The sequence below is a fragment of the Python bivittatus genome, unplaced genomic scaffold (genome assembly GCF_059951505.1).
Source record: "Python bivittatus isolate LINGU-HERP-01145 unplaced genomic scaffold, Pbiv_v1 ctg000400_np1212, whole genome shotgun sequence".
Classification (NCBI taxonomy): domain Eukaryota; kingdom Metazoa; phylum Chordata; class Lepidosauria; order Squamata; family Pythonidae; genus Python; species Python bivittatus.
In genome coordinates, this window is record NW_028277073.1 from 10759534 (window position 1) to 10902500 (window position 142967).

The 142967-nt window shown below is 38.4% G+C and overlaps 1 protein-coding gene across 1 annotated transcript; it reads left to right on the plus strand.

Moving 5' to 3' along the window:
- The first annotated feature begins 3363 nt into the window (after window positions 1-3363).
- PTEN (phosphatase and tensin homolog) lies at window positions 3364-61730 on the plus strand. Its single transcript, XM_088144421.1, has 9 exons — window positions 3364-4168; window positions 17740-17824; window positions 23217-23261; window positions 24688-24731; window positions 28204-28442; window positions 48361-48502; window positions 51032-51198; window positions 55354-55581; window positions 58521-61730. The coding sequence occupies exons 1-9, from the start codon at window positions 4090-4092 to the stop codon at window positions 58704-58706; spliced, it is 1215 nt and encodes a 404-aa protein (XP_088000547.1). The 5' UTR covers window positions 3364-4089; the 3' UTR covers window positions 58707-61730.
- The last annotated feature ends 81237 nt before the right edge of the window (window positions 61731-142967 follow it).

The following is a 142967-nucleotide window of genomic DNA, read 5'->3' on the forward strand; positions in this document are numbered from 1 at the left end:
TTGTCACATTGGAGAGAACGGAAAAAGATGTGGTAGGTCTTTCATTGACCAGACTGACACCATATTACATAATCATAGTCTTCTTAATCATTCCCTCTTCTCACAATTCCAGTGAAAATTGTCCCCCAAAATATCAGTTAATACTGGGGTGGGGAACCTATGGTTGTATCAGTACATCTCTTCACATTTGCTGTTACTGTTTGGAATATGTATACTAGATGACGCTGCTAATTATCTATTAAAAATAAAACCTGCTTTGGGCCTCTAGCAAAACAGACCCATTCTTATTTTTTTCAGAAATCTTTAGAAAAACTGCCCACGCTAAGTTCTGTTGGAGCGCCACACGCTGACAGGTTTCATACATTTTTAATCATGGTTTGTTGAATAAGCCATACTTGGCTAAGCCTATAAACCATGCTAAGCCATGTTGGCCCAACATACAAGGCAAAACAAATGAAAAACAAAACAAATCACAGTTTGCCTTAGTGCGTGGTTTAGCAGGATTGCTAGTCCCAACTGAAAGTGATTTAAGATGAACAAGTTAGCTGTTAAAAAGTAGCAGCGATAATTGTAGCAGCACATTATAACAAGAGTTCCCACTTTTACAGGAACATGGCAGTCTGAGGGAGATCTGGGGGCTCTCGCAAAATGGCTGGCACAATGGAGATGGTCAATAACCAAAAAAATACGGAAGGCAAACTAGACCCCAGATGTGTATAGCTCCCTGGAAAGCTGGGTTAGGGTAATCTCAGTTTATCTTTGTTTCTGGCCAAGAGGCCACACTCCAAAAGCAAGCGCTGGGCTGCAGCCATTCATTGTTTTCTAAGAATGCTCTCTGAGCCCAGTAAAGATAAGGGCTGTGCTTTGTTTTAGAGCATGCTAGGTTCCAACTAAGTTAAAATAAATAAAATCAGGTTGCGAAGGGTATATGGTGGGTACCAGGAGCTGTTGCCAAGCATACAACCACCCTGGGATGCCATGTTGGGGATCCAAATTGTAATCAATGTCTGTGTGGCTCCCAGACACGTGCTGTCAGATTGAGGCTTGCTTGATTTTGCTTTAGGGGGTTGATTTTGCTTTAAGTAGACTTAGGCCCTGGGGTTTCTAAATACAGTTTATGGCTTAAAATATGCAAATCTAGACATTGCAATTTATTAAACCTTAGTTGAGTGAAACTACAGCTTAGCGCTGTGTGAACTCAACTAATTACAATTAGGAAGGGGAATGAAAAATAGTACATTTTCTCTGGTGTTTTAATGGTCCTTGCTCCAAAACTTTTTTTTTTTCCCTGGAAGATAAATGGAGAAGAGTGATGGAGGAGATGAAACTAAGTGAAACCCAAGCAACTATGCATCATTTAAAAAGACTTTTTTCTTCGCACTTGATGCGAAGAACTAGATCGCCATCAGGGGAATATGTCACGAGAACTGTAAAAAGCTAGTGAATCCTTTCTGTCGCTCTTCACAAAAGGCAGCCAATACCCTATCAACTGGGGGGGGGGGGGAAATGCAGTTGATGCCTGTTTGCTGGAAAAGAAGAAAAGCAGGCCGACCTGCTTTTTTCCCCGTCACCTTAACGATCCGGCCGCCCTGTCCCTGCATACTGGCAACGTACGCAAGGCCTTTTGGAGCCCTGTTGGCAAGGGCTTTTGGAGAACGATGCCAAGGGTGTCACATTAGCCAGCCACGCGTTAGACTAAGACGTGCGGATCCGGCTTGCGGAAGATCGCTTTGGAGGCCAGCGAGCGGCGAGCAGGAATGAAGCGGCCGGGGAAGCGAGGCTTCCCCTCCCGAAGCAAGAGGGGGCGCAGTCGCGCCGGCCGCCGCCGCCTTTCGCCGCCCTCGCTCCGGGGGCTGAGCGACGGAGCGAGCTCGGAGCGCGGGCGCTCCAGCGCGGCGGGGTCTTCCGTTCCCGCCGAGATTCGGCTCTGAGCTGGGATCGCACTTGCCCAATGGCAGCGCAGGACGGGGGAGGGACGCCGCCGCCGCCTCTCGAGCGCCCGGTGACATCAGCGCAGCTAAGCCCACAAAGCGACGGGAGGCAGCGGCCCCTTTCGGACGCGCAGGTGCGGGCGGCTGCGAGGACGAGCCCGTTCCACGGCAGGCCCGCGGGCTCGCCGCGGTGCAGCGCCGCTGCGGAGACCGAGAGCCCCGCTTCGCATTGACGCGCCCCGCGCTCGCCCGCAGCTGCCCACGAGGTGGAAGGGGGCCTTGCAGCCGCCCGGGTCTGGTCTCCCGTCTAGAGTGGCCTCTCGCGCGCCCGCAGGAGTGACGCTCGCGGTCACGATCTGCGGGTGTCACTCGTGTGCTCGGCACTGTTGCAAGGCTGGCTGCACCTGCTGGTTTCTGCAGAACGTCGCTGCTGCAGAAGACAGCAAAGCCGACCGGACCTTTTGCTCGAGTTGTTCGGCAACCATATTTGCAAAAGGTCCAGACTGCAAGGCCTACTGCTTCGTTAGCGACATCCATCACAGGGACGCGCTGCCGGACGCAAATTCAATCTCGGCGTGCAAAGCCTTGTCACCCTAAGCTACTCTCTCCACGCAAGGAGCAGGGCGCGCGAGGGGCGGAGGGGGGGAGAGAAAGAGGGTCGGCGCCGCTTGGAAGACGGGAGAACGGGAAGCAGCCCCCTCTCGCCCAGCGCTCGTCACGTGACCCCCACAGGGAATTAGTCCGTCATGGCGATGAGGCAATTGCTTTCCGTATCCCTCCGCCACGCCGTGCGCACGCTCCTCCCCTCTCTTCCCTACCCCCAGCTCCTCTTTGATCTCCAGTTCCGGTCAGGCCTTTCCACAGAGAACGAGCCGGGCGCTTTCCGCGCGGGGTTTGGAGGAGAAGGAGGGTCGTAGGGACGGAAGAGAGAGGGAGCTGTCGGGGAAGCGGCGAATCGGCCGGCGCGGTGGCCGAAGAGGCGGTGATGTGGCGGTGGAGGACTACTTTTTTCGTCAGCGGCGGCGGAAGGAGCTAGAGAGGGGCTGAGTGGTCGGTCCCCCCCGCCCGGGCTGTCCGTCTGTCTGTCTGTCTGTCTGTCTCTCTCCCCTCCTTTCGGTGCTGGGCTCCCTCTCCTCCCTCCCTCCCTCCCTCTCCCGCCCGCTTCCCTTCTCGCTTCGGAAGCTGCAGCCATGATGGTACTTTGAGGCTCCTCAGGCGGTTGGCGCGGGGCTCGGAGCCGCAGCCCCAACGGGGAGCGAGTGCCTGAGCGGTGAGGCGCGGGGGAAGCGGGGGAAGCGGGGTCTGGCAGGCAGCCGGCCGACCGGCGAGGCGGCCCCCAGCGGATCGCGGGAACCGAACCACCGGGGGACGGAGCAACATGACCCGGGGCTGCCGCCAGCCCCGCGCCCTCCTCAGGACCTGAGTTCGGCGGCGGCGGCGGCCTTGGTCCTGCGCGGCCGCCGCGCCGCCACCACCGCCGCCTGAGGCCCAGCCGCCTTCCCCGCGCTTTCTCCGAGGGGAGCCCGTCTGCCCGACGCGTCGAGCCATCGAGTCCAAGCCCCGAGCCGGCCGCCCCCCGTTGAATCCGAGGGGGCCCGCCCGCCCGCACCCCCACTTCGCGCGGGGTGCGGAGCGGGCCGGGGGAGGGTGCCTGTCCGCCGCGGAACTGCTGTCACCGCTGCAGCTGGAGCGCCGCTGCCCGACTGAGGGGGGAAAGGAACGGCCCGAAGGCGGCGGCGGCGGCGGCGGCGGCGGCGGCGCTTCCTCTTTCACGTCCGAAAGCCGCGGGAGCGCGATAGGGAGCCGGGGCCGCGTTTCTTCGCCGCCGCCGCCGCCCTCGAGGTCTTGCTTGCCGAGGGGAGCCGCGCCAGTGGCGGAGCCTGCAGGAGGACCTTCCTCGCTCCCGGTCTGCGTCCCGGCTGCTGCGGGGCCTTCGCGGGAGTCGCCGCTGGATCGATCGGGGGCAGGCCCTGTCCACGGTGCCGGCCTCCCTGCGCCGTCCTTGCCCGGCAGCCGCTTGGTCAGCAGCCGCCGGCCGTACCGGCGGCGGGGGGCGTTCGGGGAGCAGCATCCCCCGCCGAGGCTTAGAGCCATCTGCACCCTGCAGCCGCCGCCGTGCCTCTCCGCGCTGTTTCTGAGCGGCTCCCGGCTCCCAGACATGACCGCCATCATCAAAGAAATCGTCAGCAGGAACAAAAGGCGATACCAGGAGGATGGCTTCGATTTAGATCTGACTTGTATCCCAGAGCTTGTGGAGGCCGGATGAGGCCGGGGACAGTCCCTGTTGGGGGGGTTGGTGGTGGTGGTGGTGGTCCCTCTCACTACTGCACCCCCATCCCCAGGAGGCCTGGTGTCGCTGTTTCTTGTATTTCCCGCCCCTTTCCCCATTAGGTGCCATATTTTGTAGAAAAATGGCTGTGATTTCTGGCTTCTCCCTCCCTTGCTTCTTATGTGCAGAAGCGAGAATCTGGCAGACTTGAGTCTAGGCCCAGCATTACAAGGTAGAGATGAAATGGAAATGAGTCGTGCCCATACAGCTGTTGCATCAGAAACTTGAAGGTGATTTCAGGATGCTCCTTGCAGCAGGTCTTGTATGATCTGGCATAGTTATGTGGATTATGGCAATTGTTTATATTAAAGTTTATCAGTTAACAGCGACAAAGAGCTGAATACTTCCACTGCCTTCGTTTTCTGGAAAAAGTGTAGAAAGTACGGTGCTTGGATCTATATCAAATCAGAGTCAGTTTAGTGGATGAAGGAGAGTTGACTATGGGTGGAAAATCTGCATAATACTGTTTTGGTGGAATTATGTTTGGTTAAAAAGCAGACTCAATAGTGGATTATAAATGGTGATATCGTATTTGCAGCAAAAAATTGTAAATATTAAAACTAGTATTTGCTTATTTTTCATAGGATTGCGTGCTTGATTTTGACAAATCTATTTAGGAGATTGATTACCCACAAATTGAGGTATCCGATGTTCAGATAAGATTTTGAAAAACTGCTGTTTTACCTCAGTAACCTATCTGCTGAGAAGGTGGTTTTGCATAAGAAAGTGCTTCTAAATATATACTATGGAATACAGTGTTTGCGCATTCAAAGATATTTCGGAATCAGAGTGTATACTTGTAATATTCAGTTTTTGAATTTGCTAATGCAGTATGATTTTGATGACTATAGAAGAAATTACCTTTCGGTTTTATAGCTTCCATACAGGAGGTGTGGCCAATGTGCTATAGATATTGGTTCTTTGTGTCATTTCACAATATTGTTTTAATTATAAAGAGATTGTGATTATTTAAGTATGTTTTTTAATAGTGGTAGAAAATACAGCTGCTAGAATTAGGAAGAGGGTCATTTACATAATCTTTCCAGTAATTTGTGTTATGACTATAAATGTTAAAGCATAGAGATGATTCTGTTAATACATTTGTCCTTCAGCAGATATAGGTGTAGCAGGAGTACTGATTGGTGATATCTTGTGTAATGGCATGGAAAACTTTGGAAATATTAATTGGGAGGTAAGGCTCCTTTCTAGATTTAGCAGTGTTTACTTTGATTAATACAACCAGCTAGAACAGTGATGAACTACATGGTTATAATTATGTGTATGCATGTTTATGTATTTATGTTGCTATCCATTCTTTGGTTACAGTTGTAGAATTATAGGAATCTACCTCAGTTTGAGCAGTTTTTTCTTTTTATTAGAGGTATCATTAGTAGGAGTTCTGAGTGTTTAGATTGTAGGCCCCAAAATTTATCCCATTTTATTTAACCCTTTACTGGTTTGCCTTTCTTTGAAAGTTAGGTACTACAATTTAAATATAAGTATGTATGTATGTATGTAAGAAAACAAAACTTCATGCTATTTGAAATACATGCAGATTGATCATTCCCATATATGGCTATAGAAATTGAATAAATAAAATTACAGTGTAACATACACAATAGTGTAATCCTATTCATGTTTATTCGGAAATAAGTTCATTTGTTTGAAGTTACTGTACTTGGAATTTAGAAAGCTGCCTTATACTAAGTCATTTCATTGGTTGATATAGCTCAACCAGTTGATAGATGTTAATTAACATTGGTTAGTAGCATCACTCCTGGGATTTAGGTAGAGGTTTTCACTGGCCTAGTTGGGATACTAGGGATTGAAGTTAGAACACTCTGCATCCAAAGTGTGCTCTGTCACTAAGATATGTTCAAATAAGCCTGCACAGGTTTCTGCTGGAAAAAATAAAAACGAACTCATTCTGTAAATAAATGTGATAAAAATTAACTCACTGATAACATTAATTGATATATAAATGTTCTGTATGTCCCATTGAGGTCCTTTTATTTTCTGCATAAGAATATAGAGGATCATGTTGTTAAACTAGCAGAAAGTCTTCCATGTAATTGTTCAACAATAGACTTATGGATTTGAGGTCAAATGCAGAATTCTTGATTTTTATTTATAGTCTTTTAGCAATAGAACTTTTAATATTTTCTTCCATAATTGGGGCTTATTCTTACATTGAGTTTCCCTTGAAAACTTTATTTCATATTTATTATGAACTGATGAAACAAGTGATTTGTTAATATGTAAGATAAAGGGTTAAAATCAAGCAACATTCTCTGTTAACTGCAGTCTCATGTTAGTGAGTAACTAGAGAGTGAGTCTTGTAAAATTTGGAGAGACTCACCTATAAGCAAACATGGTTTAGAATTGAACTGAAAGCCTTCATTACTTTTAGTGGAATTTGGTAGTATCTAATTTAGACCTGTATTTGCTTCCAGGATAATGAAATTGTCCTTTATGGTTGAGAAAGCCTTGTTTTTGTAGGTGTAAGTTATTATAGTTAGCTTAGTTTTTGTGTTTTGGTATATGTACGTGGATGCGTGTATGTATGTCCATATAAATAAGAGGCGATATTAAGGTTTTAAAATAATATCTTTTTGAACTGCCCAGATATTACTGATAGGGAAATGTATATGTTTTATTGTGAGAAACAGTGCTTGTGTTTAATAATATTTACTCTCTAGTTTGTTTTTGATCGCAGTGTAATACATTAAACTGAAAAGCATTTCTAACATAGTGAGCGTTAGTGCTGAGAAGTGAGAAGTATTTTTCAGTTTGTTTGTACTGCAGCTCCTACAAACCCTGATTATTACCCATGTTTGATAGATTTAATGAGAGTTTTAATTAAAGACCTCTTTAGGCCATCTGATTGATGTAAACTATAATGTGTGAATAAAAGTGAAAGTACATATCTTCTCGATGTAAGAATATCTGAGTGTTCTTAACATGTAACTTTTAAGAGAATTATGTATAGATTTATATTTCATACTTTGTTAGTATGAAATATAATACTTTGTTAATTCATACTTTGTGTGGGATATTGTGCAATTTGGCATGCGTTGTGGTGATAGATTAGCTGTTTCATTCATGATATAGTTGGATTCTTAGTTCTCCAAATGCTGTAAAATAGTATCCTGTTAAGGTAACATTATTTGGCTTCTGTATTTAAAATTGCAATTAGTTAATAAAGTTATGGAAACTAAACATGAAGTTAAAAATTAACAAATTTGCTTATGTACACAATCCACAGTTAAATTATAGCTTTGGTCATTGGAACAATAGAAGTTACAATATAAGCAAGTAGCCAGATGTTCTGTTTTAATAAATAGAGTAAGCAATGAATTAATTGCAATATAAAAGAGAAGATGAGATTGGACTTTTCCCTAAGATAATTATGTATGTGTATATGAAGCTATGTTAGCTGTTGGCAGTGTTGGCTGTGAAGTATGGGATGACCCATTTATACCTGTGATAGTGTTCCCTAAAGTATATATAGCTTTGTACAGTACACCTTGATTGCCAGGGGCTCCTTAAGATCTTGAGCAGAGTCTTTCTCAAATCTTTTTTTAACTGGAAATATAAGTGCTTATGTTTGCAGAAGTATGAATGAGTGCATATCTTGATGCTTATATATTTATTTTTATAAGCGTAATTTAGTTTGCTCCCATATAGTGTTGGGATGAAAATATGAACTTACATATACAAATAAGTAAGATTAATTAAAAGCTTTAGTTTATAGAATAAAAAGTAAAGTCTCCTTTGAATCAAGCTCAATTCCTAGGGGTTTCAAGGCCATATTCATGTAGTTTTCTTGGCAACAACATGAAAGTGATTTGTCATTGTTTTATATTCTGCAATACAATATATTTCCAAAAAAGTAAACATATTGTGGCAAGCAGTTGTAACTTGGGTGGGCAACATTATGGTGTTTGGGTTATACACTGGCTAAGGCTTCTGAGAGGAAGCTGAGGGCTTCAGTGGGTGGAGCGTCAGTATAAATAATGCTAGGGAGGAACCGTGCTTAGGTGTTTTTATATTTCATGTGTTTTCAGCCTTCAGCATGGCAAGAAAACGTACAGTAATTTTTGACAATTGTATGTTGAAATTTGATGCACGATTGGGGGACTGCTTGGTATTTGTTGCTTGGTGTCTATAATAGCTGATATTTCTATCCATTGGTATCTTGGTTGCTAATTATGGGAATCATAGTTCAGGAACATTCCAGGATAGAAATAGATTTTTCACTGAAAATGAAATATTACAATGCCAGTCATCAATTCTGTTTGACCCAAAGACTACTCAATAAAACTTTACATAAATACTAGAGTTGCTTTGTGTGAGATGAGTGGCTATATAAATGTGATATAAATAAATGAGCTGGTATTCAATACTGTATAAGTAACTTTGAGTCTAAAAATTTAAACTAGCTTTCTGCATAGTACCCAAAGTAAAATAAATTGTAAGTAACTGAGATACGGCATGCTAAAAGCAAAATAATGCTTCATATCTGTGATATTTGAATTGACATTATCATTTCAAAAACTGATGATTTGGAAGTTGTTATGGACATTCAAGGTTTTAAGCACTTATTCTATCTACCTTTGAACAATTAGTAATGGATTAGTTGCAGTAAGATAAACATTGCTCTGTGATGTCTTGATTTCAGAATTGTGGTCAGCAGAGTTGCATTAGAGATACGGAGCGGCATGGCAGTGCTTGTTCTTGCAGCTTTGTCACAGCCTTTCTGGAGGCTTGGGGTACCCTCCAGATGATTGCACTGCCAGCTGCTGGAGAAGGAAATCACTACCAGCCCTACTTTCAGCAAGAGATCTCTGCTGAATCCCAGTTCACTCAGCTAATGAAACTTTCCTGTTTTGGGGGGTACAGTTCTATTGGGTTGTCTATCCATGTAAGGAGACGCATTTGGCAGAACAGAATCTGTGTTCACTAGCAGATTTGGGGATACAATTGGGGGAAAGAGAAATTACACTATACAAGCAGATTTCCACATGTATGGTCTATGGCCTAACTCATTGTTATCTGTGTTTTATAAAACACATATATGGAATGGCATAAATTATGACCTAATTTAACCTATAACATATTCAGTAAATGTGCTTATGATACAAGCATTCTTGGACTCTGCTCCTACTGACTATGGAATACTAAATGGTAGCTGTACCTTCAAAAGAGACCTTCTACTTTGCATGTTCCTTCAGCAAAGATGCTAATAAGAGATTATGCTTTTCTTCATATTTTCCTGCTCTCAAGTTCATTTGCCCTTTTAAAGTGAGATACAGTGCCATTTTGACTATATAATTTTCCAGCTGTGGCTTCTTAATTCTGGTATAAAATCAGTATTGCTGCTGACTTTATGCTGGCAATAGTGGTCAGCACAACATTGGTCATAATAATTTCCTTTGTTACCTGTGGCTTAGTTTTTATTAACACAGTTTCTACAGAGGAATACTATAGCTTTGTATTCCTAATATACCATTACAATATTTTATTTATTTACTACAGTTAATTTACCATTCAAGCCAACAAGGCTCAACATAGCTTACCATAAATAAAGAAATAAAACATTAAAATAAAGCTATAATAAACAATAGCAAAACAAAGCAACAGTACCCCAAGGAACAGCCACAGCATTCAGACCCATAGGAGGAGGGTCCCCCTCATCCTCATTCTACCATTCTGTAAAGGCTGTCTACTCTCACTTCATTGTGTTTTATTCATATAAAATAAATCACTGCGTTTTAAAAACATCATAACTGTTTGACTAAGAATTATTCAGGATGCATTCTCATGTCAGATATTTGTCTATAAAAACTTCCTCCCCCTTTACATTCCTGCATTTGTGGGGGAAATACGCTATTACACTACACTAGTTTGTAAAAACCATTTTACCTCCCTGTTTTCTTTTTATCTGATGCAGAATATGCTGCACTTTGTTGTGTGAGCACCTTTTCAAGCCTACTGGTTTGAAAGAACTTAAACTTGTTTCTATTAATCTTGTAACAAAAAGTTGATGGCTAATTTCTAGGAGTGTGCATCTGATTTGGCTCAATCAGTGGAGGCAGCGGAATGTTATAGTTTCAGTTAGATATTCAGTATTCTGGAGATAAGCCTGAATTTACCTCTGAATAATTCTGGGCCTTAGGAATTGGCTTCTCTAGAATGTGAAAGGTAGTGTAGCAGCATTTTTTTTTCTTTTTGGTCATTTAGCTAAAACCCCATTGTGGTGAGAGATGGGAGTGTTGGATTTCAATGAATGAAAGGTGTGCTGTTATCTCAGAGTGATTTTAGAAATCAACCAGTATTGATTACAGAATTTTTGGAGCAGGGGGACTACAGAGATCTTTAGGGTTAGGAGATTTTAAATACATTTTTAAAAGGTATTTACTCCATGTGGTTGTGCCTTATTGTCACATCCTTGTCCTCCTAGGTTTTGTCATGGGGTATCAATTGCATAATTTTTATGCTGTGACTTTTAATTCAGAAACCTTCATGAACCCATTGTTTTCATAGCAGGGCATACAGAAAGAATAGATAATGGTGAAAAAGTGGAAGCTCATTCCTTGTTTTCACTACAATTCTTAAGGAAATAGCTTCAGTACCTTCAGAAATGGATTGCATTCCTTATAAACACCCCATCCGTTTGCTCAAAAATATTTCAATCCATTTGAAATTTAGCATGGATGATCCTTACCATAGAAGCTACTATTGCTACAAATTTCAGCGCATACTGTCCAAAGACAGAAGTTAGAGGTATTAAAAAAAAAAAGCTTTTGAAGAGCATTGCCTGAAAGTCCAATACAGTTTTTTAATGCAGCCGAACATGCTTCATCTGTTCACAAAGCTCTGACTTATATGTATATTTTATTACATTCTGCTGAAAAAAGAAAATACATCTATTTGTGTTGTTCTCATGCTAAACTATGCCATTTTTCAAAATCTCTCTTTGGATCAAGCCAGAGCAGACTATCTCTAGAATGTTCTTAGTTTATAAAGTTCTGGGTTCAGACTAATGCTCGGGAGATGCAGATTCCAGTTTACACTCAACCACGGAGCTCATTGGGTTATTTTGGGCTAGTTGCTATTCTTGGCATATGGGTTACGATTTTGAGGTTAAAATGAGAGTCTCACGTGCATGTCATTGAGCTTGTAATAATATAAAAATTATATCAGGGATAGACAACTTTTGATGCTGAGCTGTACTTCGCTTGCACGTGTGTGTTTGTGTGTGTATGTGGGCTGCAGTTGAGTGAGGGCACAAAATGGGTGAAGCTTCATTACATATATATATATAGCTGAAATGTTCATTTTGCTCTTCAGTTTGGGGAGGAGTAGAGGATTTTTTTTAAAAAAATGTCAAGCCTAGTAAAATGTTTATATGTTTTTTGATTTCCCACCTCAGAATGGGAGGAAATTATCACCAATTTTCCAGAGTTTCTGCCATTTTATTTGTAAATGGGCATCTAGGTCTGTCCAGTTTGGTTTAAATCTTAGTGAATTGACTGGGAATTTATTTATTTAAAGAATTTGTATGGGAGCTCAACTTGGACAATGCAACTCTGGATGTCTTACAAAAATGACCAAAATAAAACAGCAACAATAATGATTAAAATGTGATCTGGCTCAGATTTTTACATTTCAAGAAACCTTCAGTAGAATACTACAGTCAGATTTCAGTTCTCTACCAACTTTGATGGGAGTAAACATGCAAAGGATTTTGCTAAAATAGAAGTTCCAAAGTGCAGGTAGTCAGTCCCCAGTTTAAGAATGAGTTCCGTTCCCAAGGTCTGTCCTTAAGTCAAATTTGTATGTAAGTCAGGACAGTATGGTTGTGTAATACTGTATAAGTAGTATTGTATAATGAACTCGAACCATTATGCATTTAACTCGAATCATTGTGTATTTAACTCAGATTTTGCTACAGTAGGCTCTGTTCTTAACTATGGATTCTCTGTAACCCAAGGTTCTTAACCCGGGGACTGTCTGTATTCCTAATTTCTAAATCTGAAATATTTGTCCAGTTTCCCTACTTTGTCTTATATTGAAAATACTTATTGTAAAACTAACCTAAAATTAAAATTTTAATAGACATGGGGAAGTATTACACATGTACTTTTGTTTTGTTGTCTTCTTAAATACCACAAATCTCTTGGTTGGATTATGGCAGTTTATTGAGATAGTACTAAATTATTTTTTTACACAAATATCAGCTTTCTTAAATGCAGTGTTATGTTAGAAACTGGAAATGAGCTTGTTTGTTTGGGAGTTGAGTTTGCTACAAGAGATAAATCTCTCTCAGGTAGCTGGAGTTAAAATAGAACAGGTATTCTTGTTACAACCATACATTTTCAGTCTCTGTAAGCTAGCAAGTTTTTTCTAACGTTGAATCTAAATCTCTTTCCCTCTGTTGAAAGTGTTGCTTCCAATTGTCATCATCCTGCACATGCTGAATATATTTAGCTCATAAAATATTTTGTTGTGATATAATTTCAAACTTCCTTTTCCATGACTGTCCTCTGATTTAGATAAGACAAATTTGAGGAGAAGAGATTTGTCAGCGCTGAATAACTATGATTACTAAATGGAACTTCTATGATTACTAGCAGCTGGTAAGCAGGAAAAAGGCTGTTAGCCTGCAAGCAGGGCATGAAGGTTTCTGGAAGCGTCTTTTTGGCCATGTTAGAAACAAGATGCTGAATTAGATGTCCCTTTGTTCTCATGTAACTGAGCTGCTTCTATGTTATGACTCTTTGTGATATATATATTGAATTCTTAGAAACAAAAATTAGTTTTTTATCAGTGTTGAATACAAAGGTACAATGATTTTAAACATTTCAGACAGTACAGAAACTTGGTGTAGTTTCTGACAGCATTGGTCCTTTGTGACAGCTTATCATTTACATATTTAACTTTCAATCATTTAATTAACTGTTACTTGTACATTTTCTATAGAAGTGCAGCTGGTTGCATTTCCTTCTCTCCAGTGTATATTTATGTGTAAATGTGCATGTGAACCTGTATACACACACACACACTTTATTCTTCTGAGAAAAGTTTGATACACCTGACTTTCTATAGAAATACAATTTGCATATTCTTAATTTTTGTATTTGTTTATTTTATTGTCATGTTCTATAGCTGAGTCACAGATAAAAATCTATTAAAAGGACTTTTTAATGCTTTGCTAGATATCCCTTTTGGATTTATATTGATACATATTCTTAGAGTCTCTGTGATTTTTTTTTAAAAAAAGGTTTGCAGTTGATTCTTATGGGATCATCCTGAAGACTTTCATTAGTAGACTTTGCAAAACTACTCTATGTAAATGGGATGTTGTCTTCCTGACTTAGTCATAATACTGAAAAGGCAAAACATGTTGCTACAGTGTATTAGAAACAATAGATTGGCAAATATTGTTTTGGTTCAGGCAGTCATGTGTTTTTTAGTTGTGTGTTTTACATGTGTGTTTGATTTATTTTATGCTGTCCATAGTCTTGGAGTTGGATAGCCTTAACAAATCCAATTAATAATACAATAAATGCTAATAGTAAATAGTTCATGACAATTTTAGCTTTTTGTTTTGCTTATTTCCCCTTCTCTCTCTCCCCAAACACTCTATTTTTGAATATTTTAGCATCTTCCTCAGTTTTACATGAGTTGTTGTATTTGAGTGTTAATGGTTTTGAGAACCCAGCTAACTCTGATGGAATCTTTAGTGAAGTCATTAAGCTGCTTTGATTTGAATATACTTCACCTTTTTTGTTTTTGCTTTGCCCATTGGTTATCATGACCTGTGATGCTTTCTCACTCTTTTCTGTTGTTCATTATTATTTGTTTTTTCTATTGCTAAAAAAATCAGTTTATAACCTTTAATATTTTTTTGTTAATTAATGCAAGCTTACCTAGCTGGGTTTTGGATATTTGATTTTTTTCATCTATTACTATACTAGACTTTTTATGTTACTAGACAGAAATTCAGATTTGCAATACATTTTCCTTTGGTCATTTACTTTCCACTTGAAAGAAAATAGTACTGGGCAAATAAGAGAATTCCATGCATTTATAATGAAATTTGTATATGTGTTGTGTTTATAGCTAAGAGTTAATGGTAAGGGTAGACGAAATGGGCTTCATTATTCAATTGTGAAAGGCAACTTTTTCAGTAAAATTTAATGAAAATATAGAGCTGTTACAGTTCTGGGTTACAGCAAGCCTTCAGCAACTGCTTTGTTTTTGTTAGTGAAACAAAAATAGTACAAAATAATTTAAGAAAAAAAGCCCTTGTTCCTCAGTTTTTTTCCAGTTTCCATGCTTTTTTTGGGAATCAGTAGTCCAGTGCTAGCCATAGCAGACTATTAATGAATACTGTGGCATGTTTTTTTTTTTTCAGGGAAAAAAAAGGCCATAAGTTAGTGACTTTGCATGGGGCTGTAGTTAAGAATAATAGTTTCTGCATACCCCTTCTTGCACTGTGTAATTCTAACAAAAGAGTAAGATGCCTGGGAAATCTTCAGCTATAGTGTCCTATTTTAGTGTGAAAGGTAGAGAAGTGGAATATGATCTCTTCTAAAATGTCAGGTAGGTATGTTGATTGAAGCCAGTTTTAAAAAGTTGATTGCAGAGTTCATAAATATTGGATGCCTGTTTATTCCTATTCACAAATTATTCCTCCATACTAAAAAGCTGTCAAAGGAGGATATTGAAATAGCACAAATGAATTTATTCTTAATACTGGAAATAAGGGAAAATAAAAGTAGATCTTCAAGTATGTAAAGTAAATAGAAGATGTGGCAATGCAGTATGTAATTGGCTGTTGCTAAATTTTATATTAAGTCTTAGATTATTTCTGATAACAAAGGTATAATTTAAGCAAAGACAGGTTTGTTAGCTGTTCTTTTTATTAACAGTTCTTAATTCTATGGCTTTTTTTACTGCTTTAGAAAAATTATGTTACTACTGGAAACCATTAACATTGTTGCTTTCTTGCCCTGCTTCCATTTTGTACTATTATATAAAGGATTAAATTATTCTGTTTTCATTAATAAAAGTTATTGTGGTTTCTTGTGCAACTAGACATGACAGCAACATGGTCTAATCTGAGCTATTGAAATTTGCTTCTTTCAGAAAGGAGGCAGAAGCAGAGTAACCATGGAAGGGGGAATCTGTGCTTTTCTACTCATATTTAAATTTATAGAACTCTAGCAAGATAAAAATGGTTAGTGAGAAAAAAATCCTATCAAGAGAAAAAAATCAGTTTTCTGTCCATGCTGTATTTCTTCTGCTTCACTGGGAGTCGGTGGTGATTTGATACATGAAGAAAATTATTACATGGAGAATACTGGTCCCTTAAAATCCTGATGCTGTTTCATATTTCCACCTCCTGCCTGTTATCCTACCTCTACCATAGCATGGCATCTTCTTGTTATGGCAGGTGCTAGTTGTCAAGTATAGTATACTGAAATAGTGGCTTGTCTTATACGTCTTTCTGTTTTGTGACCAGAAGAAAAGGGTACCAACAAGCAAGACAAAACTGTTAAAATCAAGTCTCCCTCGATTATACAGAGAAGCCTTTGTTCTTTTCTTGGAGTTATTTGTCATTGCCCTTTTCCAGGATGTTATTTTGACTTTACAGTTTAATCCGTAGCACTGGGATTTTCAAGCTGTGTTAGAGGATTTTTCTCCATAGCAAAGAGTTCCTTACTGAGGAAGAACATTTTTTTTTCATTTGATATATTCTCTATTCTGTTTTTAAAAATCAACCGTACTTTTAGGGTTAGCGTGAAAGTTCAGTGAAAAATAATGATAGTGGCAAATCTCACATTTGTAAAAGCAGAGAATGGAGATAGACTGCTCAAAAATCTATTGCATGGGACAGGAAATAAACACAAGAGCATCTGAACATTGTTCCAGTTTATAGACCTTCTTCTTGACTTTTAGTTGCTGAAATTCTTTGGTTATGGCTTCTTATTTTTTTCAGTAAGCTACTTGGCCTGATTTCTTGCAAGCTTGCCTAAGCATTGAAGGTAGAATTGTTGGGAAATGCAATAATCAGTTGTGTCCTTAGGAGCATAGCAGAAGTGTAGTGTTTTCTAGTGTATTGTCTGCAAGGATACAATGGATATAGGCACCAAAGTAAGAAATGGCACTGAAGTAAGTAATTGATGCGCCTTTTCTTCTTTTTCTTTGTTCCCATCCGGGTTTATTTTCTCTGTCATATTTGTTCCTTTTGTTTTGTGTTTTTTATTGTTTTCTTGTTTATAAATGTTTTTAACAATTTGTAAACCACCCAGAGTTGCTAGGAATTGGATGGCATATGAATTTAATAAATTATTATTATTAAATATAAATGGTCAAAGTCCCAACTGTTCCAACAGTTTGCCATTCTTACTTGAGATATCATGAGCTTTGGTATTCTTGCCTGAACTCTCAAGATTTCAGATAGAAATACCAAAATCTTGTAAGATTCTGAAAACAAATTAATTGTGGAGTCCCATAGATGCTGTTTGGTAGCTACCTGTGCCATGGTGCCTACAAGTTCTGCATGTCAAGCTTAGTGTCCTCAGTGTAGAGATTGGCATTAAAACAATGTTGGGAATAGTGCGCTAATGAAAAGGTTTCTGAGGGTGAGAGTGTAACCATGTATATCCACTTAAACCTAGTAAGTAGCCAATTGCATGTCCAGTGATAGCTTTCTGTACTTGTAAGAACATTGATATGCCATGAATAATAGTGTTCTCTTTGATGTACAGTGAAAATAATGCAACTATGAGCCCCAGGAAGAGATGTTTGACATTTAGTACTAGGTGTCAGAGTTGATTTTGTTAATAATCTGCAGATGGCTTGACTGAAACAAGTTTTTTTTTTTCATTATATTAGTCTTCTAGTACTAATAAGCTGTGCTTAGAGAGTTGTGGGGGCTGCTGGCTATTCAGTGGCTAGTTGGGTACAAGTTATCCCTGGTGATGAAGATGGAATCACATGGCCATGAACCTCTTACCTGATTCCTAAGTTTAAGAATAGGCTATAATTGCATTTTCTATGTATTCTATAATAATGATATAATACTGTTTGACCTTAAGGACATATCTTTAAAATAAACAGTACTGTACATGCTGAAGGAAAATACTTTTATTAGACTGTTTGGAAAGGATTTTTTTTTTTAATTCTGTGTCTTGTATTGCTGACAGTAATGTGGGAAAAAAGCACAGTTTTTATTAAATGTACTAGTAATCCCTTTAGGTTCTGTTGCTTTTGCAGTTGGACAGTTAATTAAATGATAGGCCATTTTTAGGAAAGCACAGCTTAGTGATTAAATATGCTTGGGTTAGGATTAGAATGTAGCTGAGCAATTGTTTTTTAAATTCTCTCTGTATAATTAGATACTTGAAGTATTTATTACGATTATTCTGCAATTTTGTAAATATTTCCCTTAACATGAATATTCAGATATTTATCCAAATATCATCGCAATGGGTTTTCCTGCAGAACGACTTGAAGGAGTGTACAGAAACAATATTGATGATGTTGTAAGGTAAGAATGTGTTTTCAATGTCTGTCTCATTGACAAGCTTAATATTTTGTGGTTTGTCAGTTTGTTTAGCATTTGGGTACAATGCTGTTTGCAGCCAGTACTGATGAGAGAATAGTAGTATTTCGAAAATTTGGATTCTGTTCTGCAAAAGCACTCAGTAGGCCTAAGAAAGTACTAAGCTTTGAATTTTATCTAGTATAACATATATAAATATAGGCTTTTTAAATGCAGCACAATTTCCAAACAATTTTCTGAAGGAAATTGAAGAGATGTCTTTCTATGGCTTAACACACCTATAAAAAATCCCCCCCACATGTCATCCTTTCTCATGATGTAATTGCATCACTGCCTTGTCCATTGAAGTCCCTAATCCTGATAGGAATGCCCTTTCAACCATCAAAAAGTTAGCTTATCCCTGCCCTGTCAACTGAAACAAAAGAAGCTTTAATACATCTTCTGGTTTTCAAACATAAACTGTAGAATTGCTCTTTCAAATGATGATTTTGTAGAACTATATTTTATTAATCTTTCAGTATGCCAGTGCTGTCTGTTAGTCTTATTTCAGTCTAGCAAATGTCTTTTTGGGCCTCTGAAATTTATAATAGAGGAATTAAATATTTTAAGTATTGCTTATTGAATAATACTAAAACCTGCACAAATTCAGTTCTTTCTTGGTGAAAGTTATTTTTTCCTCTTACTTTATGTTTGGCATTGGCTATATTGTATTCTTGGTTCCCACCCACCCCCACCCCTATTCCGCATATTTATTACACTTCATAATTCTAAAGCTTCTTTGGGTGCCCATGGTTCAGAATCTGAAAAGGCTATTTCACAATATCTTCCCATGGGATATTATTGAAGCAGAGGAAGCTATGGGAATGGTAGATCACTGGGGAGATGATTATACATGGAAGGCAGATCATTGTTATAAAAAGTCTTACCACCCCACCCATGAGAATTTCCCTGAAATTATCTTACTACCTTGAAAAAGGTTTGATAGAAGTTGCCATCAAAGCACTAACATAACCACAAGTCAGAAAGGTGGTGAATGGGTTTGGTTGCTTCAAATAATATTTCTCTCTCTTACTATATGAGTGTTAAGTGTAACAAATCTCAGTCCCATTTTAATCTGCCTTCCATTATCTGTGAACCTATTCTTTCAATGCTAGCCTACAAATATAGAAAATAAATGTTGGGGGTTTTTTTGTTTTACTTTTTAATTTATTGTTGATGTTTCCTTTGTTCAATTAAAAATTAGATATAGTTGATTAATTTAAAAATAAATTACTTGAAATCGTAGGTGAGAGTTTAGAAATGTTTCATTTCACTGTGAGAACTGAAATTTATACAAAACAATTTAGTATTTAAAAAGTGTTATATCATAAGGATTGCCTAATTTTATTATCACACAAACTTTTGTGGATCGTTTCACTTAATCAGTTGGAATAAATTCCTGTGATGTTATATGTACAGTGCATGTGTATGGGGTAGGGTGGTAAAAATAGGCAGGATTGCTTTAAGAGACATAGAAACAAAATGGTATTGATAATGGTCACAAATAAGTACCACTTTGAGTTAGTCTGCAGAAAAATAAAAAAAGAATCTTGTGGCCCCTCAGAGCCAGCAGCTTCTTTATTGCACGTAATTTATAGGCCTGAGAAGATTTATATAGACACAGTTCTTTATGTCACAGTTATAATTTGGAGGATGAAATCCTTGAACCACATATTTAATTTAGGGCTGCGTAAAGCTTTCAGAGAGGTCCTTTGCAAAGTGAAGCACTCCTCAGAGTATTGAGGCAGTCACGTCCTCTAGAAAGCCTGGCACAGTTGCTTTATAGCTTTCCCAGGTTGCCCTCACATATAGACAACACTTTCCCCTCAAACTGTGGACATGCTCAAATGTCCACAGTTTGGACAGCCTTAGAAAGCAGCTGCTCTTCTGGTACATTTGGCTGCCAAGAGGGGTTCCTAAACCTCACTAAACTTGCCTCACACATCCTTAGTTCTAACCTGGAGAATGAACGTGATCTCCAGGGAATATGGTCGCTAGAACTCAGATGGCTTTTTAAATATTTCACAGACCAACCTCCTATCTTAGTTATTCTACCTAATGCTCATACTGATTATTTTTGTAGTAGAACTAGTACCACAGTGCCATTCCAGTTGTCATATTTTAAATGCCTTCAAGAAGAAGCTGTGATAAATTGATTGACTATCTTTCGGTTCAGATCAGGAGTTTAATAAATCTTTCTTTAATAAATCCTGGAAAAATATCTGTGTAGTCACTAAGAGTTGACAGTGACTTGATGGCACATAATCATCAATCAATATTTAATAAAATAGAGCAGTGAGAAATAAAGAGAAAATATAAAAAATTCAAAAGGAAAAAGAAAAATATTGTAATTACAAGATAAGTTATATTCCTATTTGATGAATAACAGTATTTATTATACTGTATATAATATACATACATCACACATTGAATGCATATTGTGAAACAGGAAGCCTTGAAATCTTTGTGCCTGATTTTCAGAGGTCTAATAGACACTAATTGATGTAAACTTGAGAATAAAAATTCATAGTGACTCATTCCACTCATTATTAATAGTGATATAAAATGTATTTTTGTACAAGAAAAATCAATGTGATTCTGCATATACAGAATTAATTAATACCATTTCTGGGAGAAAATGATACAGAGATTGCAAGAATTTTAGTGTTGCGTTTGCATCCATTTTTTGACAGTCTTTGTGATACAGAGATTTAGAGAAGGATAAAACAATTCTTTTAAAAAGCAAAACTGAAGAACAGGGTACTCTTCTGCCAAAGACCATGTATTATTAGTCTGATTAATCAAAATATTTTAAAAATAGGTACTAGATAGAGCAAACAAAAGAATCCTGAAATAAGTACTCCTATATCGGAGTTATTAAACCGTGGTTACATTTGTGGTTTTGACTTACCAGCTTTCTTTTGATTTGTTTTCTTGCCCAGAGACCTGAGAATCAAGATTATTAGACTATGAAGTAGGTAGCAAGTTGGCAAAAAGACCAAGAATCAGCTGTGATTTGAGAATTGATCTATAAGAATACATTTCACAGATAGGTCAAATCTGTTTAGACTTAATTTCATTTGGCATGAAGGTGTGTAGCAAATAATGGATAAATGGAAAAAAAAAAAGCTTCTAACATAGAGAACTTCAAGTATATATTATTACTTCTCAGATGTTATATACTGATTAGTTTAATTTGTATATACTTGAGATGAATAAAACTTTAACATTCTGATGCAATTTTTAATTAAGTTAGACTTTAGGTTTCCCTTAAAAGTAATCTGAATTATAATAAATATATGAATTAAATACAAATCTAAAATCTTTTACAATTCAACTTGCTATTACTATAATATATTATTTTGTTTAAAAAAATCAGACTTTTTAAAGAATCACAGTTAACTTGTAATGATAGCAAATTATTCTGAAAGAAAAAAGTACTGGGAAATATTAATTATCCTATATCATGTAGTAAACTATGGCATAATATTTTGGACAAGGAGTTCTATAATTTGAGGAATGGCATTTTGGTGCTTTATCCTAAGATTAGTGACTAAATTGAGTCAAATAATTATTCAGTTCTATTTGAAAACTGCATTATTCTTGTACTTAAAACTATTTATGCCTCTAAAAACTATTTGACTGAAGCTGAAACTTGATAATTGGACAGTGGATTTGCATGTAATTCAGCACATTGGTATAAGAATATATTTTTATAAACTTTTTTCCTGGAATTTATGGGTGAAATAATCATAATTTATTGAGCTGGCATGTGTGGATAAGTACATTGTGGCTTCAGTCACAAGTATCTTTGTCCGTTTTTTAATGTAACACTAAACCATTAATTCTGTCTTAAGTGTGCAGTAGCAGTGTACTCATGCATAGAGCTTAATCAGTTCATCTGAGCAGGTAAATACCAAGGAAGCCACAATTAAACAGCTTCCTTGATACTAACAATGTAGATTGAATTACTTCTGAGTAAACAAGAATTCATAAACAAATTTGAAATCCTGAATTGATGGTTTACCATAGCATACAGATATTGTCAAGTTTCCAAGCTAGAACTCAGAACCTTCCCAGTCTATACAACAAGACTAGATAGGAATCTTTATTGCATACTAAGATGAAGCCAATATAAACAGTTGATTGCCTCTACCAACAGTAGTGATAGTCTCCTTTTATCCTTACTGCAGCTTAAATCTGGTGCTTCTTTTTCCTGCCTTTCTCATAGCTTAATGGATTTTTGCTTTGGACTTTTCAGTCTTGAAGCTGTTGGTTATTGACATAACTGACAACAGTTGTTTATTGATATAACTGACATTTTTGCCCTGAGAAACTCAGGCTTCCATCTTAACTCCCAGTGATATAGCCTCTGTTAAATCTCATTCAGGTCTGATATATTAGGAACTCGTTCTGTTAAGCTTTTTTTCAACTTGAGAAATACTGATTCATGAAGTCAGATTATGATTTTGCAAGAAATAATTACATCTGTTTAAATATATGTGATAAACTTTATGAGTGGTGTTTGATAAATGATGCAGTGTCATTTATTCCCCAGCATATGAAGAAACTATTTAAATTATTAAAATACTATTAACCAAATAGCATGTGAGTTAAAGTTTTAACTACAGATAGTCCCCAGTTTAAGAATGAGTTCTGTTTCTAAGGTCTGTCCTTAAGTCAAATTTATATGTATTATTGTATATTACTGTATAAGTAGTATTGTGTAATTAACTCAAACCATTGTGTACTTAACTTGAATTTTGCTACAATAGGCTCCATTCTTAACTATGGGTCGTCCTTAAACCAGGCATTCTTAACCCGGGGTCTACCTGTATAATTGTTGAATATTGGGCTTTCCTAGAGTATTGAAAGAAAATTAGTACATTTTGTATAGTGGATGTAATTAAAAATACATAGAACCACAGCTTTGCTTAAAAACTGATTATTTGAATTTGGGGTTTTTCCTACAGAAATAAAATTTGAAGCTGCCTCTGCTTTGTTTTCTTTTGTGAAATAGAGTTGAATTTATTTTGATTTCAGATGGATTGTGTGAAACCTAAAATTAGGCTTCAGCTTAGAAGCTAGAAATGAACTTTCTTGAGTTCAGTAACAGGAATACTTTTTAGAGTTATATATACACGTAAAATTTAACATTTCCCTAGATTTATAACCCTAAGGGAAAGATTATGGGAGTAAAAAGAAGCTGCAGTTGATGTTATATGTATGAAATATTTTGATCAAAATGCTCTCAGCCTTAATGATACTCATATTTTATTGAATACTATTTTTAAAAAATTACAGCAAAATGAGTTTAACCTATGACTTTTCCTTTAAGGTTTCTGGATTCAAAACATAAAAACCATTACAAGATATACAATCTGTGAGTATGCTTTTTGTATGTAGCTTCCATATATGCTGGCCTTAAATATATTAAGATGTAGTAGAGAGTTAAACATTTAAAATACTGAATGGAAGCATGGTGAGATCATTTGATAAGGGCAGAGTTACAGTGCAAGTTTAATGTTATTGCTCTTTTTTTCAATTAACAAGAAACCTATTTTATAACCCTTTTTTATCAAGAAATATAATTAAGCAGGCCATGAAAAAAGGCAAGTTGGATAACATGTTTTAGTTTTAGCAAATGAATGACTTCATAGTAAATTAAAAAGAGAATTAAAGTATTAATAACTCGTAAGTTGGGATGATACTTTATTCCCTAAAGTAATTGAGACTTTGGCCTTTATTTCCTAAGGATCCTTATTGGGAAAAGCAGGTATAAAAATAAATTCTTAGTATTGATTTTCTTAGTGTCTTTTTTAAAGAAAATTTCAATATATTCATATTAAAATTTAAGTTTGATATTTAATAGGAAGATGGGGCTTTATTATATTACCTCCTTCCCTACTTAGCTTGGTGTTATTTAGGTGGGTGTTGCTTTTCTTTGGTGGTAGAAGGGAGTTATTAGGGAAGGAATGTGTATTTATCAGAGTCCCAGGTTTGCCTAGGAACCTCATGGCCAAATGGTGATATAAACTCTCACTTTCTCTGAGTAATTCACCTTTCCTATAATAAATACATCTTTTTTTTATTATTACCTTCAGATTTATGTGCACTGTAATTTTATTACCTTGCCTAGAAATGTATTAGGACTTAGGCATACAATGATTATCATGTTAATGTCACTAATAAGAGAAAGAGTTCTGTAGATAGCTATTATGTTTGCAAATATACAGGTAGTCATCACTTACCAACTGCAATTGGGACTGGCAACTCTGTTGATAAACAACAGGGTTGTTAAGTAAAACATCACGTGACTGCACCTGACTTATGACATCAGTTCTGGCTGCGGTTGTTAAATGAATCACCCGCTGACATTAAGTACAATGTCACGTGACCATGGCTTGTGGCTTCCTGCCAGTTTCCCCATTGACTTTGTTTGCTGGAATGGCATTCATGTGACCACAGGACGCTGCAATGATTGTAAATACATCGGTTTCCAAGTGCCCAAATCGCAATCATGTGACTGGGGAAGCTGCAATGGCCACAAGTTTGAGAACTGGTCATAAGTCTCCTTTTTCAGCGCTGTCATAACTTTGAACAGTCACTGAACAAGCAGTTGGTAAGCAAGGACTACTTGTACCTTTATTTATCTACAGCATGAAGAACACCTGAACAGAAGTAAAGTCCATTACGCTTTTCTTTATGATTATAATATTACATTGTAGAAAGAAATTTGTATATAATAAGTGTGTCCCCTTAGTAAATGATAAAATGATGCTTTATGCAGTTGTAACTTTTTCTTTCAGGTGTGCTGAAAGACATTATGACACCGCCAAATTTAACTGCAGAGGTATGTTTGGTTTATACATAATTTAAGAAACGAGAGCAATCACAACATTCAATAATAATTCCATTTCAGATCTGGAGTGTTATGTGTAAATATTAGTAAAATAAAATTTCTTCCTTGTTCCATCCTCTTTATTATTTTGGGGGTTAATTCTGGAGGGTTGGCCTCTTCACAAACATTTCACGACATAGAGGACTTCCACACATGCCAAATACCTTCCAGAATGTCATGCGGAAGTGCAATCCCAAAAATTCCATTTTTAGTTCCTTGCATCCCTAGGTCTAATTCTTAAACACTCCCAAAAAATTTAAAAAGACTGAAAATTTGCCCCTGTCCTTTCAGCAGCCCTCCAGAAGTTTGGGAGGCTGAGTTATGTCCCCCAATTCCTCAGACTTTGCTTGCTTTTAGCTTAACAGATGATTACACAGCCTCATAGTTATCTAGTTGCTCCTTAGCAGCTCAGCTGTCTTCAGATAGACATATACATTTCCATATATTGAAAATGCTTAGAGAGAGAGAGAGATTAATGTTATACAGGATACCTATTTGTGGCTCTATAAGTTTCAGATAGTAATTAGGACTAATATTTTCTTTATAGCCAGAATTTGCACTTTATTTGATCTCTGAAAGCAACAAGAAGTTCAGCTAATGAAGTGATATCTCCAGAGTATACTCTGTCAGTTTTTTGGTAAGAGAGGGATTGAAGCAATAAAATATTGTTTCTTTGAAATAAGAAGAATAAAATTCATCTCATTGGAGAGAAGGCAGGTATCTTAGGTCTCTGAGAGGTTCGTTTTTGGGGAGAAGCCCCAGGAAAAGTAACTGCAAAAAAACAACAACACCCAAAACAAAACCTTGACTCTTTTGCTCTCAGATTTCATCACCCATAGTATAAAGCAAATAAATAAGTAAGTATCTTCAGTATGTAGTCTGGGAATACCCTACAGTCACAAAATGGGCATTCAGGGGTTAATGCAACCCATGGACTACAAGTTGTATACCCCAGCATATAGTAAGCAAGGAATCTAATTTGTTAATGCATCAGCTTTTGTAGCTGTGTGCCCACGTACTTCTATTTGATATAGTAGGTTTTTCATATGATTAAAAAACCAGCAACATGTTACTTGCTGGGCTCCATAGCCTATATGATTTTCCTTTATTATTTTTGGATTCTTTTAATTAAAAAAAGGAGGAAGCACTATAAATAGGTATAGCCTGCAGAGGGTCTTGTGAGTCTTACAGTTCAAAACAGAACATCTCAGACATTTCATTCCAAAGATTGTTCTGGGCCCTGCATATACCCCTGAGGCATATTGAAAATAGACATCTTAGGGGCTGAACCTCAGTCCTCTCTTTGGAAGTGTGCCCACTACCCCAGTAAAATACATGGTAAACTGATGTTAGAGAGCAAGGTGTAAATAATGGTATGGGGAACAGCATCACCATTTTGCTTTCTTGTAAATGGTTGTTTTACCTTGTCCATGCACATTGAAATAGCTATTTTCTGAGAGTGGCCATAACATTTCTCAAATTTTAAAGATCCTAAAAGATGGATTGGGAATGGACCTGTATTTAACAATAAACGGCCACTGTAGAGGAGCAGCAGCAAATAGACTTCCTGTAGAAACATGTAAAATATGTATACTTTTAAACTGGAAACTACTGTGTAAAGAAAGTGAAAGCAGTACATATCTCAGAACTATAAAGAATATTGTTTTGCATGTTGTGCTTAGTGGTTTATTCAACAGAAATCAAGCACAGCTGCCCTTCAAACCTCCAACTGAAGGGGTAGAGAGTTTAGACAGAGAAAATATGAGACTCGTGTGTGCAGCCCATTCTGTAGGTTGAGCCTTTCACATGTCAAAACATATGCCTAAATAAGGTCTCCATTTTTTTTCATGAGCTGGATATCATGAAGCCTTCCAGCGTCTGTTTAAAAGTGTCCATTGTAACACAACTTCTCTGTAGTGATCTCATCAGAAGTCCCCCCCCCCCCCCGGACTGCCTCAGTCACTGAGAAATGTAACTATTTAATCCTTTCCCAACTGTTCTCAAGAAAGAATTAAGGGACTGTTAACACTGCAATGCAGATAAATTGCCAGGGTGAGAAGAACCTGTCCTATAACATAATGAATTGCCAATCTGCAAGAGTGAATATAGTTTTTGTAGAAAGTTCAGTAGTCTTCTTTCATTACAGTCAATAATATAAAGAATTTTTGGTACTCAGTGATATGCAAGCTGAAGCTATCTAGAAGACTGTTTTCTTACATTTTGTGGTGAAATGTTTTTTGTTGCTGACCAACTTGCTAGCTTTTGATTTGTCTGAACATACCTCATTGATTTAACACCTTGCAGCAAAATTTTGAACTAAGGAAAATAAGCTAATTATCTTATCTCATTATTGAATACATTTACTTTACTACCAACTATCTTGATTTAATGTAATTTATAAACTTTGCTTTAGTGTTATGCGCAGTTCATTCTTTACCCACACATTCCCTGGCTGAGAGGTGGTAGAAAACTTGCTTTCATTTTCAGTTAAACTCAGTTACATTTGAATCTTGGCCTGGGATTAATTTTACATATACAGGTAGTCCTCGACTTACGACCATTCACTTAACAACCGTTCAAACTTACGACAATGCGACTTACAGCTGGTCCTCGCACTTACAACTATTGCAGCATCCTTGCAGTCATATGATCAAACTTTGGACGCTTGGCAACCAGCATGTTTTTACAACAGTTGCAGCATCTCAGGGTCACATAGTTGCCATTTGCAACCTTCCCAGCCAGCTTCCAGCAAGCAAAGTCAACGGGGGAAGCTGGATTCGCTTAATGGCCATGGTGACTTGCTTAATGACCATGGCAAGATTGCAAACTAAGGTTGTAAAATTTGGTGCAACTCACTTAATGACCGCATCACTTAACGATGGAAGTTCCAGTCCCAGTTGTTGTCGTAAATCAAGGACTACCTGTAGTTGATTGCAACAAATTAAACCAGAATATATCATTAGTCTTGCTGGTGCTAAATATGAAAATTGAAAGAGGGAGTTAATGAACTTAAAGCTTGTTTATATGATACTAAATCATGTTTAAGTTTTACATCTAGTTGCAATTATTGTTTCTGTGCATGTGTAAAACCAAGGAACTCATGGGTATCCCTATTTTTTTTTTTTTTAACTACATAGTCAGATAGATTATTTAGACCAAACTATGGGCAGTTTTCAGTATCTCTAGATTTTTTCATTGGAGTTTCTTGGAGGAAATGGAGAGCAATGATGTTATGATTTTGAGTTGTAAAGCAGTGTTTTTAAGATAATCTGTGCATGATAATCTTTAATAGACTTAGACTCAGTAACACTCAGAACTTTTTACTTAAGGAACTATACATCAGCTTTTTAAGTAAGGAATACAGTAAAAACCTTTGAAAATTGGCATTCAGTTTAGTAATACATTTTTTTGTTTTGTTTTATAGTTGCACAGTATCCTTTTGAAGACCACAACCCACCACAGCTAGAGCTCATCAAACCTTTTTGTGAAGATCTTGATCGATGGCTTAGTGAAGATGGCAATCATGTTGCAGCAATCCACTGTAAAGCTGGAAAGGGACGAACTGGTGTAATGATTTGTGCTTATTTGTTACATCGAGGAAGGTTTCAGAAGGCACAAGAAGCCCTAGATTTCTATGGGGAAGTAAGGACCAGAGATAAAAAGGTGAGAAACTTTCCTTTTCCATATTGATCTTCTCTTTGCTGAGTCTTGATTCTTAGATTTCACTTTATTTTATTGTGTCTTTAGTGTATTATGGATGGTGAATGTGCAATTAATAATATTGTGGAGTTATTTAATTTCCTTTCACTTTTGTGATCAGAAACAACTGTCTTTAGAAAAAAATGTGTTCGTTTTTCTTTGCACTGCAAAAATGAAAAGTGTTTAAGATTTCAGATTCACCACAGTGCATTTTGCTCCACTTTCTTAGATTTGTAATCTGGTTACTCTAAGCATTCAGCCATTTAGTAAATGCTCTCTTTTCTTACCTGACACGTGTTCACAATGAACAAATCTATATATAATTATGATAATATTTGGAAAATATACTTGTTTCCTGTTTCCACTGTCTAGTTTCATATGAGTATCATCAATTTTTACTAGATACAGAGCAAGTAGAAGCACTTACCTGAATTTATCTGAAAGCTTGACAAATCAGACCTGTTAAGACTTGGATGGGAAACTGCCAGAAAATCCCAAAGCCATAGACCAGGCTGGGAAGTTGGGGGGAAAAAAGAAAAAAAGAAACATCCTGGAAGAAGGCAATGGCAAATGACTTGTTTTGTTGCCAAGAAAAGTTTATTGTAATATCAGCAGTCATTAGAATGCAAGCTCAATCTGAGGGAGCCTTACCTTGTTAGGAAAATTACACACTCCCCTTTGATCCATGTCAGAAATGTAATATTTATTAAAAGAGGAAATACACATAATGAAAGCCTCACATAGGATTATCTTACTGATGCAGCTGTTAAGGGCACAGCTATGTTTCATTTGGGAAGGAAGCCACATTAATGTGCCTGCTTCCTGCTTATATGTTAATAAGATATAATTTGCTTAGTTGATTCATTGTATGAATTTCAGTTAATTGATCTGTTAACCCTGCCTATAAGTAAAAAAAAAATTCTGAAAAAAGCCACCAGTTTTGGGTGAAGCATGCAAATATCTCAACAGATACATTAGTTCTTAATAATGAGGACAAGCATCTGCTTTCCAAATACATTAGTAAGTACGTTCCTTCAAAAAATCTGCTCAGTTTGAGTGCAATTTTTACTAAAGGAAAAGTATTTTAATAGGTTGAAAGTTGAAAAGTTCAATTTTTAGGGTTGAAACTGGCAGTTTCAGTTTTAAAACTAAGGAAGTTTGTAATCATCATATCCAAAATCTGCTTTTTCAAAATATGGTACAGCTGTCATGGATCATGTACTGTCAGCCAATGCTGCAAATTGCCTTTTCCTATTTTATAAATTATATTGAGTGGATGAAAGGGAATATAGCAGGGTTAGATTCTACAAAGCACCTTCAGAGAGAGGTTTATCTTCAGTTGACAAAAGTTGTCCAGTTTGGTGGTTTGTTAAGTTGTAGCTATTTAACAGACCTTCCTATTTCTACTAAAAAATTAATGTAGGAAAAAAAAAACCCTGCTTACAGATTAATGTCCCGGAGAAAGGAATAAAGTTTATTTTTATTGATGCTTTTTAACTCTTTAATGTATAATGTATATTATAAAATACTAAATAATTTTAAGCACACATCAAATAGTTCTTGAGTCAGAGATATCACCTAAACCTATGTTAAAGGTATTTTGTATTGAATCAGAATTATTTGATCCTTAAGTTCAGGAAGCATATTTTCTCCCTAAAGCTTTGCAATTAGTTTGCAATGCTGTAGCTTCCCCATAGTTAGCACTAAATCGTGATTTTAATGTGAGAGAGGGTATAAGGTTATTATATGCATGGAGACTAATCATTTTAACTGATCAATGCACATTTATCTGACTTGATGCTACTGCCTTTTGAAGTGGCATTATCTAGCATGCCACTTGAAGACCAAGTATTGCTCTCTGCCTAAATGGTTTGCACATCCCTGCTTAAGATGCTCACGTTTTTAAGGCAGTACAGTGGTACCTCGGGATACGAACTTAATCCGTTCCGTGACTCTGGGCTTATCCCGAGTTGGTCGTAACCCGACGCAAATTTCCCCTTAGGGTTCAATGTAAATCCGGTTAATCCATTCCGACCTCCGAATTTGGTCGCACCCCGAAGCAAATTTTCCCGTAAGGTTCAATGTAATTACCGTTAATCCGTTCTGGCGTCCGCGGACCACGCGTCAGGGGCAGGAAAATGGCCGCGGACCACGTGTCAGGGGCGGAAAAATGGCCACGGACCACGTGTCAGGGCGGAAAAATGACCGTACCCCAAGGCGGAGTTCGCACATCGAGGTAAATTTTTGTGGCCGGAGCTGGTCGTAACCCGAAAGGTTCGTTAGTAGAGGCGTTCGTATCCCGAGGTACCACTGTAAATAATGTAGTTCATTTTGTAGGATGTTTCCTACCTGGACTAAATTGTAACACATTTGTACTCATGGAAAAAAGTGATATTTCTAACAGAGAGCAATTCCATATTCCAAACCTTTTTTTCCTCAAACTATAACAGACTAGGATATTCCTAAAGTCTGAGAATTCTTTTCACAAATACTGTGTATCCAAGTAGCAATAATTGAAAGTATGCAGTGTATAAAAATATGATACTATATATATAAAATATGTAAAACACCTTTTGAAAAACCTGGCCTTAAATGAAATGTAAGTTATTTATCACCATTTATGCAATGTAAGAATTTGATTCTGTAATGTGTATAAAAGTGAAGGGGTAATTGACCTATAATCTCAGTGATTTGTGAGTATGAGTTGAAGATCTTTTGAGGTAACCAGAAAATATTGAATTGTGAACATTCTTACTTTTCTGGAACTCTGTTTTGTTTTTTGACCAATTAAAATTTATTTATGGTCCAAGTCCAAACACAAGAAAAAGACCAGTAATACAGTACAATAACCATAAAAAGGAATTTTTAAAATTGCAAGAAAATCCTAAATCAGTTAATAGCTAACAATTAATGACATAAAAGGGGAACCTGACAGCTTCTAACAGCTATAGCTATTGATAAGAATTTTGCAACCGTCTTAGAGGTTTCTGAAGCGTGGTCACTCAGAAGGGTAACAACCTCCTGGTCACAATTATTAACAATTGGGAGCATTAAACTTGATTGCCATTGGGTGTACAATGGAGATTTTAATAGCATATGTGAGACAGATTTACTTCTGAGTGTGAACAGAAACAAGTTTGTCTTTCATATGGGAGCCTTACATATCTACCAGTTGTTGCCCTAATAGGTAGTGCAATTTGGGCCAAAGTAAATAATCTCCTATGTGGAACATATAAGATATTAAAGAAATACAGTGGTACCTTGGGTCACGAACGCTTCTGTTCACGACCAATTCGGGTCACGAACAGCTCCGTTCGCAAAATTTTGCCTCCGATCGCGAACGCCGGATCGGGTGACATGTGGTCATGGCTTCCTGTAGGGAGGGGGACTCTCCCTCCAAGCAATAACTGCCTCCCCACCTGCCTTCCTGTCCTCCACGCCAGAAGTCATGTTGAGCAAGGTTAGCGTTCTCTCTCTTCGTACTGTATTTTGTTTCATATTTTTGCGGTTTAAAAAAAAAATACATATGGTTCAGAACGGATTAGCCGTAATTACATTGAACCTTATGGGGAAATTTGATTCGGGACACAACCAAAATCGGGTCGCAACCAAATTCGGAGGGGTCAGAATGGATTAACTGTATTTACATTGAACCTTATGGGAAAATTTGATTCGGGTCGCGACCAATTTGGGTCGCGACCAGAGTCGCGGAAAGAATTAAGTTTGTGAACCGAGGTACCACTGTATCTAGGGACAGTCCAAGGAGGAGAGCAATTATGCTATAAAAAGTATTGGAGACCTTGACTCTGTCATTTTGGATATCTAGATCCCAAATCCTCTGCTTAGTTCAGCCAAGCCAGGGTTTATCAAGTCCCAAAGCAGGTAGTGCTGACAAGATGAGACTGTAGTATGCCAAATCTTCATTAATTGTCTTCTTAGGTTAGAAAAGAACCTATCTAGCAAGCATGTGAGATGGACTAAGGAAGTTCCCCAATAAACTTATTTCAACCAGAATCTAAGATGGCAAAGTCTTAATCATGCCCCAAAGGAAATGCAGCCTAATTCAAGTCATGTTAGACCTTTAGAAGTTGAATAAGGAACTAGGTAAGATTTTCAAGAATTTTGATTGTATTGCTTCTAATCTAGGAGAGTCCTTATAAATACACAGCTAAGCACCATATAGCATCAAACCCAGAACTTTGGCTTTAAATTGTTCTTTAAAGTTCTTAAACTTTAAACAGTTCAATAGATGCTGAGGCATAATTATTACCAAATTGACCTACAAACTTAGCAGTTGCAAGGGATGCCAAACAAGCTCTCTTCTTTGAATAGACCATCAGGTAGAAGATTGGAAATAGAGACCTAGATATTTAAAGGATTTTACCTGCTTGATCAGTTTGTTGTTGATCATCCATCTGACTGGGGCCTTAACACATTTCCTAGAGAATACCAATACTTTTGTTTTAGAGTAGTTTATTTCAGGGTGTTCTCTAGAGCAGTAAAATAATAGAGCTTTAAGGCATCTTTGGAGGCCTATTTGGGTTACAGATGGTACAGCTGCATCATTAGCATAAAGGAGAATAGACATGGGGCAGTGGGCAAGGAGGGAGGATGGAATTCTGGCTTAGCAAACATCTCAACAATATTGTTAATGTAAAAGTTGAATAATAATGGGGCAAAGATACAGTCTTGCTTAAAAACTTTGCTAGCGGAGATGGGATCAGTTATATCACCAAGGATATTACCCTTAATTTGAGTGGTTGTGCTTTGGTTATAATAGCATTATTAGCCTTAGAAGATGGCAGTCTATTGTTGTAGTGGCTAATTTCTTCCAGAGCTGTTCTGATGGAATGCTTGTGGAAAGGCTACCCTCAAGTCTATAAAGGCTACATAGAGGGCACCTTTGGGCTGACTGTAATATTTCTCAGCTATGTGATATAATATGGCATATTGATACATGGTTGGGTGTTCAGACCTGAAACTCTCCTGCATTGGGCCAAAATGTTTTTGGAGGACATTCAGTCCAGAAGTTTGTAATACAGACATCTAGGATATAATTTACTGATTACAGATAGAAGGCTAATTGGCCTGTAATTTGCAGGGTCACATTTATCACCTTTCTTGTAAATTGGGATAATAATAGATTGGATAATAATCCAATCTTTAGGGAGACATAAGAAATTATTTATGGTTGTGAAGAGGGGAGTAAGCACAGATGTTCATCACGTAGGATTTAATTTTAAGAATTCTGGTAAGATTAATTTTTGCCAAGAGCTTTGCTATTTTCCAATTGAGAAATTAGTTTTTGGACTTCTGGGGGTGAAACTGGAGGCCTTTCAGGAGAGGTTCATCAAATAGCTAGGCAGGAGGTTTACTGTCTTCAGATGCAGTGTATAAATTACAGAAATATCCAGTGAAAGACTCAAGGGGAATTAGAGTGTTTGGTGTGCTTAATACACAAAATAACAATAATTATTTTAAAATCATAAACTATGATTCAAAGATTAAAAAACAATTATATTTCATTTTAAACATATTTTTCAGTTATCTTCTGTAAACTGTTACCAATATTTCTAGTTATTCAGGTTAATTTACTCCAATACTGGTGGTTCTGTACAGACTTCCATTTGTAAATACACATATGTAAGCTATTTTGGATGCTTTCAGGTTCTGCAAGACTATAAATATTTATCTGCTATTGTACCAACCAAGCACAGTAAATTCTAGAGCCAGGAGTCAGTTAATGATTTCTTTTCTTAATACGTTTGTGATTTCATGGGAGTGGGAGCAAGAAGGAAATTCTCTTCCATAGTTTTGTTACTGGTTGATTTGACTTTGATCCTAGTTCATTTTTCCTTCCATATGTCTAGCAAGTTTTGTTTTGAGAATGATCAAAGCCTAAAATGCAGCAATTAAGTTCCTAGAGTCTCCTACACAATATGTATTTTGTTTGCTTGTGATATTAGTAAGAATTCCAAACTGTCCAAAAAGTTCATTGATGAGGCCTTAACATCTTGACTGTGCCACTTCAAGCCTTGATTTTTCAGACACGGTGTATGCAGGACATCATTTCTAGCTTTCTTTTATGGGATTTCCTTTATTTTCGTGGTTGCTTGCCAGAGCCGTAATTATTTCAGAATCTCATCGTTTTCCCTCTATAATCTAGAGCTTCCTGTTTAAAGATGGCTAGGATCAAATGTTAGCATAAATCTTTATGCCTTGCAGTTTTTCTAGCTCTGAATTATTGAATTTCTCATTACTGATCCAGTGGGATATTAATCTGTCTCAGTAGATCCATTCAATCTGTTTTATTAAGAGTAAACAAGAAATTTGTCAGAACAATTCTGTATCATGTTTCAGCGTTACTGGATTTTTAATCAGAATGAAGTGAAACAAAATACCAGAATCCATTCCAAATAATATCTAGGATCAGTGAACCACCAAAAAGGCTCAAGATTTCAAATTCTTTAGAGGTGCTCATCAGACTAATATTAAAAAGAGAAATAGGTAGTAGGAAAGAAGATAATTTAAAAATTAGGGTAGATTAAATCCATATGATTTTAGTTTCAGGCTAGTTCTGAGATGGAGGCAGTGGACTGAATAGGTACTGTTGGCTTCAGATTATGCACAGTTATGACACACAATAGCAAATTGACCTGCCCCTCCCAATTTCCTAAGTGTCTGTTTCCCATTGTATATTTCAACTTACCCACTCTGATTCTGGTTCAAAATTTCAAGGAGGAAAAGCTATCCAACGTTGGGACTACTGTAGTATTCAGTGACAATTATTACTTTGAATCATCCATATTTAAGATTAATCATGGTTCAGAATTCAGTTGCAAAATTTAATTGAGGTTAATTGAAAATGGAAACAAAGTAGACATACATTTTCATGGCACTTAACACTGGTTTCTGGTGATGTAGAAAATGAATTGTACCATACCCAGAACATCATGAATCACTTCCTGTCCCAGAATGTATGTGTGTATGTATTGTTTAGAGCTGCCCAACTTAAATGATTCCGGATAGCTTAGGACAACAACAAATCAGTAAAAAAATCTCAGTGAGATAGCTAAAACATAATAAAAATAATAGAAACCAAAAAGAATAAGACCTGATTATGCAAAAACCAACACTTCTTCCAGGATCTGGGGAAGAGCCAGGTTTTCAAGGCTCATTTAAAGGTTTGTAGGTTTGGGCAATGCAAATTTTTTTTGGGGGGGGGAAATACTGTTCCAGAGGCAAAAGCCACAAGAGAGAAGGCATGCTTTCTGGGACTCATTAAGTGACAATGTTCAAGGAGAAGACCCAAAATGTACACCAGCCATACCTTATACACCTCTCAAAGGCAGAGGTAAAAGTGTGGTTCTCAGCTGCAAAAAGTTTGTACTTCCTTGCACTAGATGTTCATTCCGAAACTACTTCAGAATTATCCCAGAGTAATATCCTTCCTCTTTTCAAGAAATGATGGTTACGTGTATAGAAGACAAATCGTAAAGTTGCTTAAGCCTTGAAAGATGCATTCAGAACTTCAAACAGTTAAAAAAAAAACACCTGACTCAGACTTTCAGTTAGAGGGTTCTAAGGTAACTAAACATAACATGAACTAGGTATGTGGTGGTTTGTGCTGGATATTCTCCAGTTACTATTATTACTTGTAGTATATGGTTAGCTATACTATCATGTCCTGCAATCTAATGGTTACCAGTCTGTGGTTAGTTGTTTGAAAAATGAATGCAGCAATTTATTTTTACAATAAATATACAATTGTAGAGATTTTCCTCAATGCATGTCAGTGGAGATATGACTCCATTGCCCTGCTTTGGGGGATGCGGGAATATCTTTTGCTGAAATTTTGATAGGAGAGATGAAGTTTACCCTCTGCCTAGGACAGTTGAAATGGAGGGCTTTTACCTCTTCTCCAGTCAGTTTTTGGCAAGAAAGCATCCCTCCCTCCCATATGTAAATGTGAATGCCATTTCATTCACTGGCAAATAAAAATGTCTGATGAATGCCTCTTTGCATAGCTTAATTGGTGTAATGGTGACTATGGACTCTGTGCTGTTGACCCCAGTTCTGTTTGACAGAGCAAAATGTAACACTCCCCCCCCCTTTTTTTCACCATCATAGTAGCCTGAGCATTTTGCTGGTTGGAAACTCCAGGGATTTTTTTTTTAAAATAATGTCCCTTTCCTGTTTTGATGGTGATTTGCAGTTGTTATCTGAACATTTTGTGGCTTTCTCTGGATTACCCATGGTCTGTTGGAGCAGTGAAGTGAGACAGTGCATATAGGGGTCAGTTACACTGTGAAATTGAATATTGAGCAGAAAATCGTATTGGAGATTGTGGAGGTTGGAGGAGTGGTGAGGAATGAATGTGAAACAGGTTGGAAATGAGAGAAGGTATTCAGACAAACTTGGAGACAGGTAATAGCTGAGACTTAGAGAAGCAGAGTTTGAGTGGAGGAAGGACAGAAAAGAGTCATGGATTGAAGACAGCAACAGTAGAAAGCTGAAGTTGTGGAACATTTAGATGAAGCATCAGGGAAGAGGTCTGGATGGTGTTGTATTTGGCAGGAATAGTGGAAATAGGATTGTTAAATTGTATAACAGTGGAGATGACAATGAGGGCAACAGTTTTGTCCTTTGGTTGTTACCACTGTGGATTCAGGAATTCGCATAGATGAAGAAAGAGGAAGTGATTACAGAAGAGTGGGAGACGTCAGTGATATTGTGATTACCATACTTTTGCAAGAAGGAGAATAGACACAAAGTAAGATTGGGTGTGGATTGCAGTAGCTTTCAGACACTGCAGATTTTCAGACTGGCATCAGAATAGTGGCCTTTCCTGTTGATCTCTCAGCTTTACAGTAATGGACATCTGTGGATGTAATTCTAGCTTGTAAATAGTCTGGTTATTAAGGGAACATCCCCCCTTCCAGTTGCAGTCAGGGTTGGTGGAGACAAGAGGTTGAGCCCTGGACCCATCAATGTGGGGATGCCTTAGTGCTCAGCTCTCTTCTTCAAGTTGTTTCAAATGTATTTGAAGCATCTGAGGAGAAGTCGTATGTTGGTTTAGTTGAGGCAGTCATCAATATTATACCCAGCTTTATATATCTATCCCGGCTTGCACCGAAGATGTGGTAGAAGTCTTGACCCCATACCTGGGAAGGGCTTGATGGAACAGATTGGTATGGATCTCAGCAAAACAGAGTACTGTTTATTCAGAAGCTTTTATGTTGTAGAGCTCCATTATTTTTAGCTCTGTATGGAATGTTATTACTTCTGAAAGAAAAGATCTGCAACTTGGGGGTCCTTCTGGACTCACAGTTCCTGTTGATACAGCAAGTGGACGCGATAACAAGGAGGACTTTTATTGAGCTTCAGCTGCTGTAGATGTTGCAGCCATTTCTGGATCTTAAGGCTCTGATAATGGTAATTTTTATCCATGTTACCTTGTAGATGGATTATTGCAATTTGGTCTACATGAAGTTGCCCTTAAAGGCAATTCGAAACTTCCTCTGGTCCAGGATGCAGTTGCCTGCCTATGGACTAGCCAATGCTGGTACAGCAGAATATCACCAATTTTGTGGGAGCACCATTTATTACCATATACTTCCAAGGCCAATTCAAGATGCTGGTTATTACCTATAAAGCCTCTGTGACTCAGATCCTTGTTACCACTGGAACTGTCTAATTCATTCCATGCAGGCCAAGAGGTCAGGTTGAGAATTCCTCTACCATGAGAAGTCAAGGGGAAGGGAGCCAAGAAGCAGACCTTCTCAGGGACAGCCCCCTTGCTATAGAAAGCTTGCCACCAAGGTGAGGTACGCCCCTTTCCTGCTGTATTTTCAAAAAGCACTCAAGACCGGAGTTTACCAATGAACCTCTGGAGCAGAGTGTGTAATTTAGTTTGAAGTATTTTGAAGTTTGAGGCAACAATAGATATTTATTGTGTATTTATGTTGTTTTTAATGTTATGACATGATAGTCTGCATTGATGTTTTTATAGTTAGGGAAATTTAAATATGATACTGATCAAGAACATAAATATAAAAAAGCTAATATTATGAATGTGAGTGTTCTTTTCAATAAAGACATTTTCTAACCTTCTGTAGACGCTGTGGCACTTTTCTGAAACAGTAGTTTGCAACCCATCCAAGCAAGTATGCAGTCCAGCCAGGTATACTTTTCTTGAATCCATGGCTTAAAAAAAAAAAAAGTTCTCACGTGGGTCATCAATTCTCCAAATGGATTTTTTAATTCCATCAAAATATCTCTCCCCCTTGTATCGAAACATTTTCTCAGAGAAAGGTTTAGATACACAAGGGTTGAATGAAAAGTAATATCTATACCTCCATGAGTTTAGTTTAAATAGGGATATTTTTATAAATGAAACAGGAAAATAATCTTTGAAATGACATCTTTTGTTATCTATATCTATTTCACCACATAATTGCTACCACTTTCTAAACCTTTCTGTCAACAGTGGACAAGCTTCTTAAAGCTGTCACAAAAGGACCCCATACTTCAACTAGTCTTGCCAGTCCTTTCCAACTCTTCACTTGAATCAAATAGATCTTTCAATTTTGGAAAAATGTGAAAGTCACATGGCCCTCAGTCTGGACTATATGGCAGATGAAGTAAGGCAGTGAGATCCAGCTTTGCAATTGCCTCTAGAATGGCTTATAACTATGAACCTAATCATTGTTTCAAAATTTTGAATGTTGTAATGTGCTCTGAGTTGAAAGTGGTTCCCAGTTCAAAGAAATCCAAATGAATAATACTGTTTGCATTCCAAAAACATGCAATGGTGAATTTTCCTGTTGAACTTTGAGTTCTCTTTCCTCCTCCTCCTCCTCCTCCTCCTCCTCCTTCTTCTTCTTTTCAAGTGAAGCTTTGTGATGATATTCCACGGACTGATGCTTTGTCTCTGGGTCACAATGGTGAACCAATGCTTTGTTGTCTGTCATAATGAAGAAATTCCTCACCCTCATTCTTGTAGCATGACATCAATTGCTGGCAAATTTTGACTTTTGAAACTTTGATTTCTGCTGTCAGCATTTAGGGAACCCTTCTTGCACAAAACTTCTGATATTTAAGAACATCAATAATGTGAACCACACGTTCTTGTGAAATGCCAGGCTTGACATCAGTTTCCCATTGAGTCATCTGCTGATTGCCCTTAATTAATTCATCAACCTTTTCTCATGTGAAATTCATCAGAGGCTATCACAGGCCATCCCCTTTGTTCTTGATCACACAGATCAGCGCTTCCCAATTTACTATCTTTTAACATTTTTTGGCCAGTGATGCACAGTACTCACATCAACACAGATCATCATCATAAACAACCTGATTTGTCAATGAATTTCAATTGGGTTTGGCAGTAAAAAAAAATAATATCATGGCGCATTGCTTAAAGCGTGCTGATGAGTACCCACTGAAGGGTCCCATTTCATGAACAACAGCAGCACAATATTTTCTCATGGCAACTTCCTGTGAAATGAAGTGAAAAAACATGCTAAAAAACACATCAGAGCTTTTAGCACCTTAGTACTGCCGTCTGTTAGCAATTTAAAGCATTGGGGCATTACTTTTCCTTCAGCCCATATACATGATGCCCTAGTCTATGCTGCTAATATCAGTTCTTTGGATTACTGTGCAAATTTTGACTGTCTAACTGTCTTTTCTTGATCTCAGGAGTCATTGGTTACATTCTGAGGAGGGATAAAATTTGTCCCTATAAAGTTTATCCAAGAGTTTTTCAGTCAGTAATTCATAATGTCAGAGAGAAAAGCATACATGTGGTTATCTAACCAAGCATGTTATTAGAAATTTTGCTTGCTGACACTGAAGACATCTGTTCTTTCTAGAAAAGGGCATATACTTTGCATTTCTGGTTTTTGAGAAAGATGTTTATTGTCACGTCATCCCATTGTGTTTAGTTGGGAGACATCACTGTCTACATATTTCAGCTTATTTCTCTGTCTTCCACTCCTTTATACTTCTTACCCATGAATCTTATATTTCTGAGTATCAATTATTTCTGTCAGGATTTCTTGATAAGGAGACACCTCACTGGGCACCCCTCCATATTGTATGAAACGCTATCCTTTAAGAAATGCATTAACTTGGTTTTACATATTGGCCTTTCTGTTTGTTTCTATTTGCTTCTGAACAGTAATCTCCTGTTTGCCTATGAAGTTTTTAGCATAGTAGGAATTCTTGCTATCTTAATAAAACAGCCTAGAATATTCCAGCTGGAATTTATGTCTGAATAACAAAAAATCTTCACCTAGTATAGGCTGCACCTTAGACTGCACCCATAGAGTTTAGTTAGATAGTTTTATAAATATATATTTATTTTATTTTAGCTTTTAATTTTATTTTATCCTAGGTTGCTGTTATTTTAAGATAGACTATGTACACTTTTATAGAGCATCATCCTTGTACTGGTCCAAGACCACAATAAACAAAAAATGTAGTTCTGGTCATCCACACAGCATACAAGCTATCCTACAGTATTATAGCTTCCAGTAGTCTTTACTTCATTCAATTATATGGATTAACTGCCAATCTGCATAGGAACCCTTCATATTTGTGATTTACAAAGATGGTTTCTCAGTATTCTCAGTGATTTTTCATTTAAGAGTATATGGGAAAGAGTATCTTATAGAAATTGTAGAAAAGTCTTAACAGTTGTGAAAGTTTGTGAACCCTTTAGAACTATCTGTAATTGTGCTGTAGTATAATTCAAATGTGATCTGAGATTAAGTTCTCTTAAATTGATAAAGCATTTCTCTTTAACAGGCAACACACAAAACAGTGTACTGTATCATGACTTCATTGAACATATTATGCCAACATTCACTGCCTTTGTTGGAAAGAATGTGTGAAAATTTTGATTTAGAAACTGGTGGTACCTCTTTCAGCAGCAGTGACTTCAACTGAAAATTTTCTGCACCTGTTGGTCAGTCCCACATACTGGCTTGGAGATATTTTGGCCTATTCCCTTTACAGAACTACTTCAACTCATTGGTATTTTGAGGCTGTTTTGCATGTAAGGCTCAGTTCAGGTCAAGCCACAACCATTTCATTTGGTTTAAGATCAGTGCCTTGACCCAGTTATTCCAAATGCAAAATTTCTTCTGCTTCAGTTCTGTTGTAGATTTACTTAAGTGTTGAGGATAGTTGCCATGTTTATGACTCACATAAAGTTCAGCTCATGGATAGATACCTTGACAGTCTTCTGTAGAATTTGAGAGCTACCTGGGATCTAATACTGCAAAGCAGCTTCAAACCATACTTCCACTGCCCTGCTTCATGGTTGGGTGAGGCTCTTTTAGTGAAATGCAGTGTTTCATTTTCTCCAAAAGGAACTTGTCTCATAAATGCCCAAAAGTTCCTCTTTTGTCTCATCTATCTACAAAATGTTCTCATAGCCTAATGGATCATTTAGGTGGTCTATGGCAAACTTCAGCCTTGTATTTTCTGGAGTACAGTGGTTTTCCTTGGTATGTTCCCATGGACACCACTTTTATTCATTGTTGTCCTTGTGGTAGACTCATGAACACTGACATGAGATAATGCAGAAATGGTTTGCAAATCCTTTGTCATTATCCTGGGGTTCTTTGTGACCACCAGAGTATTTTATGCCTTGCTCTTAGGATAATTTTTGTTGGATAACCACCTTTAGGAAATATAACAATGGTGGAGTACTTTGTCCATTTATATATTATCTCTTTGACTGAGGATTGAGCCAACATTTGTTAGTATTTTATAGGTGAGGCTTCTGTAACTCACCCCCAATTGTCATCTTATTGATTGGAACATCTAACTCAGTTTACCCCTGTAAGAGAACTGATTTTCCTAGGCCTTTACATACTTTTTCCAGCAAAGACAATAAATGTTGTCTCAATATGCTCAGTAAAGACTTAACACGATACCCTGTTTTGGGTGTGTTTGCTTAATCAGGATCTATTTATTTATTTATTAATTAGACTTAGAGGAAGCTCTGATTGCGTTGTAGGTTATAGAAATGCAGGATTATGCAGGTTATAGAAATGCAGGATAGTTCTAAAGGGTTCACAAATTTTCTCTCACCATCGTAGCTTTCTGTACTGATGTAACCACATTATTTTCTTCAATTTCACACTGTTGTTTATGACAGAATATTGCTTTTGTATACACTTAACTCTTTATTATCTGGATTATAAAGACTTGGAACCTGGACCAAGTGCTTCTGCATTTTGAGTTCACTTTTTCTATATCCGAAATAACTTGCTGCTCCTTGCTGTCTTTCAATTTGATTGGTTTCCGAGAATCAAATTATGTCTTGTTTATTCAATTAAAATATAATTGCTTGTTGTACAATTTCAGCACTGTTTCATCTCATATTAACAGGTTGATATGTTTCCATTGTAAAATTTTCTGGGGTAGAAAGGGTGAGAACTAGTGTAGAAGTAGCTGTACTTTGTTCTACAAGCAGTTGGTATGTTTGTTGAGCTTCTGGGAGGATAAAAGAGCAATAGCCCATGTGCAGAACAGACATAGTTTTGGTTTTTCTTTTGTCAGGTACATTATCCTAATGGGAAATGGGCAGCCTGCAGCTGCATGAAGCTCATATCTTTTCTTTAGTGGCCTTCAATCGCATCACCAAATAGTGTCATTTTCCACCTTTTTTTTAAAGCAAAAAACAATAAAAAGTCATGTATAAGCTTTTGTGTAGACTTCACACATCTGAAAATAGCACCACCCCCAATAAAGCCTAGCATTTGAGAAACATATCCTAGAAATTCTGGTCACGGCTATGTTAGGGAGGTCACTGAAGTACGGCCCTTGGTTGTTTCTTCTCCCCAGTAATAATAAAAAGATAGCACTTGCCCTGGATTAAATGTTCTAATAGTCAGCATGGATACAAAACCTCTCCCAAACTCCAAATTTAAAAAAAAAAAACACATGTCAGAATATTTTGTGAATTCCAAAGAAGCAGTATTTATATTTTTACTATTTTGAGATGGGAAACAGTGGGAACTTATTTCTTCAGGAGCTCAAGGTAGTGTACATAGTGCTTTCTCCTTCCCTTTTTTTCCCCAACAACCCGTACAATATTACCTGCTCAGTCAGTAACCACAGAACCCAGCCCAGTAAAGAATCAATAGCAACATATTCATTTCAACACAGCCTGTGAACAGCTAGCTGCACAGCAAAAAATCAAGTTATTGGCTTCAATAAGGGTTTTCCTAATGGGCATGAACAGTGCCTATTTTTTAGTAATGCGATTGCCAAGCTTAACAAACAAAGGAGTGTAAGTTTTGTATTTAGCACCTGAAAGCTCAACAGAATAACAAAAGTATCGGTAATGCACATACTTTTGTATTTGGTAATGTGCCTTGGCAAAGAAAGCTCAGTACACATCCAACACAGAGGGGCAATATTACTGTGCAACCTTTGACTAGAACTAAACTCCCCATAGCAAAGAATTTTAAAAAGCAATCAACTTAGCTATTGGGCAAAAAGCAATATATGCTTAACTGATTATTAATACATCCCCCTCCTGCCCTCAACTAGTTCCAGTCAGTGGGAGCATAGATAGAACCTCTTAATATTAGTGCATTCGCTAAATCTCCGTTAGAAAAATGTATAGATGAACACTAGAACACTTGGAATGACATAGAGCAAATACTTCACTTTGTCCTGATCTTGGGACAAACACTGGATGTTTTGTTCTGAGCTCAAAACACTTGAAATGGCCATTTGGGTTCAGAATGATTCAGTACAATCAAAGTAGCTATATTTTGCTGTGCTTTAAGAAGTTGCATGCTTCAAGGAGTGATTTAATGCTTTCTTCTTGTATTCTGTGAAGAATACTGCCTTGCTCAAAGCAGTATATTTCATAATTTGAAGGTATTAATCAAGGATCCCTAGCCTTTTCAGTGAGTAGATTTAAATTTTTGAAAGCATCTTATGGGTGTTCCCCAAAATGGCTACCATAAAATGGTAAATGGCTATTTACTGGAAGGCAGAACTGGTGAAAGGGTCCAATATATGCCAAGGGAGGCATCACTGTGGATATTAGTGACCAATAGATGCCAAGGTTAAGTCCCAGAGTTTCATTCTCTAGCTACTATTCTTCACAAAAGCCTTAGCTCCAGTAACTGATGACCCATAAGAATTTATCTTCATCTGGGATATGTAGTTGTAAATAACATGTTAATACTTTGAGTTAGGTGCATTAATACTTTGAGTTCAGTGCATTTCCAATTAAACTTGAATAAAGGTGGGGAGAGACTTTTTCTTGAAAACTGATGATTATGCATTGAGAATTTGTGGAAGGGGGCATTTTATTTTTTTAAAGAGGGTGTTTCTGTAATTATTTAGAAAGTTGGATCCTGACATACTCAAACTCATTAGGTTTGCCAAATATTCCAAGATGGCCTGTAATAGTATGTTTGCAATAGACAAAACTGAGTATTATATCTCATCTAAAATAAAAACTGAATTTGATGTTTCAGAATTAAAATAGCACTGAAAGAAACACTAATCATTAGCTACACTCAGTTTAAGTTTTTTATTACTTATTTTTTCATTACTTATTTTTTCATTCCAACCATCTGAGAAGAATAAAGTCATGTCTGTCTCAGAACAGAATTACAGTCATTAAGCCTTAGTAATATAAACCATTTTTGTCCATTTGATTCTTTTTGTTACCTCTCAGAATCTACTCCTTCTGTATGAAGTCTGTTTATACTTTTGATTGATTTAAGTGATTCCAGTCATGTCAATCTTTATTGTAGCTCTCATAATTTTTTGTGGACCTAGAGATTGCTTCCTCCCATTGTTTCTAAAGGATCCATATAGGCAAAGCATAATTATACGTAACTAACATCAGATGGATGCTTCTTGTTTTATTTGCTCCCCTTAAGAACAGGGAGCAATAAGCACATTTCCTTCTAGCTCCTTCAAAGTTAGCAAACAAGAGAAGACTTGAATAGCACCAGATAGGCCCCCCATACTCTGCAAGGTGAGATTCCCCCCAAATGCCTACCTCTAGCATGCCTGTTTTTATTTGAACATCCATGCCATGATTCTTTTTGTTCCCACTTGCCTCAGCAATTCCTGCATGCATGCCTGGTTGTGTCTGAGAAAACAATAAGCTAGTTGGAGCAACAAGTTGGATGGGAGAATATCTTGTTTGAAAAAGAATAAATGATGATTGAACAAGAGCAAAACTGGAGAAAGACAGCACTAGAGAGTAAGGAAAGCAAAGTAGAAGGCAGAGCCAGAAACAACAGTCATGATCAACTGGGATGAGAAGGATGATTGAGAGACAATATAGAGGCTGGAAGAGATCCGAGAGGTTAGCCAGGGCTGATCAGGTGTCATTGGTCAGTTCAAGGTGAAATTTTGTGTCCTCATTCTTTATCAGCCATATGTTCTTGATGAGCCATTGAGTAGAATCCCTGAGACCTGCATGTAAAGTCTTGTTTTCATTTGGCTTTCAGAAGTGGGTGCATATTTTTGGATTCAGATGGGTATGCATTTCTAGAACTGGCTATCTTAATCAATGCTATTTAAGTTGATTCCTGATTCCAAAATACCATTGTTTTGATACCAAGTTGCAATTACATATAGATGGGGAAAAATCTGAGCTGCTTGTGAAGAGTATCTAGGAACAACAAATTTCTTGCAAATTTGTAATCTGGTAAAAAAAGACCTTGTATGAAACATTTTCTTTTACAATCTGTGAAATTGAATTACTGTGATTTGTGCTCTGTGGCTATGGTTTTGCAGAAATTAGTAATCAAGGGAACACTGTTTCCTTCACAAAACAAAATTTGTTCTGTTTACCATGTATAAGCTCAGATAATACTGAACATAGCCTACTTACAGAATATCATAACTATAGTTTATATTGCAGAGGATGAGTATTAATTTGTTTTGCAGTTTCTGGACATTTTTTTCAAAAATGTGCTTTATTTACAGGTTGTAGGCTAGGCAGGGAAATAAAAATAATCTTTGCCTACCATTTTGCCATCCATGTATTTACCAGTAGTTAAGCAGAGAATTTGCTTTTTAAATATTCATGCAACCAATGTATGTGATTGATTCTTACACCATATTCCAATTTCATTGGAATAATTCTAAATAAGAGAAGATCTAACTGTTCAAAACATTTCAACTATCAATTGTAGATATATTGTATAGAGTCATTTTGAATATGATTGATCTTTAGACCATTTTTTAATTAGCATTTGTATTTAAGAGACAAACATTACTACTGTCTTTAATCCATAATATTTGTTTTTCATAAAGACTTATTGCAGATTAAAATTCTGAGAGTATGTGGCCATTTTTAATACTTCTCCTTTCTGCCATTCCTTCTTTTCTTTGCTTTTTTTCTTTTCTTCTTGAAATGGAACTACTATATATACACTTAAAAAGATGACGGCACTGGATTTAAGATGACCATATCCCAAAGCAGTAGACATGGAAAAAAGTAATTCTGTGTGATTCCCATCTTCTCTACTTTATCAGTCTAAGGTTGTCAACTTCACCAGAAACAGATCCTTGAGATTTTCCCCTCTCCACAACTGATATGTGTATGCATCACACTCATAGGTGTTTGCAAATCGTGTGTGTGTGTGTATCTGCCAGAAGCCATATTCCAAAAAAGGACTGAGCAAGAACATAAAATTGAATTAATAACTACAGATTGAAATTAATTACCTATAAAATAAAGCACCTGATTTATACAATTGATTCTGTCTCCTGCATATATCAATCTCTTTCAACACAAACCACTATTAATCAGAGAAACAGAAAGACTGCAGTGCACACACATACTATTCCTTGATCAAAAAGCAAAAAAGAGGTAGAAATATACACGTTAAGGGAAAAGGATAATTTTATTGGGAAGAAAAAGGAGGAGGGACAAAACTGGATGGCTGAGTAATATGACTAGTATAAGGACAAGGGAAGAAAGAGAAACAAAATAGGTTACAAAATTCACTAGGTAGGCAGCCTCTATCCCCAGCAAGAGTATGTCATCCATATTCTTCAGTAATGATGTTTGTGTAGTTATTTGTACTTCCTCTCATTCTTTTGTTTTTAACAGTGAATACTAATGAATATAAGAGGACTCAATTGACAGATAATTTACTGAGGAGGAACCTCATACCTTCTTACTGTGTAAATACCATATTAAGAGTACTAATTGCATTTAGCAATGTTGGGGCCAAAGATAGGGATTTGGAAAATCTCAGACAAACATGAAACTAGTGTGTAAAATCATATGCAAAAAATGATGAGTGTTGTTTTTACACCATGTTACAAGCTTAAGATTTTATAGGAGACATTGAATGTAAGCAAAGAATCACAGCAATAGATTTTGTAGATCAAATTACGAGTCATGTTCCATTACTGGTTCCATTTTGTTTGTATATTTACAAAAAGAAATACAGATGCACAGCCATTTTTTTAAAAAAAATCTATGCTAGTTTCTTAGCTGTGCACAGCATAAACTTGTACAGGAGCAGCAACAGTATTTCAATATACTTTGCTCCTATGCATGTCTTGTAACAGTGTCTGGCCAATGTGTATTGACTACCTCTTGCTTGGATTGCTTACATTTTATTGCAATTTGGTGTATGGAATGTGTATATTGAAGGCAGGGATTGTAGGAAAAATAGAACTGGCTTTTTAATTCAGTGTAGAAAAGTTACACTAAATCTCCCAAACTGTCATCAAATATGTATGAGATTGATGGATTTGCCTGCATATAGCTGTTCTTATACCTTTTTAGAACTTATTTTATGAAAGTTCAGCTAACAAATTGTGACAATATCATATGTGATAAATGTTCTTTCTCTTTATTAAGGGAGTAACTATTCCCAGTCAGAGACGCTATGTATATTATTATAGCTACCTGTTAAAGAATCATCTGGATTACAGACCAGTAGCACTGCTGTTTCATAAAATGATGTTTGAAACAATTCCAATGTTCAGTGGCGGCACTTGCAGTAAGTAACTTTTTAAGCAATTATATTATGTGGAATTACATCTAATGTTTGTATATTATTTACTAAAATTGAAATTTATATATATAGGTAATCCTCAACTTATGACCATTTATTTAATGACTGTTCAAAGGTACGATGGTGCTGAAAAAAGTGACTTATGACCAGTCCTCACACTTACAACCGTCGCAGCGCCCCTACAGACACGTAATTGTGATTTGGGCACTTGGCAATTGTCCCACATTTACAGTGGATGCAGCATCCTGCGGTCACCTGGTTGCCATTTACGACCTTCCCAGCTGGCTTCTGATAAGCAAAGTCAGTGGGGAAGCTGGCAGTGAAGGTTGCAAGTCGTGGTCATGTGATGTCTTGTTTAATGACTGCAGCAAAAAAGATCACAAAAATCAGGTGTGGTCACTTGATGCCTCGATTAACGATGAATTTTCCGTCCCTGTTGTGGTCTTAATTCGAGGACTACCTATATTAACTATTATAAAATACCAATACCAATACCAATACTTTAATGGCCAAGTATAAAACATACACAAGGAATTTATCTTCGGTGATAACAGCAAAATCAACGGTGCATTTGGATAAGAGCAAAAAAAAGATCACATGGTATTCAGCAAAGCAATGGCACGAGGGAAAAAACTATTCTGATGTCTGGATGTTTTAACATAAGGAGCTCTATGGCGCCGTCCTGAAGGAAGAAGTTGGAACAGATTGTACCCAGGATGAGAAGAGTCTGCAGATATCCTCTCTGCCCTCCTTTTGACCCTCACAGTATATAGTTCTTCTACAGAAGGCAGATGGATTGCAATGATCCTTTCTGCAGACTTAACTATTCGTTGGAGTCTGAGTCTGTCCTGTTTGGTTGCAGAACCAAACCAGACAGTTATAGAGGAGCAGATAACAGACTCAATGATTCCCCTATAAAACTGCACCAAGAGCTCCTGGGATAATTTAAACTTCCTAAGTTGCCGCAGGAAAAACATCCTTTGCTGTGCCTTTTAATAATGGCTGTAATGTTATACGTCCATTTCGGGTCTTGGGAAAGTATAGAGCCCAGGAACCTGAAGGACTCTACCACTGATACTAGACTGTTAAGTATAGTAAGGGGAGGAATAGGAGAAGGATTCTAGGTCCTCAAGTAGAATGTTAAAAATTCACTAGTTTTGGTTAAATAGCTTCCAGATTCTTGGAATATGTATTTCTTACACTTTTATCCCTCACTTGTGTTTACTGGTCAGCTTTTTCCTTAGGAATTTTACCTAATTCCTTTTGGCTGACCATGACAATGTACTGTAGATAACATTTCCTAATTTTGATTTTTCCATATTTTCCAGCAGGTGAGATTCCATAGTTCAGCTTGATTCTTCTGTAACTTTTGCCCTAGCATTTCTGTTTCTCCTGCAGAATATCTTACAGAACTGAGTTAGGGTGTATTTTGAATGTGATGCCTGCATACTAATCGTAAGGTTGTCTAAAAGAATATTGGGAACTGAACCAGCCTGTTTTGAGTTGTTCACTGCATACGCACAGCAGTACTAGTGATAAAAATTTGTTGTACTTTTCTTAGCTGAACATGCTTATCTTAATATAGCAAGCTAGTGTGTCTATAATCCTTATTTATATATAATATAATATAATATAATATAATATAATATAATATAATATAATATAATATAATAAAATATAATAGTTATATAAAGGTTGGCTTCCATCTTTTTTAAGTCACAAGCTTTTCTAAATGCTTTACAAATTTCCTTTCATTATAGTTTGCCCTTGATTTTAGTATATGTACTAGAACAGATAATGAGCTTAGTATATTATGTAATTTTTTAAAATAAAATCAGTATTTAAATTGCTATGTCCTTTTTTTTTCTGAGTAAATTTCATTGAGTTGAACCAAACTTGCTTTCAGTGAACTTAGATGGGATTTAGTTTTGCTTTTTAAATTGCTGGTCAAATTTCATAGAAGGTGAAAACTTCCTGTACTTTTGATCAGCTGAGGCCATCAAGATGATATTTCTCACAATTACATTTCCTGATCACAAGTCTTTGACATTATAAGATGGTATAAATAATTGGATACTGTAGTAAATTTAGAGTTGATAATGCAGAAGACTACTATAAACAAAATATTGATAAAACAGTTGCTTATCTGCAGTCATAAAATTATATTAAATCTGCCATTGAATATTGTTTTTCTGAGATTGGCTTGACATACTCTGATATCGCAGATTGATACTAGCCACTTGTTCCTTATATTATCTTTCTGCAAAAGGTAACTCCCACATCAAGTTCAACTTTCATATAGTGCTGAACTGATGTGGAAGCATCAGGAACATTTTGGAGCTTTCCCAGGTTATTAGTGTAGGGTTAGTATAACTTTATAGCATAACATAAGAGAGATTAGATATTCTTGTCCAAAGCCTTTTAAAAATGTTTATTTTTTGCTTACTGTTACAATTCTTTTGGAACTAGGGTGGTTCTTTAATCTTCTTGTTGAAAAATTGTTTTATTGCACAGATCCTCAGTTTGTGGTCTACCAGCTTAAGGTAAAGATATTCACCTCCTCTTCAGGACCTACAAGACGTGAAGACAAATACATGTACTTTGAATTCCCTCAGCCGTTGCCAGTGTGTGGTGATATCAAGGTGGAATTCTTCCATAAGCAAAACAAAATGTTGAAAAAGGTTTGTTTTTTAACCTGATAAATATTTGATTTTTAATTATTTACCAGTGCTTAATTTATTCACCTCCTGTTCATTTATTTTAGGCATTCCCCTTGAATTTCAGCAAATCTGAAATGTTCAGCTGGGTTTTATGTGAAAAAGGGAAGCGTGTGTTACACCTATCCACTTCGTATTGTTTGAAATGTTTTGGAAAGCCACTACAGAAGGACTGTTTCTGTTTTGTATTTCATGAAATTTTCCTTTTAGAATTTTAATTTGCAGCATGTGACATTTCCCAATATTCTTTTAGAATAAACAACTGCTGCAATATTTTCGCTCATACAAAATGTAAAAGGATTGCAATTTTATAATTAGACTATTGCTCCTGTACAAATGTCCAGCTATTGCAGCAGTTCTGCAAATTCTTCAGTCCTCAACGTTTATGTAACAGCAGTATATAAATTCGTTGTTCATAAGTCATATTTATGCATAAAAAGGTAAATAGAATAGGACTTACTTATTTACTTATTTACTTATTTACTTACTTACTTACCAGAGGATGCAACCAGTCCTCCACCAAAATAAGCTGATTTTTCGTCTTCAGACCAATTCTGGGGGGAAAGTGCTGGACGTCAGGAAAATTGGTTGACTTTATTCAGTAATTAGAAATGAGGTTGCATGGCAAAACCCACAGATAACAGATTTAATCTAGAAAAGAGCTTTTGGGGTTTCATGTATATTTCTTCCCTTGGGTTGCATGTGCTCCTCAAAGCTATTCTTGAGGGTCAAAAGACCCTGTGGAAAGAGTGGAAGGATTGGCAGAATTGCCTTCTGCATGTTCAAGAAACCTGGATCCCAACTAAGGATAAATAAATAGCATGTGAAGTAAATCTTACTGGCACCTGATCAGACTTTCCATATGAGATTTTATCTGACTATTTCTTGTATAAACAGGAAAACAAAATCGGATGTCACAAGGTAAATCCTGAGAAGATTGTGGGCATTTGTTCACTCACTTGCAATTCCTTCTGGAAATGATTACAAACAATTAGTGTCATAAGAGGTTGGCCTACCTATATCTTTATATCTCATTTTTGTTTGAGTTGCTGTGATCTGTTATACTAGATGGAAAAAGCCCAGATTTATTAACTGCATTATCATTGTCCTCATATCAGCAAAGGAAACTTAATAGGGCTTTGCAAGTAATTCACCAAGCCACTTTGCAAAGTGCCCTCTGGATCTGGTCCTCAAAGCAGCTGCTCAAAGGTTTGGTATGGCTGCTTCAGGACTTCTGAACATGTGTGTCTATACATGTGGGATGCTTCTGCTGGAATAGCCAGCAAAACAGTGACTACTTTGCTGGCTATTCCAATAGAAATGACTCTATTAATATTTATAAATAGCTTCCACTTCATCTCAGGGGACACCTTTCCAAGGTGAACCAGGAAATTGCGTATAGAGATAGCCATTCTGTCTCTTCTTTCTCCAGTGTCTTGTGTTTCGTTGCCTCTCCTTTGTATTTATTAGCTCTCCTTCCCTCTCATGTGCCAGTCAAACTCTCTTTGCCACTGAATTATAATTGGGCTGTTGCTGGGGGTCCCCACTTCTTAATTTTTTTTGTTTCTTGAAAGCACCTTTGTTGACACCTTCACCTTGTGTATTGGGGTGGTGCAGCTTTGTTATTTTCAGATTAGCATGGAACGGACATGAATATACTGATGGACCTCTGTATGTAGAAATTGAAAAAAACTTTTGAACTGGAATCTGCTGTCATTTAGACTTTGCTACAAAAAAGATACATTGTTAAAGATATAATAAATTAACACGTGTGCAATTGAAAATTTTAATTTATGTGGAAGAAATTTTTAAGATTTAAAGGTCCAGCTTTGTTTGAAATGTTTTTACAAAGTGAAAACCGCCCAGAGTCACTGGGAGTCAGACATATAAATTTAATAAGTTGTTATTACTATTATTATTATTACTATTACTATTACTATTATTAATAATGAATGCATATTTACACAATATAAATGAATGCCTTTCATTTAATAGTATGCCTCTTAAAATACTAAATGTCTTCATTGGCTTGAAAAACTAAACAGCGAAAAATAATTTCGAATCAAACAAATACTATATCCATATGAACTGATAGGGATAAGAAGTAGTAGTAGTAACAGTAGTAATATGAAATTGTAAATATATTTGCTAGCTAGTAATATAGATTCTTTAGGCAATGTACAACTGAAAAATTGAAAATAGCAAAAATAAAAATCTATAAATCTACACAAAAATAATAAAATTGAACAATACATAAACATTAGTATTTGTTATCAATACCTTCTAGACTGTCTCTGAGATGGGGTAGGGTGCGGTGCTATTTTGCAGTGTTTCTCCTTCCTCTGGGTGTGATTTCAGTCAGTGGGGAGAGATTCAGCCCAAGACCCTTTGTAGTGTCCTAAGGATACAACGCTCTCCTCATTTTTGTTCAACTTCTACATGAGGGTGCTGGGAAAGATCATCTGCTAGCATAGGGTCAAGAATCATAATTATGCCAATCATAATACACATCTAAGAGGAATTTGTTTTTGTACATGTGTATTTCAGTAGATATAATATTTTAAATCAGGTCTTTTTAGACAGCTATGGTGAGTTGGGGATGAAACTAGTGGAAATTGCATTCTTGCTGACTGTACCTTTCAGTAGAAGTGTTAATTCAGCTTTATGAACAGTCATAGCTTTTGATAACTTCTAATATACCTATTTAGGGCTATCAGAATGGAGAACTAAAGAAAATATACCTATCTTTATTGTTGTACTTGTGAAATTCTTGTGTGGTTTTATATGCTATCATAGATATTTTAAATAGTTTTTATTGCATTATGTGTAAGTTGTCAGGAATCTTTTTTGATTCCAGCCGTTGGGGGGGGAGGGAGGGAGGGAGGGATGGACGGACAGATAGACAAACAATCTTTATATCAGGTTTATTTTTATTTTACTTAAAGTGTTATTCCAATTCTTATCTATTGGAATTGTTTCTAGAGAGTCTGTGAAATTTGTAACTTTCAAAGATTATAAACATCCTTTCAGTGCTTGCTTTTCAATAAAAGAACAAGTCATCACATCTCCTAGCTCATATTTTAATATGAGTGGGATTAAAAAAATAATCCTTGCACTGGTGATGTTACCTAGTTGGATAATGAAACGTCTGCAAGCAAACAACCAAGCTCAGAGAGCACCAAGAACTCCAATCGATCGATTGATAGATAGATATTCATCCCCAGAAGTATTTAGAAGTTGGTGTTGCCTTGTCAGTAATCCAACCACCATTAGCTCTGTAGTATATTGTTGCTCATGGCATAACTTGCTCTCAGGAAAATTCAGGGAAGTTAGAGGGGAAATTGAGGACTGATTTGACCTCATTGTGTGATCATCAAGGCACCATGGGATTTTCTTTGCTGTATAATTAGGTTTAGTCTAAATCAAATATTTTTCCTCTTGGGGTATTGATAAGAGAATCGTTCATTCTCCAGGCCCGTTTTAAATTGCATTGGGGCAGTTTAGTCTTGCTTATCTTTGCTTACCTTGTTGTGTCTTTGCTTAGTATGATTCTTGTCACACATGAACACAGTTTGTCCCAGTCACTGCAGGGTCAGTAATGACTGAGCGCAGACCAAAAAACAAACAAAACAGGACCAGATTTCAGGATGTAAAGTTTGTGAATCCCAGAACTGTATTCATTCTAACTATAATTCACTTTTTAGTCCAGGGTTGCATTTGGGGGTATACTGTGATCCTATTTGCACAATGCTGATATTAAAATGCCAATTACAGAGCAATTTCTCTTTTCTCAGGAAATGATGTGTATAGTACTTCAGTTTGGTGTCAGTTGGAAGGTGCTTTCCATCCATCCCTAACTACAAGGAGAAAAACATTTAATCCAATAACCCAGTTACTGGAGGAACAAAATCAAAATGTTCAAGTCCAGTAGAAGCATGAGGGGTGGGAATAACACTGTTTGCCAGCATGGAAATAGAAGGAGAAGCAGATCTCTCCTCAGTGTAAAGAATTTGCAAATACGTTGTGCTTATGTCTGTGTTTGAGCAGTTAAACTTGAGACTGTAGATAGATGGTTATTGTGCTATATTATGTTAAAGCAAGCTCCTTTTTTACCTTTAGGACAAAATGTTTCATTTCTGGGTCAATACATTCTTCATACCAGGACTGGAAGAAAATTCTGACAAAGTAGAAAATGGAAGTCTTCTTGGAGATCAGGAACTTGATGGAATTTTCAGTACAGAGCGTTCAGATAATGACAAGGAATATTTAATCCTTACACTAACAAAAAATGATTTGGACAAGGCAAATAAGGACAAGGCAAATCGATATTTTTCTCCAAACTTTAGAGTAAGTATTTTCAAAGCAATCAAATAATGGGACATAAACTGTGTGCAATTTATGTTATACATTGTGGTCTCTGTGATTCACACACATGGCTTATGTGCCTGCATAGAACCCTAGTCAAAACTTTCTAGAACTTATAGAATTGTTTTGTGAGAATTCCATCTCCCCCGATACCATGCAGCTAGGCTTGGCTGCATCCGAACCCCTTATTTTAAACTGCTGCAGCAACAGTACACTTGTCATTGAGCTGATATTCTTTCTGCTTATTAGTATTATTTATTATTTCCTAATTTTTTCTCAGATTTTCTGCAGAGTTCTTGAGTTGTGCATCAGCACACTCTGTCCTGTTTCCCAAGTTCTAATATTGTGGGAATTGATTTTCTTCTTGGATGGGCATAAAATGTGCTTTTCTGCCTTGGTGAAATTTGTGCAGTAGAGACTGCCAAACATTCACTAAACAGATTTGTCACAATTGTTCTTCTCATTCATGAGCTGCTGTCTAGTATCAAGTGTTAAGGTTGGCAGATTCTGCCCTGCATCAAAGAATGCCTCCACTGGTGGATAATTTCAGACAATCTTCCTGATGAGTTGCTTTCATTCTTTCCTCCCTACATAGTTCCTCCCCAAAAATGTTCTGAGCTCTCTGCATCTGCAGTTACCTCTTCCAACAGCAAACATCAAGATACATTTAAAAACCCCTCAATGTTTGAAAGGCATATCAAATCTTTTAAGGCATGTCTGTATAATGTCTATTCATTTTCATGGAAGTCTGATATGTAAACAAACAAGGTCAGATAAATTCAATCCCTATACTGCACTTTATGTTTAGGAAGTATTCCTTATTTATCATATATATATATATATATATATATGTGCTAGCTGAACAGCGATAGACCAAACAGATATCAAAATTAGCAGAAAACGATATAATAATTGAGAGGAAGAAAGGCACGGAGGCAGCTGGGTTTCAGAGCTCACATACGCATCAAAGACCAAATATGTAAATGAGTCAAGCTCAACGGAGGCCAGTAGAGATTGTCATGACTGGCAGATTCTTATACAGATATTAATAGAAGAAACAGACAAAGCAGTCAAAGGGTATAATAGTAAATAGAAAAACAGAGTCCCAGACTTAGCTAATCATAGAGCAATCTCACTTTATGGAACGTGGGAAAGCTTGCTAACAAGTGGTTTAATAAACTCAAGCCAGCATGATGTAAGACGTAATTTGGTAACAGCTCTGCCGGTGACTTAAGTGTTTGAGTGCACACACAGGCAGTGCTGGTAGAGAATGTTATAACTGACTGGCAACACTGAGGATATCCATCTTCATCGTGGAATCCAGCATTAAATACCTATGAGCAGCAGCATGCTTAATGATCAACCAAGTTTATTGTGCTCTCAATTTTTACAAATCTGTAGTGGCAATAATCAAGCTTTGCTATAAGCTTACTGTGCTCCTTTCTAATCCATGTTCACTTCACAAGAATATGTGTCACTGATCTTCTCTGGGGTATTTCCACTAGCAGAGTTCTGGTAGTTGGCCATGTAGGACTTTGGGAGGACCATTCTTCCTTTTGTCGCTTTATGACATCCCCTTTTAAATAGCTTGCTACTTACCCATGTATGTGAATCATAAGCCACAGTGAAGAATAACTAGTTGCTTCCCTGTAGCTGCACTTCTTCAAGTGGTCATCTGTGAAATCACACAATCTTCCTTCAAATACTTGGTATTTCAGTGATCTTTCAGATTGGGTTTTAGGAACTGGTAGATGCAAGCTACATCTGGTTGCATGGGGCAGGGAGGGGGGGAAAGGGGAAACAATTCTGTAAACTCTGGAAGACTTCAGAATGGACCCATCTGTTGAATTCACAGATGACAGCTCCAAGAAAGGGAAGTAACCAGTTCATAAACTTTCAGATAAATGTTGGGGGGAAAAAAATAACGAGTGCACCTAGTTAAAATTTAATGTTGGATGGTCCCTTTATCAGGATCAGCCAGAGTGCTACACAGAGGTATGCAAGTTTTTCATTCTCTAAAAGTTTTCATCAGGCAAAGTGGTATAAAAACAGATAAACAAAGAAATAAAAAGTCTAAATTAGCCTAGATGTTGTAGTCAGTTTCCTGAATTTAGACTTACTCTAAAAATGAAGGCTTCAGGTTAGTTACTGGTAGGTATGTTGGATATTCAGCAATATCTAAGTTTTAATAATAAACTATGTAAAAAGCAGACATATATTCAAAGAAATTATAAGTTTACTGTTAACTTTTTATATTGAAAAGACTAAAACACTTAATTTTTTAATATTAATATACTAATATATCTGTGCTGGAAAATCCATCCTGCTTATTTTGGCATGATCCAGTCTTAGTTGAATTCTGTTCAATAAAGTTTGGAAAAGAAAATGAGTTTTCTTAATTTTATTTTGGAATTCATAAGCACAAATATATGATATGAAGAAAGGTTATTTTGTTCCCCTGTTTTCTGTAAAAATTCCTATGAGCTTTTAGACCCACTAATTCAGATACTTGTCAGAATCAAGAGGAAGAGAGGGAAGAGGCGCATCAGCCTTGCTCTACACACTTAGTAAGGTATCTCCAGATTTGTCTCGGCTGAAACCCAGAACAAGGAAGATGTTTGGAGCTCCAGTTTGCCAGATGCAAGTCCACTGTGGCCAAACCTCTGAGCCAGAAAGTACACAGAAAAGAAATGCACACCTCCAAATTAATGGGAATGCTCAAATCAGGAAAGTGTTTGACATAATTGATGCTGCTTTGTAGCTTTCCATTACTTTTTGTGCAATGCTAGAGTGATCTTTTTAGTTTGCATGTAATTAAATATATATTTGCATTGTAGCAAATATTTCATTTGTGTTTTATGTTATAGCTGGGCCAGACAGTAGCTCTTCTAAGCACATATTCCTATTCTCTTTTTTTCCAGGTGAAGCTATTTTTCACAAAAACAGTAGAAGAGCCATCCAACCCAGAAGCTAGCAGCTCAACTTCAGTAACACCGGATGTTAGTGATAATGAACCTGATCACTATAGGTATTCTGACACCACTGACTCTGATCCAGAGAATGAACCTTTTGATGAAGATCAGCATACACAGATTACTAAAGTCTGAATATTTTTTTTTTTATTTGGGAAAAAATACCACAAAGAAGAAAACTTGAATAAACTGAATTATGGACCTTTTAAAATGGCAATAGGACATTGTGTCAGAATTATCTGTTGTAGGAACAGTTCTTTACCTGACCAATCTCATTTTGCCCTATTAAGCCTTTGGCTTGACACTTGTCCCATTGAAAAAAGAAAAAGGTTACGTAGCTATGTTATGTATATACCTTTTGGTATCAAGAGGACATTGAAATTTCAATTAGGAATACACAAAAATGGCACTTTCCCATTTGATTCCAGTTTTATAAAAGTGGAGACAGATCTGATGTGTATACGTAGGAATCTTCCTTTTGTGTTCTGTCACCAACTGAAGTTCCTGTAAAGCTCTTTCTAATACACAGGTTCACATCCTGCCCCTTTCTTTGCACTTTTGTGGCAACAGATAAGTCTGCAGTTGGCTCAGAGAAGTTACTGGGTTTTACTACATTCAGATGCATGTACCATGGATAGGAGTGTGGAAGGAGAAGCTGAGAAAGGAATGTTCTGTGCTGGACCCTGGACTGTGTACCATTTCTAGCTTACATGCACCTCTTTCGCATGCTACAGTAATAAATCCTGGACATTTGAGGAATTGCCGCTGTCACTGCTTGTTTGTGCATTTTATTTTTTTAAGCATAATGGTGCTAGAAAAGGCAGCTGGAGGGGAACAGGAATGAACCTTCAATGGCATCATAAAAGCTCTATGAATAAAGGGATAAGAAAAAATGTGGTTATACGTGAAACAAACTGTAGGTGTTCAGCTTGCACACACAAGGGTTAAAAGTGAGGTGACTGGGTGGGCATACAAGCTCCACCCCAACATCCCTGCACATCTAGCTCGTCTGCAGAATGTCACATATACCTGTAGTCACTAAGATCTGTAGGGAGTTATAATGCTGCAAAGAATGTAATTACTGTTCAATGTTTGGAAAGCTTGATAAGGCTGGAGTCCCCATTGCCAGAGTTGCAGGTGTATCAGATTGAACACGGCACCCCCTGCAGATCTTCCTGCTCTAGGCATGGGGATGTTGTGGGTGATGCTTACCTGTGCACCCTCACCCTTGGGATACTTTCAGTGCATATGTTTGCAGTCTGAATGCCTGCAGAGGGCTACAATAATAATAACTTAATCGTACCAATGTGATAGTTATCTAGCAGAAACGGGCTTACAAAATTGTTTTGTGTGTTACAATTGCCATTCCCCGAGCTTTGGATGAAAAACGTTGGAGCAATATTTTTTCTAAAAAAAACAATAACAACCCTCCCCCCCCCCTTTTTTTTGTCTTTCAAAACATTTAGAATTGCCATTTTGATTTTCTGTGTAAAAACCTGTTTGCTTATTGGTTAACATGTTCATTATTAGTTATCCCACTTGAGTAAACAAATTTGAAATCCATTGTGCCAGCCCATTAGCATTAATAACAAGGTTGTAGTGGCAACTAGTCAAGGCAAAACTCAGGCTGAATACTGGACAAAGGAGCAAGCTTGCTCCTTCAACATTCATTGGTGAATTTTGTTATCTTTCCTAATCCTGTGTGTAGTTCTGTGCGTATAATTTTATACTGATTTTTAATAGAGCTTGCATGTAGCTGCACAGAATCATAGCTTTCATCCATTATGTAAACTTTTTAAAAAGCTAATGTTCAGGCTTCCTAAGTTGATCCAGTTCTACAATATGGAAGATGGAGATTTGATTGGCAAGAGGTGACTTCAGAATTACCTCTGGTTTTTGTCCAGTGAACTGCATTGAACTTGGCTTTTATTCAACAATTTTGCAAGCGACATTAGCTACCTGAAAAAGTAGTGCTTTAAACTATTTGGATGTTGACAGTGTTCAATGTCTTGTACAGTTCTGCTATTTAGCAGGGAGCGCCGGATTGGAAATTGTTGAATGGCTTTTTGCACTGTTGTTTTTCCTTTGGAGTGTGAAGGTCTGAGTAAGGGTTTTGGATTTTGAATGTGTCAGTGGTTCTGAGAAGCCTTGCTTATGTTTTTATGGTATAGTCATTGGAAAGGAAAATGTCATTATTTATATATACATATATATGTATGTATGTATAACATATATATTATGCATACTCTCCTATACTTTATTTCAGCTACCATCCCATAGAACATGGCAAGAATTCCTCTGACTGAAAGGTTTGAGTCATAATTCAAACTTTATTTATAGCAGTAGTCATCATTGGCGTGAAAATGCATTCTCCTTTGGTAATTTCTTGAGTTTCTGAACTGTGTGCTTAAATTCTCGGATGTACAGTAGCTTACATGTCTGAAATTACTTGAAGGCATCTTGACAGGAGCTTACTGTTAGGCCCTGTGCCATCCCTCCTCATCTGTAGTCCAACTTCCAATAGTTTGTTACAATAGTTAAAGGGCAGTCGTATAAATTAGCACCAAGGGTTTTTGCTGTGGCATGGTTGTAAACCGAAGGGTCGTTTATATGCAGCATCAATTGCTTTCAGCTTTAAGGGAGGGAAAAAGGAAGAAATAAGTTTAGGGTGCCAGTGTACAGTTCCATGTTTAAATTCTAGCAACGTGCAATATGTTAACGATGCCTGTGGTTGCCACAAAGTGCCTCGTTTACCTTTTTTAAAATACTGTTAAAATGTGTCATGCATGCAGATGGAAGGGGTGGAACTGTGCACTAAACGGAGGCTTTAATTGCAGTGCTTGGGTAAAGCTGCCTCTTTACTCTGCCAGTTCAAAATTCTCAGTTTGTTTTCATATAGAACACACACACACACACACACACACACACACTTACTTTACAAAAATCTATTTAAGCAGCCTTATTCTGATTCAGCCTCTTCAGATACTATTGTGCTGTGCAACAGTGGCTCTGTGTGTAATGCTATGCACACAACAAGAAAATGACATGTACAGGTTAATGTCTCATATGAATCAGATGTCCGTTTGTTATTGTGTTTAACAGCCCTTTATCTTAGTGTTAAAACTCCACTTAAAACTGATTAAAGTTTCATTCTTGTCACTGTGTTGGGTGTATTAAGTCACTTTTGTGAGATGGGCGGCCATATAAATTGTTTAAATATATAAATAAATAAATAAATAAATAATAAATATATGGAAGTATATTGAATAAAATGCTTATGTTTTTATAAAGTCATGTGATTCATAGTAAGCACATTTTAAAACACCACCAAATTTCAAATTTCTTAAAAAAGCAAATTGGTGGGATTTTGCAATTTTTTTTTATTGGATTTTAAAGGTAACACTTCCCTGTAATGGTTAGAGTATCATGAAATTTTCCATTGTGAATGTATGAATGTGACTATAAATAACTTTTCGTGTTCGGGATCTATACATTCTTTATTTTGGGTGCATTAGAATGGGCACAGCTGAGGCTTTGCATTAAAGCAGGGACAGGTAACATGGTGCCCTCCATATATATTTTCACTACAATGCGCTCAGTTTCTTGCCTTTGGGCTAGCTGTGGCTGATGGGCACTGAAGTCCAAAACATTTGGAGGATGTTGCATGCCTAACCGTACATTAAAAGGTTGCATGTGAAAATATGTTTAAAAGATTCTGGTATTTTCTTCAGTTAAAAGTAGCCATAATCACAAGTTTGAGAAATCTGCCTGAGGTCAAGAAAAGCCAAAGAAGATGGTATACGAAATAGCCAGCTATCCTGGTTGGATTGTAAGGCAGCTCTTTCACTTCCATTCCATACTAGAGCACTTAAATGTTACAGCTTGAATGTACATCAAATGTCTAATAGAAGTCTTTGTTTTCATGGTAAGACGTTAGCTTGAATATATTAGATCAGGGTGGGTTTAATCCTGCAGCCTTTAAATCTCTTATCACCACTAGAAACAAGCAATTTTAGGGAATGATCTCTTTCCCTGCAAGAATCAAATACGGCAGAAGGGTTTGTGATGTTAATATCTCTGGAAACTGCTCCAAAGTCTTTTACAAGATTAAAGTAAATATGCATAGCTTTGCTGGAAACCAGTGTAAGAATTTTGTTTAAAACTACAGTAATTGTTCAGGTTTATTATACGGTTGGCTATCTATTAATTACATACAGACAATTTTAATTGAATGTCGAAATGATCTGAGTTTGTAGCATTCTTGAGCGATGTACTCAGTTCTGCACAAAATGTCCTTTTATGCTGTACTTATTTCAAAGATTAAAAGTCTCACAACTGTTCTTACCACTTTGGAGCAGCATCAGTGGAAATGCAGGCACAGCTTAAATCTTACAAATTTCATCTGCTTGTGTTTCTTGTAACTGCATCTAAGCATTTGCATGTGCTTTAGCATGCTAGTCACCGATATTTGCTTTTACTGTAAAAGACTTACGAATCTGAGAAAGAAATCTTATTGTACACTGGTTGATTTAAAGAAAACATGATAAATTCAATAGACTTGAATTATGAAATACTTTGTGGAAATAGGTGTGTTGCTTGAATACAGTAAGAGTACTATATGATGGAAGTAAAACATGCACAAGAATAAATGGAATATTTAATGAATAGTTTATTTGGCACTAGGAGTAAAAGAAAAATGTATTGGTTGTTTCATGTATTTATGGATAAACCTGTTAGGAATGATTGTGGTGATGCTAGCAGTGTGTTGGTTGGGCACATGAACATGCATATACTTCGTATGCAGTCACTGCAGTTTTGTTGTCTCAGAACCTAAATGATTTTCAGTGAATGTTAGGTTGTATGATGCTATAAGGAGCATGGATCTGAAAATCAGCCCCTCAAAGATCAAGGTAGTGTTTGTCAAGGAAAATGGAACAAACAATTGCAAGTTATACATAAATGGCAAAAAAAAAAAAAAAAGAGAGAGAATTGGAGAAGGCAGATGAATTTGTTTACTCTAGTAGAATGCTTGCTTTTTTTTTTTCCTGCTTTCTAGTCAGACTTAACTCTTGGCAACTACATGGACAAGTCCATGCAATTTTGGCAGCAATTTCAGAAGTGGCTTGCCATTGCTTTTTTCCTAGGGACGAAAGAGTGATTGGCCCAAAGACACCCAGCTGGCTTCTAGCCTAAGCCGGGACTAGAACTCTTTAAGTTTCCCCACTCTCACTCCAATACCTTCACCCCTAGACCCAACTGGCTCTCTTGAATGCTTACTAGAGATGAGAAAATGGATGCAGAAATTTTAACACATGCAAATGCCAGTAGAAAGATAGTGGGTGGTACTATGGTTTATTGTGAGGAATGATTTAGTTGAAAGAAACAAACATGCTGTGTTTAACAGCCTGATTCTGTGGACTTTCTTATATGGAAATGAGAGCTGGGTATATCAATAGAGGCATAGAAATAAATTGGATGTAGTGGGAATAGGATCAAGAATGGATGAGTGCTGAATGAATGTAGATTCTATATAGAGGTGAGCTACCAGTACAAAAGAAGTACATTGAGATGGTTCGGTCACATAGAAAGATTGAATTAGAATCAGATTGTAACACAAATATATGAAGACAGACTGGGTTAAGAGGGAAGACCAAGAAAGTTCTGTTTAGATGGATCTGTTGAGTTCCTCCAAAATATATAAGAAGTTTAAGGAATTACAAGCAGTGGTGCATGGATGTAGAAGGAACAAGGATAGTTTGCATGGGTTAGTAAATTATGTAGAGGTATATAAATGGGGATACAGTAAATCTATATTTCCTCCCCCCCCACCCCTTTCTCTCATGACTTAATTTCTTTGGCTTTTTCTTGCTTTTTTCCTTTACTTGCACAATATTGCTTACCTTAAAAGAAAATAGCGTGATGGAGATGATTGATAACTTAAAAAAGAGGGGAAAAAGATCATGTTGGTGTCTTTTTTATTCCTTCCTGCTTGTGTATTAAATCTGCTCCACCAAGAACTGATGCAATTTTAAGCCTTGCATCAGTGAATATAAACCAAGAATTGCTTGCAATTGCAAACCTTCAAGAATTCAATGTTTGGATGAAACTTAAAAAAAAACAACAACAACCAAAAATGCAGGAAGTCAAGGTGATTTAAAAAGATGTATTTTACTGAAATCTTACCATTGCCCACGTCAGGCTATACCTGTATACTCTGTCAAGTCCATAGTTGCCAATTGAAACTATTAATGCTTCATTTTCCTTGCCATTCAAGATAAGTGAGTGGGCATATGCATGAATGGGAAGGATCTTTCACATCCCCATTTTACTATGATCAGATAACTAAGAATGTTTAGAGCGTCCTTACTTTTGACTCTGAATGTTTCTCATTATATTACTTAGAAAATATGCAAATCTTTGTCTTAAATCTAAAATGATCATTGGAAATCAAGTTGGAGCATCATGATTTTTTTTAACTGACATTTGTTCCTGCAGGTAATATTGTTGATAATGTTTTCGTTGAAAATGTTTTCTTGAACCACAATTTTAGTAATTTCTGCAATCCTTTCCTCACTCTTGAGTAACTGTAGTTATTTACCAAAGTTGAATGTTCTATCAAAGCTAATTACTGATTTTTTTTTTAAAAAAAATAAGTTTAGAAAATTTTGAAATAGAAACAAATATTTAACAAATATTAAAGGAAGTAGAAAAAGAAAACTAGAAAAAAAATGACCAAGGTCAAAAGTGCGAAAAAACAAAAAGATAAAGAGTTGACTTCCAACTTTCCTTACAACAGATATAAGTAACAGTATACATCAATCTCTTGCTGTAAGTTTACAACATAATGTTCCTTATTACTAATCATATTCCATATTATTTCTAATCAAATCCATACAACATAATTTCCTTTTTTTCTGTTTCCCACAGAAAATCCAGAGTTTCTAATTAACATTAAAAGTACACATTGTCTTTTCTCAAATCAAATATTAATTTCACCATCTCAGCCAATTCCATTAGCTTTACCATCCATTCTTCCATTGTAGGTAATGTCATATCCTTCCACCTTTGTACATATAAGAATCTTACTCCTGTTGCATATAAGAGCAAAATTCCATAAATTTAATAAATGTATTTTAACCTTAGTCAAAAATAAATCCATTTTATAATCCAATTTATCATTTTTTCTTTAAAAAAGCAAATGAAATCTCTCCCTCTTTATACACAGATCCTTAAAAACTCATCATTCAATCGTCATCACAAAAAAATGCCATTAGTAACTACCAAAAACCTCAACATATATACTAACCATAATCAAATAAGTTCACTTCGTAAACTTTTTGTTTACTTTTAAAAAGCTTAATCTGTAATCCTTTCAAATAATGTCTCACAAGTTGATTCCCCATCATTCTCTCCTTGTCTTCTCCAAGAAATAGGCCCAGTAATTTCTCTTTGTCTCTTCCCAGAAACAGCCTCACCGGTTCAGTGCATTCCTTTTGTAAATCCAAGATAAAAAGTATTTCCAAGTCACTCTTCTTTTCCATTATTTATATGTCCCCTTGATCATTGTGACATCAGTTGGTTTCATTTGTAAATCTGTTCTGGCATCCTTTTCCATATCACTCTTATCCTTTGGCATTTTTAAATCCATTTTCAAATCTACAGCATCTTTGTTCATGCCACTGTCATAGTCCAGCATTTTTTTAAATTCAAAATTCACATTCAAATCAGTCTCCTCCATTTCAAAATTAACTATCTTATCTAATCTTTCCTCTATCTTTTTTTCAAGGGACTTGAATTTAGCTCCTAATTCATCAAACATTAATTGGAATAAACTTAAAGAAGCCATTTCATCTTCTAACGGCTGCTCCAAAAGACCTAGCTATCCCCCCCTCCACAAAGCAAGCAACCATACATATTGTATAAGTGAAAATAAGTAGACTGTTCACACCTTCTGGTACCTTTCACACTGTAATTGCAGGCATGTGCCAGCAAAAAATACACAGAGGACTCAGATTACTATCTTCTGTTTTGAAAAGCCAGTGAATCAACAAGTTTACCACAGGAAAAAAAAATTCCCATAGAAAAATCCAATTAATACAGATGGAGTTTCATAAAATTAAATTTTAACAAATCTTCCCCTTTCACCATAAGTAACTTTTATATCTTTTTTGTATTCTCCTTATCTTCCAGCTTTTTGCAAATTGTTCAAATTACAATAAAATGAATTCTTTTAAAGTTATAGTCCTAGAAATAATGAAAAAACACCAAGAGAATTACTTATCTGTTGCAAAGAAAGGTCTCTCACACTGAAAAATAGTTATGTTCCAAAGTGATTTAGAAATGGGGTTTGACTGGCTCTAGTGTTCATATTTAGGCTGCACCACAGCTGTGAACGAAGATGGATCCCCTGCCTCCCAGCTACTCACTCGCAAGCTTCCATTTCTGTGTTTATCTTACGAAGAATGGCTGTCCCGGAGACGGAATGGATTGATTTCTTGCTTTCTCCTTAATACAGAGCCAAGTTGGACAGCCGGTGCTTGCTTCCAGCCACCAATCCTGCTGCAGTGCCGTCTCTCCTCTTACAGAGATGACTAAGCTGCCATTGTTCCCCACCGGAAGTCCGCTAATTACTGATCTTTATTTGAGAAATCTCAAAATTTTGATTGGATTCTGTATATATTGTTGTTCTGCCCCATGTCTTCATTCTGAATTTTCCTTGTATTTTTTTTTAGATTTTTTTTATCCTGTCTTTCTTTTTTTTATAAATAACTCAAGGCGGCGAACATACCTAATACTCCTTCCTCCCATTTTCTCCACAACAACAACTCTGTGAGGTGAGTTGGGCTGAGAGAGAGGGACTGGCCCAAAGTCACCCAGCCGGCTTTCATGCCTAAGGTGGGACTAGAACTCACAGTCTCCTCATTTCTAGCCTGGTGCCTTAACCACTAGACTAAACTGGCTCATATTACTATTAATATGCTAATAACGTCTTAACATTCTTTGTCTCAGTTTAAAAAGGGAGCTGTCACACTATCTTAGTGCATTGTCTGACTGAAGGTTTGTGGTCAGGCAATTACTGAATTACATCTTAATAGCAATCAGAAGCCAATGTAGCCATGCTAGTTATGGGGCAACAAGTTTAATGCAGGGATCCTGACTAGTTCCCAAACACAGTGGGTTGCTCATGTGAATAATGATGCTCACAGTTATTTGTATCTGCCAGTCATGAATATTCTGCATCATCTGAGGTTAGTAAATTCAATGTTGTGTTTTCATTATTTCAGATTTCCCATTCTGAGGCACAGAGATTTTAAGGGCCTGGATCAAATTTAAGAGAGAATTGGGTGTAGGTTCAATGTCCTTAGGCTCTGGCCACCAAGGTGGTGGCCATAAGCTCCAATGTATCAACGTACTCTTCCCTTGGGGCTTGCTAAACTCCTTGCTCCATCTTGTGTTGTGACTGACTTTCTTTATAAGTGGAGAAGCCTTTCCCCTTATTACCTGCAACAAGTTTAAATACCAATGAAGCACAACTGGAACAAAACAACAGGAATGTAAAGCACAGATGATATGCCCTGGCTATGTGAATTGTTTAAAAGGCTTGGGTAAACCAAAGTATCTTTACCTGCTACTGAACATGAAAGTAGCATCAGGTAAACTTTTCAAGAGGTTCCTTTATAACTGAGTGTCACTAATGAAAAGTGCCTCCCTTCATCACATAGAAGCATCAGATAAGTATATATTGGAAGAGATTTAATCCGGCCATCTGTTTAGACACCGAAGGGATAAAACCCAATTTATTATGGACCTGGTACAGCTGATGGAGCAGATTAAGGCTATGGCTATGGCTCGGAGCCATTCTGAACCAAGTCCAATGTGGGGACAGCACATTGCAGTAAACCTGAAAGGATCATGTCTCCTGTTAACTTTACTGGTTGTTAAGAATGGCAGGAAAGGGCCTTTTGAAGAGGCCATTGTGGTCAAAAATCCATAATCCTGACATGTAGGACAGGGCCGACTCCTAACTTGGTCCCAAGCTATAGAATACACTCCCTTGGCACTCATATTTGGCCTCAGCTCTTCTAATGTTTAGGCAATGGGTTTCTTTAAGTGTGCATGAGGAGTGCATTTGTGCCTAACAATTGGAATAATGCTGTTATTGTTCCCTGGTACAAAAGGAAAGGTAACAAGAATGAATGCAAAAACTACATAGGGATTAATATATTCAATGTGCCTAGGAAGCTATCTGGCAGTTTTCTGTTTAAAAGGCTATAGAAGTGAGAATGAGCACAATTTGGAAGTGCAGTATAGTTTGTGCTGAGCAAGAGGTATGCAGGTCATTGGGAAATGCATGAATATGAGAGAGCTTATTGTACAGTACCTGATTTAGAAATAATATACAATGAGTAGGCTTGAACATAGAATGTTTTGCATGCATATGGAATTGAAGGTTAGTAAGAATTGTGAATGCAATAAGAATTGTGTATGATGGGAATAAAACATTCATAAGTATAACTGGAAAGTTTAATGAATGGTTCACATTGAGCAGGGAGTAAGACAAGTACAGGGAGTCCCCAGTTTAAGAATGAGTTCCATTCCCAAGGTCTGTCCTTAAGTCGAATTTGTATGTAAGCCGGAACAGTATGATTGTATAATACTATGTAAGTAGCATTGTGTAATTAACTCAAACCATTGTGTATTCAATTTGAATTTTGCTACAGTAGGCTCCATTCTTAACTATGGATTGTCTTAACCCTGTATGTGTAATCCCCCCGTGGTTTAATCTATGGATAAGTCTATAAGAAATGTTCCTGATTAAGTTAGAAGTGGGCAAATCACAGGCATCAAAGCGTATATCCTTTTGTATGCAGACGATGCCATGTTATTGTAGGCTAAGAAAAATGACTTGCAGTGAATGTTAGGCTATATGATATAGTGAAAAATATGAATCTGAAAATTAGTGTAAGAAAGACCAAGACAGTTAAGTTTCATAAGGAAAATGGAATGAAGTGATACATAAATGGCAAAAAACCCTAGTAGTTCAACAAGTAGATGAATTTATGTACTTTGGTAGAATGCTTACTAAAGATGGTATAATAGGTGGAGGAATTTTATGATGTGCAAATGCTGGTTGAAAGATTATAGGTAATATATGGTCTGCTGTGAGGAATGAAGTCTGTTGGAAGAAGCCAAAATGGCTGTGAGTAAAGATGTGTGCAGGCTATAGTAAAAAGAGTCAAGATAATGCCTACAAAGTTGCAATCAAAGCTCCACCAGTTTTTTATGCATGACACATTAAAAATGGACTGAGTTTCAAACACACTGTTGTGGCCACCATCTGGACTTGTTTTTACCATATTCTGGGAACCTCTGGTTATATGGAAATGAGAAACACAAAAGTAAGCTGAATGCAATGGGTATGGGTTATTTAAATTTTTGTAATAAGACGAGAGAGATGCTCAAGAATGAATGGGGGATGAACGGATGTGGATTGAAAGAAAAGTGAATGACTGGTAGGAATGTATGTTGTAGTAGTTTGGTAACAGAGAGAATGACCGGGGATGAAATCACAAAGCAAATATGGAAGAGGACTGAATGAGTCAAGCGGAAGGGAAGATTGAAAAAAATCATGGATTTGGTTGATGCAGTCCTCAGAAAGAGAGAGGTGAGATGTTTTAAAGAAAAAGCAATGAATGAAGGTGTACAGATGTGGAAGCAAGAATGGTTTCCAAGGATAGAAAGGGCTAGAGTGAATGGTATTGGTATAAACTAGGTTTAGCTGTATTTCTTTTTTCTTACAACTTTATTTCACTTACTGTTTCTTATACCATTGCTGCGTGTCTGCATTGCTTATTGTGTGTTTGTGTGTGTATCTTTTGCCAGGTTTTACATATTCTATCAATAGTTTTAATCTCTCCCTCCTCCCCATATACAGTCTATTTTCATTTTTACATTTTGTTAGCTTCCTGGCATTCTAGCTAGAGTGGTTAATAACCAAATAAAAATGAATAGTCCTCCATCACTAAACATTAAGAGTTCAGTACTGGGAATAAGTAACTACAGATGTTACCGACATATATGCTCACCCAGATGATCTTTTGATAAACTTTGGATTCCATTAATTTCACACTATGAGACAATGTTTTTCAGAGGTTGGAAGTTGTTTTCATAGAAAAATCCCATATAAGTATCTAGGTTATTTTTTATTATTATTATACATTTGAAAACAGAAAAAAATAACAAATTAAACATCTAATTCAATTTGCAGTTTTAAATTTTTAAGTAGGTCTCCCTTATTGGAACTTCTGCTAGTAAAAAAAAAGAAAATTGTTCAAATATAGAAAGAAAAAGGAGTGCTTCAGTTCAATATGTAATTGACAGAGAAGATACGTGCATCCAACTTTGTAGTAATCACATTTTTGCAGCTGAAAAAAACAGACAATTTTATTTTAGTTTCAAAACCGTTTGTAAATTGAAAAGCACATGCATAAAAGCCAGTAAGTCTCCCAAAACAAAATTAAGAGATTAAAAATCTTTTATCCATTTGGGAGTTACTATCCATCATGTCATCACATTACATGAACCAATTCATATTTGAATACATCGCCAACAATTAGTAGAACCCGTTAATTTGTTCCTGAAAACATGTCTCTGGATATTTAATTAATCACAGGATCTACCATAATCTTTAGGCTTTTTTTTTTGTCAGTCTGTCAGAACTGATTTTGGGACATTCCTATCAATTACGGAAACTAATTCAAGGAAAAAGGCTTCATTAGACTTCGAGGAAACATGATGTTCTGTAGTAAAGATGCCAATTATTAAGTAATGTAGTATAGAGTCTCCTACATCCCACCATAGCTTTCATCAAAAGATTTGATATATCAACATAGATTTAGAAAAATTTATTCTCAAACCTAGAAGTTTGTAACTTAGATTTGCCATCTATTTTGCACATCTTTGCTAACTGGCCTCTTCTAGCTTGATTAATGATTATTCTTACAGTGAAATTATGAAAATTACAATCAGATTATATTTGGGCCTAAGCTTGTTACCCAGCTTTTAATACTTGGCTCTAACTTTTCATGGTAATACATTTGTGTCATACTTTTAGCATCAAGCCTTCACTGTTTGATAACTTGGACCACTTCATATGTGCAACTCTTTTCAATACAAATCCTTGGATTTTAAGTGGAGACTAATATGTGCTTGTTTTCAAAGAGATACCACCTCCACCTGGTGATACTGGGGTGCATTTGCCAAATCAGAGAATAGAGACAAGTAAAAAGACTTGTCCCAAGCTTGACTTCACCTTGTAGCCATACTTTTTAAAGAACTTTACTGCAAATCTGCTTTAAGTTAATTAAAGTTAAGTTAGTTAAAGCTAGTTTAAGTTAGCCTGCTTTAAGTTAGTTACATTTCAAAGTGGGCTTCTTTTGTTCCAGTTGAGATAGTTGTGAGAAACTGAAAGTAATTTCATAAGGAATTTAAGGGAATTTTTATGGCTCCTTCCTGAATGAGGATAGTGTTTTGTTCAAGTTGCAGAAACAATTATGTCAATCACTGTGCTCCATACAAAACATAAAAGGAATCTCCCTCTAGCTGAGTGTTCACAAAGCTTTTTTTTCTTCAGCTAAGTTACTTTAATCATTAGTCTTTGTTTAACCCTTCAAAAAGAATTGAATAATACTATGTATTCTTCATGTTCACACCACAGAAGTGTTAAATAGGTATGCGTTTAAAGTAGCATTTTAAAAAATATTTCAGTTGCATTTCAACAGTGGTGTGTAATGACATATAGCAATAAATGTACACATACTACCAATCTATAAAGTAACAGCCAGCCACTAATGAGTGTAAAAGCTATCAATAAAAATCATGAATTAACCCATCATCTGAATGTTGGTGTAAAGGAATTTAGAGTTGACCTTGAGGAAGGTGTGAGCAAGCCATTAAGGAGGGACTTTGAGAAGAGGTTACACAGTCTAGACATAGAAAAAAGTGTGACAAAGAAACTCAAGATAACCCCAGCTTGATTTTGTTTGGTATAAAATGGGGTAGAGAGAAACTTGGACAGGCTTTCAAGTTTCTGCTACAGGTAGTCCTTGACTTACGACCATTTGTTCAGTGACTGAAGTTATGACACTGCTGAACGAATGGTGGTTACGACCAGTCCTCAGGGTTCCGGCTGTAACAGCAACCCCGTGGTCATGTGATCCCAATCTGGGCACTTGCCAACCAACTTGCACTTACGACCAGTTGCAGTGCCCCATGATCACGTGATCACCATTTGTGACCTTCCCTGCCAACTTCCCCAGAAAGTCAATTTCTCAGGAAATTAATTTTGGAAGCTGGCAGGGAAGGAAATTGGCTTTGGAAGGAAACTGACTTTGGAAGCTGGCAGGGAAGGTTGCAAGTCACTGGGGTAATCTCCCCCACCTGTGCACCCTCCACCCGCCCTCTGGCCACTCACCCTGCACACCCTCCCCAAGCTTCACTGGACATCCCACACACCCTCCCCGAGCCTCACCACACCTCCCCTGCCACCTGCAAACCCCCGCGCACTGTCTCTGAGCCTCACCTTGCCTCCCTTGCACCCATGCACCGCCCCACCCACCCTCTCGAAGACTTGCTGTGCCTCTCCAACATCCCCATGTACCCCCTCACTCCCTCCCCCATCTGGCAGCAACCACCCCCAACCTTGCTGTGCTTATGCTGTCCCACTCCAGCCACCCGTGTACCCCCTCATGCCCTCCCTCACCCAGCAGCAGCCACTTGCCTGCCTGCCAGCCTGCTTGCAAGCCACCTGGGACGTGCAACTTCTTGCCGACTTCCCCACTGACTTTGGTTGTGGGAAGCTGACAGGTAGTTGCAAGGAGGTCCTTGCCTAACAACCACTGCGATTCAGTTAACAGCAGCAATTGGGACTACAGGGATTGTTGTCGCTAAGTGATGCAGTCACACTTTACGACTGCATCTTTTAGCAACAGAAATTCTGGTCCCAATTGCCGTCATAACTTGAGGACTACCTGTAATATACCCTAGAGCAATAAAGTAGCATTCCTGGAATCCTTGTGAGGTCTGTTTCTTGACCTAGCCTTCCTTGAAGGGCTGACAGATGGTAATATAAATCTATATGAAGAAATTATTCCAGAGAAGGCATATTACTAGTTAAAAGGCCTCTTTCCCAGTAACTACCTACTTGGTCTTCAGAAGTAGGGCCAGGTAGAGAACGACTTAAGCAGTATGAATTACTCCCAAAGGACTGGCATTGGCAATGACTACACCTAGAAATCACCCACAATATGGGACTGAGTGGACTGTAACTCCTGATATTATTGAGTTGTATTGGGGGAGGGGAGTGAGTTTTAATTTGGGACATTTGTACATTTGAGATACCAAATCTTGAGTCTGCTTGATATAGATGTGTAGCCTTGATGTCTATCCATTAGGTGGACCAGATCAGGAAATCAGTTCCCCAGAAGGCTAAAACTACTTCTATTGAGATTGGCTATAACAACAGAACCTTGCAAGTCTGATTGTGCTGTATCTCCTCCTCTTTATACTTCAGTGAATTAGGGAGGTATCTGCCTGAGCCTCAACCCAGAGTTCTCACCTCAAGGCACAAATGACCAGGCATAAACCCTACTTCAGATACATTATGTGGAGACCCAGCTCTCTGGAGAAGGCTCTAATGCTGAGAAAGATGGAAGGAAAGAGAAGAAGAGGACCAGCAGCCAGGTGGATGGACTCAGTTACAGTGGTGATGAGTGCACTGTTGGAAGACGTGAAAGACCAGGCAGGTTAGGGGCAGATTGTCATGGAGAAAATCTATGTGGTTGCTAAAGAGTTGACAATAATTTTATGGCACCTAATCAAATCAATCTGCCTGAGCTGCTTCTGAATGTTATCTTGTTCTGGATTTTAAAAAAATGCTTCAGCCTCTTTTGCCTAGGCAATGGTTCCTGCATATCTCTGTCAAGGATATCTTCCTTACTCTCTACATCTGATTGTTCATCATCTTGCATCAGTGGATTATTCCCAAAGTTGCCCTTACAAATGGCTTGCTGTGTGGAATGCAGAGGACAAACCCGCACCCATCTTGTGTGAGCTTCCCCCAACCAAGCATCTTCCAAAAGTGTGCTTCCAGCTTCAGAACTGTTAGCCAGCACTCTAATGCAGCTGGAGACCCTGCTATGGAAAGATGGTCTTACATCATAAAGTTTTCCATTTACATTAAACATTGGATTTAATCACCCAGAATTGTTGGGAGTTGAGTGACACACAGATTTAATAAATAAAATGTATGAATGTCAATGAAATACAGCTACAGTCAGACTGGTATACCAATTAATGCAGGGATCAAGGCATTGTGAAATTTAGCTGGATATTGTTAAATTTGATTCATCTGGGCTGATTGAACTTTAAAGGCTAAAATGTTTGGGGGAATTTTCTGTTCCATTTAGGCTGAAATCCTAAACACCCTTACCTGGAAAATGAACTGAAATGGCGTTATATTGGAATAGACATATGCAAACTTGCATTGATACGTATTTTATCACTTGGATTACTAATCATGTAGAGAGAAGAAAATTAATTATTTGACAAGGTTAGATGTTGATAGGTTTCTTTATTTAAGCATGATTCCTTCCACTTTTTATAATTTTAATGAAAAAGCTATGAGGGATGGAAGTTAAGATAGTTGCCTATCTAGAAAATGTCTATCTATCAGCTTTCTAATTAAGAAGTTGGAATTCATGGTAGCACTTATGGACCTGTAGGATGTAGTTGCTTGGGTGTGTGACCCATGCACTGAACATTAGCTCCATGCAGCCTGCTAACCTCTCCCCCATAGTCCCATCCATCTCATTGGTCCCCTTATCCTGGCTGACCATGAACATTTTCCTGTTCAATGTCAGGGACAGAGATTGCATGGAGGACAACAGCTGTTTTTCCTTCATTAAACTTAAGAAAACGATAGCAAAATAAAAGCTTCTACTACAGAAGGATTCCACTACCATCAGACGCAATGCCTATAATTTGCAAGATAGCAACAGATATGGGGAAAAAAAGAAAAGTTACATGAAATACGGAGTCATAAATTAAGTCAAGAAAATGTGGCTACATATATAGTCAAAGAGCACAGAACAACAATCTACTGCTGCAACCCTTTGGATGTTCTACAATTCATCCCATATGTAAAGCATTCATAACTCTTGGTATGTTGATAGATTCCATATACTGACAAGCAACAAACTCTACAACATTAGGTTGGCAGCCTGTGAATTTCAGTTCCAAACTGGACAATTGTACAACAGGCCCAGAGCATATGAATTAATGTTCCAGCTCCTAAATTAAACCTCCTTTCCACCAAACATAATTCTCTCTGAGTATTGATTTGTTGGAGGAACTTTTCTTATCATAAGATGACTTATTTTTTCTTGACCCCCCCCCCCCCAATATCTCTGTGGACCTGACTGGCTGGACTCACAAAACACCCTATAACCATGCCAACAGGCTACAACTATATAACATGTAATGCTGAAACAAATCATATTCTGGCTTGACAGCCCAGTTCATGGAACATACTAAGACAATGTCTGAGTTCTTACAACATGCTACCTCTCTGCTTATTTACTCCATTTTAATCCAGACTAATCTCTTGTGCAGACAGAGCCAGTGGTACATATAAACCAGCATAGTTTAATATTGATGAAGGAGCCATTGGATTGGTTTCTACTCCTGTCCATTCTCCATGGCTTCCTGTAGTTCCCCAGGACGAATTAACAACACTTTCATTCAGTATGAACTACCGTATCCGTACTTGCAGATAAGCTGAGAATTATGAGTGCCAAAATACACCCCCAAAATTGGGTTCAGCTTATCCATGGAGGGCTTATCTGCAAATACATACAGTAATACTTTTTTAAAAAATACCCATAGATCCTATATATGTATGCTTGTGGATAATCCCATCCATGGATACGCAGACCCTTGAATTTTTAACCAAAATACCATGAAAATGTGCCACCCACAGATAAGCCAATTATGGAAATTAAAACATACAAAAATTTCAAGGGTCAGTTTATCCACAGGTGATGCATTTTTCATGGTATTTTGGTTAAAAATTGAAGGGTCAGATTATTTGTGGATGGGCTAATATGCAAGTATATATGGTAAATTACAATTCAAAAGATAATTCTTTGAGGATTTATTTCTTTAAAATAGCTATCTGCTGCTTCTCATTTGTATAAACCCCAAAGTGGCATGTCATTGTAATATAAAAATAAAGTTGTAACTACAAATATGTAGAATACCACACTTTTGGACTCTAGCAGACCAAAGAAAGTGAGCAGTTTCATAGAAAAGGTGCCCCCAAAGCTAAGGCCAGTCTCTGCAAGCTATGATGTTCCCTGAAGACTGGAGATGTCAGGACAGATATGAATAAAAGCAACCTTAGAGAAATTTCCTAGAGAATATTTAGCAAGCAGCAGATGCCTTCCTCCAATAGCACAACCAACAAAGATAATTTTGGAAGGTGTTAAAAAAACAAACAAACTTAGCCCCATTTTTCATGATGTTTTAGGAAGTATGGAAAATGGTGATGATGGTGAACTGATCCAGCTCATTCTAGGGTCCCAACCAACTGGTTGATGATGCTTTCTGACTCTGTTTGTTTCTAAGGTTTCCAGAAATGTCCTTTTTGTGAGCTGTATTCAAGTATTCTCTTGCTCATACAATTCAAGATGGTGTGAAAGGGGGATGGGGGTTGTTGACAAGGCCTCCCCTCTTGCCAAAAGATCCCCTTTCCTTTATTTGTACCTCTTCCCAAATTAAAGGGTGAACAACTTATGTTGGAGGGAGCTCTTCCCTATTCATGGAGCACACTTGTGTTCTGTGATTCAGTACCCAGTGTTTATTTCTTTTTGCTTGGAAGAGATTTCTCCATTTTTTTCAGTGCTGTGTGAACTTCCTTGTCTAGCAAAGGAATTCAAGTATGGCAAACTTTCCATAAATGTTTAGATTTTGTTTGGCTTCTTTAAGCTGAGAGCAGTAATTTGAGAAGGAGGCCAAGCAAAGTATGTGGATATTCCAGAGAAGTTATTAGAGTTACAAACTGTAAATTAGGTTTAATGCTAGATCAGTGGGGTTGGGGGTGGGAGCGCAAGCAAACATTGCCTGAAATGAAAGCCAGCAAGTAGGTTTTTCTTTGAGGCAGATCTGGATATGTGGGAAAATGCCTTTTTGACCAGGAAAGATGAAAACAAATGAATAAACAAAACAAATGCCTCAAAACCAAATAGGACACAGTAGATCAAAGGCTCAGTCATTTAAGAATGCAAATCAACCCGTAATGGAGACAACTAACTGATGGCTTGACATTTATCCACCTGGAGTTTTTGCCATTAATTCAGTAATTGGAATATAAATGGGTTTGTACTAAGGTTTTGCTTTTTGTTTTCATCTTGTATCATTAAAATGCTGAAAGAAATACTGTACTCCAAGAATATACAAAGTTCACCCACCCACCCCATTATAATAATCATGTTGGCTTGAAAAAACTCGGCCACTCTTTTTTTTTTTTTAATTAAATAAATCAAGGCAAACATGAAAAAGAAGGAAAAACCAAAATACCATGAAAATGCGCCACCCACAGATAAAGTTTTGCAGATAGACCTCATGAAATATGCCCAATCATGCTTCACAGATGGCCATGATGGCTACCTTAGCTTTTGAGGATGACACAGAGCAGTGTTTTTCAAACTTGGCAACTTTAAGATACATGGACTTCAACTTGCAGAATCCCCCAGCCAGCATTAAACCTAATTTCATTGTCAAGGTTGAGAAACTCTGGTGTATGTGCTTTTCCCCTGATAATCCTGTGACTCATATCTGTGTGGCACCTAACTAGGTGTGTGTGTGTGTTTTAGTTCATGCCAGGGAAGGAGGCAGCTCTCCAAATCTTTCTATACCTCAGCTAGCAAATTGGACACCAAGAGAGGTTTTCCTGGCTCAAGGAAGCAGCCAATGGGTCATGTAATAGGTCTTACATTGGGCAGTGGGGATATGCTATAGTGGCCATTCAAGTTCCTGTTTCTCCTGAACAAAGGTTCTCCTCAGGCCTTTGGTTATTCATGAATGAGGCCTCCTGCCTAATCGCTTGTGCCAGGGCACGAGGCAGCCTTACTTGAAATACAACCCTGAAGCAGTTAATCCTGCTTCACTTTGCAAAGTAGCCCTGCATTTTAGTTCATCTTTGATAGCAAATTATTGGAAGTTCAGCAGTACACACCAGTAATCTGTCACACCAAGGGATCCAGAAAAGTAGACAACCAGGCAAGGTAGATTTTTTTAGGCAGGTTCTCCCCAGCTCTCACCTGACCAAACACCCTTTCTATTTCATTACAGATGGTTATGGTAAGAACTACAACTCTAGCAACCAGTGCTACAGCCTGAGTTGTTTCTTTTTCTCTTCCCTCCTCCTCCCTTTTTCTTTCTGTGTCGTAATGTGCAAGTCTGAAGAAAAGAATTGTAATGTAATGCTGATTAGCCACCCTGGGACTCTTTTTTGTCTAAAGAGCAAGGGGGCAAACCTTTCAAGTAAATAAGCATTTATAAGGCTGCAATAGTATGAACAAATACTCAATTATCCTATTCGCCCAGAAGAGTTCATCAGCAGTTCTTAATGGCAGAACAGCTTTGAAAAGTACTCTTTTTCCTCTGTCTCTTGAAAGGACAGTGGTGATACAGCCGTTATGTAAAATGCCTTAAAACAACAATTTTCTCTGCTTTCGTCCCACCCTGGTACACACCGTTCTTTATTTCATTGTTTTAATGGGCTAGAGTAATGTTATTATTGCATTTTAAATTTTCCCCTGAGTAATGACTTATGTTGGGGTGAGGCCTTGTGGATTGTAGGAACACAATTTGTTGGGATTGCATAATTAGTTATTTAACACTTTATGTGTTCAAAGCACTCCACAGTAATATGAAAGTTTACTTCCATGTTGCAGGTTGATGGTTGAGCACTCATGTCTTGCTGGATGTTGCTATATGGGAAAAATCATGGTTCTTTCTTATTTTGATTTACTAGACGTGTATCCCTCTTTTCCACCATTAGTCTATCTGATTTCTCTCTCTCTCCAGATTTATGCTCCTGACAATCCTGTAACCCCCACTTGTGCAGTACTTAACTAGGCACATGGGTGGATTTTACCCCGTGCCTTTTACACTTCAGCTATAAGTAGCCCCAGGCACCATGGGCAACAGTGAGGGATGCTGGGACTTGTAGTTTAGTATCATCTGGAGTGTCACTGACTCACCATTTCTGCCTTAGCCTGGGCCAAGGGTGCTCCCAAAGGGGCATCAAATGAACAAGTAGCCAGACTTTTCTCTTTAAAGGTTTGCTTGTTTGTGCCTTTGAGTCAGTTTTGGACTCCTGCCAACTGCCTGGACTAGTCTCTCCATTTTCCTGGCGAGGTTTTTTGGAAGTGGTTTGCCCTGGCCTCCTTCTTCCTAGGGCTGAGAGAGAGGGACTGGCCCAAGGTCACCCAGCCGGCTTCGTGCCTAAGGCAGGACTAGAACAGATGGTCTCCCGGTTGCTAGCCTGGATCACTACACCAAACTGGCTCTCTCTTTAAAGGTATGGTCACTTATAAAGAAATAAACCATCAATTGTGTGTGTGTGAGAGAGGGATGTATGCATCTGTCTTCTTTCTTGTGAGGGCTGTCAATAAGTCTTTATTTTTAGACCGAAAGTTGTCTTTTGAAGCTGGCTTGGTGCCAGAAGGTTACTTTCCTTTTATTGTTATGTATTCCAAGGGATATACTGGGCTGCATTTTTGATGTTGACCCAAATTGTGAAGTTGGAAAGGACCACTATGGTCATCAAATCCCACTCTCTGCTTAGTGTGAGAATCCAAATTAAAGTATTTCTCACAGATGTTTACCCTGCCTCTGTTGCAGACATCCAGTAAGGAGGAACTTACCACCCATTACCATCACCATTTTTTTCTTAATATTGAATAATATGCAAATCTTAGCCAGAACGAAGCTACTGTTGACTGGGAGTAATGCATGCAATAAATCTTTCTAATTCCTTCTACTAAGATCAGCACTGTGCCTCACCATTCTGGCATTCGGAGTTGCTGAGTCTACCACCAAGATGTCACAATTGGTCCCAGAGACTCTTAATATCATGTCTTGGGGGAGCATTTCATTTCTCACTTGAATGGCTTTGATTTGGAATGAAGGTAGCTAATAAATGGGGATAAATATTGTGAGAGGTAATTAGAGCAATCCTTTATATGAAATATTTACAGTATGAGGGAGGTTCTGATATCAAGTGCAGAGTTGCACATTGTAAGATTTGGTGAGGAACTTGGGGTACATCAGATTACAGCTGCCAGCCAGCCAATAGAGAGCCTTAAATCCTCCATTTCTGCTCAAAGCTCCCCTTATCATTAAATTGATTGTGAGGACATCTGATTGTGAGGGCATCTCCCCTTATCATTAAATTGATTGTGGGAGGAGCAGGAGTGCAGGAAAAACTAGTAAGTTGGCATTTGCTCATTGGGGTAGGATGGGTGATAGTAAGTACACTGGGGAAGGCCCTTGACTATGAGCAAAAGAGGCAGATATTTAAATCTTATGCAGTGTTACCAACTCTGCATAATTCCATTCTAAGTTCTCTTAAGGTGATGAATGTTGAAATCTTCCTTAAATATATATAAGTTACAACGGTGTTTTTCAAACGTGGCAACTTTAAGGTGTGTGGACTTTAACTCCCAGAATTCCCCAGCCACATGGCTGGGGAATTCTGGGAGTTGAAGTCCACATACCTTAAAGTTGCCATGTTTGAAAAACATTGAATTACAACCTTCTCTGCAGGTAAAATAACTGTCATGGGGGCTATTTGTCCTTAGAGCATGTGCCCTTTTAAGAAACCAGTTCCAGTGAGGAACCTTTTTTTGCTCTCACAAAGGCCATGAGAGAAACTGTTTTTGCAGATCAGATGTATCCTGGCAATGAGACCCTCATAACTGCGAATGCAGAACAACTTGTAGTCCTTCAGTCATGTGTGGCTTTCAGACTAATTTCATAAGTCCCCTGCAAGCAATGATTCTAGACGCTTGGCAGTGGCTCACTGTACAATGTGTAAACAAGTGTAAAGTGGCACTAAACATCCAAAGTTCAGTAATATTTAATACATAGATAGCAGTGATGACCCGAAAGATGATCCTAGAGTCACAGTGAACAGCTAAAAGAGGAGGAGGAAGAATAATTGTGTTGTGTGTACTGGAGGGAGGCATTGCTTCTGACTGGTGGATATAGAGCAGTGTTTTTCAAGCTTGGCAACTTTAAGATGTGTGGACTTCAACTCCCAGAATTCCCCAGGCAACATGCTGGCTGGGGAATTCTGGGAGTTGAAGTCCACACATCTTAAAGTTGCCAAGCTTGAAAAACACCAATATGGAGGAGGTCTATTCTGTTCAAGTCCTGCTAGTTAGCAGGGCAATGGTAGCACCAGAGGTGTTTGCAACCCAGCCTACTGACAGGGCAAGCCGATCTGATTGTACTCACCTCAAAGCATTCATAACGCAGCCATCCACGTCTCTTCTTAGGAGAAGGAGAAGAAAGCAGGCTTCTCTTCAAATAGTTCCTGGCCTGGAGCCCACCTAACTTTTGCAATGAATTTGAGCAACATCTGCTTTGCCCATTAAAATGATTTTTCCTGTCACTGGCCTCGAGCCTGGATCTTTGCTGCAACTCATTAACAGCAGTTTTCTTTGCAAGCCTAAGAGTTCACTCAACTCCAACTCGAATAGTAGCCCCCAGCCCCCACATTGTATCCTTGTGCATAGAGGTTCTGTGTGTAAGCCAGCCTGGCTCTGCATGTTGGTGCTCCTTGGACAGGAGAAAAGCAACCACTGGGGGTCTGGGATCTGGCTTTTGGCAAAGGGGTCAAGGATTCAGCAGCAGCAGCAGGATAAGTAAGACACGGGCTTCTTTCTTTGTGGCACAGCTGCCATTATTTAGTAGCCCATGAGATTGGCAGTTGTGGTGCCATGCAAAGTTGAGGCTCCACTGGCCATCTTGTCAGGGGTTCTTGGGTGGCCAAATTTTAATTCTAGGTTGGGGAAATGGAGAGGTTTTATGGCCTGCCTTGTTGCCATTGGCTTAGCTCCTCTGACGTCACAGAATAGACTAAATAGTTCAAGATATGGCTGATGTGTGCAGAGGTAGAAGGAGTGAAATTGTACCATCAGTGCACAAGGTTGGGCTATTGATACTTAATATAAATGGCTTTTTATCCAGGTTCAGTATCAGCAAAACTCAGAACAAGTTGCAAGTGGCATAATGCAATAGAAAACAACAGAAGAAACAAGTGGATTCAGTTTAATTGCATTATATTTGTGGAACAAAATGAATTTCAGTTGCTTTCTGCAGTCAGAAAGCACTAACAATCATTTTATTCTCTGTCTACGACTGCAGGAAAGTTCCTGCGTCTTTAACCATCCATCCAACATTCAGTGGTAATGTTTCAGATGAAGGGCTAAAGGTGTTGCTCATAAAATTTGGACAGATTCATAGGGAAATTGATGATTCTTAAATAATTTTGCTCTCTAGATTATTTTGCTTTCAAGGTCAAAGGCATTACTGAACTAAGGGAAAATAAATTGGCAGCTAAAATCATGTAATTCAAATTCATATTGGTGCCAAAGTCATGTAATTCAACCTATGTGCTCTAGTTAAGATTTGTCAGATGCATTTTACAACCAGTGTACTAAAGATTCCAGGCTGCTCACAAAGGGTTTACAAAAGCCTGTAATAGGATGTAAGAAGGCCTGAATGATGGAAGCTATGGGATTTATAAGCTAGTTGACCATTGAATAAACTCTTAAAGGGCTTAGGCCTGCTAGATCCAACGCGCTGAGATGATGCTGAAAGCAGTATGAAATCACAGGTTCCCCCACCCCACAGAAGCTAGAACAGGCCATGGGCTTTTGAATAATACCTTGTCGATGCAAATCATCTGAATGCTTCTGGAGCCTTGTAGTACAGATATTGCACATAAAGAGGTGATTGTGCTTATAAGTGCTGAAAATAAAACTGGTGGCAGGCATAGGCAACTACAAGGCTGAACAATTTGTGGCCTTTTACGTATTGCTTATCAGCAACCAGTAATCAGTAAAACTAGTAATCAGGAAAATGTGGAGAACCTCAAATTGCCCAACCTCTGCTTTAGCTCTGTCATTAAGGAGGCATATCAAATTAACTTAGGTATGAAATGTTTGGACCAGAATTGTATTAAATGTGCCTGAGCTTGTAATGTTTGGGCCAGAATTGTATTAAATGTGCCTGAGTTGCAGCACTCGTTCTTGCTCTTCTCCCTCTAGTTGCAGGGATGAAAACAAGTTTGAGCAGAGGATTCTCAAAGACTATCATGTCACTCAATGCTTCATTTAAATTCATCCTTAATTGCTGTGATAAAAGTTGAATTGCTACCATTCATTTCTATTAGCAAGCAATAAATAAATAAATATGCATGCTATATTTGGAGATGCAAAGAGGATATAGCCAGTCTATTACTCTTTACATGAGGGGAGTTACCGCTAGGATTTTATAAAGGAATGCATAGACACTTGGAGATGCAGTGTATCATCACACAATCTTTACAAATTGGTTATTTTTCCACAGTGTGCTCGACCTGGTTACTCATATAACTGATGTGATTTTGCATACTGTATTGAACCCTAATCTAACCAAATGAGCTGAGTTGAATGCTGAGTCATAAACTAATCAAGGTTAACACTAAGCTGCATGTTATAACACTAAGCTGTTATGTGGATGCATATGCTAGGTCTTTGAGATTGGATTGTGTTGTGTGAAGGCCATATGCATCTCCCCTACTTAATGATTAGTAATTCATTACCTGCCAATAATTTCCAGATAACTTCCACCATAGAAATAGACCACATGAGCTACAACAAAGGAAGAAGAATTACTGCTGGCAATGAAAAAGTTTACTTTTATGCTAACAGTGGTAACATGTCTACCATTAAGGCAACAAATCTACTCTTCACTCCCTTTCCTGGATTGATCATGATTGGTATTGCCACTGAGTCCTAACCAGGTCCTGGCACATGCCAGGATCCCACATACTTCTGTCTTTAATCTGGTGATGTCAGCCCAACATGGTAGACCAGGCTAAGAAGCCAGTGCCATATAGGTCAGGACTAGTTTTATTGTAACAGAACATGAATGCATTTCCCTCCCTCTCCCGATATCTTCAAGTGAACTAGAACTTCTCTGAGAGATTTTCTCACATTATTTTCTTGGCCCAGGCTCAAGCCCCTCTTATCTGACCATTGCCTTGGTAGCAGCTCTTCCTCCTGTCCGTCAAGGCCATTCCCTACATTCTCTACCTTTAAACGGTTTGGAGTCTGAGAAGACTTTGAGAAAAGCAGGGTTTGTTTTCCTTCCTCTTTTGAGATATCTTTCTTCCCCTACGGGCACCCTGTCTGCAATGGCAGATGGAGTGGTAGATTGGGTTGGATGAATCTGCCCATTTCAGTTTTTCATTTGTCCATGTTTTCTAATGTTTTATTTCTTCCATTTCTGTATTATTTTCAGAAAGTTGCTTTTAAATCCTTCCAAGGCAAGAAAGTCATGAATGGTATTGGTGTAAACTAGACTATGTCTCCTTTTCTTTTCCCTTAGCTCATGCCTTTGATTTCTCTTGCTTACTATTTTTTTTTCCCCCCTCTCTGCCTTTTGCAGTGTTTCTCACCCCAGAAAAGTGTGATGGGTCTGTTTGGACTGTTTTTTAAAATGTATATGCAAACTCCCATGCTATTTTGTGTACATTGCTTATTGCTTGCAGTTCTGTGTACAGATTTAAGAAGGACATTTTTGCACGTCATTAACACACACACACACATACACACCCCCTTTGTAAACATTTTCTTAAAATGGATGTGTGTTTTTGACTGGAAGGTTGCATCGTTAAATTTAAAAATGTCAAAGGATAACTGGCTTCGTGACTTTGCCTTAAAAGATGATGTGAAAGAATTTCTCTCACATCCATAGATCAAGGAGCTGGATGCATTCAAAGATGCAGCTGATCCTCTTTGAATAGCTCTTGGACATTCCTCTGCTGTTCTCTCTCTGGTCCTTTTTTAGTCTCAGTTCCCAAACTTTGGAATCAAAAGGCGGCTGGTGGTTCCATATGTAGATTTAACCTGCTAATTTATACGATCTTGTTTGCCTTAGCCCAGAGTTTTTTAGAGTGTAGTCCTAGGACCCTCTCAGGGATCCTCGAAATCAAAAATTATTTGCCAGATATTGAAGATAGTTCTAAAAATTTAAAACAATAACACGCTTCCCATTATTATTTTTATTTGTTAAAAATTGGTTTTTTTCATGAAAATATTTTATTTATGTTTATATCTAATGGGTTTAACATTGATATTTTTACATGATTCAATAAATAAATATTTATGAGTGCGTCAATTTTAATTTTTAATATGGTAAACATTGATAAATATAACCCATATAAACAAAAGCTCTTTTGGGGTCCTCCATAATTTTTAAAAGTGGGAAAGGGTCCTGAGAGCAAAAAGTTTAAGCAACACTGCCTTAGCTTAAATTGGCTTAGGAACTGCCTATAATGGACAGAAGGTTAGCTGATAATAATCAATAATAAATGATTGATATCTGCTTATGAATAGCCTGCCTGAGAATTTAAAATCTGGAGAAGAGAGACAACAAACTCTTTATTTCATGAAACCACAGATCATGGAAAAGCCTTTAGCTACCATTAAAATGTCAGTTTAGCCAGCGGTGGGATTGTAGGTTTGCACCACTCATAAAACTTTGCTCTGGCTTCTTGTTGTCCTCACAGACCAACAGCACAGTCAGAGAGCTGTGGATGAAACTGGGCATCCACTGAGTGAGCAAATCAGCTTCTCTTAATAGCTTGCAGATGTCAGGCAGTGCTACTCCCACAACCTACTCACCTCCACAGTATTCTTTCTCCTTTTCTGGAGCTTCCCTTGGGAGCACTCTTTTAAACAGAAAGATCTACTTGACTATCTCTTTGACCTTTTTTTTTTCCCCAGTCCAATCCTTCAGTAGTCAGCCTCTGACAACGATTTGTGGCTTGGGATTCCTTGAGACAACGGGCTTTGTAGGGGGAGTCACTCAGCAGCTGCTGGTCGAAGCTGCACCAAGGGTGATGGGTGGAACAGATGAGGGTGGGGAAGCTGGCTACAGGTACAACTTGTGTGACCCCAAGCTCCACATACATGTGACTTTTCCCGGTTCAAAAAAAAAAAAAAATCTGAAAAAGTTGTACAAAACTAGCTTACGGTAACAAGATTCAAAAAGAAGCCTTTCTGTGAAGTTTGAGTTGGTGGAGGAGACAAATGTAGGAGACGATTCAGACTTGATTCTTCATGTGGAATCAGAAATGGTAAAGCCTGTCACAATACGTGGCAGCGTCCTGTATTAATTCAAAGTATACAAGGCATCAGTATGAATGCAAGCGTGTCCTTAGTGAACATGACCCAGGATAACTCAAAGAATGAATACCTGCTTTACAAACAAACATTCCACGCATTTAATCTCCAACATATCCAAGGTATGGTTGGGAAGAAAATGCTAATCTATAAAGCTGCTGCCAATTCATACAAAGAGTCCTGGGCTAGATGGACCACTGGTTTGACTTAAGGCAGTTTTCAGTGTTTATTTTAGCCTCCTCTTGTCATCTTCTAATGTTCAGTAGGCCTCTGTGTATGCAAAGCAAATGCATATCATTTTGTTTTCCTCACGCTTACTTATTGTCTGGGGATATATTTCTTGCTATGCTTTACAGTTGATGAACCATTCGCTGTTGTCAGCTTTTGGCTTGAGCCTGATGAAGAGAGTAACACTTTGCTCAAGTGACAATGAGCATCTAAAGTTTTCAGCCTGAGTTTCCAAGCAGTCACTTGGCTGATTGACCATCTGCTGTTGGGACTCTTCCTTTAACCATTCAGTTTGTTCACAGTTGGAGGAAAGATACAATTTTCATCCTACTGGTAAATCACATTAATCCCAAAGAAGATGCAAATGTTGCCGCCTGGAAAATGCATCATTATAAAGAGGAAGGGAAGGGATGGCATAGCCATTTCATAGAATTGCAAGAACCTGGCATCTGGGCAATCCTGTTGAAGACCTCATGATGTATTCACCTCAATGGCCAGCTGTGAAGCCAAACAACATGACTGGGAAGGAGCCAACCAGATGTTGTGCTCCAAAACTTGCTTGCCAGAATTTGACATCTGTTTGTGGTCTCAGTGGCTTGCTCTTATGCTACAGCAAACCCAGTGAGGAAAAATTAAGGGCAGAATGTTCTTCCCAGCAACTTAGAAGCTCTGATGCTTCCTTGGTTTGTATTGATGCAATTTCATTGTAGTACATTTAGTGCCATTTCCCTTTGCCTGAGGAACTTCTAGTAGAAGTAGAGAAATTCACCCGCTGTTTCTGCTCACTCTTTTTTAAAGTGGGGGACACATTAAAATTGACAAATACTCTGCTATTATTCTTGTCCACACACCTTGGCTGAGCATTATAATTTCTGAGTCCTTTTCTCACTTTTAAATGCTCTCTTATACAGTGACTGTAAAGAACCAGGGAATTTCACGTAATGGAACTGGAGTTCTGGAGTAATCTAAAATGGATATAAACGTGGTGCCAAAATCTTGACTGTTTACATTTAAACTGGGTTGTCTTAGTTGGAGGGGTGGAGAGTGTCATTTTCTCCCTCTAGGACCCGCCAGGTAATATCTGATTTGATAGTGTAATGCATGGTGCAATCCATGTATTCTGCACCACCAAAGGAACAGAATTTGCATCCACTGGATTTTCACGTGGCCATGCAGTTCTCATTTTGCAACTAGATTTGAATGCTTTTTTAACTAATATGTGCAGAAAAAAATTCATGCAAACCAAAAGTCATATAAAATAGAAAGTGGCTGTGCTAACTGGAAATTTATGGGGAGTGCAACACCAACATATTGGGTGGCCACTAGCAGAAAAAACCTGTAAAACATTAAGCTGTATGTTATTATCTCCAATATTAAAAGGAGCTAATTAAACATAAGGAAAACAGACATCCAGTGAGAAAGTGAGAGAGATTCTGGTTAACTAATTCAATTGAGGGATTAATAGTTTTGCGCTTTCTAGCTACGGCTGTCTTTGTAGTAAATATTTCTGGATAATCCCGATGAAGAAATAGAACATCTAGAATGTAAGTGGGGAAACTGATGTTGCTTAAGGACCAAATTATCTTCCCATACACACACCAGTGGCCTTTATGATGATGGCACTTTAGGATTGAGAACTTCACTCCTGAACTAAGCCCTGTCTTCAAGATTGTCCTTTTTCAAGCTGAAAGAGTAGGGAGCAATTGATTCTTATCCACACCTTGCATGGAGAAAGCAGTCTACATCTTGCTGTTTGATAATGATTGTTTTTTTTCCATATAAACACAACCTTAGGATATTGGTTCTGTACAAAAAGTAAGAACATAACTGAGAACTTCATCTGCCACTGAATGATTATCAGTTCATAAACAAGAGTAGTGTAATGGTTAAGGTAACAAGAAAGCCTGGAGATCCTGATTCAAATCCACCTTCAGCCATGGACACTCACTGGATGATTTGGGCCAGTCACCTTCTCTCACCTTCATAGGGTTGTTGTTGTGAGGAAAAACCAAAACTTCAGGCGGAAAGGCAGGATAGAAATCTAGCAAGTGAAAAAGAAATGAAAATAATGTTTTAAAGAGACTTTTGCTGATATTCCCTACTCCCTCCCAATAATCAGGCTAGTCTCCCTTGTCAAGATAGAATGCCAAATATTTTCAACTTCAGTCTCCAGTACATGTTATGTATGCATTTTTAAAATTTTATAAATGTATATCTTATTTTCAAATAATCCCCAAAGCAGTTTAGAGCAGATTATACAACTCAATATTTGTTGTTATTCCTCAGTACATGACAAACATAGGGGAAATAACAATTCTCCATGCAATTAATACAGAAATCAGTTTCTGAATATATAACATTGCCCCCTTTCCACTTCTATATTAGATCCTAACTGTTCCAGCATTTGACAGCTTAAACATGTCACAGGTAATTTTATACATGGGTGCTCCCATCTGTACTTGAAATATTACTGGTCTCTCATGGGGGCTGAGGGAAAGGAAGAATACCTCAAAGGCCACAGTGAGGAATATACCAGGCACCTGAAGGATAAAGTTGCTCAGATTTGCTGGTGGGATAAATCCTAGCAAGTTGACTGAGGAAGGATCTTGCCCCATTATCTGGGAGGAGTTTGAGCCTGCGAATCCTGATGAAATGGACAAGGTCTTTGGGGTTGTCAGTGCTGCCACCTGTGTATTAGACCCATGGCCCTCCTGGTTGGTTGAGGCTTCCTGAAACCAATCACTGGGTTCAAGTGGCATTTAATTCATCTTTAATTGAGCAGGTCATCCTGTATGCCACGAAGGAGATGGTGGTGCATCACCTCCTCAAGCAGCCATTCCAATGTTGGATAATTTTCAACTAGTTTCCAATCTTCCCTTCCGGGAAAGGTTGTGGGGAAGACGTTGGTATGACAATTCCAGAAGCCTCTGAAGGAAGGAAATTATGTGAGTCCTTTCCAGTCAGGCTGTAAGTCTGGCTATAGCACTGACATGGCATTGGTTGCACTTGTTGATGAGATCCGGTGGGACTAGGATGCAGTGGTGGGACTCTCCTGATCCTGCTTGATCTCTTGGAGCTCAGGGTATCCTTCTGGACCATCTCAGGGGTTGGGAAGGGGAAGCACTGTTTTGCAATGGTTCACTTTCTCCTTTTGGGACTGGTTCTAATCAGTGTTGGTAGATGGGGAGAGATCCAGCTCAAGATCCTTACTTTGTGGGGTACTATGGGACTCAATACTCTCCCTTTTTCAACATCTACATGGGGTTTCTTGGCAAGATCATCTGCTAGCACCGGGTCAGGTATCACCAATATGGAGATGATACCCAGTTTTACATCTTGACCCCTGACTGAACAACAATTCTGTGGAAGTCCTGTCATGGTGTCTGAGGCTGAAAGGATCTGGATGGGAAGGAATAGACTCAGGCTCAACCCAGCAAGTGCCTTTGGTTTCAAGGACCTGCTGGACACAGTGATTTATTATTGTTCATTCTTGATGGGGTGGCACCATTCTATCCAGAATAAGTTCATAATTGGGAGGTTCTCCAGCATTCTCTGTCCTGCTCAATGAGCAGTTGGCAGCTATGGCCAGAAGGGCCTTTACACAAATCCACATTGCACAAAATCTGTCTCTTTCATCAGGCCCTAAGGTAGGACAGTGATAGGATAGATTGGGTGGGGAATATGTTGTCTGCCTGATGTGTGCTACATATTCTTTCAATGTTTTCTTTGTTTTTAGTTGTTATTTACCTGACATCTTAATAGTATAGTGTAAGCTACATAGGGTCCCTCTGTGACTGAGGAAACGTAGAATCAATTAATAGAGAAATGAATAAATATTACATAATTTCACACCTGGAGAAACTGGGCTTTGATCAATGATTCAATGGTAATAATTAAACAATGACAATTAAACATTGCAACCTAACATCCTTGTTATATTCATTATGGTATCCAGTTGTAATATCCATTATTTGTGAGGTATAATAATAGCCAGGAGACTTTCATAAATGAACTTTTTTTCCTCAGTTTAACGCACCAAGTATTTACCAATATGTCTCACATCTGACTGAATTCCTCTCAAATCAGAAGCTCTGATTTCTAGTCACTGATTGAATGCTCTGAAATCACATGCTTCAGAATTATTGTTTCAGCATTATTGTTCAGTCCTCCAGGCCTGTCTTCCTACCTGTCTGCCTGCCTTTATATTTTGTACAGCTGAAGGTGGCATACACAATCCTCCTTCCTCCTATTTTCCTCACAACAACCGGTGAGGCGAGTTGGATTGAGAGAGAGTGACTGGCCCAAAGTCACCCAGCCAGCTTTCATGCCTGAGGGACTAGAACTCATGGTCTCCTGTTCCTAGTCCATCTATCACCACACCTAAATGGCTCTTAGTGTACTAAAACCTCCTAGTACCCCAGCACTAATCACTAACCTTTCCAGATATATTCCTCTTTCCTCCAGTCAAATGGAGGCTGGAAAAGGATGGCTGAAAGACAGGAGTGGTATTTTTCTTTTCCTTAAATTTCAAGTTCTAATGTAATCTGGTCCATGAAAGGTATCAGGAAACTAGATCCAGCATGAGTTGGATTCAGTTCTCTTTCCTGGCTCTTCATTGTAAGATCTGGGTGGGAGACACTTACATCTCCACCCATGAGAGATAGACCCAGCTGTAACAGCATCTTTGCTATACCTTTCCAGGTAGGCCACAGTTGCTAAATCTCAGCCTAGACTAAACAGAATCTGGTCCTGAGGGTTGCACCTGTAGAGAAGGACACGTTTTCCAGAGCTTTCATCTTGTTTTCAGATAACCAGGTGTACCCACAGATAATACCACTCCCGAGGTTGGTCTGAACACAAAAACAAATCCCATTCCAAATTCAGGCAATTTGTTAAAGAATCAAGCAGAGAAGAGTGAGAAATTATCAGTTGCTATTTAAAACAAAACAAGGCATAGACTCCCTTTGGGAGTTGACCCTTAGGGAAAGTCATCTGTAGGGATCCTGGGGTCAGGCCTTCTACATCACTGCCCACCTTCTCTGAAACAGTGTTCCCTTTGATAGCCAACTGGCCCCATCTCTCCACAAATAGCTCATAAAGCTATTAATACATGGTGGTTTCAGCAGCTGAGGGAGTTATCTTAGGCCTTCCTGGATGACTGATTGTGCTATGGTATTCCTCAGAATTTGGGGTCTTATTGTTCTTTTTAGGTTATATTTAATTTTTAATCCTATTAAAACCACTGTGGAGTCTGTCAGCTGCTCAGGATCATGACTGGAGCAGGATATGAGCTTAGTACAATAAATATCTAATACATTGACTAAGTAAAACTTATCCAATTTAGTTACCTAAATTATCAGGAACTTTGTATGACTTGATCAGGTGTCTTCCAGGCAATTCCTAAAAGATCTGTGTAGCTGAATAATAGGAAAATCAGCCAGGGATGTGGATTTTAATAGGTTTTATCTGGACATGGCCCTCATTCACAGGAATAGTCTAGCAAGAGGGGAGAAAGGGAGTTTGAATTTGCCAGTCTTCCAAATTAATCTGACTAAGCCAAGAGCTGGGGAACTTAAATTAGGATCAAAGGGGTTGGTAAATGTCGTGCCCACATTGGGGTCCAGATCCAAAGTTAGCAATGGTGGGAAAAAGTTCAACCTGTAAAGGTTAAGGAGTTACTGCTCTGTACCCTCCATGTTGCATGATGAGCATCCAGACCTAATATTCTGGATAGTGGAAACTTTTAAAAGCAACTGTTATACGCAGATCAAGTTGGATACTCTTTTCCCACTGGGACACTGTCCCGTAAATATGTCATATCAGAAAATTGGAATTTGGTTTGGGCCTTCAGCTAGAGTTTATTCTGCATTGTGGTTAATCTAGCCCTGTTGAGGAGCTGATATTGTGAAACACATTGTACATTGCTTTGAATGCCAAGACATTAGTTGCTACAAGCCTTAATCGCTTGGAGCTGTCTACTTAATTATAATCAAGATCAAATATAGTCCCTTTAAAAATACACTTACATACTTAGACATTTGGCAGGATTTATTTGGTGCTAGATGGGCAGCAAGTGTGAATTAAACATATTGTTTACAATAGTAGATGCTGCACGGATGCAAGAAAGTAAAATTATTTTTGCTGCAATTACATGTTTAGGCTTAGTCTGAATATGCCTTGCACAGCTAGACCACAACTAAGCACTGATAAAATAAAATCCCTAATTTGGAAATTGAGTACAACAAAGTATCAATATCAAAAGTGAAAATTTTGCAGGGATGGAGATGATCACAGGTATCAGTAAGATAAACAACTTCAAGGGCATACAGTACCAAAAATGTGAAGTGTGAATGTTATGAAATTATGATTGAAAAAGAATCTTGTTAACCTGTGCTAACAAGAAATCAACCTTTGGTTATGCTCCTTGTCATGGATGGTTAGTGGCAAATGTGAACTTGTTTCTAGATGAATGAGTACAAATGGAGCCATCCTGGCCTGGGCAACTGGTTGAAATCTGAAGAGATGGGAACAGGAATATGATTTGCTACCTTTTGTACCTGTTCAAAGTTTGGATGATCATGGCTGTGCAAAGTGTGATTTCATTCTGTTTCTCTTATTGTACTCTATTGATTTCATCGTTACCTATAAATATTTTTATACCAACTTTCTGGTATAAAGTCACCCTACAGTAACAATTGTATTTCCTTTTTTTGGCAAGTTACCTAAATAAATGTTTATTAAGTATTGTCTTAATTGCTTTTATATTTTTCTTTTTTAATTATTTATTACACTGTGATGCAGGGTGGGAAAACCTTTTTCTGACCCATTTCTGTAGCTGCCAGAATTTTCCATGGTTATTTTGTTTTATTTTATTGTGTTTTTTCTTATTTATTTAGCAGAGCTCATATGCCACTCCAGTTTTGTGCAACTCTCAGTGGCTAACATTCCACCCACCATCCTGTTTGATTGATTATGTGCCATCTAGTCAGCATCATTTCTAAGCGACCACATAGATAGATTTTTTTCCATCACAATCTGTCCCTAATTTGGTCCTTCAACCCTTCCAATCGTGCACCCATTGCCTCTGTAACTGAGTCCATCCACCTGGCTGTTGGTCGTCCTCTTCTTCTCTTTCCTTCCACCTTTCCAAGCATTACAGGCCTCTTCAGAGAGCTAAGTCTTTGCATAATGAGTCTGAAGTAGTATAATTTGAACCTGGTCATTTGTGCCTTGCATGAGAACTCTGGGTTGATTTATTCGATGATCTGTTGATTTGTTTTCTTGGCTGTTCATGGCATTCTCAAGAGTCTTGTCCAACACCAAAGTTCAAAAGCATCAATACTCTTCCTATCCTGCTTCTTCAAACAACCCAAAATGAAACAACAGTTACATCAAACCACGGCCAGTCAACATTCCTACTGCAGGAGAGTATAAACTGAAATCAGATCCCTTAAATCCTTCTGAGAAGGTCAGGTCTCTGTAGGTTTTCAAAATCCTAACAGGGTTCCAGGTAACCTAGTCTCTGAGAAATTGCTCTTTCAGAAGAGGGAAGCACTAACAGAGGACAGCCCTCCGTAGTCCATGATGGAAAAACTCTTTAGGAATAAGGACCTGGAGGAAAGCTCTTTCAGCTCTTATTGGGTAGGCAAATACTAATGGAGAAGATGGTCTTGAAGATACTCAAGTTATTGAAAAGTGACAATCAGCATTTGAATTGCCCCTGGAACCAACCCGTAACCAGTGCAGCTGTTGCAGTAAAGGTTTCACATGGGGAAAATGTAAAGAGCCCTAAATAACTTGAGCCAATGTATTGTTCTACTGAAATGTTGGTGAATGTGATTCTTTTTAATACAAAAACCTTTGGAAGAGGTGGTATTTTTTTTAAAGGAACAGTGAGATACGATTTCTGTAAGATTAACCCCCCCGCCTTATAGATTCTACTTTTGGTGTACTCAGGCTTTGAAAATCATGGTGGGGAGGTCAAAGAGAAATTTGGGAAAGGGCTCTCAACATTAGCCAAGGAATTGTGTGTTTCAGAGAATTCTAGGAAATGTAAGGTACACTTTAGTGTTAAATATGACACTGCTCTGGAAGGAAGCCTTACATGACTGAAGATTATTAAAATACACCCTAAATTTCTTGTGTGCACTGCTGATAAAATCTAACACTGGATGCTGATCAAGCTACAAACTTTCAAGGAAGCTTGTCTGCCATTCTCGATAAATCAAGATAAGGTTCAATGCATTTTTTTTTTTATGCTGTTAGGGTAAAAATAGTTTTCCTTCCAATATCTTGTTTGGGCCTGGTTAAAGCTTAGAGTTTTGCAGGTCACAATCTGTTCAAAGTCTGTCTACATTTTGTATCTTTTAAATGGTAGGCTTGAGGTTCTGAGGCTGTTTGTGAAAGATATTTTCTTTGTGTTTGTTGATATTTGTACCAGATTTAGGTTGTGGTATTATGCTATGTCCTCTCAAATCCCCTCATGCTTGTATAGGTCAGCCAAAATAATCTTACATCCAAGGCAAGATCTGTTTTCGTTATGAAACTCTGGTTGATGCAGGACGTATAAGGTTTGCAAAAGAGGTAAAATTAGAATTGTTTAAAATGCACTTTATTATTATTTCCGCTCTGTGTTTGTAGCTCCTATTTATTATGGCACTTCTGGTAAAGGTGCAGCTTTAGACTATGAAAAACTATTGGTAAACTTTCAATTTCAGAGGCTGCTAAAGATGGTGTGGAAGAAAAGTACGAATTAGGTCTTCCCACTGGAGATTTTTTTAAAGGATTCTTTCACCTTCTTAACTGAAGATAAACTATTTTACACTTCTTTACCTGCCTAGAAATCCCTGATGTTTATATAGAATTCCACTTTTAGAGACAATTATATGGAATGTAGCTTGGGAAGAGGACAGCCCATTCATGTTTCCTCTCCAGACCTCCTCATTGCCCATATATTTTTAAAGTACAACCTGACATACATCCAAAAGCTATTTTAGGGCTAGCTGTAGGATTGGCACTTACTTGTTTTCGGAATACAGATCTTGTACTGTTACCAGGTGCTTGACATGTAGAAGGTAAACAGGCACAACCTTTCCTGTTATGGAAATGGAAGCTGTGGAGAAACAGTATATGCTACCCTTCTGAAGAACCAGATGCAACAGAACCCCACCACTTTCCTTCTATGCTCCTTATTTTCAAATGTTGAAGCATGGAGCAATAGAATTCCTGCCATCGTTTTTAATAAAGTTCCCAAGGACAACTGCTATCTTCTATCACTTCTATCAAAATAGCATGTCTGAATCTTTTAAGACCTGAACATCATAGTACCTACACATGTGGCTAATAATCTGCTAGAGTCTAGCAGTCTCCTAGTGTTTCTACTGCATTCTTTTATATAAGGCAGTGTAGATCTCTCCCATTCCCTGCCCCCTGCTTTTTTGACCTGAACACCTTGGAATCAAACCTTGTTTATATTGAGCTGAATGTTCTTCCAAGTTAGATTGCAGATTTAATTGGCATTCATCAATCTGATCTGTGTCACAAACTTTAGTAAAACAAATTATTCTGAGCTGAGGATTAAAGCTAAATCGAAATACATACCATCTAAGGAACCACAAAGAAACCTGTATCAGTCACCTCTACATTAAGGGTGTTTTAGTATTTCATCTTAAATTCTCTTTTTATTTTCTTTCTATTTAATGGCCTTACTCACCCTAACCAATTGCAATAAATAATTGCATTTCCATTCTCTTCTGCTCTCAGTGTGGAGATAATATGGTTTTGACTAGTTTTGGATCAAATAACAGCTGCTTGGCCCAATATCTTCAGAGGAGAAATATGATACCTTTGGATCTCCCAGCTGTTCAAAAGTATTGAGACATTTCAAGATCACGGTGCACAATAATAAGACACTCAAGAGATCACATTCTTCCATTCCAGTCTGATACCACATAAGAAAAGATGTATTCCTCTTGGTGGGTTGAATTCCCAGACCTGGCCAGTGTGGCCAATTGTGAAGGATAATAGGAGCTGATAGTTAACATTAGGAATGCCATGTGACCCCAACCCCTGTTCTACCATTATTTCATGGTCCAAGGGTTAGGAATTTCACACCTATGCTCATCTGGTGGTACAATTATACACATCAATTTAACTGATAGAGTTTATAGAACTGATAGCCAGAAAAGACCAGAAGCTCTTGCTTCTCACCTTACTTTTAGATGACAATCCCTCAGAAGAAAGGTTCTTGTACAACTTTTCACTCACCATTCAGGGTGCAATTTTGAATACTGCATAGGAAGAAGGTGAGGCAAAGTCTGAATTGCCTTAGGAATTTATACATAGTTACTCAGTACTTCATATTAAGTTTATTTATGACATTTACTCTTTCCCTAGTAAACTTATATTTTTCTGACCCTTTTAGCTTCCTAATCACCATTTACTCTAGGTTAGGGTGACAATATGCTCCAATGTTTCCTTATTATGAGTCATTTGAACTAGTCTCTTTTTTTCAGTCACAGACCAACATTCTAATCATTACACCATAACAGCACTGAAATTTTCTCTCTTCCCACTGGTATAAGTGATAGGGAACTATCAGGAATGCCTTGTTGAAATTCAATTTATGTGAGAGATAAATTCTTTAATTTTTTTTTTTTTTTGGTCTCCAAATAGTCAGTATGGTGGACCTGCAGGCACAATACCAGACAAGATTGCATTTCAAAATGTTAGATTCTCAAAGCAAGCAACACATTCTTGGAAGCCTTAACCAGTTCTAGTCCTCAAAACAATGCTAGACCCCTTGTTTCATCTGTCCCTTCTCCTCAGACAGATGAAGAGAAGGACATTCAGGATAGCAACACGGACATCAGCTAATCAACATGAAGCTTATTTGGCTTCTGCTGAAAAATTGAACAATGTTGGCTATTGCTGGCATCTTTGGTTATTTGGGAATTTAGTTTTCAGCCCTGTTAAAATTAACTTTGATTTTCCCATTCTCTCTGGTAAGATCACAAAGGACCAACATTTCACTTATCAGATGCTTGTCATGCATAAAAAGGCAAAAAAAAAAAAAAAGGTCACTGCATGCTATGAAAAAGGAGTAGAAACAAAACTTGAAGATGTTAAAAATTGTGATCATATCTGCCTCTTTATTCTTTCTTGATAAACAGCCACTGAGTTAGACTCTATAAAGTTTAACAACAAAATACTGCATTCCACACCTAAGAGCTCTTACAAACAAATCACAACTATCGTGTTGCTATAACCATCTTCCTAGACATCTGGTACCCATGAAATGTTGGAAGCTGTAGACCAATATGTCTGGAGGACCCTATATTGCACAAAGGCTGCTCTGTAACAACTTTCATTCAGTCTTACAATATGTTCTTTACTCTATGAGTAACCTATAACACCCCCTCTGTTAGTTTAGGAAAACCCATATCTTGCTGCAGTAGCTCTTTCATTGCTTTCATTGTTTTAAACAGGGCTTGGGTCATTTGAAAGCTCTTAGTAACTGATTGGCCATAATTTGGCCAAACTTGAGAACCACTATTTCAAGGGCAAACTATCTGCACTGACTGCAATCTTTGCCTCCCATTAAAATATGTGGGAATCTAATATATGCAACATCGTTATATAAACTTTGGTTTGTTCAAACACAGATGCCATTTTCTATGATTATTATTGATCTGTCTGAGAAACTGAGATTTCTGATAGATTGGGTTTTCACTGAAGTGAAAAAAAAAACTTTTACAAATAAAGAGTTAAACAAAATAATTGACCTCAGTAAGGATTTTGCTGAATTCGGTTTTAGCTTTTCAAAGTGTTTTGTGGGTAACTCTGGGTCCTATTGCAGTGCTGGGTTATCTTGACCTCTTCTTATTTACATCTTGAATCTTTTTGCTTTATTATGTATCAAAATAGCTAAATTGTCCCTGTTGCTGCAATCCTGAACTAATTCTGCTTGCAACTATGACATAGTCTCTTACAAATGCTTCTAGGGCAGTGTTTCTCAACCTTGGCAACTTTAAGATGGGTGGACTTCAACTCCCAGAATTCCCCAGCCAGCATGGGGGAGATCCTTGTGAAAACTATAAAGATTGTACTCATTATGGGTCATGTTCCCTATTCATAATCATAAAAGCTGATGTTGAAGTAGAGTTGATGTTCACCTGTCTTTCAATGTAGGATCCACCTGCCCTCCTTTTTTCTTTTTTGAAATTCATTAGCAAGGACTGTGACAAAATGGAGGGGGAAAATGGATCTAATTGATATATATGTATGTATGTATGTGTATATATATATATAGTCTCTTGCAGCCATGGATGAGCAACTTTTTAGCTAAACTTAAGGACTTCACACAATGCCAATTTGGGATCCACCCATGCCTGCCTTTTCCATTTTGGACATGTGCACTCTTATTCCCATGTTCCCCTGACATGTTCTTCCTTCTCCCTCCTTCTCCATCCCTTTGCAGATCCCTAGTTTTCCTATTGCCGTGTTTCTCATCATCAGCCAGCTGACTTGATTGCTTGATTTCCTGCCATTAATAACAGTGCAAAACCAGTGATCTGTTTCCATCCAGCTTGCTGATTATGCTGAATGGGAGATCAAAGTATGTGGGGCCACCTCCCTTTTTTGGTCTAGGCTTGCATAAGGAGCCTGGGCTGAATGTTGGCCACCCATGCCATATCTAAAGTGATCTGCTGGTCCTGATACACAATTTACAGCACAGATGCATTACTACCAAGTAGGCATTGTAGCACCAAACTCTAAAAATACTACAGAGATATTACTTACAGTGATTACAAGTTTTAAATACTATTTTGTGTTTAAATGGTGTTCAGTGTATGGTGTCGGCTGATTTAGTGGTATGTGGAAATGACCTTGGGAGACTGGGCCTCGAGATGCTGCCTAGGGAATGGTCAGATAAGAGACAGCATAGCCCGCAGCTAGATAGTGGGCAGGGCAAGAGGCTCAGAAGGGAGTTTCTTGGGCTGTAAAGTAGATGGTAGGAGAGATGTACTTTCAGACTTGCAAGATTCTGTTAATGTAGCCTTACAATAAAGTAGAATTAGCTCATCTGATCATGTTTCATGTCTGGTCCACCTGGTAAAGCTGGCAGCTGACGGGGCCCAGGAGGAGAGCCTTTTCTATCATGGTGCATGCCCTCTGGAATATCATCCCTCCAGAGATCAGATTGGCCCTGTCCCTGTTGGCCCTGTAGACCTGGCTCTGTGCTCGAACCTGGGTGTGGGATGGAACTTGTTCCTTGGTTAGGTTGAGTGTTAGATTGTGGCTTTGTATAGGTTTTTATTATTTTTAATACTGTGAGCTGCCAAAAGTCACATATGTGAGATGGGTGGCCACATAAATCCACCAAATAAATACATAGATACATACCTTTTAAAGTCTAAAGAATTTAAAATGCAACCGTCCTTCTATTTCTCCTCCCCAAGCATATTAGTCTAAGTCAGTGTTTCCCAACCTTGGCAACTTTAAGATGTGTGGATTTAAGATGTGGGATGCTGGCTGGGGAATTCTGGGAGTTGAAGTCTGCATATCTTAAAGTTGCCAAGTTTAAAAATACTGGTTCAAGTGATGGATTGTAAAACAGTATGATGCATTCTACTTCTCTCTGATTGCAGAAAGTCTCCAGTTTTCCATTAATTCAAATGTTAATGTTTCCTTTAAGGTTACCTTTTCCTGTCATGCCATATTCCCTGGCTTGGTCTCACAGTAGGCACAATGGGAAAAAAGGCATCTTTAGGGGGATAGGGGGTGGGAAAAGAATAGGGGGGAACTTTCCAATAAGGAATAAAGATCAAAGAGTCATAGAGTCACAATACAGTAAGTGCGAACAAGTCCAATTGCCTGCTCAGTGTAAGAATCCAAATTAAAGCACCCCCAATAGATAGCTGTCTCATCTCTCCACTTGAGCACATTAATTAAAGGGAAAAGTACAACCTCTCTAGGTACTTGGTTCTACTGTCAAAGCTCTCTTACCCTTAGAATTTTTTTTCTAATGTTCATTTGCAACTTAAAGCCATTATTTTGTCATCTGGATTCTGAGGTGAGAGTGAACACATTGTGATCTTCTCAGTAAAAAACTCCTTTCAGATATTTGAAAAGTGCTCCCCTTCAGACTTTCCTTTAAAAGCTGGAACATTCTGAATTTCTTCACTCTTTCTCCATAGGACTTGGTTTCTGTTCTCTTGATAATTCCCAAGACTTTTCTCTGGACCTGTTCCAGTTTGTTTGTATTCTTCTTAAAGGCTTCTGCTCAGAAATAGGCATGAAGCGATACTTAAGACTGGGTCTGACCAATATGGAATAAAGTGGAACTGTTTACCTTTATAACTTGGACTCCATTTATCTGCTCATTTTTCAGGGGAGATTTCTGGAAAAACATTGCCTTTCCACTAGAATGCTGTTGGACAATCGGGGGGTGGGTGGGGTGGGGGAATCCCCACCGAACAACTTAGGAGGACAGAAGAGGGGAACACATTAAAGATGAATATATTGCAAAAACACCATGATGCTCATAGCAGTGCTCTTTGTACAGATACATGCTCCACCCACAGAATGTCTTGAACTGACTATGTAACTCCCTAGAATAATGCACTTCCTGGACTGATTATGGGAATGAGAAGTGCCAATGATATCACTTTTAAAAGAGAAAGATATACTTAGTCAAACCCAGGAAAAGTACCTGCAGATGTGGCTCTACTTTAGTTGTGCTTTGCCTCATCTTGGGTCTCCTTAAAAAGGAGGAAACAAAGTTGGGGAAACCAGACCTAGTTTACTTCTTCAACCAAGTGCCTCAGAACAAAAGAGGAATATAGTCAAGTTGTAACGGATAATGTTTTGTAACGATAATGCTCCTCTGCTTCCATTTCACAGAAACGGGTTACTCATCTTTCCCAACTTGTTTTTAAGTCCCTAAATTTATGTCTCAGCAGTGACAGCATTCTTTTCTTGTCCTGTGATGCTCCTCTTGCAGCCGGTTAGCCAAAATCAACACCACTTATGACTTTGCAGAGAGATAGCCTGTTAGGATTGGAGGCAAAATTTCTGATTAAAGGACAGGCACCTTATAAACATTATCTGACACCAAATTGGAGCGGGGGTGGTGTATGTCCATGGCAACTTTGTGTTTTACCTCTTGAGATCTGACCTGTACCTCTGAAATAAGCTTCTGGGTTGTGAAGTGCTTTGAAAAGCATTCATTAAGATTTATATCTGTTTACTGGAGATCAACTGTTATGGCAGTGATGAATGCAAGTCTGGTGAGAAGTCCTTTCTGTTATACCCACTGTTATTAATTTTGCCAGGCTGCCAACTTTTATAGCAGGCATTAATTATAAAGGCTTTCCTTATCTAGAATGTAACTGGTGTCTACATTTTGCTTGCTGTCAGAGAGATGAGTAGATAGTAGGAAGGCATTCATTTTCCGGGCCCAAAAATATTGTGGGAAGGTGAATTGATTTCTTCCATCAGTTGCACGAACAGTTATGGCACTCACACTTTCCTTACCTCCCCAAAAACTCTCCTGAGAAACAAAGTTTAATGTTGCAGCAACTGATAAAGATTCATCATTGCTGTTGCTGTTTTGTTTTTTCAGAAAGAAAAATAGGCATGTTGTCTGTGTGTGTGTATCAGGAAGTCAATAATTACTTGTTTGTTTCAGTTAAATATTGCTGAATTGAATCCACTAAATGAAAACGCTAGAAAAATTACAGGTCACAAATTTCCAGAAGATTGACTAGATTACTGTTTATTATTACTATTCAGAGAGTGAATTGTATAGCGATTTTGAGAACCTCACTATTTTGATTTTGCTTTTTAAAAATACATTTTTCATGGTAGTTATAATTTGTTATTGTTATTATAGTATGGTTGTTTTAGACTTTGAGCATAAATCTAAATAAATCAATAACATAAGTAGCAAGTGAAGAACATAAAATCAGGCAATAGTGCCATTACTAGGGTAGGACCACTAGGTATATATATGTCCAGGATTCCACCGCCTGAAGGACCCTGACATTCAATTCTGCACACATCATTTTGTATAAAGAGTAGACATGATGTTCCTTCAACAGTTAGAAGATAGGGAGAAAGAAAAGAAAGGATCCTTGTGAGCAAGAAAGTTGGTATTTCCATGTCAGAGACGAATGCACCAAGACAAGTCAATTTATTCAGGAGTAAGTCATGTTGAAATCATTAGGGCTTAATTCTGAGATAGATTACATAAGATTTCAAGGTTAGATGAATTTGATTGTTTTTTTCCTCTTTCCTGTTATAACTGTAGTATGTTGAAGTCAGTGTAGAAGTTAGCATAGAACTGTGATGTAGGAAAGCCAGTGGAGTGCAGTTGTTAAGTCAGCAACACTCAGGTTTCTAATCCAACCTTAGTTATGGACATTTGCTGGTGACTTTAACCCAGTTGCCGTTTCTCAGTCCAACATCTCTTACAGCATTGTTGTTGCAGGGAAATGGAGGAGAAAGTGCTATGTAAAGATGGGATGTAACTCTAACAAATAAATAGATGTAAATAATAGATGACTTTCAGCACATGACATTTCATTTCAAAGTATTATCTGTTGAGGACCCATGATAATTAAACCTGTATATATAATTAATAACCCTTTGTAGTGTAACAGTGCCCAAATAATCGGGAAAGGAGTGATTTGGATGAAAAGGAAAACCACCGTAACTCTCCACATCAAACAGTCTCTTAGAATCCAATCCTTTGTACTTTTGTTGAGAGATCCCAAAACTTTCCTTTCGGGAATGATCCCACTAGGACCAAACTCCTTGGGTGTTCTTGTACAACCTCTGCTTCTTTTGTTGAAAATCTCTCTGGCAAATATAACAGTTGATTTCATTACGTTATGCTTGCTGAGCCAGAGTGTGGGAGGGTGTAAGGGCCAATTTGGAAGGGCCAGGGGTATTTTCTTTTCCATCTGTTATTTTCAATCCACTTGTCAAGTTCATCTCTCTCATTCCCTGTCACTGCTTTTCTTTACCATTTCCCCTCTCCCCCCATATAAACTTTTTAAGAACTCCAGCAATAGCACAAAATTCAACATGCTTTACTTTTTTACATTCAAAACTAAAGTCACAATATTCTCACGTTCAATGCAGTGTTTCCTTGCCATTCTCCAAAGCTTCTTGGTCAACTCTTTCTTTATAAATAAGGGTCCCTCTCCTTGCATAAGAAAAGTGAATTTGCAGAACATTGTTTGCATGGGGTGATATGAAAATGTAGTCCTAATGTGACCATGCAAAAGGAATTTACACTTTAACCTTCAGTTCTGTAGCTGACATGTTTCTCCCTGCCTCATAGTATACAAAACGGCTTTTGTTTATTATGAAATTTCATGGGTCTGCCTTAGCAAAAAGGGTATCACTTTCTTAGAATAAGCCACTGGAATGGTCAAATTCTACCAGTAAAATGCAGTTCTCTTAGTACTAAATGAGTTCTTAGAAGTTATTATGAAGACTATATAAGCCTACGAATTTAATTGTGGAGATGGGGAGGAAATGTCTTGCAGATATTTTAATTTTATTCTTTGTTAGGATTCTTGCCTTTATGGTGGGCATGTAGGCTACACAAATCTTTGATTTGGAAATTGGATCTGAAGATGATTTGATTCAACCCCTGAAAGTCTGAGTTGTTGAGTCAGATTCAATGTCCTAAACTGATTCAAATTGGATAGCTTTCTCACATGCATGAACTGAACTAACCCAGTTCTGACACTTCAAATTAACAGTTTGGACTCATTCAAATTGGATCAGACTGAATTTACAAAGGCCTAATTTTTTTTCTGCCAAGGGCTGCATTTCCTCATGACTAATCTGTTGGGGGCCACATTGTAGGTAGCGTGGGAGAAGTAGTGTTTGGGGACAGGCTCCAAAATGGGGGAGGACTGACTAAACAAGGTCTCTCTGACATTCTTTTTTTTTTTTTAATTATTTATTTTCTGATGTCCACCTTTTTAATTCTCTTTCTGGTATCCATATTTCTCCCTTTTTCACAAGAAGCAGGGAAAAGGCAGATAACTAAATTGCTGCAGGCAGATTTCAGAAGTTGGCTGAGCTTGGTATAAAAACAGACCAAGAGCTACAGGTCTCTTTTTCTTGCTTGAAGCTTGAACAAGATGAGCTGTGACTTCTCATGTAGCACCCATCTTTGGATCTATGCAAAAATATACCCTTTGAACAACAATAACTACAATAATAAATGAATGTCATGTGTTGAAATAACTTAATCTGCATGCTTTTTTTAAGAGGTGGGGAATCTGTACCCCATAGATACAGCTTGATTTTAGCTCAGCTTATCCCTGCCTGTTGGCTATTTTAATTAGGGCTGATGGGAGCTAAAATTCAAAGCAATCTGGAGTACCATCACTACTTTTCTCAACTGAAAGTTATTTATAGTACTTACTAGTTTTACATATATATTTTAGATTGTAATAGAAAAAATGAACATAATTACATGGGAGCTTAAAAGAGATGGCCATGAGAACCAGTATAGAACAGTGATGTAGGGCTTGGATTGGGAGACCCAGGTTTAATTTCCCATTGACCACAGTGCTCCCTGGGAGACTTTGGGCCAGTCACTTGCACCCTACAAAGTTATTTTTGTAGAGATAAAATAGGAGAGACCCTCAGTTAAGCCTACTTGGGCTCTCAGATAAGAAGCAGGATACAAATGCAATAAATAAATACACACACTTTGGAATATGCCCTAGCCACACTACCATTACTACTTTACTCACTCCTGTTTATACTTCCCACCTATAAAGGTATAGAGGAGTTCCAGTTGCATTCATTCATTCATTCATTCATTCATTCATTCATTCATTCATGCATTCATCATATTTATATAGCTGCCCATCTCACAAAATGTGGCTGTGGGTGGCACACAATAAAAACATTAAAAAACAATAATATAAAAAACAATCACCAATTAAAAAGTTAATATTACAATTTTTTAAAAAAGCAAGGAGAGAGTGACAGATATTAACAGTGGAGCCATCTCAACAACTCACCATTCCCTTGGGGCCCCCAAGTCTGATGACATAGCCAAGTCTTGAAGGATTTGCAAAAAGTTAACAGGGATGGAGGCAGCCTGACCTCGGGGGGGGATGATGTTCCATAAGGTAGGCGCCATGGCGGAAAAGGCCTGTCTCCAGGGTTCCACCAGATGTAGCTCTTTAGCAGACAGGACACACAACATACCTCTTCTGCCAGATCTGATGGGACGAGCAGATGTAATTGGGAAGAGGCGGTCCCTCAAATAACCTAGCCCCATGCCAGGAAGGGCTTTATATGTCAAAACCAGCACCTTGAATTGGACCTGGAAGCCAACTAGCAACCAATGCAGCTCATGGAGTAGAGGTGTAATGTGTACCATTCTAGGGGCACACTTAACTGCAAGTTCTGCTGCATTCTGCACCAACTGAAGCTTCCGGATACTCTTCAGGGGCATCCCCACGTAGAGCACATTACAACAGTCCATCTGGGAGGTGACCAGGGCATATGACCATGAGCAGAGCTTCCTGATATCGGTGCGACTGGTGCAAAACACGAAGCTGTGCAAAGGCCCTCCTAGCCATGACTGCCACTTGCTCTTTGAGCAGGAGTTGCGAGTCTAGAAAAAACCCCAAGTTGCGCACTGGGTCTGTTTGGGGCAGTGCAACCCCACCCAGAACCAAAGATGGCATAGTCCCAGAAATGGAAGGCCCTAAAACCCAGAGCCATTCAGTCTTGCCAGGGTTCACTGAAGCCTGTTGTTCCCCATCCAGCTCCCTATAGCCTCCAGGCACCAGGATAAGACATCAACAGCATCACTGAATTAGCCAGGGGCAAAGATCTATAATTGGGTAACGTCAGTGTACTGATGATACCTCACTCCATGGTGGCAGATTAACTCCACGGTGGCAGATGAACTCATGAAGTGGCTTCATGTAGATGTTGAATAGGAGAGGGAAGAGCATCGAATCCTGTGGCACCCTGCATAGTAGGGGCTGAGGGTGGGAACTTTCACCCCAGTCACCACCGACTGGTATCGACCCTGGAGAAAGGAGATGAATCAGCACAATACAGTACCACCCACCCGCCAATCCCCAAACCCAGTCCAGAAGGATATAATGGTTGATGAGATGTTACACGACCACCCTCTCAACCATCTTCCCCAAAAACGGGAGGTTAGATACTGGACAAAAGTAGTCCAGTATGGTAGGGTCCAGCAATGGCTTCTTGAGGAGGGGGCAAACCAAGGCCTCCTTAAGAGGCAAAGGAACAACCCCCTCCCTCAAGGAAGAATTCACCACCACTAGAGCCCACTCACACGACACCTCCCAGGCCTCTTTAACAAGGCAGGAGGGGCATGGGTCTAAAGCACAGGTGGCCAAGTTCACAGCCATAAACACCCTGTCCACTTCTGGGTTCAAACCATTCCCAGAAAACAAGGCAAGGCTCTTCCCTGGGCATCTCCCTCGGAGCTGCAACAAGGCCAATGTCCAGTTACGAATGAATTTGAGGGACTTTGTGGTTCAAGTGTCTCCAGCCAGCCAGCACAAAGGTTGTAAAATTTAAGGAGACAGGCAAGCTAAGCATCCAAACAGGCCGAAGATAACTGTTATTAATCACCATCAAAGGTGAAACAAGGGTACAGCAAAAGGCACTGAGCACCAGGAGCTAAATCCCAGGGTGAAAATCTTTCACAAACTCATCGTTCTTCTAGTTCTGCTCTAGCAAGGAAGTATCAAATGGCTGCAATAAATCTTGACCTTAGCCAAGGCAAGATCGGAGGCATCACTGTGTCTGCCTCTCTCTCTCCCTCCTTTCCTTCCTTTCTTCCTTCCTTTCCCAATTCACTGACTACTCAGTGGGCACATTTTAATGAATATAGTCCAATATCTACCACATCTGTGGTGTGTTCAAAAGCCACACAAGTTACAGGAACAAATGGAGTTTGTGTTCGCAGCATGAGTATGTGCTGCAATTAAAGGGGAGGTAGAAAAGCCTCTTCTCTTCTCTCCCTCTTCCTCTCTCCTACATATATACCTCCAGAGCTGTGCCAAACTGCAGCCACACAACTGCCCTGTAAAAATAGCCTCCTCCCCAGAAAATAACAACCAACCACGTGTCTCCCCTCCTGCCCCCCCCCCGCAGCTGAAATCAAAGAAGGTGCTGGAAAAATCTTGCAGAACTGGTTCTATGGCTTTCAAACACTGCTATGAACAAAGAGGTATAATGCTGCTAATCTGAAACACACATCATTGGGCAGTGCATGGGCCAGGCAGCCTCTGAAGGGAAAATGTCCTAACAGTGGGGGAAAAACTGGAATAATGCTGCAAAAATTAATCAGTCATCACAATAATGGTGGCCCAAAGCACAACAACGTGGTTGGCCCAGGAATAGTTTAGTCTAGCCAGATTTCGAAAGGTTAAAAAAGCCCAATGAATCTATGGTAAGCATATTGATAAGGACCATTGGGAAGATTTAGTGGATCCTTTTTTGAAAACAAGCAAGGAATAGGATTTATGTTTCAGTGCAAGGGCAAACACTATGTTCCTTGCAGCTCAGAAGCCAACATTTCAGTGTAGACCTCATTTCTGTATAAGACATTGGCTTTAAAAATCAGAAGGCAACATTACAAAAATGTACCTTCTCACGGCAGTGGCATCATTGCGGGAGAGGCGTGCGTGTGTGTTTGTTCAAAAGAGTCAAGATGGTAGCCGGGACAGCATGATTGAAGCCCTACCCTTTTTTACGTGTGTCACACATGCATTGCAGGTAAAAAAAGGAGTGGGTAAAAAAAGAGTGGAACTTCGATTGTGCACTCACAGTTGCTCTGTTGATTCTTTTGGCCTCCCCTGTGAAACTCTTGCAGATATTGTATAGCAGTGTTTCTCAACCTTGGCAACTTTAAGATGGGTGGACTTCAAGTCCCAGAATTCCCCAGCCAGCATTGCATTCTGGGACTTGAAGTCCACCCATCTTAAAGTTGCCAAGGTTGAGAAACACTGCTCTATAGCAAGCCTGGTCTCCCTCAGACCTCACTGTGCAAATCCCTCTTTTATGTGTGTGAATTATGATGCCACCTTGGGGCAAAGTTTGTGTAGTGATATCTCTGCACATGTTCAGATGCCATGAAAACAGAACTCATTCCTTGCTTGCAAGGACAAAGCTTTTTCTACCAATAATTGAAACCTACTGCCTGAGAGCAGACTGGCTACAGCTCAAGGGTATCAGAGGGGTAAAAGGTATGTTAAAAAAAAAAGCAAAAAGCAGGACTTTGAATCACATGGCTGTGGGTACCATGTTGACTTTTTTAACCCCCGTGGATACCTGTGCTGTGCTTCCTCAAGCTCTCATCCAAGAGATCCTCAACATTCACTCCTGGAACTTTTTGAGGTTAAGTAAAATGGTGGGGGTGCCTCTTTCAGGCAACCCCCAACTTTATTTCCCTGATTTGTTTTCTCCCCTCTGTTTGACCTTTGGTTGAAATTCTGAAGAGGAAACTTCCCATAAACTCAAGGCTGCTGCCTTGTATCAAAATCACCCCAGCCTTGATTCACAGCAGGATCATCTTAAGGCTCACTAGGATAATGCATATAAAACACTTGTAACATATTCTAAAGCACTATGTAAGTGCTATGTATGATTGTAAAAACCTGTAATCGCTTCACTTATAAACTAAGCCCTGAACTCGATAAATACGATTTTAGGGTCAGAATTATGCCTGTACTTTCCCCTCTGTTACCATTTTTGGGGAGAATTCTGATGAATTAAGTTTGCTGTGGTTTGTCAAATTAATCATTCTCAGACTTCCTTCTTTCACTCAGTATGTTAAGCTGGCGTATATCTCTCATTTTGTGGGCTCTCAGTTTCATTAGGGACTTTTCTTCCTGTTCTCTTGAAATTTCCATCACTTCCCAATCTATATTCATCATGAATCAATATCCCCCAATCCCTGCCTGAACTTTGGATGGTGACTAACCAAAGTGACTAATATACCTTCATCCATTTGATTCAAGTTCCTTGCAGCATCTGTAACCCCCTTCTTATAGATTATCTTTCAGTTTCAGGCCTGCTGCACATATACTTATCCACAATATGGGCATCTTCTAATCCTAGCACCACAGATCGCAGTATTTTTTTACATGGGTATATTTGCACAACATACACATTAACTTTTTTTCCCTTCTTAATACAAGTTTATAGGTTTTTGTGAATCATAAACTAGATTGGGTACATGTAACAGTCTAGGCTAAATAGGGTTGGCTAGTAGGTGTCATGCTAATCGAATTCAAATACATTTGTAGATTACAAAATGGTAAACCTATGGAAAAAATCCTTGACGTACTGCACAGAAGATGTAGCAAGTTGGAAAATGAAGAAGAAGCAAAGCTTGTTATTAAGGGAGCAGAATGTAGTAGTAATAGTAATTGGTGAGTTTTCTGGATAAATCTGTGTTCCATTATGATTTTCTGAAGTTCATTATTTATTGGAGGTTCCCATGTATTTCAGTGAATACAGTGCAGATTTCCTTCAACTTGAAGTCCAAAAAGTATTGTGGCTACTATGTTTGTTGAAAATAACATCATAGTAAGAAAACCTCCAGAAATGTTTCCCTTGATTTTTAAGACAAGACTTAAAAACCCGTATCAGAATTAAATAATCAGCTATTGTTTTCCTTCTCAGAGACTGCCCATCTCAAGCAATATATTGTTTATGTTAATTTTTTCTAGCATTATAAATACCCAATTATTTGTTTCATTTGTATACCCAGATTCCCACTTTTCAGTTAGACCCTATATTAATAAAATACTATGTACTGTATGCAGTTGTCTCACATTCTTTCCATTCTTTTTCTTTCTTTTTTGGAGTGAGTCAGAGTGCAACAATTTTTGGACAAGCTGAAAAGAAAGAGCTCTCTCTAATTTCCGTGGGCACACAGAGTACCCACATCTGGACAACAGCAGTCAGAAAGTGTGTGTAGTATTTAAATATCAGAATTCAGAGTCCCTCTTTCTAAGAGGCATTCGGCTAATAGTTCTATCAGGCAGAATTGTAAATGTTTAAAATAGTACTATTTTCAAAAGTTTCTTTAATCACAAATTTAGTCTCAGAGAGATTCGTGTAGGAAATAAAGAATAGAAGCTGTTCATGTAGCTATTACAAGAGTGGGTGTTTTAATTGTTCCTGAATAGATTATCTGTTGGGTTACGGATACAGTAATTGTGCAAACTCCAAGCTATGTCTCCTAAAAATCAAGGAAATTCCTTCTAAGTTTTATTCATTCTGGATCTCCTGAAAAATCTTCAATAGACTCCCTCTTCAGCATCTGTTAGGATAGCCTAGACATTTTGGTTTGCAAGGACTAATTGGATCACTTGCCATGGACTATGGCCTGCCAGCTTCTCCAATGCTTCCACCTTCTTGCAGTGAAACGGGCTGCAGGAACCAGAGATTCATCAGCTTTGGACAACTGAAGTGCCTTTGCTTGATGTACCCCCAGTAGGGCAGAGAAGAACTGAAAGTGATAAATCCTTCCTTCTCCTAAGAGATGCTCCAGTAATGATAGAAACCCTTTACACACCTCTTTTTTCTCTTTGGCTTCTAGATCTCATTTCTCTACACCATTATAGATGGTAAGGACAGACATCTTACAGATGAACACATTTATTATGGCAGAAATTTTAGTGCCCTACAGTTTTTGTCATCAGACAAATGATATGTTATTCACAGTTGGGAGATAGATATTCACAAAAAGTACATACACACATATACACAGAGAGAGAGAGAGACTTACCAATGTATTGCTATATTTATTCATCTGCATCCATTGCTTAGAAACCAGTGGAATATATTCACAATGACTACATTCTATATATACGAAAAATAGAATAAACAACATATTTTTGAAAATACTATTAGAAATAGTGGTGTCTGGCAGCAATCAAATATATTTATTGGGAACATATTTCAATATTTACTGGAATGATAAATGTTATAATATTTAATCTGTACCTCACCTGACTCCCAACGGCATCATATACCTAAGTTGTATCCTTAGATATTGTTCTTAATTGTGAGACAATAACAAGTTACGGAATCTTTGCATCAAGTTCCACTCCTTTTGATTACATGGGCACATCTGTGCTGTTTTCTTGGCAGCATAGTGGAAGTGGTTTAGCACTGACAATGTTCAGAAAGTTTTTTTTTTTTCCTGATTTCTTGATCTATTTTATTTATTTGTTACATTTATATGCTGGTTGGGGAATTCTGGGAGTTGACATCCACACCTCTTCAAGTGGCCAAGGTTGAGTAACACTGCTAGCTTACACGATGGAATTCCCTTGAGGTCTCTCAAATCGTAAATACTAATCAGCCTAGCTGAGGCAATGTGAATGAGATTATTGGTTTCTCTCAGCCTAACAAGTGTTAACTTATGAACCACCAACCCAAGCAAGCTCTAATTACCTCTATATGCTATTTTCCTGTCTTTTTACTAGCAGTCCACGTGTGTCTACCAAATTTGGAGGACCCATCCAATCTGTAAGAAAAAAAGATCTCTTCCATGCGGGAATGTATTCACTGGATACCGTTTTCAGTCAGGAAGCTATTTCTATTGTAGGCTATATTGCAAAATAATGAAACAAAAATGTAAAAAACAATCTTCAGAATGATGATTAATTATGCAATCCTCAAAAATCTTCTATAATTATGAAATATCTCATTCTTCAGTATTTAAAAAATAACCAGGGACTCTTTCAGGATTTCTACTGTTGTCCAGAGCTTTGACTACTTTTTTAGGTGGATTTCTTTGTTGAAGCTCCATCAAAAATAGAATTAATTGTGGGACACTGCCAGGTGCAGATGGATTTTCTGAAGACTGGTATAAAGTATATGGGGAAATCCATATTCCACGCCTCCGCTGGACATATGTCAAAACCCTGGTGTTTCAGTGTTTGCCACCTACACTATGAAGTCTGTATATCACTGAGTCATACACTGTTAAAAAAAGTATAATGATGCTGCCAGTTGCTTGCATTTTCCCTCTGGGGGAAAAAAAATAAAAGACTACTTTTTCTTGATTTTTCAAAACAGTGCAGCAAAGATGAGGGTTCTTCATAAAATTCCCCATTTGAATTCTCTCTTTTCCTTCTCCTGCTTTAAGTGACATGTCCAGTGTAGAGACCCACTGGGTTATCAGATAGAAAAAAAAAACTGGATGGCTTTGCTAATAATGAGGAAAACCACCCCAAAGTATGCAATGAAACCATCTCCAGGGCTAGTTCCCTGTCTTGCAAAAACATCACACTGCTGATAAGAAATCCAGCAGAAGCTTTGAATAGTCATATGTTCCTCAGGAGGAGAATGGGAAGAGCTCTTGAGCAAAGGGGACAAATATGAAGTGTGTATGGATGAAAGGAAGAAAATTGGAACCCAGTTCTCCAATTATCCAAGGGTGTCTGTAGATCTAAAGGGATCCTGTCCATGATGCCCTGGCACAGGCATCCATATGTTGGGGCTTCACTTCTGAGTTCTATCCCTACAGTCTATTCCTTTGGGGGGTGTGCTGTCTCTTTTTCTTTGTCCTCACCTTTTCTTTTATTCATATTGTGAAAGGCCTTCATAGGCCAGGAGAAGAATCCAGGTGAGAACTTCTGCTGAATCTTGGTGAATGGCAGAGTGCTTTCAACTGTAATGTCCAGCATCTGTCCTGATAATCCATTCTGACAGCTTCCCTGGAAATCACTCTGTTTATTTCCAGCTAGGAGAGAATAGTCTCTTGCCGAGAATCTCTGATTCATATTTTGAAAGGTTCATCTTTGGAAACCTTTTGGAGGTCCATCCACTTAAGCCAGGATTTACCTGTGTTGAGCAGAAAGCCGTTCACTGGTCCCCAGAACAGCCACTAACTGTAAGCTATGTGTCTTTCTTGTTCTACATCTCTTTACAATCTGCAGTTTATTTTTCAGATATAATTTCACCATAGTCCATTCCTTAAGGAGTTTAAAACAGGGATTAAGGAGTTTAAAACAGGAGTCATCTACAACGTACAGTGTAAGGACTGTAACAGCCACTAGGTAGGACAGACAGGCAGAAGATTAGCAGACCACCAACTACCAGTCACAAGACACAATGAAAACTCCTTAATCTCACAACATATGGACAGACTCAACCATAGTTTCACCTGGGAAACTGTGAACATCCTAGACCAAGCTAAATCCAAAAATGCTAGGGAATTCCTGAAAGTTTGGCATTCAGACAAATCAGCCATCAATTTACACACAAAGATAAATCAGATTTACACACCATTCAATAGAGACAATAAAAAAACTAAGAAGGAAACAAAAAGACCAGAATACATCGTTTCCAGCAGCCTACACCCAGATAAGTAGGGATTAACACCAGACAAACAATCAAGCAGAAAACAATACCCTAATCAAGGCACTACCAAGGAGAAAATCACCACCTCCACCCTTCACCAACATCGACAGGGCAAGCTACTATATAAAAACAGGGAGCAAACCCCACACTCACTCGCACTGATGATGCTACCTAGTTGGGTAATGAAACTTCTGCAAGTAAACAACCAAGCTCAGAGAACATCAAGGACTCCACAGTTCAACCCTGAGCTATATATATTCTCTTCTATTGAAATGTTGTGTGCTATAAAACATCTTTTTGAAAAAAGCATATTTTTGAAAAAAAAGGGACCAAGAGATTTAAATCCACCATAGAAGATTTTGACAAATATAAATGACAATACATTAATGATGAGGAATTAAGTAGGAAGATAATCTTGGAAAAAGCTTTTTACTAAACTGTGCCCTTGATGAATTGTGGTACAGTAGTTAGATGACAGTATTATCTTGAATATTGTTCTTCTTTGTGATATATTTTTGGGAGCCGGTTCTGAGATCTTGAGTGTTTGGAAAAAAATGATGATTGTGTTTATCTGCCAAAACAATCATCATCACCACCATCAAGCATATCAGTTATGGTGGTGACTAAGAGGGAAGATAAGGAAAGAATGGGAACTCCTAATCTTAAATTATACTGTATTATCGTGCTGTTTTAAAATAGCTACTCCAAATGAATCAGTTGCCATAGGAGAAGGGTTTAAAAGCAGTACAAATTTTGTCAACTTTGAGATCTCAGGCTACAAGAGGTTTAATCTGATTTTAAAAGCCATTTTTTCTAAGGTAGCTTCAGTGGACTGACATATTTACATGTTTTGATATGATTTTGCTTGCTGCAATATGGCAACTCTAATAATTTTAAGCAGATTTTGTATTTGTCGTGTGTGTGTGTGTGTGTGTATACACATACATACATACATACATACAATTTTTACTGAAAGTTTTAACAAGATTTTGTATTTGTCTACTAAGTAAAGATTCTTGGATTTTTCCCCCAGCTTTGATTACTGGGAAGTTGCTTTATACTAGGTCAGATTACTCAGCAATCTAGCCAAAATTCTACTTACTTAGGATGGTCTCAGGTGGTAGATTTCTACAACACCTTAATCTGAATCTCTTCCCTGGAGAATTAGCAGCTGAGTTTTGGGACTTTTGCCACACCAAGAACATAATCTAGCACTAAGCTACATCCCACCCCTGCGAATTCTAAAGAAATTTTACCCTACTATTGTAAAAACACAGTGATGGAAAGAGGCTTGAAGTGGTAATCGTGCTACTTAGCTGAGCAAATGGTCCACAGGAAAATTCATTTTGGATTTTTTATTTTTAAGCATGAACTCTACTGAAAATATTCACACCAGTTTATTGTAGCTAAGGTATCATAATGAATCTGAGGAGGACAATATAGAAAGACTGATTTCTAATGAAACAGCAAGTTCAGAATACCATTTGTCTTTTTTGTCTGTCTCATTTAATCTGGTTTTCTTCTCTCCACCTTTTTAACTTGATTTTTTTAAGGTTTTAAAATAAAAACACTGGGCCAGGGGTTTTTGGGGGCAAGGGCCCCACTCCAATTCAGAGCTGATTTCCCCTCTAAGAAATGAGCAGGGCATTTCCTCCAAAGCAGGATTTGAAGGGCCATTCCTTAACCCGTGGGCCATCTCACTAGAAGCATTTACCCAAAGACACGAAAGCAATGAGTCCTGAAATGCCTCCAATGTTCTGAAACCCAGTATTCTTCTCTGGCCTTATCAGAATATTTTCTCAGTGAGATAGTTAAGCTTTCTAAGAAACAGATAATAACATGTCGGGTAAGTCTTGCTCAATTCTGCATCTTTAAAGCAGCCATAGTATAAATCATAACATATAAGGACCTCTGGAGATAAGAGAAGCCAAATGCTGAAGATTTCTGGAAAGTCATCTGGTAAGATATGAAAACAAGATGGGAGAATAATTAAACAAGGCAAGTCAAGAGGTATGTTTTCAGAACAACCTTATCTCACCCTTCCCCAGTAGAGTCTGCAGAGGCCAGTGGCTCTACTTTTAGGAATAGGATCTGGCAGACTTGATGTGAGGTTTGCATCCAGGAGAGTATTAGACCAAGCAGACAAGTAATGGAGGAAACCAAAGCAGGAAAGAAAAAATGGGAGTGAACAAAGGAGAAGAAAGAATGTTGAGTTTTTCTGGGACAGAACTTGTCAGATGCGGGACAATCTGTGCACCTTCTAAGCCAATCAAAACCCCAAGCTAGAAGCCAACCAGGACCCACATGATCCCTGAAGAAATGGAAAAGGTTAAGCAAATTCTCCAACACTCCAGACCTCCTTCATTGCATAGCTAAACTTTACTCTGTGGTTCACTGCCCAGGGTCTGCAGATTGGGGCAGGTTACAAAAACTATAAAAAAATCAATCAAATGTAAAATAAAGTGAGAGCTACAAATGGAAGTTATAAAAAAATGGTGAGTTTCAAATTCTCTTGGTTAGCTTGATCTGTTCTAGACTGGTTTCAGATCTGGATATGGGACTGAAACAGCACTGCTTGTTCTAATGGGTGAGCTTCACTGGAACTCAGATGAGGCAAGTGTGCCTGTCCTGATCCTACTGGATATTTCAACAGTGGTATATTTTGGGACTGCCTTCAGGGTTTAGGAATAATTGTTTTATGGTAGTATCTCTTCTTCCTTGGTGAGTGATCATGGGGGAGGCCCCTGATTGGTGGGACACCAATAAGGCTCAATATTCTCCCCCATGTTATTTAACATCTACATCAGTGTTGTCCAAACTTGGCTACTTTAAGATGAATGGACTTCAACTCCCAGAATTCCCCAGCCAGCCATGCTGGCTGGGGAATTCTGGGAGTTGATGTCCACTCATCTTAAAGTGGCCAGGTTTGGACAACAATGATCTACATGAACCTGCTGGGAGAGGTCACCCATCAGTTCAGTGCAAGGTATGATCAATACACTGTTGATATCCAGTGATACCTCTTTACTTCAGGCCAGAGATACTATGAAAGTTCTCACCCAGTGACTGAGGGCTATTAGAGACTGGATAGGATGCAGGAAGCTCAGATTGAATCTCAGCAAGATGGAGTTACTGTTTTCTCCAAACAACATTTAATTCACTGCTCCACTGATGGCATGGAACAGTGACACACTACTTTTAAAAGAACAAATCCACAATTTGAATTCTCCTATATTCACAACTACTGCTTTTCCAACAGGCGGATTTTGTGGCAAGTAAGACTTTGCCCAGCTTCAATTGGTGTGGCAATTGTGACCATTTCTGCAGCAGAGGGCCCTATGGACAGTAACACTTACTTGATTTATTTCCAGATTATGTAATAATTAAATGCTCTACTTGGTTCTGCCTTTGAAAACAACTTAGAAGCTTCAGGTAATGAAGCAAAATTCTTGATGGGTGAAAGCCACTTTAGCAGAATTATACCAAATGGTTAGTTTATTTATTCACAATGCAAGAGCAATAATTAAATATACATCCAATACAGCAGATAAACCACACACACATAGACACAAAGAGTGTAGAACAAGCCTGAAACAATTAGAAATATGAAGAGGAGATCAGAAGGCTTCTACAAGCATAGCTATTCGTAAAAATTTTGCTACCTTCTTAGAGTTATCTGAAAATTGGTTGCAAAGAACGAAAGTGGTCACCTTATAGTCATAAAAGGAACCATGTTTTCTAACCATAGGTAGTACCAGGTTGGTTCATCATTGTGCACAAAGTGGGCATTTTAGTAATACATGTGATATGGTTTCAACCTCCATATTTGAGCATTCACAAGTGTGATGTCCTTAAGAGGGCTGTTATCATCCAAATGGGTAATGCATTAATTTGCGCCAGGGAGAAAAATCTTCTTTGTGGGGCGCATGTTTAAAAATATCTAGAGATAGTCCAAAAGGGAGGGGAGATGACAGAATTACACCAATGTTGTAGATGCTGGTTGGTTGCCAATTTCTGTCCTGATTCGATTCAAAGTGCTGGTAATGAAGGCATATATTAGGTCCAAGTTAGCTCCAGGACCATCTTTTCCAGGTAGAGTCTGCCCTTTGAATGGAATCAGAATTGGGAAGAGATGGTTTGCATTTCTGCTCTCTGGGTAATTAGAGGAGGCAGCAGGCCTTTTTGGTGGTTGCTCCATTTTGTAGACTAACTTGCCATCCGTGAGTTGGATGGGCGGCTCACTCCTTGCTATCAGGAAAAGGACCAAACCATTCATTTCCGTCATGCCTTTGGGCTTAATGTTTGGCTGGCGTTTCCGATTATTCAAATGTTTTCACCAATTTATATTGTTGTTGCACTTTTTCATTCTTTTAATTTGTTTGCATTGCTTTTTTGTGATATCTTTTGTAATACCCTTGAGTCTTTTAATCTCGTGGTTTAGAAATGAAGTGAAACAAACAAACGTATATGTAAATAATGCTTATAGTCCTGGAAAGAAGAATTTTTCACTGTCTGAATCTATTGGCCCGAAAATATTTTGATTATCTGTATAGCTAGTTTGCAGCAATTTATCGGTGAAATTCAGAAGATTCTTTATTGGGTCAGTTTAAAATATGGGAAAGCTTATGATCATTTTTTATATTAAGGCTATCAGATACGAGCAGCAAAATCTGGAGAATCATGAGATGGCAACAAAGAGATTCACAAAACTGTTGCCATTTAGTGGTTGTCTGGATTTTTGCAACCCAAATCTGGTAGCCCCATTTTATATATGTTGATTAATAATCTACCATTTCTTTATCATCATCATCATCATCAGAGAGAGAGAGAGAGAATGTGCAAGTATCAATGTGGTGTAGTGATTAAGGCGCTCCATTCCATTAAGGAATGGAGAGACCCAGGTTTTAGTCCTTCCTTAGGCATGAAAGTTGGCTGGGTGATTTCAGGCCAGTCACCCTCTATTAGCCTTTGACTACCTACCAGCCAGCAGTAGAGAATACAGTACATAAGCTTCAGTGAAGAGAAGTTCATTCTAGAGTAGATGGATTGTGAGTGTATATATAATTAATCTTATTTTACATATAAAATGATGCTACTTATATAAAATAAGATGCTATTCTTCATTATTTGAAGAAAAGGCCATTTCTGAACATTTATAAACCCAGACACTGGGACTAATCTAATCTCTCTCCTCCCATAAAATTAAATTTCAGTTTAAGTCTCTCCCATAGAAATCAGGCCTCAGAATTCCCCATGATATAATGTACAAGGAACCCTTGCCTAACTCAAGAAATAAAAACAACAAAAGCCAATCAAGTGAGTATTAAATTCTAGCAAGTCATAGCAGAGTTTACTATTCTAAAAGCTGAGCACAATTATGAAAATGTTGAGGTAGTTGTTGACTTCTGACTCATAGAAGATTAGTCAGTTTTATCAACTATATAGTTTTCCAAAGCCAGCAGTTGTTTTTTTTAAAGGTCTCATAAAAATTGAGTACCATTTGAGCTCTCTAGCTAGTTCTGCCTTCCATTAGAATTGCACAACCTATTCCTGATCATATGACTGTAGGACATTGACCAGGCCTGGGAGCAGATGAGGTTCTGTCTCTCTGATGGTTCTTTGCTTTCATTCCCTAAATTGCCAGTTTAATTAATTCATTGTTTTGTCAATGAATGAATACTTCATCAAATGCATGTAATATTGGGAGAAGCTCTTTCAAAAACTTTTCAGGATTAATAAAAATTGCAGGTGATCCTGCTGGTCCACGGGTGAGATAAGAATAGGGTTACCATATCCTGGGCTATCACAATCTAGTCCTCTGAATTTCTACAGCCCAGATATGGTTGTCCCTTGTGAGACAACCCAGATATGACAATGAGTTTTTTTTAAAAATTAGGACCAGCTCAAATATCACAAAGAGAGTGAGCAAATTTTTCAAGTCTTTGCACCCAGCATAGCCATACTTACTTAAATTGGCATAAGCCTTCTTGAACTCTTGTTAACAATGCTACAAGCTACCAGGCTTTTTTTGTTCTCAGTTTCTCCTTCATTTTTTCCCCTGTGTAATCAGGCCTGATGAAGAATTTGAGTAAATTTTTAAAATGGCTGCTACTTAGTATTTCAATTGATTCTAATCAATACATATGGGTGAAATATAGCCCTTCCATAGATTGGACTATTTCCAACAGCAGGAGCAGAAGAAGGGAGATTCCTTACTCTCCTGCAGCTACCTCAGGTGCCTTCAAAACTACTTCTGATGGATTAAGGGGCCCTCCTGAGCAGACTCTTGGGGTGAGCATGGAGAAAGGAATTGACTTCCTAGCCCAGAACCCTTCTGAGCAGGCCCTGGAGACACACAGGATTGTAAGGGATTAAAATGAACTACTCCCCCTTCTCAGTCCTATTGGAAGAAGTTCAGTTACTGGAAGAATCTCATTGGATTTAACCCTTTAATAAGACCAATGAAAATACTATTATTGTAGGCACCCTCTATTACAATTTTGGGCCAGTTCCAGAGAAATGGGCACAGATACTGAGAAATCCTATAATGCTTACAATTTTAGGGCTGAACTGCTCCAGTAAAGGACATTTATACTGTACTGAATGCTGCATTATGTGCCTTTGTTGCTATTTTGCTATAGACACCCAGCCTCTTTCCTTTAAAGCAGTGTTTCTCAACCTTGGCGACTTGAAGATGTGTGGACTTCAACTCCCAGAATCCCCTAACCAGCCATGCTGGCTGGGGAATTCTGGGAGTTGAAGTCCACACATCTTCAAGTCGCCAAGGTTGAGATACACTGCTTTAAGGTTTACATGGCTCAGTTTCATGAAATTTAAGTAATGATTAACTTCCTTTTAACTTTGTATTTCTTAAATAAAAATAAGTTCATTTGTACTCAGACTAGTGACTCGTTCTTTTGTCTTTTTTTTTTTACCAGCAAGAGTTAGTGTAGTTTTTAAACTGTATGTGCATCTTTGTGCCAAGGCTGTATTTGAGCCTTGATTTGACTCGACTGTTCCATTTAATTATTTGAGCAGAACCTCACTTTCCTTGCTGGTAACCTCTTTTGATAAAGGAAGTTTACAGGACCTTGGAGAAGATTGGCTTAGGGGAAAAAACTGAGCTTCAAAATAGAATCCTAGCATCCAGACCATAAGGTCTTCCATTCCCTGAAAAGTTGTTGGGGAGAAACTGATATCTTCTTAATTGGATATTTTAAAACTCCCACCTCCAAAGAAGAGTCAGTATTTAGTTAAGGAAGCATAAGAAATATTCAGATGGATAAATGGTTTAGGATAAGACTCTAATTAACAAAATAGGGTGGCAAGCTCATTAGACGATACATAGTGTTTAAAACTTGTTCCTGGGTGCACAGTCTTAAGTTTGGAAGTAGCTGCAGGCCTCTGTTTCTGCCTGCGGAAAACTGCAGCATGATAGCTTCTGTTCTCTTTTTTTTCTGTTTTCTCATTCTCTCTCTCTCTTTAATCCACCGACCCTTCTCTCTTCTCCAAACTTCACTCAGAATCTCTTTCAGAAATCATATTTTAGAGAAATTCCAGAGACACTCTCCTTTGTCTCATTTTTGGATGACCCTGGAGGCCATCAAAATTCACCCTGAGTTGTTCCAATATTAAAGTTGGGTTTTGCATCTTCTGACCTAAGTCTTGATGTCTGAATGATCGATCAATGATCTTTACTCCCCATGATGTCATAATTAGGGTCCTATTGGCTGTTGAATCTCTTTCATACACTTTTAAATTTTAATTTCCCAAACCTAAAAACTTATCTGTAGTGTGAAGTATTGCAGAAACCAAGTTTTCCCTTCCCTTCCTTTTAATTCTTATTAAAGTTCACAAAACTGAAACTAAGTTTAAAAAATGTTCCCAGGTCCCCAAATTGTTCTCCTTTACTAACCATGAAAACAAAAACCAAAGCATGCATGACTGGAATAAAGCTCAGAGGGGGCACTGCCATTGGTCTGTTGGATGCATTTTCAATCCAGATTGAAGTTCTTATATAAGCAAGCAAAGGAAAATATTTAAAATCCTCTCGGTTACTGTAACCCCAACTCAAAACTGTAGCTCTTTTGAGTCGTTTCAGTGGATATATTTGAAATCTAATGGACCTAAAGGGACAACCTCATATATAACTTTTGAAAGCTCTTTCATTTCGACATGGCATTTCTTCAGTAACAAAGGTGCCTGTTAACCACACCAAAGCACCTACTTTCTCTTCTGCTTTGCATAAGGCTTTGAAAAACATGGACCTTCTCTTTGAAGTTTTAGACCCTATTTCACCCTGCTCTGCAAAAACGTCTCTCTCTCTCCCTCTTTCTCTCTCCTGGAATCACATGTGGCGTGCAATCTTCCTGAGAGAGTCTTGACTCTGTATTGCAGTGTAGTGAATTGTTTGAGGCAACATCCTCAAAAATAATTTAAAAAAAACTTTTAAAAAGCTTTCCCCAGCAGACTTCATGTCCTTGGCTAGATGACAACAACTCAACCTTTGCTAAAGCCAAATAAATAACAAAGTACATGGAATGATCCAAAGGGAGGCAGGCAGGCAGGCTTCTTAACTGCATGGCTGATTACCTTTTGGCTTGTGGCTTATTAGAGTTATTATTTGGTTAATTATATCAGCTCTTCTTGGGCCTTCTTCATTGCCTGCCCGACCCCATTATCGGTTGGGTGATTTTGCTCCCAAGGCTGGAGAGAGATGTAAGGGGAATCATGCGGCAGCATCTCCTGAAGAAATGCAGGCTCCCAAAATTTTCTCTTCCTCCCAGCAGTAATGAATGAAGACAAAGGGCCTTGAGTGGGAATGCTCTCCATCAGTCCTGGAATCAGCAGAAAACCATTCCAGCAGGTTTTCCCAGTGCCTTTCTCTCTGCTTGGCCACTACAGTTCCTTGACTTCTCAAGGATAGATTTTATAGATTTTATTTTAATAGATGTTATAGACTCTGAGATTGCACTGAAGGCAATATAAGGAAGGAAATACTGCTTTAACCCTAACCTATGTAAGGAGAACTCAAACCTGTCTCATGGCCTGAGGACAAGATGAAAACAGTATCATGGGGACATACAGGAGGGTCCCGGAGGGGGGTCAGAGCGGCAGAATGATTAACACAGTGTTGTGCCTTTGCAAGGCAAGGCCTGCTCCTTTTGTACATTGCACACATGCCCCCAAAGGCTGGAGTTTGTGATGCAATGGCACAACGCGCTCATCATTTGGATGAAAGCAGGAGGCTTCTGTGGATCCTCAGGGGTCAGGGAAGGAGAAGAGATTGCTACCCTGTGTTTGTGCTGCCGTTAGCTGCACGTTCTTTCTCCAAATAAGAACACGCATACATTCTTGCCCTTTCACATTTTTTTTTAACTTGCCAAAGGGCTAAAATGGAGATGTGACTATATACAGGAAGCTTTGAAATTAAAAAAGAAAGTTTCGTGGAAAGAGTTGTGTTATGGTTTGATGTGGCCCACTCCTAGGTGACAAAGTGGAGTTACAGTCTGCTATAGAACATTTGGGGGGCAGGGAGGCACATGTGGTGTTTGGAGGGCATGCCTTGGCCCGCTCACAAAATAGTGCCCAGATGAGCAGAATCAATCACAATCAGCCCTGTTTTCCCAGAGAAAATCAAACTCTTGGTGTCCCCCTGGAGAAAACATACAGACTTATAGATCTTTTTCATAAAAAGAAAAGTTATAGTTGCTTTCTGTATGGTTTCACTGGGGAAATGGCATGGGGGGAGTGCTTATCCCTGGTTTCTTTGACTCTACTTTTTTAAATTACAGGCAGTAGAGGAAGGAAGGGAAGGAGGGAGGGGACCTCTCAGATTGTTACAGTGCTTCAAAAATCTGTGAAATCTCTTTGGCCAGAGAATAAGTCAAAAAGTAGTTTCAGGGGCAGGGAAGTTGGAGAGAATTAAAGTAATAGAACATGAGCTTTTAGCCTTGCCACATGCTATGCATCATTTTGAGCAGTAATCGTATCTGACCCTAAGAGGTATGATAACAGTATGTGAAGAGGGGAGGGGAGGGGCCAGCTGGCCTTGGGAATGAAGATCTCTTCCATATGCTAACTGCACATGGAGATCAAAATAATACAAGCATCTCCTTGCTGACTCACTTGAATTGTGCTTCATGAAGGATGGGAGCTGTATAAAACATAGCCTTGCTAGTGCGATACGCTCTTTCTCAAGAGCCAGGGAGACAAACAGGTGAATCATTTGTCAGAGACAAAAGAACACTGGAAGGAGCCTCTCAACTTCCACTACCCGTAGGCAGGCACGTTAAGCTTCCGGCTGGGAATTTCCCAGCATTCCCTGTCTTACTTGCAGTAGCCACTGGGAGAAGCAGCAATGTAGGCAGAGTGGCAAGTTGGGTTGCCATCTTCAACTAGCCTTATCAACTGGGGGCATTTGTTTGCACAGTCTTAGTCTCCTGAGGCTTCTAAGAAGTGGAAGCAGCACTACGAGATCTGGCTGGAACTATGATGTGCTGAGAAACAGTAATGGAGGACAAACCAAACCACAGCCATTTATAGTTCTGGTACAGCTTGAAAAAAGGACAGTGACTGAATTTTGCACACATCGTACACAAAAGAGACAATTAATACCTTGAGTTTATCAATATCAGGAGCGAAAGTAGGGATTAACAAGTATTTCTCCCCTCCCGACCCCCCAGTTATTTACTTTTTTTAGCCAAAGTCAATGCGAATTTTGTTTGTTATTACAAATTCTACTTGCTGTTACTTCACTATCCCCACAGGGTTCCTACTAAGCTACTATCATTCCCTTCTCTTTAGCTTTTCAGAGTTTGTCAAGCAAATGGTCGAGACGAAGGATATGCTAGACAATAAGTGCCGTTGCTCAGGAATTGACTGTTGGAAGCTGCAGAGTTACTGAGACCAGTGCTGTGATATTTCATGGGTGTCTGCAGGGCAAAACAAAGTGGGGCAAGTTATGTCATATGTGCTGTGGTGTCTTCATGGAATTGATGCAAATTTATACCACTTGGGATCCCAATGCATGTGACGTCTTGGTGGCTTCTGCTAGGTATCTAAGAGCACATCCGTTAGGTGGAAAACATAGAGAAATGGGTCAGCTAATCATGGAGTGCAACATAGACTTCCTCACACAGAGTGGATGGTCCTTATGACATGTTTACTAGTTTTGTGTGCTGATATTTGAAAGCTTAAGTAGTCCTGCCATAAAATAAGAGATGTTGATGTTTGCAAAAAAATAACCTGAAAATCCTCAACCTTGAGACAGTCCTGATGCATTGGGAGGTGATACAAAAAGATCATAATGTAGGATCACAGTTCTATCCATTAGCTACTGCCTTTTCTGAGCAGGAAATGATCTGAGGGCAATGACATATTAATTTCTAAATATTTCTAAAGCGACTTCCAGTGTATCATTTCCTGAGCTGTAATTGTGTTAGTCTCTTCTGTTGGTCTTTTGCTGTGAAGACAGGAAGGTTCTTTGTCAAATTCTAAAGAGGATTTGGATGCCATATTTTATCTTTATCTTTTATCTTTTATTGGTTTTATTGTAATTTCTTTGTTCAACTATTGTGAGCCACGCAGAGTCGTTGAGAGTCGGGTGGCGTACAAGTTTAATAAATTATTATTATTATTTAAAAGGTTTAGTTTTAAACTGAAAAACTTTCAGTCTTTTTCAGAATTACTAGGGCTGCAGGAACACTGGTGTTCTGAACCGCAGTGCTGGTTAACACTGTTGTCTTTAGAAGGTCTGCAGCTTTCAATATTGACTTCCAGACAAGTTCCTGCTAGAGAAATTTTCTGGGGGAGGAACGTAATGATACTTATTTTGAGTGGACTTGATGGAAGAGCCCAGTATGGCAATTAGCTACTAAGAAAGTACACACACAAACTGCAAATATGGTTTGTTTTTTTTTTTTTCCTGTTTAGTTGACAGCTAGTACAAGGCAGGCTCCATGTAAAGCTGTGAGATTCTTTGGGTAGCTTCTCCAGGCCCCCATTGCTGGGTCATTCAAGCCTCAGCTAAAGCTTAATTGATAAAAACCAGCCATATGTTTTACCAGCCATATATTTCTCTGATAAGGCAAAGAAAGGTACCCAAAGAGGTTAAATTAGTTTGCTAGCAATTTCATTTCATAAGGGAATTACAGAAACAAAAATGAAGGAAGAGTTCTGTTTCCAGACATGTGAGATTATCGTTTCAATCCAGGGAAAGGCTAGTTGAAAAGCAGTAAGAATGGAGCCACTTCCCCATTCAAGCAAAGAAACTGTTAGCCCTGCGAAGTAGTCCAGACAAGAAGCACAACCAGGAGTACTAGCTCCATCTTTATTGTAAGGTTACATTAGCAGAATCTTGCAAGACGGAAAGTATTTCTCCCCTCCTCTCCTTTTACTCTCTGAAAAACTAGGGAGGGTCCCTTCTGAAACATTTCCCACACCCTCCCTCCTTCTGTGGGCTGAGATATTTTTACATGCCAGTTGTCCTGCCTGTGGCTTTCCCTCCTGCCTCCCAAAGTCATTCCCACATACCATTACAGAAACTGACTCGACTGGCTGTTGATGAAATGTCATCTTCCAACAAGGGCTAATTTAGCAGGCTTAGAGAGACCATGTGATGGGCTGGTCTGCCATTCAAGGAGGGGACAACTCAAGAGAAACAGCTCAGGGGCCTCCTGCTGCTACCCACAAGCCCAGATTGGCCATCTGATGTGGTTACCTCACTCTGCTTAATGGTAGGACTGACCTTGGTTAGAGAATACTCTTGTTGTTCTCTGTAACAACAAAATATCACATTGGCAAAGATACTCTTTGGGCTAAGCCTGGCATTCATATATTATTGCATTTGTATTTCCATGGCTTGTTTCTTTGAAGTATGGTATCTTGGGCATTTCACTTTTGCAGTCTGCTCCTCCCCATGGGCTAACATAGTACCAATGTAATATTATATGAGACATATCATCCCAGGCTTACGGATCAAAGATTTTTGTTTAGTATTCTTTTATTCTTTTATGTATGTATTTTTCTCAAAGAAACAATTGTATACTTTAACCTTCTTTAGTCAACCATGGCTGATCATGAAAAAACTAAGCTGGGTCAGACCTGGTTAGTATATGGATGGGAGACCAGAGAAAATTACACTGTGATAGGGTAGATTGAGAAATAACAAAACAAAACAAAGCACTCATGTATGGGAGTAGGTAATAATAAACCGCTTCCATCCTGTTGCCAAAAATACCTGTATGGATGTGTTCATGTTGTGATCAGAACTCAAGCTTGACTTAAGGAAGGCATTACCTCTCACCCCCACTCAAAATCATAGGACTTATGGGATTCCTTTTCAAGAAATAATATTTTGTTCCCACCCTACCTCACTTCACTTGCCCTTACATCTAGGACCCAGAGTAATTTTCATTTTCAGTTGAATTGATAGTACCATCGCATTCCAGGTCTTGCTGGCTTGGTTTAGGTTGGAAGTGTGTCAGGCTGTGGTGAGATTTTTAGGTTAGTGGATTATTTTATTTTAAATCAGTGCATTGGAAGCAATAGTGCCAGGGCAGGGGAAGAAATGAGTTATGTCGGTCCTTTCAGGATAATAGAATAGATTTGGATCCATTGGGTTTATTCCCAAATTTGTTGCACCTGTGAAAAGCTTCTTTTTGAGGCCTAATGCTTGATCCTGCTGGTGGGAATACTATCAACCATAGCTTTCCACTACTGAAAAGAAAAAAAAGACCATTGGGTCAAGCAGACAAGTCACAGCTGGTAGAGTTCCCTACTGGCTGCTGATCCCTTCTGATCCATCTTAACTCCCCCCCCCCCCCACCTTCAGCAGATCTGGAAACTGTTAGATTCCTTCCTCCCTCCCCCTATAAGCAGTCATTGCTACATACTACAGTATGTTTATGGTGTTTAGTGTTCTACCCTGTTTAAAACCACACAGCCCAAGAGAAAAAGTCATGTGACCACAATGTGGGAAAGCCCCAGTTAAATGAGTCAATGTAATTGGATTAAGTAACCAAAGAATACATAATACAAAATGACAACAGCACCTCATTAAATTAAAAAGTAAAACATGTTATCTGGAGATAAAATAGAGGCTCCTTATCCACTAAAATTCAAGGTTATAGTCCAGGGATGATTTTTACTTATTTATTTATTTATGTTTCAAATTTGGTCACTGCCCATCTCACTAGGAAGTGACCCTGGGCAGTTTACAGTAAAAACAAAAAATAAATATTAAGTAAAATACAGTAAAAGTAGTATAAAAATACAATAAAATACAATAAATAATCATATTAACCATTAAGTAAGAAGAAATGCAGAATTTTGGTATAATGGAAAGAGGCAGTGTGGAACCTCCGTGTCTTTTGAATTATGACTTGCATCAGCCTTACTCTGTCAGGGTTAAGCGAGCTGTATGACAGGACTTCAACCAGCATTCCCACCCTGATATTCTCCAGTTGTGTTGGGGCCATGGTTCCTTTGAGTCCCATGCCACTGGCCCAAATTGGGTGGGAATTCTGGGATCTGTAGTTTCAAGACATCTGGAAACCACCAGATTAGGGAAGGCTGACTGAACTCTTATTCTAAGAAAACCACAGTCTGACTGTCAAAATCATGGACCAATGCAAGTTATATTGAAATGAGTGAACTAATGCTAGAGCTGAAGTTGGGGGAATTCAGGTATTTCTTACCATCACTGCCTAAGGACCAATTCAAGAATTCATTGCATATGTGAATTTGTTTTCTTGCGTATACTAGTGAATATAGAAATAAATAAAACATATAGGTTGTATTCTGTGCCAGTCTTGAGATAGTTTGACTGATGGCCATGTGCTAATCTGACAATCTCCTCAGAGAAGATACATGAGAAAGTGCTGATTCCTGCATTTACCACTTATTCCCAGCCATGTTTGTTTTCCATCAACACACATGGTGGTATCACGCCTGCCCAGAGCATGACCACAGATGGATCCTGCAATGGGCTAGAAGTAGGTAAAGTCCAGTGGCATGGATAACCCTAAGATAAGTCACTGAAGGACATCTTGCCACCACAGGAACTGTTGTAATTTACTATACTGGTGTGGACTCCTCTAAAACGACCATCCAGAAATCAATTACTGCATGCAAACTCTTTGCAACTCCTGGGAATATAGTTGAATGATTGTATACTTTAATCATAGGATGATCCTGGGGGATTTGTAGCTATATGTTATTAATTTGATGTTATTTGTCCTTGATGTTTTTGGATTTGAATGGGGGTAAACACAAAGATTCCCAAAAGTTGAGCTTGATTTCTAATTACTACATGGACACATCCATTCATAGAGTTTCCTTGGCAGCAGTATGGAAGCGGTTTTGACCAGTCAAAGCATTATTTGCTGTTTAATGGCAAAGAATAACAATAGATGCCTCTACCACTCTTCAGTGTAATGCTTTGATGGCACTCCATACATTAATAAACTCCAACTTCTCCCTAAAACTGTTCTTGCAAGTGGCAGTTGCAAACATTCAATTTTGTTCTGACATGTCCTTCCTTCTTTCCTATTCTACAGGTTGGAAGTCTTCTCCCCTTTTTTGCAGTGTGCAAGAGTGTAACTATACATAATTCAAATCATGTACTGTACTGAGAGAATGTTTATTATTATTATTTGGGTGATTTACAGTTATTTTCATAACTGCAATCTTTTTGTAAAATGTTTGTCATATTTGTTTAAATTTAGTTCATTCATGTTTTGGAAATCAATATTTTCAGAGGGGGAAAACACAGAATGTGTCTTCTGACATTTGGGTATTAGCTCCAAATGAAAGTAAAAATAGAAATCTGAACTTTTAAAAATATTTGTAACTGGTGTTTTTCCATATTTTTTTTTTAAAAAAACCCTTGGGATTAATCATTACATGAATGTACTTTCTCACACTTGACTTATCTTTCTTGTTTCTTCTCTGTCAGGTTGGCTAAAATACAAGGCAGAAAGGCTGATTGAAATAAGTAAACATAATTCATGGGATTAAGGTTGAAGTAAGAAGATTTTTGAAGTATTTTAAATATCTCCTTTTTCTTTTCTGTGTCTGGCAATCTCTCTTACCTATAATATCAGCAGATCCAGATTTGGCACAATAGAGATACACGAGTCTTTGGACTGATTCATCGAATTTGTTACATATTTTTCAAGGTAACAGCTAAATTTTGGGGCTTTTTGAAAAATACAGTAACCAATTGACTTGACCTGGCTTTTTCAGCAGGTCTTGGGGAGAGATGATTCATGAAGCGTTCTCTCTTATAATGTGGAGTTCTATTTTTTGAATCAACTCTATTTATTGTCCCTAGCATGGAACTGTGAGTTATTATTTGTTCCATCTTTATACTTCATTTTTAATCTTACTTTACAGAATAGGGTATGTAAGCCACTCAGAGGGAGTGACAAGTTGAGTGGCATATAAACCTAGTAAATAAATTAGTACAATAAAAATAAATAAATGCAATTCTAAATTCAGGTTTGAGGCATGAGGCCAAATGGAAAAAATTACCAGAGATGATTTCAGTGTGTTTGGAACTCTTTAATAATGGTTTGGTTGATATGAGACAAAACAGATAAAAATTACATGATGAATACTGGGCTTTGTTTGTGAACAAGCCTGGTTTGGTGTAGTGGTTAAGGCATCAGGCAAGAAAGCAGGAGACTCTGAGTTCTAGCGCCACCTTAGGCGTGAAAGCCGGTTGGGTGACTTTGGGCCAATCACTCTCTCTCAGCCCAACCCACCTCACAGGGTTGTTGTGGGGAAAATAGAAGGAGGAAGGAGTATTAGGTATGTTCACCGCCTTGAGTTATTTATGAAAAAAATAATAAAGGAGGATAAAAACTATAAAATAAGAATTTAAAAAGTTTTTTTTTTTTAACTTTAGAGAGCAAAAGATGACATTATCGATGTATTAACTAGCAGAAACATGAAGCGGGACTGATGGACTCTGCTCCTTATGCTTAGACTGCATGCAAAATAAGAGAGAAGGGGGAAAAGACTACCCAGTAGCTCTGCTTCCTGTTGGAGAGGACTTCTGCAGTTATGAGGTCCAGAGTTGTTCTGCTCAGGTAGGAACCACAGCTGATCAGGATTTTGGACAGAAAAAAGGACCCTAGCAGATATATCTGTAGCATACTGAGGGTCTATACATCACTGCAATAGTGAATTTATAGTGCCAGCATATATCAATGCAAGGGGCAGAGTATTAGATATTGTGCTGTTCCTTGGGTGTGGGAGATAATCTAGAATCTTTTGTAACACCACTGCTGGCAGAACCACATTCATGGTGAGAATTTCATGGATTGTGAATAGGTTCAGTGGTAAACATTTACCTGGCATTACTTTGGGTGATTTTCTTGACAGATAAAATCAGAATTGCTCTTTGTCAAGGAAACCACAGTTTCCAAGATGATGTCATCAGGTCTCTGTAGACATTTGAGCTGTTATTTTTCCTCCCCCACTTCTGAGAGCAGAACAGTTTCTCAGCAACGTATCCTCCAACAGTCCCATGATATAGCAAGAGATTGACTCCAGCACCACAGGATTGCCCTGGACCTTAGAATCTGAACCAGGGATCTTCTGGCCTACAGGTTGAATCAGCCCTGTGGACCAGTTTTGTGATGGAATGGTGTTATGAAGGCCACGCTCAGGGAGATGAGCGTTTCCTTAGCCCTCAATAGGAGTGTGAGAAGTTTAAGAAGATAAGACTGGCACCACCCTAAGGAATTCACGGTGTTGTGGCTTGCTGGCTTGGGAACTTAGGTTCAGTCTGGAGAGATTTCTGTCTTGAGGTGGAAGCTAATAAACGCAACAGAACTGTATTTGCACTGTCTTGTGGAGTTCTTTGGGCTGAACCTGACAAGTTTCCTGATGGGCCTCCCAGCTTCTAACATTGGTCCCACCCTTTCTAGGCTCCTTCATTCCTTTTGAATGGGAAGACCTACCTCCCACCAGAAACTGAGCAGAGATAATAGTTTTTTTCTGTCCTGCATGGTTGTGCAAGTAACACTCAAATAGATTTGTGGTGGGGTCATTTTCTGATGGGAGGAGATAGATGCTTCTGATCTAGGAGCGAATTCTTCCTACCCTGGATGCAGGGACTTGACATTAAACATTCATATTATGGGGACATCTAGATATTGGAGCATGGTGTGAAGTAGGAAAAATCAATTCTGTCTTGTTTAATTTTGGGTGTGTGTCAAAATTCCAATTTACCAGCCACAAATTCTGTTTGGCTATTTTGCCTATAAACTCAGCTGAAAGTTTTTTATGAATTTTCCCACACAAATGTATTCACCTTTCTTCTTATACTTTTCCTCATATTAGTCGTTTTTACTTAAACCCTTCCACAGTAAATGGAAAGCCATGTGTACAGTGTTCTGTGCATATTTCCAAGAGTTGTCGTCTGCTTTGCAAAATGTTGAAAAACTGTATTTTACCATGCACTGTGTTTCAGATTTCCTGTATGTCTGAGATGCCCCAAATCAATTTGTGTGTAAAATTGCACACCGCCCTAGTTCACCTGTCTTTCTGATCCCCTTTTCAAAACTCTATTACTATGATTACAGTAGATAAATTACCAGACTAATATGTACTGCTATCATTATAACTCATAGGAAATGAGGAACGGCTCTTTGTTGCAGTTTTACTCAAGACTGCTGGGCTGTTGGCATTTAATTTTGAAGAGAGAATGAGACTGAGAAGGAGGAAGGGTGGGACCGGGAACAATGAGGCTTTTTACAGAGTGGAGCATTTGATGAACACAACAAGGAGACATTGAAGAAGTACATACTGCAGATATGTGTGGCCCAGCTAATTGCTTTCTCTGACTGTAATTCCAGGCTGTTAGCATGCCATGTGGCTTCTTGGCCCTGCAGCTAATGGAAATGAACCCAAGTTCTAGATTTGGTCTCCCCATTATTTTTCATAATTAAAACAGATGATAAGCAAGCCAAAAGGATTTGCATGGTCATCACCAGGCACAACAGATATTCACATAGTTTTGTGCATGCTGTTGGGCTGCCCTGAGCCAATGAGTAGCAGAGCGATTGTGTGAGGTTTTGGCTGCAAGAGAGAGGCCTGAATAAGGCACAATAATAGTTTAAAAGATGGGTGATAGGCAGCCCCATGCACCCAATGCCAGTTTTTTGTTGCTGTTCTCCATGCCCCCGCAAATCACACTGCCCAATTTTTGGCAGCAAAGTTTTAAGCAATAGTGGCATTATTTTCTGCTGTTTTCTTGCAGGAAAGAAAGGGGGGGAAGGGCCTTTAAGCTTCTTTGGAGGCCTACCACAGATCAATCGCCCTTGAAATCTCAGCCCCACCGAGTTTAGTAATACAACCACTTTTCTGCCTTGGTTGAAAAGGAAAAGGTTGTGTCCCTGGTCTCACTGTATACCTAGAATCCACTTTGTACTGCTCAATTAAGCATTAGGCTGGGGATGCTGTTGCAAAGCACTCTGATCCTAGATATAAGTGCCCCCGAATAAGGTAGAACTTTCTAGAATTTTGGCTACATACCTAATATCTACGGTCTCCGGCTCAAGTACATATCCTAAAATGCTTTTTCAAGAGCTAAAAGCATCAGCTTCAGAGGGTCACTCCCATTTGCCATTGAATCCTGACCTCTTGGTAAAACATGGTTGGTTGAAGGAGTTGCCTAGATGGGTTAGATGTTGCCCATGTGCTCACCAAAGCATCTTTTTCCCTTCAGATCTGAAGTCTTAAACATCTCTAGAAAGCACGCCTCCAGTACAGATGGCGTTGGCCATCCTGGAACTACAATTGCCAAGATCTAAGCAAATGAGGCTGATAAATGCAATAAGACTTTTTTTAAAACCATCACTATTTATGCTAATCTTCTTATCAATTTGTCATTAGAGTTTGAGAACGGCTATTGCTAAATGGCAGAGCATCTACTTTGCCTGCAGAAGGCCTCAAGTTAAATCACCAATGTCTCCACTTAGGTACTACAGGTAGTCCTCGTTTAGTGATTGCCTCGTTTAGAGATTGTTTGCAGTTACAACCGTGATGAAAAAGTACCTTTGTGACCAATCCTCGCATTTACGACCTTCCCAGGTCTGTAAAGCAAAGGAAAGCTGAAGTAAGATCATAAGCACAGTTGTGGTTTCACTTAGTGACCAGTTTGGTTAACAACCAAGTTGCTGGTCCCAATTGTGTTCACTAAACGAGGACTACCTGTACTGCTTTGAAGGCCTGGAGAGTTGATCAGGGGTGGTGGATAGTATATCAAAGAAGCATTCTGTTTTTCTATTTAGTGCCTTATGTATGTGATTCCATTCAACGAAGATGGGGAAGACGGGTCTAGAACCTGTTTCTTCTCCCCACCCTCTTCCATGTTATACGACTAGTTCATTCTGTACCCGTTAGGGCAAAGAAAAAGGCAGGACTAGAACTCACCATCTCTTGGTTTCTAGTCCGGTGCCGTAATCACTAGACCAAACTGGCTCTCATTTACTTTATTTTTAGTATTTACTTGGGCATAAACATCATTTTATTGCAGAACAGGGAAATCTAGTTTAAAAGTAATAAGAAGACAACTTTATACATACCTGTCTATAGAGGCAAAATATGCCTCAATTCTATTTTTTTAATTATAAGAAAGAAAGGATGCTGTATTGAACAATATCAGCCTGGTGGGCCCAGCATATCCACATTGGCCCAGTTGCCAATACCTGCTTGCCATTCTTCCCTGCTATTCTTTCTCTGATATTAAGGCATTGCTTGGGTTGGCTGTGAATCTAGGTGGTCCAGATTCAGCTACGCCAGTATCTCCTTCCTGGGCATCTTGGTTGCTGCAATCCATTGAAGGAGTTGGGACATGACTTGGACAAGTCTTTCCCAATCTGGGTGTTCTCCTGATGTGTGGATGTCAACTCCCAGTCTTCCCAGTGAGCAAGACCATTGCCATGGCATGTCTCTGTAGAGCTGACATCGTAACAAGGATATATCAACTGAAGGCCTCAGAGCCATATGCAGCCTCTGAATGTATTTGGTGCCATTCCAGAGCACCTGCAACATTTGCCACTAAATGTTTAATGTGACACAAGAAGGAAAAATGTCATTTTTAACATTAGGAAAGGAGGAACTTTATTAAAGACACAATTTTGTCCTGCCCACAAACTTTCCTATCCTATCTCCACCTACTTTTTGGCAGGGCAAAGGATGTTGGACAGTTGCTGTGGGTGATTTCCAGTTTAGCTGGAATCTAGCACACCCCCAATCAGTCTTTATATCTGGATCAGAGCAAGCACATTCTCCACTCAGTTCAGCTAGGAAAAAGATATAGACTGATGTTTAGTTATTAAATATCCTCAAACTTCAAAAAAGTTAACTGGGACAAATGAAACAACAAGCAGGCAAAATCAAAAAGGGAGAAAGAGAAACAGATGAACAACAGGGAAGAGATAAAAAGATAATAATCTAGGTTATCTATATCTACAAACTTAAAAGCACAGAACTTTCCAGAACTACTGGAAACAATATTGTGGATAATTAGCATGGACAGTACCAAAGGGAGTGATCTTTGGTTATACTTTTTTTGGTGCATAACAGCAGCAGAATAGAGATGGAAAGGAGGACACCAAGTGATCCCTCCTCTATTTTGCACCATGAAAGAAACAATTTGGTGGGTGGAGATGACTTATCCAACATATGGGTCAAACTCTGAAAGGATCTGACACTACTATGCATCAGCTCTGGGAAAAGGCTGGCTTAAACATAGGGACAGATGTGGAGGAACTATGTCTAGAGCTGGTTCTAGGGAGTCAAATAAAGAGAGATTTTCAGCAGCTGTTCTGCTAGAGTGATGCACTTTGTGGTCAGACCAAAATCCCTGTGCTGGTTTCAGGGGATGAGTGTAACAAGCCAGGTCCATCTTTTTAGCGGAAGGTTCTGATGGCATTAGGGCTGAATTGAACAGCAAAGTCCCCCCCCCCCTTTTTTTAAAATTCTCTGAAGGAAGACTGGAAAGTGTAGGAAATTGGCCATGGAGGACAGAGGATCTTTAAGCTGTGAGAGGACAGATGTGCCTCAAAAATCTTTGGGAATATTGGTGCTTAATGGAAGCCAATGGCTACCTGGTTATTTCCTTGGGGCCCCATTCCCAGTATGATGCTCTGTTTTGCCAAGATCTGAAGCAGAAGGGGGTAATGTCTATTTCAGTGTTTCTCAACCTCATTGACTTTAAGATGTGTGGACTTCAACTCCCAGAATTCCCCAAGCCAGCATGTTGAAGTCCACACATCTTAAAGCCACTAAGTTGAGTTGAAGTCCACACATCTTAAAGCCACTAAGGTTGAGAAACACTGGTCTATTTGGAATCCAGGGAGCCAAATTATACCACTTATTACACAGTGGGCAGCCAACAGCGTTCCTTTCATATTTTGGTTGCGGCAATTCAGCATCCTGATTCATTCTATGATCATAGGTTAAGGGGAATCTTAAACCTTAAATCTTAAATCTTCCCTTTATTCCTCCAGACTCTCAGACAACAATCAGCGATGTTTATCTTACTTTTCTTAATCTGTTTAATTGGTGTGAGATGGGGAATGTTTGGAAATGAAGTGGATGTCAGAGGAAGTCTATCACTATGTATCCATGCAGGGCTATCTTGATCAGGCTGGGTTCCTTTGTATGTTTTAGTCTAAAATAAAATTGAGCAGAGTCAGCTGCACACTATGGAAAGTATGATGTTTGCTCAATGCAGGGTTTTTTTGGGGATGGGGAAGTGGTTGCTCATTTAAACAATCCACCATCTGAAAATCGCTTTCCCTTGGAGGAACTTCTCTGATCCTCCACAAGGCTGTTCTCAGCATGCCACCCACCAACCTTGTTTTGTTTGCTGAAACTCCATAACATTCATTCTGCTGTTCCATATTGGTAGGCACTTTTTAATGGAACAAATTAATCTCCTTTGATGTTTTTAGGCTTTTTGTCCATGGTGGACCTTCAGAGGCAATTGTGTGCATGCTAAGACCATGTGTAGCCTCCACAATTTGCCACCATTTTGAATACACTGCAGGGAAGCCTTGAAAAACAGAAGATCCAATAGATGAGAATATCTAGCTCAGGGTTGAACTATGGAGTCCTTGGTGCTCTCTGAGCTTGGTTGTTTGCTTGCAGACGTTTTATTACCCAACTAGGTAACTGTCAGGATTTTCTTTCTCATGGGAAAGGATTCATCCCATTATCTTTACAACAATAACAAATAATATTTTGGCTACAGAGATCATGTGAAAAACACCTGTTATTGTGTGTTGTGTATTGTGCTATTTACTGCCACCTATTGGCGTGTGTATGCTAGTTACCCAGTGGGGGTGGCATAGAGCTATAATACAAGGAGAGGAAAATGTTCAGCCTCTCTGAGTAGTTAGTTGTTTTAGTGTTAGCCACTATGTAGGGTTTATGGGCTATGTAGTTGTAACAAATTACCAAGTAGTGTACCTCTTCTCTAAGAGTTTGTAGCTAGGGATTTTGTTAAGCTTGTGTTGCTAATAAGTCTTGGATGCTACATTAAATGAGAAGATGTGTTTTTCTTTATATTTTGTATGATATTTGCATTTTATGGAATTTTGCATGTTTATCAATAAACACCAGTTAGTATATATTTTCTGACTGGATTTCTTTGGGAAACAAGAAATGGACATTGCATTGTGTTTGCTGTCATGGCTAATATTTTCCTGGAGTTTTTGCTGCGCTCTGCACAAACAGGAGTGTTTGTGATTATCACTCTGCCCGACAGTAACATCATTGGTGCCAGTCAGTGTGAGGTTTGCTAGCACTGATGATGTTACCTAGTTGGGTAATGAAACGTCTGTAAGCAAACAACCAAGCTCAGAAAACAGAAGATCTCTGCCTCCCAATCTTAGCCTTTTATACGTGACAAGCATGCTGGCTGGGGAATTCTGGGAGATGAAGTCAACACATCTTAAAGTTGCTGAGGTTGAGAAACACTGCTGTAGGGCATCATCAAGCACTCTACTGTGGCTCTTATCCAAGACTTGGTTTAGCCACCTAGAACTTACCAACCCTAGTCTTCGAGCAAGCAAGGAACTCATGATGCTTCCCCAGCATTTGTTGCTGAAAGGCGTTCTTGTTTAAGAAATAGTGAGCATCCATGCTAGAGATGAGGGGAAATGCTGCCCTCTCTGGAACCTGTTCCACTGCCGATGAATGGTGCTGAAAATGATCCTCAAAATGTTATATGTCAAGAACCAGTGATTTTTCTTTCCTGTTACGAATTAGGGCTGGTATTAGTAACAGAATCCATCAACTATGAATATGTAGCCTTTCACCTTCTACTTGTCTTGATGAAGGGGGAAGTCATTTCTTCATATATCTTTTTTCTTTTTCTTTTATCTTTTTTTCCCTTTTCTCTGCACTTTTTCTTTTTTCTTTTTATATTTATCTTAGTTTGTATTAGCTTTTTCTCTTTGTATTTTTAAACTTTAGTAAAATTATGATTTAAAAAAAGAAAAAAGAGCAAACTCTTAAAAACAAGAATCAAAAAGATCTACATCAGTGTTTTTTTGGCAAAAAGCAAGATTATTTTATTTGAACTCATCTTATTTTTGCCTTTATTCTCTATCCCAGTCTTTTTATTGAAATCAGCTTAACAGGAAAAGCTTTGGTCAGTTGTCCAAGGAAGAGAGAAACTATTCCTGAAAGATTAGATGACTACCATTCATTTTCAGTAACAATTTCTCCAAGATCCTTCATGTTAATTCATATATGAAGAAGCGACATAAGGATTTCCTTTATGCCTCAAGGAAAGACTGCATGGAAATAACAGTAACGATAACAATAATAATAACAATAACCCTTTTAAGTCAGTCTCACTTCTATTTGTTCCAAAGTTTTAAGCTGGATAATGGTCACCTTTTGAAAAAAGAATCTCTGCTGACATTTATTAAAGGAAAAGAGTAAAACTGTGGATGCATTTTAATGAGGGATATAAATAGCATCTAGCAATCTATTCTGCCTTTAAGGCTGAAATACAGCATACACACACACACACACACACACATATATACACACATACACACACACACACACACACACACACACACACTAAAGCATTGATGAACTCTGAGTCTTTTGCTAGAAATAGCCAATTGGGAATTAGAGTTATTTCTCTATAGCAGATGTGAAGATTAAAGTTCATTGGAATAGTGTTCCCATAGCAAGCTCAGCATGTATTATTCTTAAGGAGACCAAGAGTAGTCCTACAAGAGACTGTGGAACAGCTAATTTCATTATTCAGAGGAAATCAAAGGATGTGAGCAAGGCAGAATTAACTCTTTCTGAGCGATTATTTCCAACTGTTGTCTTTTTTGCTCCTAAGATCTGCTGTATATGTTTCTCATTAGACACAAGAGGGTTGATCCTCCTATGGGTGCCCAGAGAAGCAACTCACCGTGTAAGGGTCTGTTCATCCTTTTTTATCATCAGTGTAAAAATTCATTTTAAACAGATATTCTTTCTAAAATTACCCAATTTATGGGGTTCAAAGCTTGGCTTTCTGGAAGTGAAGCCTGGGGGCTGATAATACATTAAGGCATGCCATTCTGAATCCTTCCTATATGCAATTTCCACCAATTTCCCCCTTCCCCCAATATTTTGAGCACTTTAGAATGTATAGATTAGAGCAACTTCAGATGCTATGAAAATTATTCATCCATTTTGGGTAGTGGATCTTAAAGTTGACCATACAGAGACAGATGTATGGATGAAGTTTCACCATGTGTTCTTTGTCTCCGATGTGTCCTACTCTATCTGCAAGAAAAAAAATTGACCAGAATAGTATGGATTAAAATTATTATTTTAAAGCTGTTTTTTCCCTGTTGAGATGATATCACTGAGCTTTTCCATGGAATGGTGAAATAAATAACAATGCCAAACAAATATGTAAAGATGTGTTATTTGAAAGCAGACTCAAAAGTTCTTAAAGGATGGGGATGGGAAGGAGGGAGAAAACAGGAAAATTAAGGATTGGTTCAGTTCTGATTCAAATGGGAGAATTTAAATATAAGCCTACATAATCTATAATGATATTTTATAAGGTAAGTTGCATTGTAAGGGGGTGGGGGAGGAAAGTGAATTGGTCTGAAACTATTGCAGATAAGTATCAGTGACATGAAACATGTATGCCATAAAAAATAAATCCTATACAGGTAATAATCCCTAATTACATTAATTTTATTTGCACTGTTTTTTGGTATATTATCAGTGACATTTACAACATGATGAGCAACCAACTAGGCTTTAAAGAAGCAAAGAAAGAAAAAGCTCATTCAATAAGTTTACATCACACAGCAGGGATGTGTGAACATCCTTCTTCCCCACCCATTCCTTCTTCTAATATAGACCTGGGAAGTGGACTGGGTCTTCCTGCTGCACCCCCCCCCAAAAAAACTTCTCTCGACTGAACTAAAGATCACTTTACAACCAAACCTCAAGTCTGGAGGAGCTGCTGAAAGCAAGAGGAGCCCTGAGAAGTAGGTCTTCTTGTGTACCTATAGCCTCCAATGGCAGCTCAACTTGATCTTGGCTGCCCCTCTTTTTCTTTGGAAAGGCACCTATGCAGATACTGCAACTGGAGCTCTTATAAGACACAGCTCCTGGTGACCTTAGCTACCCTGTGTCTCTCACTTTTAGATAAGGCATGGGAGGTTTGAGAGAGAGCCATCTTGTGGGTGTTCTTACAGGAAGTAGTTCTTGCCAGAGATGGCAGGAGGAAGAGGGGGCTCTGGGAAGGGAGGAAGAGATTTGGTGGGAGAGGGAGAATTTTTGCTTGTCTCCTCATAGGCTAGATGGGTTGGCCTGCTTGAATAGGCACATTTCCATCGCTTCTTAAATAAATATATTGCAAACTCTTAACTTCTCAGGTGGTCTTCCCCAACCTGGCACACTCCAGATAGGTTGCAGTTCCTCCTAAACTTGACAGCTAGTTCAAAGCTGACAAAACAGTATCATCTTTGTAACACTGATGATTTAAAGATCAATAGCAAGGAAGTCATCAGCATCATTTTTGTCAAAAATGAAAAAATAGCAACCCAAAGGACAGGAGTTCCACACCTAGATACATCTAAACAAACAAGATTGGGAACTTGCCAACCTCAGATGTTAAGGGATGGGGGACATAACAGTCTCAGAAGGTAACGGAGGGTTCTGGGCAGGGTTATTTGAAAGAGATGGACTATCAGATGCCATGATTCCAAGCTGTTCAGATTTTGAAAGCAATTTCTCTTTCTTTTCCTTCCACACCCTCCTGCAGAACTTCATCCATGAGAAGAATCCTGGAATAACGTCTGTATGAATTGAATACTGTGCTGAAGCATGATTCAACCCTTACTTGCAACGAAGGGGTAGAGATCTCCTATCCTTTCATTAATAGAGACCATGAGACTGGCCTTGATTTCAAGTATGAAGCACATCTTCTTAAATGTATAAAAGAATTAGAGCAGGGGTGGGGGAACGTGTTGCTATGGTAGCTGGATGCTTTTTTGCTTGGGAAAGAACCCATGAGAAATTCATACTGACTCAGCAGCAGGAATCCATTCCTCCTGGGGCTGCCAGACACACTCACAAAGTGTGGTGCTTCCTGCATTCTCCCTTGGTGAGATGTGGACTTTCTTTACACTGCTCAGCTTCTCAAGTTTCTGAATTTCAATAATATCACCTATCCTCTGTGGTTATTGTCCTTGTTTCTGAAACTGGAGTGAAGGGCTCTGACAGAAAAAAATCTACTATATTTCAGAAGGACCCTTCAGAATGTGTGTAATTCAAAAGTGAGAAGAGAAAGAAGAGCAAATTCCCAAACGGAACTACGTTATGTCGTAACAACTGAATTGAGTGTTGTGGTATCTCAAAGATTAATGTATCTATTACAGCTTGAGTTGCTTGAAGAAAAATCATTTCAGCTTCCTGCAGTGTGGTGTCCCCCAGTTGTGTAATTGTCTATAAACTTCAACCAGCATGATCACTGGTTCCCAAGTTGGGGATTATGGGTAATGAAGTCGTATACACCTGTAGAACACCAGGTAAGGAAATGCTATCTTGCTGTCTGAAATGCACCAAGGAAAACAAGAACAGAGATATTGGCCTAACATAAATTTTAGTGTACTGTATATTGAAAAGAAACACTATCTGGAGTGAGTGTTGTAACATTTGTGAATGA

What these genes read in the sequence shown, in the direction of transcription:
- PTEN (XM_088144421.1), top strand. Translation starts at nt 4,090, where the DNA reads ATGACCGCCATCATCAAAGAAATCGTCAGCAGGAACAAAAGGCGATAC. An exon ending in CATTACAAGATATACAATCT is followed by an intron (nt 23,262 to 24,687) that starts GTGAGTATGCTT and finishes TTTTTCTTTCAG; the next exon opens with GTGTGCTGAAAGACATTATG. An exon ending in ATTTTTCTCCAAACTTTAGA is followed by an intron (nt 55,582 to 58,520) that starts GTAAGTATTTTC and finishes CTTTTTTTCCAG; the next exon opens with GTGAAGCTATTTTTCACAAA.